The sequence below is a fragment of the Hemitrygon akajei genome, chromosome 1 (genome assembly GCF_048418815.1).
Source record: "Hemitrygon akajei chromosome 1, sHemAka1.3, whole genome shotgun sequence".
NCBI classification, from domain to species: Eukaryota; Metazoa; Chordata; class Chondrichthyes; order Myliobatiformes; family Dasyatidae; genus Hemitrygon; species Hemitrygon akajei.
Genome location: NC_133124.1, coordinates 194299273 through 194443451, shown reverse-complemented (window position 1 = coordinate 194443451; position 144179 = coordinate 194299273). Strand labels below are relative to the sequence as shown.

The following is a 144179-nucleotide window of genomic DNA, read 5'->3' as shown; positions in this document are numbered from 1 at the left end:
ACTAAATAAGATTTGAAAAGATACCTTCTCTAGGTTTCAAGTCTCACGGTTTCAACGATCAAGGCTTCAAGGTTCCCCAAGGACCTTTCTATGTCACAGGGTTTTTATTTTTTTCTGATTGAATTAGCCTTGGAAAGAATGTGCTTAGAGTTTTTCAATGATCTCCCCATCTTGGATTCCCAAGCCTCATTCTTGGCCCTGCCTGAAGTTTTGTGATCTCAGTCTTGGAGTTCCCAGGTCTTAGTCTCTCTGCATCCTCCTTGCCTCTCGAGTTCCCCTCCCTCCATCTCAAGTTCTCCATGTGTCTCAAGTCTTCCCTGCATCTCAAGTTTTCAGGTCTTCCAGGGCTATCTGGTGCCTGGCAGGGATGGTCCTGCAGTGACATCTTCAGACCTGTGCAGAGCATCGGAGATCATTTGGATTCTGATGTCTTTAGAGGACCTGAAATAGTTAATTGTCGCTGCACAGTTATTAATGGTATTGGAGTTTCTTGTGTTTATCTTGAGCAACTCGCTCTTTTTAATGCGGTTTCCTGGTGCTTTATGTGCAAGTTTATGTTTATTTTGACAAGGTCAGATCCTCTGTCAGTTTTATTCTCGAATCAGATGCCGGATTAGCTCCAATTGGACGGTCCTCATTTCCTTCATTGAGGTCTTCCGGAGGGAACAGATCTGTGGCGCCCGTGGGGCTAGTTGGGGAGAGGGTGTTGCCTGTCGCAACCACTGATTCGGCAACGCAGCGGATGCTGCAATTGCGCTTGTGAATATGCACTTATCATGAAATTATTATTTCATTGTGAATGCGTTTAACTCCATTAATTTTGTCAAATTGTTTCAAGACTTGGACACAAACACAACAACACTTTTCTGCTTGTATACCGCATTGCCTGAGAGACTGGACAGCCAGGTCAACTGACTCTGAAGACTAGTGAATTCGTTTTGTTCTCAGTGGTTATTTTCAGTGCATTGTAGGCTTCGTTCACCATTTCGGAGTTTTAAGTAGCGCTCCTGTTTGTTCTAGAGATTATTGTTTTCTTTTCGCTTTAACACTGTTTGCATTAAAGTCTGTGAAATATCAACCTGCTTCACTCCGCATTTGGGTCATGTCCGCACCTGGTGACGGTTCAGTGGGGTGCAAGATGATATTTGCTCTATTTATATTGATGTACACTCCACTAGATGTGTCACAGATGCACAGACTTGTGGCCTGTTAGGAGCTCAATTACTTAGAAGAATATGAAACAGCACAGCATTCATTCATGGGTAACACTAGAACAGTTTTGTATTACCGATAGCAGCAGGGAAAATCGTGGTGCCTTCCATGTTTTTTTTTACATCAAAAGGTTGATTGTCTGTTCTACTTAAGATCGTCACAGTCAATTGAAGCTCCTTCATCAGTAAAGCTAACACAATAAATCCAAATAGTGGAACTATTTACAAAGGATGTAAACGTGATCTTTGGACTGGATAGGTGCAGAATATCAAAATTTAGATAGGAGCAATAGAGCGCCTTGAAACAAAACAGAACAGCAGGATTCAATGCAGCCGATTGTTGAATTTGAAATAGATGACATCTGGGATATCAAGAAGCAATGAAAATAGATCAGTGTGATAAAGGAAAAATCTCTGAGAGAGATTATTTCAAGGCTGAACGAAATCAGCTAGGCAGAGCTCAAAATTAATGATATTAGAAAGACAATAAATAATTTCCCTATACCTAATCTATTTTTCATATTTTTAAGCCGAATATCTTGGTCTGAATTTGATTTGGAACATTTGCAAAGAAAAATACGAACTGAAATAATAAACTTCAGGAAACAATATGCACACTCTAATGCTCTTGGATTAACACTACCTAGGAGGGAAAGAGGAATAGTAGACATTTAAAAAAACTACACAACAGTCGTATTACACTTCTAAGGATATGTTTTCATCAACGAAAACTGGATTCAGCACTCCATGTCAGCAAATGCAATTCTGATAGGTGTACAATTCTAAAGTTAAATGAGAACACTACCCAGAAAAAAATGAAGAAACCATCAATACTGAAGGAAACATTCAGCAATGGAAGAGCACGACCCTCCACGGAAGACATCTCCACAATCTGAGTAGTCTGGATGTTGACAAGGAAGCGTAGAATGCCTGGCTCCGAGTTGGAGACATCTTTCCAGGAACAAAAGGTTCCTTGTGGCAATACGGGTCATTTAGCACAAAAATTTCAAAAACACAGAATAAAAGTCCAACAAATTGAAGGTGATCAATGTAGAAAATTATCTTACGTCCGAATACAGATATTCCAAATCATAATAACCATCTGGAAATAATAAATCAGGATAAACAGGCAAAATAACTTATTTAATGGATATAGCCGCTACAAGCATACATTACTTATAAAAATCGGTAAGTGAAGAACACCAGAAATATGCTGAATTAAAAGATAAATTTGAAAGCCTTTGCAACATGAGCAGGGTATGCAATGTCCCAAAAGTAATATTACAACTGGTATAATCCCAAAGGCACTACACAACAATATTGAACAATCAGGATGACACACGAATTCTCTGTAAATCTTCAGAAAGCCACAATCCTAAACTCCACTAGAATACGGCTAAAGTTACCCACAATTAAGAAAAGAGTGTGCTTGGCTGTGTCTTGCAATCCAGGATTCATCTGCTTAAGCCGAGAAAAAATATATAACAATAATAGTTGTTAATAATAATAGATATCAACAGGGAAGCACTGAACACCTGGCTCAGATTTGGATACTTCTTCTCAGAAACAAGAGTAGTTCAGTGTGGCAATACTGGATCATGGATTTAACAGAAAAAAAATATTAAATATATATAATTAAAGAACAACAATTTCAAGATGATCAATGCTGAAAATGCCAAGAGAAAACTGGAACAATTAAACACGTTACAGGATCCTGCAGCAATTACACAGGGACAATCAAGAGGCAAAATTAATTTACTGGAATCTTGCTTTAAAATAGAAACTCAGGAAAAGGGACCCTACCTTACTATAAGTACAAACTCAGGAAACGACAGCCTACCTTACTATAAATACAAGGTTGACCCATTTTATAGGCAGAGTCCTACAAATTATATTACGACCGATCCATTATTACAGATTAAATAATAACCATCCACATAAATTACTACAAGATAAACAAGTAAAAACAACTGACTTAATAGATATAGCCTTTCCAAATCTACAAAATATAGAAATCAACAGGCAAAAATCACCAGCAAAAGCCCAAAGTAAAAGAGAAATTTGAACGACTTTGGAACATGAACAAGGCAAACATTGTCCCGGTAGTATTACGAACAACTGACATCATCGCAAAGGCACTGCACAATAGCATTAAACAATTAGGTCTATACGGTAAACAGGTCTATACAATAAACCTTCAGAAAGCCACAAAACTAAATACCACTACAATTGACCAAAAGTTTCTGATAAATGAGTGTTTTTGGCTCTGCCCATACCTCGGGTTTTACCAGCTTGAGCAGAGAGTAAATTAAAATAAATAGTTAAATAAATAAATATTTTAGCAATTTATATCGAAAACATGAGATGAAGAGATGAAGAGTCATTAAATGTAACTCCACATGTTGTGGATACTATTCAGTGATTTGGCGAATGAACTTGAGTGAAGTTATCCTCTCTGGTTCAGGTGGCTTATAGTTGAAGTGTAATAACTGTTCCTGAACTTGGTGTTTCAGGTTCTGAGGTTCCTGTACCTTCTTCCTGGTGGTGTCACTGTAAAGGCAGTAGGGTCTGGATGGTGGCACTCCTTGATGATGGATTCTGCTTTCATGCAATGCTGATATATACAGGTCTGTTCAATGGTGATGAGGGCTTTAGCCTTGATGGAAAGAGACACATCAACTACATTACATAGGTTTTCCAGTACGTACATTGATGTTTCCATAGCAGACCATGATGTTACTAGTCAGTATTCTATCCACAACACATTTGTGGAAGCTCATCAAAGTTTTATTTGACATGCCAAACTTTCGTAAACTTCGAAAAAAGTACAGGCATTGCCTTGCTTCCTTGCCAATTGCAATTATGTGCTAAACTCTGAAATGAAAACACTGAGGTATTTAAAGATACTGACCCTCTCCACCTTTTATATGCTGACATTGGCAATAATTATTTGCTGCCGTGGTGCCTCGCACTCACATTTACAATCTCCCTCCTATATGCAGATTCGTCTCAGCCTTTGATTCGGCTAACGGCAGTAGAGTGATAGGAAAACTTAACTACGGCAGCGGAGCTGTAGTTAGCCTCATTGTCAGAAGCATAAAGCAACGACGACAGGATCGATGCATAAAGCTTTGTGGTTCACCTGTTTTGCGGGAGATTGTGGAGGAAACGTAGTTGAAATATGGCTGTCTGGTGCCTGCAAGTGAAGAGATCAAGAATCCATTTGCAGAAGGAAACAAAGCAAACATAGAAGCTATTAAGTTCATTTGGCAGCGTAGCCTTGTTGTCACCTACAGTATATCACTTGCTTCAAATGCCATGGTAGTATTTAGTAGATACACAGCAGAAAGGTAATCCCACTTGTCTCCCTTTCCTCTCACCTTACACTGAATCACGTACATGCAACCTGTGTAAAAGGAAAGATAAATTGTTAATGTTTTGAGGATATTTCGAAATGCTTGGTGTTGTTGAAATTGAAAGTCTAATTTTTGCTTATAGAAAGGTATGAGTCACCTGGTAATATTGGCATAGGAATTGTTCGGACTGACTGATACAATTCTTGAGGTCCAATTACAGTGAAACGCATTTAGCGTCAGGCAACGGGAAGTATGAAGGAACAAAGGGACTTTGTTTTGAACTTACAATGTCATGAAATTGGCAGTAGAGCTAGAAGTTTGCTTACAGTCTGGTACCACACAGCAGGAAGAATATAAATGCACTGGAGGGGAGGAAGATGAGCCTCACTATAATGTTTCATGGGTTGGAGTATTTCTGTCGTCACAAAGGTTATACAGGTGGTTCTTTCTTTCTTTGCAGCACAGCTGTGTCGGAGGGGACATGACGGAATTGTCATTAATATGAGTCTTATTGATGAGATCTTCTATCCATGGCAACCGGAGCTTCTGCAGATTCCGTTAGATGTCTGCAACCATGCAGCGTAAGATTAATGTGATAAGTCCTGATGACCAATTGTATCATCTGGAAGGTATGAATCGAACTAGTTCAGTTTGGGGCTGGGGAGGCATGCTATCACAGCATATATTGTAGCGTAATATAACAACCTCTGGAAGAATAAATCTATGCTTCAGACCATGTTATCAGACCTGTATTCACGGCTCACAACTGCACTCCAACTGTCAGCATTGGAATAGCAGTTGGATTGCCAAAGGCACGATTTTAGAGAAATTACAATCAATTTCCCAAATGAGCAAATTGGCTCAGTGATTTGAAATAACCTCTAAATGCCTGTACAAGTTTAAAAAAGTAAAATGAGTAGTACTGTTTACATGCATTGAGATGTCTCAATTTGTCATGCCAGGAAATTTTTCTGAGTTGTACAGTGTGAGTAAATCTTTTCCCCTGACTTTCTTCATGAGCATTACATTGAGGATGAATCAGCACTTTTTCAGGAACTAAAGTAATATTGAATGGTGGAGCTGAAACTACTTTATAATTTGACTGGTTAATATTTCATAAAAGACATGCCTAGTTACCTGAAATCTCAAGGCTAATATATTTCTCATTCTGTTGTAGTTTGCAGGTACTAATCTTTAGTCGCTGTCCTCTGGTTACTGACTGTCCTCTGTTGCAGTGGAGATCATTGTCTTTAGTTATCCCATGAAATATAGTAGGTAATCTCCTTTTGCTTCCTGCACTCTTACCAGATCAACATAGATAGATAGATAGATAGATAGATAGATAGATAGATAGATAGATAGATAGATAGATAGATAGATAGATAGATAGATAGATAGATAGATAGATAGATAGATAGATAGATAGATAGATAGATACATAGATACTTTATTCATCCCCATGGGGAAATGCAACTTTTTTTCCAATGTCCCATACACTTGTTGTAGCAAAACTAATTACATAGAATACTTAACTCAGTAAAAAATATGATATGCATCTAAATCACTATCTCAAAAAGCATTACTAATAGCTTTTAAAAAGTCTTAAGTCCTGGCTGTAGAATTGTAAAGCCTAATGGCATTGGGGAGTATTGACCTCTTCATCCTGTCTGAGGAGCATTGCATCGATAGTAACCTGTCGCTGAAACTGCTTCTCTGTCTCTGGATGGTGCTATGTAGAGGATGTTCAGAGTTATCCATAATTGACCGTAGCCTACTCAGCGCCCTTCGCTCAGCTACCGATGTTAAACTCTCCAGTACTTTGCCCACGACAGAGCCCGCCTTCCTTACCAGCTTATTAAGACGTGAGGCGTCCCTCTTCTTAATGCTTCCTCCCCAACACGCCACCACAAAGAAGAGGGCGCTCTCCACAACTGACCTATAGAACATCTTCAGCATCTCACTATAGACATTGAATGACGCCAACCTTCTTAGGAAGTACAGTCGGCTCTGTGCCTTCCTGCACAAGGCATCTGTGTTGGCAGTCCAGTCTAGCTTCTCGTCTAACTGTACTCCCAGATACTTGTAGGTCTTAACCTGCTCCACACATTCTCCATTAATGATCACTGGCTCCATATGAGGCCTAGATCTCCTAAAGTCCACCACCATCTCCTTGGTCTTGGTGATATTGAGACGCAGGTAGTTTGAGTTGCACCATATCACAAAGTCCTGTATCAGTTTCCTATACTCCTCCTCCTGTCCATTCCTGACACACCCCACTATGGCCGTGTCATCAGCGAACTTCTGCACATGGCAGGACTCCGAGTTATATTGGAAGTCTGATGTGTACAGGGTGAACAGGACCGGAGAGAGTTCGGTTCCCTGCGGCGCCCCTGTCCTGCTGACCACCGTGTCAGACCTACAGTCTCCCAACCGCACATACTGAGGTCTATCTGTCAAGTAGTCCACTATCCAATCCACCATGTGAGAGTCTACTCCCATCTCCGTTAGTTTGTGCCTTAAGATCTTGGGCTGGATGGTGTTAAAGGCACTAGAGAAGTCAAGGAATGTAATCCTCACAGCACAACTGACACCCTCTAGGTGAGAGAGTGATTTGTGCAGCAAATCCATGCTTTGTACATGTCCGGTCTTTGAATTATTCCTGTAGTATTTTTGTGAATCTGCTCTTTATTCTGTCAGAGGCTTACCCATAATAACAAATAAATAAAATAACAGCTGTTGTATTTCATAAATTGATAACTGTTTTTTTTATTTAATGGCACTATTTTGTACACATTACTTATCCCCTGAATTCATTTATAACACAAATACGTCGCAGATATTTTCTACACATGTTGTATATCATAAACGGACAGATTCACAATGTATACAAACATCCTCATTCATCTTCAAAGTGAATCAACAGAATGCTCAGTGGTTTAAAATACAGCTTTCTATTTTCCCCAAGTTGCCAACTACACAGATACTTACAATAGGACAAGAGACCACTATTTCCATGGAGGAACACTTTGGGACCAGTGGTCCCTGTTCTACTAATTTTTAATTAGTTATGAATGTGGAAAGAACTGGTCCACACTCGGAAGTTCGAAGTTGAGGCAAAGCAAATTTAAACAGTTTTAGAGTGAAAAGTGCAAAGTTTGGTTGGGGTATGCTGATTGCTGGCAACAGGACTTCAGGCAGCTTGAAGATTTTAAAAATAATATATCAAGTGTTCCGCATCCAGGCTTCCTGCTAGAGTGAAATAAAGGAATGTAGCGATGTGCTACACACCGCGCTGAAATAACGACACGCAGTCGGTAAGTCGTTTCGAGACCAGTTTATTCAAACTTCGCGGCGCTGGCATTTAAATCCCGAGCCCCCGCTCTCCCCGGGCGGAAATGACGTCAGAGGTGTATTACTAAAGTCTCTCCCCGTGCATTGGCTATTTGTGAGCCGGGGTCGCCTGCGCAGAAAATGGGTCGCCACATAACCGACCACACCCCACCCCCGGAACAGGCGATACACCCTCCCAATATCCACAGTCTGGATCAGCCTCTGTTTGGACGGTCTGCCTCTGCGTTCCGGTGACTAAACCTCGACCGGCTACGCTAAGTCCACATAAGCTGGTTTGAGTCGGTCACCGTGAAAACCTCCTCTTTCCCCCCAATGTCCAGAACGTACGTGGACCCGTTGTTGTTGATCCCCTTGAACGGCCGCTCGTACGGCCGCTGTAGCGTGCACGGTTTCCACCCCTCCGTGCAAACACAAACTTACAGTTCTGCTGGTCTTTGGGTGCATGGGTTGGGGTCCGTCCGTGCTGTGGAGTCGGTACTGAGGCCAGGTTGCCGAGCCTTTCGCGTAGTCTGTCCAGGACTGCTGCGTGTTCTTCCTCTTGCCCTCTTGAGGCTAGTATGAACTCTCCTGGGATGGCCAGCGGTGCGCCGTACACCAACTCGGCCGACGAAGCGTGCAGATTCTCTTTGGGCTTTGTGCGAATTCCAAGCAGGACCCAGGGAAGCTCGTCCACCCAGTTAGGTCCTCTCCTCCGGGCCATTAGAGCCGAATTCAAGTGACGGTGAAAGCGTTCCACTAGTCCGTTCGACTGTGGGTGGCAGGCAGTAGTGTGGTGTAGCTGCGTTCCCAACAGGCTGGCCACAGTCGACCACAGTCAGGAGGTGAACCCGGCGCCTCTGTCGGAGGTAATGTGGGCCAGTACCCCGAAACGTGCTACCCAGGTTTCAATCAGTGCTCGGGCGCAGGAATCGGCAGATGTGTCGGTGAGCGGGTCGACCTCTGGCTACCTCGTTAACCGGTCTACCATAGTTAGGAGGTACCGCGCTCCTCGGGACACCGGTAGGGGGCCCACGATATCCACTTGAATGTGCTCGAACCTCCGGTGAGTGGGTTCGAACTGGTGCGGCGAGGCTTTCGTGTGCCGCTAAACCTTGGCACTGCGCGCACGTACTGGCCCATTCACTGACCTGTTTGCTAAGTCCGTGCCACGCAAACTTGCTGGAGACCAGCCGGACGGTTGTCCTGATAGATGGGAGCGCCAAACCGTGTATGGAGTCCAAAACTCGCCGCCTCCAGGCTGCCGGGACGATGGGGCGAGGTTGGCGAGTAGCCACGTCGCACAGGAGGGTCCTCTCAGCTGGGCTACGAGAAAGTTTTGCAGCTGTAAATCCGAGACAGCGGTCCTGTAGCTGGGCATCTCGTCGTCTGCCTGCTGCGCCTCCGCCAGTGCTGCATAGTCCACCCCAGGGACAGGACCTGGACAGCTGGTCTGGAGATTGCGTCCGCCACCATGTTGTCCTTTCCTGAGACATGCTGGATGTCCGTCGTGTACTCGGAGATGTAGGACAAATGCTGCTGCTGGCGAGCCGATCAGGGATCGGACACCTTCGTGAACGCGAAGGTCAACTGTTTGTGGTCCGTGAACGCGGTGAACGGCCTGCCTTCTAAGAAGTACCTGAAATGCCGGATTACCAGATACAGTGCCAACAGCTCCCGGTCGAAAACACTGTACTTGAATTCGGGTGGTCGTAGGTGCTTGCTGAAGAACGCCAGGGGTTGCCAGGGCCCCTCGATTAGCTGTTCCAGCACCCCACCAACTGCTGTGTCGGATACGTCCGCCGTGAGGGCGGTCAGAACGTCCGTCTGGGGTGCACCAGCATCACGGCATCTGCTAAGGCTTCCTTGTCTTTAACGAAAGCGGCCGCGGCCTCCTCGTCCCAAGTAATGTCCTTGCCTTTACCCGACATCAAGGTGTACAAAGGGCGCATGATACGGGCTGCTGAGGGGAGGAAACGGTGGTATAAGTTCACCGTACCAACGAACTCCTGCAGCCTTTTGACTGTGTTGGGCTGTGCAAAATGGCGGATCGCTTCTACCTTGGCGGGCAGAGGTGTTGCCCTGTCTTTGGTAATCCTGTGTCTCAGAAAGTCGATGGTATCGAGACGGAACTGGCATTTGGCCGGGTTGATCGTGAGGCCGAAATCACTCAGGCGGGAGAAGAGCTGGCGGAGGTGGGACAAATGCTCCTGGTGACTACTGCTGGCTATAAGGATGTTGTACAAACAGATGAAAGAAAAGTCCAGTTCGCGTCCCACCGCATCCATTAGCCGCTGGGGCGTCTGTACGGCATTCTTCCGTCCGAACGGCATTCGGAGGAACTCGAACAGGCCGAACGGGGTGGTAAGTGCTGCTTTGGGGACGTCTTCAGGGTGCACCGGGACTTGATGTTATCCCCGGACGAGGTCTACTTTGGAAAAGATTCTTACCCCGTGCAGGTTTGCTGCAAAGTCCTGTATGTGCGGCACAGAGTAGCAGTCTGGAGTTGTAGCCTCGTTCAGTCTGCGGTAGTCGCCGCATGGTCTCCAAACCCCGGCTGCTTTGGGCACCATGTGCAGGGGGGAGTCCCATAGGCTGTCGGACGTCCATACGATCCGCAGTTCCTCCATCCTCTTGAACATCTCCTTCGCCAGGCGGAGCTTTTCATGGGGGAGCCTTCGTGCGCGGGCGTGGAGGGTTGGTCCCTGGGTCGGGATGTGGTGCTGTACCCGGTGTCTGGGCATGGGTGCCGTGAACTGCGGTGCCACAATCGATGGAAAGTCCGCCAGGATTCTGGTGAATTCGTTATCCGACAGCGTTTTGGAGTCCAAGTGTGGGGCCGGCAACTTAGCTTCACCCAAGGAGAACGTCTGGAAAGTCTCGGCATGTACCAGTCTTTTCCCTTGCAAGTCGACAAGCAGGCTGTGAGCTCGCAATAAGTCCGCCACCAGGGGTGGTTGTGCCAAGGCGGCCTGTGTGAAGTCCCACGTGAACCGGCTGACGTCGAACTTCAGCTGCACTGTGCGGTTGCCGTAGGACCGTATCGTGCTGCCGTTTGCGGCCCTCAGGTTGGGTCCTGGCATCCTGTTACGGGTGTTTTACCCCGTCGGGGCCAAGACGCTGATTTCCGCTCCGGTGTCGACCAAGAAGCGGCGTCCCGACTGTTTGTCCCAAACGTACAAGAGGGTGGCCTTGTGGCCAGCCGCCATAGTCATTAGCGGCAGCTGGCCCTTGCAGGGCGGGCGAAAACGGCGGGCTTCTGTGCCTCACCGCTGGTGGTAGGAACACCACTGTTTACTGTCCTCCTCACTCGTGCCTCGTGTTGTGTGCTCCACCCTGCCGGGCCTGGTCTGGTCTGCTGTTGGGCACGTGGCCTGGTAATTTGACCGACGGACGCCACACTCTCCCTCCTGGCTTTCCACAGCACGTCTGCCCGCGCCGCCACCTTCCGGGGGTCGCTGAAATCTGCGTCAGCCAACAGCAGGTGTATGTCCTCGGGCAGTTGCTCCAGGAACGCTTGCTCGAACATGAGGCAGGGTTTGTGTTCGTCAGCCAAGGCCAGCAACTCGTTTATCAATGCTGACGGCAGCCTCTCTCCCAACCCGTACAGGTGAAGCAGGCGGGCACCCCGCTCACGCCGTGAGAGGCCAAAGATCGCAATGAGCAGCGCTTTGAATACTTCATATTTGCCTTCTTCCGGGGGCGACTGTATGAAATCCGCAACCTGAGCGGCCGTCTCCTGGTCAAGGACGCTCACCACGTGGTAGTAACGCGTGGAATCAGAAGATAACTGCCGAATCTGGAACTGGGCTTCGGCTTGGCTAAACCACACGCGTGGTCGCAGCGTCCAGAAAGTCGGCAGATTTTTCGAAGCTGCGTGAACAGATGAAGGAAGAGTCGATCATCTTTGGCCCAAAACCCGTTTGGACCGTCGGGGTCACCAATGTAGCGATGTGCTACACATACCGCTGAATTAACGACACGCAGTCGGTAAGTCGTTTCGAGACTAATTTATTCAAACTTCGCGGCGCTTGCTTTTAAATCCCCAGCGCCCGCCCTCTGCGGGTGGAAATGAGGTCAGAGGTGCATTACCAAAGTCTGCCCGCGCGCTGGCTATTTATGAGCCGGTTCGCCTGCGCAGAAAGTGGGTCCCCAAAGCATGGTACATTTACGAAACAGTGAATGCCGAGAGATATTGAGACTCTTTTCAGGGACAACAAGGGGATGTGGACAAAATGCGTCTAGGAAGTCAGACCATAAGACATCAAAGCAGAATTAAGCTATTTGGCAACTCAGTTCTGTTACAACATTCCTTTATGGTTAATTTATTTTCCCTCTCAAGCCCATTCTCCTGCATTCCTTTTGACTCCCTTACTAATCAAGAATCTATCAACCTGTGAATAATGGGCTTGCAGGAGTCTACTCAGGAAGACTATTGGATGGGGAAACAGAATGCATAAGATAGCTTTGGCAGAGGAAATTTTGCACAATAAAGAAAGATTTTATAACTATTTCAATGTTAAAACTAGCAATAAGGCAGAGGGTAAATCCACTCAGAGACCAGAGTGTATATACTTGTGCAGACTCACAGAGATGGGCAACATCCTCAGTGCATCTTCCTCCTTTGACTTTACCATAGAGAAAGTTAGGAACATATCCATTCTAGAGAAAGTTAATGAGGAGGTTTTGCCAATTGTCCTCATTAAGGGAGAGGAGGTATTAAATGTCTTATAAGGTGGATAGCTCAGCAAAATTCAAACACGTTTTGAGAAGCTAGTGAATTCTTGAAGGAGTTCGGGCTAAGAGATATAACCCATCATTATTACGTCTGAAATTCCGGAAGACTGCAGTGTGGCTAATGCTGTGCCTTCATTTAAAACAGGTTGTCATGGAAAAGCTAGCTAATAACACTGAGATTGACTTCGAGTATCATTTTAGGAGTTTATTAACATGATATCATGGAGAGAATGCAGCAAACTCCACCGCCAACAGAATATGATTTTTAGATTATACCGAACTCGTATTTATACAATTTCACGTAACTTTATTTTGCATCCCATGGTCAGAACGTGATGAGTTGTTTAAAGGATATCCCAATTATCTCTCAGCGCGAGTCTAACAGTTTTTCCTGCTTCCTGTTATCAGGACTAATATCCTATTTAGTGCTGTTGCTGCTACTGCGCTTATCATCCAATATTATTCTTGACACACATCAGCTGTCCTAAGTCCAGATGTTCCAGAATGGTCAAGTATCCCATGATACACTGGTTTTCACCATTTTTACCACACATGTAGAAAAGTAAACCCTGAGAATTATACATCAATATACTTATTATATTTGGCAGGTAAGTTACTAGAATGGACTCTTAGGTAAAAGAGATGCAAGGATTTCACAAGGGAAAAGTTGATTACAGATAGGCAGCATGGCTTTTTATGTGGATAAACATGTCTCATGATTTTGCCTGAGTTTTCTCTTGAAGTAGTAGTGAACAAAATGTTCAGGACAGTAGATATGATTCCACATGGTGGACTGCTTTTGAAAGCTAGATTGCATGAAATCAGGAAGAGTTAACTAATTGGATAGAGAATTTGCTTGATGGCATGAAACGAAGGGTGCTTGTGGAGGTTTGCGTTTCAAATTGGAGCTCCATGTAAACTATTCACTGGGGCTTGCTGCTGAGTTCATTGCTATTTGCCATCAATATCAAAGATTTGTATTAGAATGCACAAGGCATCTTTCGTAGGTCTGCAGATGACACTAAAGTAGTTGGTGACAAAGCAGTGATTTGGTACAAATACAGACAGAGCAAAGAGGTAAGTTGTACCACAGAGGCAATGTACAAATGGACGAAGAATGTAGGATTGAACGTATTGTATTTAAATGCACATAGCATTCAGAATAAGGTAGAGAATCTCGTGGCGCAATTAGGGATTGGTCAATATGACGTTGTAGGCTGAAAGAAGGAGATAGCTTGGAGCTTTAACATCAGAGGATCTACTTTGTTTCAAAAGGAAAGGCAGAAAGGTGTAGGCAGTGCAGTGGCACTGTCAGTAAGAGATGGAATTACATTTTTTATAAAGAGGTGACATAGGGTCAGAGAATGTTAAATCATTGTGGGTAGAGTTACAAAATTACAAGGGTTTAAAGAATACATTCTGAAAATACATATTGGCCAAGATGTAGGGTTGAGATTGAAAAGCGATCTGGAAAAGTTCCTTTAATAAGGGTAATGTCACAATTGTTATTGAGACTTCAATATCCAAGGGTATTGGAAAAATCAGGTTGGTGTTGTATCGCAAGAGAGGGCATTTATTGAATGCCTTCAAGAGGGATTTTCAGATCAGCCTGTGAAAGAGCCTACCAGGAGAAAGGCCACCATACATTAAACCATAAGACTATAAGACGGTAAGATATAGGAGCAGAAGTAGGTCATTCGGCCTATCGAGTGTGCTCCACCATTCAATTATGTGTTGATCCAGTTCTTCCAGTCACCCCCACTCCCGTGCTTTCACCCCATACCCTTTGATGCCCTGACAAATCAAAAACCTTAAGTACACCCAATGAACTGGCCTCCAGAGCTGCTCTTAGCAACAAATTCGATAGGTTTACTACTCTCTGACTTAAGTAATTTCTCCACATCCAGTTGTAATAGGATCTACTTCAAGCCTGAAGTTGTGCCCTCTTGTCTGAGGGTCCCATATCATGGGAAATAACTTTGCCATATCTCATCTGTTCAGGCCTTTAACATTCAGAATGATTCTATGATATCCCTTCACCCTCCCCCCGACCCATTCTCCAAAGCTCCAGAGAATACAGCCCAAGAGCTGCCAGACATTCCTCATAAGTTAACCCCTTCATTCCTGGAATAATTCTCACGAATCTTCTCTGAACCTTCTTTAATGTCAGTAAATCCTTTCTAACATAAAGAGCCAAAAACTGCACAAAATACTCCAAGTGTGCGTTCACGAGTGCCTTATAGAGCCACAAAATCAAATCCCTGCTCTTATATTCTGTACCTCCAGAAATGAATGGCAACATTGCATTCACATTCTTCACAACAGACTCAACCTGGAGGTTAAACTTTAGTGCGTCTTGCACAAGGACTCCGAAGCCGCTTTGCATCTCTGCATTTTGAATTCTCTCCCGATCTAAATAATAGTCTGCCCGTTTATTTCTTCGACGGAAGTGCATGACCATACATTTTCCAACATTATACTTCATTTGCCATTTCTTCGCCAATTCTGCTAAATTATGTTAGCCTCTCTGCAGGTTCTGTGTTTACTCAACGCTACATGCTCCTCCACCTATCCTTATATTATCGGCAATTTTAGCAATAAAACCATTAAATCCGGAGTGCAAATCATTGCCATACATCGTGAGAAGCAGCAGTCCCAACTCCAACCCCTATGGAACTACACTGGTAAGCGGCAGCCAGCCAGAAGAGGATCTCTTTATTCACATTCTCTGTTATCTGCCGACCAGCTAATGCTCCAGCCAAGCAAGTAACTTCCTTGTAATTCAATGGGCTCTTATCTTGCTAAGCAGCCTCATGTGTGGCACCTTGTCAAAGGCCTTATGAAAATCCAGGTACTCCAGATCTACTGCATCACATTTGCCTACCCACCTTGTAATTTTCACGAATAATTCATTAGGTTAGTCAAGCAGGATTTTACTTTCAGGAAACCATGCTGGCTTTGGCCCATTTTCTCAAGTGCCCCAGGTATTCCGTAATCTCATCCATAATAATTGATTCCAACAACTGCACAACCACTGTTTTCAGGCTAACCAGTCTATAGTTTCCTTTCTGGCGCCTCCTATCCTTCATAAATAGTGGATTAACATTTGCAATTTTCCAGTCATCTGGTATAATGCCGGAATCTATCGATTCTTGATCATCATGAATGCCTCCGCAATCTCTCCAGCTACTTCCTTCCGAACCCGAGGGTGCATTCCATCAGGTTCAGGAGATTTATCCACCCTCAGACCATTAGATAGATAGATAGATAGATAGATAGATAGATACTTTATTCATCCCCATGGGGAAATTCAACATTTTTTCCAATGTCCCATACACTTGTTGTAGCAAAAACTCATTACATACAATACTTAACTCAGTAATAATATGATATGCATCTAAATCACTAACTCAAAAAGCATTAATAATAGCTTTAAAAAAGTTCTTAAGTCCTGGCAGTTGAATTGTAAAGCCTAATGGCATTGGGGAGTATTGACCTCTTCATCCTGTCTGAGGAGCATTGCATCGACAGTAACCTGTCGCTGAAACTGCTTCTCTGTCTCTGGATGGTGCTATGTAGAGGATGTTCAGGGTTTTCCATAATTGACCGTAGCCTACTCAGCGCCCTTCGCTCAGCTACCGATGTTAAACTCTCCAGTACTTTGCCCACGACAGAGCCCGCCTTCCTTATCAGCTTATTAAGACGTGAGGCGTCCTTCTTCTTAATGCTTCCTCCCCAACACGCCACCACAAAGAAGAGGGCGCTCTCAACAACTGACCTATAGAACATCATCAGCATCTCACTGCAGACATTGAATGACGCCAACCTTCTAAGGAAGTACAGTCGACTCTGTGCCTTCCTGCACAAGGCATCTGTGTTGGCAGTCCAGTCTAGCTTCTCGTCCAACTGTACTCCCAGATACTTGTAGGTCTTAACCTGCTCCACACATTCCCCATTAATGATCACTGGCTCCATATGAGGCCTAGATCTCCTAAAGTCCACCACCATCTCCTTGGTCTTGGTGACATTGAGACGCAGGTAGTTTGAGTTGCACCATATCACAAAGTCCTGTATCAGTTTCCTATACTCCTCCTCCTGTCCATTCCTGACACACCCCACTATGGCCGTGTCATCAGCGAACTTCTGCACATGGCAGCGAACTTCCTGATCAACTTCTCAGTCGTAACACTGCACAAACATTCATTTCGCTGACACACTTGAATTCCTGTTATATTGTAGACGTATTCCACTGTGAAGAATGATACAAAATATGCATTCAGTTCCACTGCCATCTCTGCATCTCGCATTACAATATTTCCAGCGTCATTTTGTAATGTTACTATATTTAGTATCGACTCTCTTTTACCCGTTACATAGTTAAAACATCTTTTAATATCTTCCTTGATATTAGTCGCCAGCTTCAACTCATAATTCATCAGTTCCTTCCGAATGACCTTCTTAATTTCCTTCTGCAAGTTTTTAAATACTCCTTAATCCTCTTTCTTCCGGCTTCCTGCGTCATTTCAAACCTTCTCTTTTGCTTTTAATTTGGCTCTGACTTCGCTTGTCAGCCACGGTAGTGTCCTTCTTCCGTTTGAAAATCTAATTTCAATAGAAATGTACCTGTCTTTCACTTCCTTCATTTCTTGCAGAATCTCCAGCCATTGCTGCTCTGCCATCCATCCTTAAAACGTCCTTTCCGGTCAACGTCGGCCTGTCCCCCTCTCATGCCATTTAATTTCCTTTATTTCACGGAAATACTGATACATTAGATTTTATATTTTTCCCAATCAAATTGCACTGTTAACGATCTTATTGTGATCACTGTTCCCTAAGGGATCCTTAACTTTAAGCTCTCATATCACCTCTGGATGAATGCACAACACCCAATCTCAGCACAGTCTATCCCCTAGTGGGCTCGACAACAAGCTGTACTAAAAAGCCATCATTTAGATTCTACAAATTCGCGCTCTTGAGGTCCAGTACTGTCCTGGCTTTTCCAATCTACTTTCATGTTGACGTCCCCAACGATTATCATTTCATTGCCTTTCTGACACGCGTTTTATGTCTCCTGCTGTAATTTGTAATCCACATCCTGTTTACTTTTGGGAGGCCTGTCTACAACCGACATTCGGGTCCTTTTAGTCCTTTTAACTCAACTCTTAGAGACTCCAAACAATCCAATCCTATGTCATCTCTTCTCAATGATGTAATATTATTTCTTATACACAGAGCCACACCGTCACCTCTGCTTACTAAACTATCTTTCCGATATCCCGCATATCCTTGGACGTTCAGCTCTCAATAGTAGAGATCCTCTAGCCAAGTTTCATAGATGGCCACAACGTCGTATTTTCCAATCTGCCGATGAATTACAAGATCATCCATTTTATTCCTTTATGCTGCACACATTCAAATCCAGTATTTGTCGCTTTCTGTTTTAATGGCACCACGCCGCTATTACCTCTCTGACATTAACTTTGAATAAACCTCATCTCTTGTCTGTTCTTTATATAATCTCTGTTGCACACTACGTTTAGATTTATTTCTGTTTTCCCTTTCTTCAGCACAATCACTCCGGTTTCCATCCGCGTGCCAAATTAATTTAAACACTCCCTGACAGTTCCATTAAACGTGCCCACGAGGATACTGAATCCCTTTGGGTTCAGATGTCACCCGTCCTTTTTGTACAGATCGTAGCTACCCCAGAAGAGGCACCTATGTCCCAGAAACCTGAAGCAAAATCCCCTTTACCATTCTCTCAGCCACACATTAATACACCTGATCACGCTATTCTCGCACTCCCTAGCACGTGGCACGGGCAGCAATCCCGTGATTAGGTGTTGTGAAATAACCCTGATTTTATTAGGAGCTTAACGTAAAAAAATCCTGAGAAGGCCGTGATCATAATATGCTTGAATTCATACTGCAATTTGTGAGAGATAAGCATAGGTCATATACATCAATATCACAATGGAATAAAAGGAATTACAGATGAATGAGAGAGGAGCTTGCTCAGGTGGATTGGGGGAGCATACTGGCAGAGATGACGCAGGGGCAAAGTGGCTGAAGTTTCTGGGAATAGATCACAAGTTGCAGGACTTAAAAGTCCGACAGATGAATTCTCTGTCCCACAGATAAATACAGCAGATGTAGGCAACAGTAGATGACAAGCAGAGTTAAGGGCTGAATAAAAGCCGTGGAAAGGACATATAAAGTACGAAAATTTGGATGATTGGTAAGCCTTTAAAATCCAATAAAAGACAACTAAAATGCTATAAGAAGGGAAAAGATAAAATATGAGGACAAACGAGCCAAAAATATAAAGCAGGAAGGACATGGTAATGTTTTTTTCTGCCATATAAAGAGTAAAAGAGACGTGAAACTTGATATTGGAACACTGGAATATGATGCTGGTGCGGTGTTAATTGCGGACAACGAAATGGCAGATGAGCTTAATGTGCATTTTTGCATCAGTCTTCACTGTGGAAGACAGAAGCAGTTCACTGACGGTCTGTGAGCGTGAAGAGGAAGTGGCAGGTGGCATTGCTATCAGAAAGAAAAACAAAAAAGTGCAAGGCAAAACCAAAGGTCCTGAGAGAAGTAGCTGAAGGCAGAAGGGTGCATTGGTCATCATCTTCCAAGAGTCACTTGACTCTGGCATGTACCTGGAGGACTGGAGGATTACAAATGTCTCTCCATTCTTTCAGAAATGAGCAAACCAAAATAAAGAAATTTTAGGCCAGACAGCCTAAACCCAGTGTTTGGGAAAATTTTGGAGTCTATTAGTAAGGATAAATTTTCGGGGTGCTTGCAGATTAATGATAAAAATAACTCAAAGTCAGCACGGTTTCTCTGAGAGAAAATCTTGCCTGACAGATCTGTTAATATTTTTTGAAGTGGCAACAAGCAGGATAGACACAGGAGACACTGTGGAAGTCATTTTCTTGGACTTTCCGAAGGGATATGATAAGGTGCCACACATGAGGGTGCTTAAAAGAATAAGATCATATGGCGTTACTTTACTTTACACGATAGATACTGGTATGTCTAGTGGAAGGACTGATAGCAGCAAGTAGTGAATGGGAATCAAGGGTTGGGGCGTTTCTGTTTTTTTTGCCAGAGACTAATGGCTTTCCTCAGGGGTCAGTATTGTGACCTCTACTTTTCATATAGTTTGTCAATGATTTGGATAATGGAATTGATAGCTTGGTGGCTAAGTCTGTGGATGATACGAATATAGGTGATGGGTGTATGTAATGCTGAGGAAGCAATGCGATTGAAACAGGTATTAGGCAAATTGGATGAAAGGACAAAGCATTGGCAGATGGGATGTAAATTTGGGAAGTGTATCGTAATGCATTTTGGTAAAAGGATTACAGTGCAGACTATGATCTGAATGGGGAGAAGGTTGAAACATCAGACGTGCGGTGTGTCTTAGCTTTCTTTGTGCAATATTCCCAGAGGTTAATATACAGGCTGAGTCTGTGATAAAGATGTTAAACAGCTTTAAATTCCTCAGCATCCACATCACCGAGGACCTCGAGTGGTCTGAACACCCAGCTATATGGTGGAATGTGCACAACAGCGCCTCTTTCACCTGAGGAGACTGAGGAAGTTTGGTGTCGGCCCACAGATCCTAAGAACGTTTCACAGCGGCACAACAGAGTGCATCCTGACGGGCTGCATCACGGCCTGTATGTTAATTGCACCTTCCTTAATTGCAAGATTCTGCAGAGAGTGGTGCAGGCAGCCTAGCATACCAGTAGTTTTTTTTTCATCCCATAATTCAGGATATTGACAGGTGTGAGAAAAGGACCAGAAGTATAATTCGGGACCTGAGTCACCCCACCCACAATCTATTCCATCTGCTGCCATCTGGGAAGCAGTACTACAGCTTAAAAGTAGGAACAACATATACCGGGACAGCTTCTACCACCAGGCCGTCAGACCGATTAACTCACGCTGATTCTGGGTGCATTTCTGTCTAAAATTGATTGTCTGTTTTATTAGAAATTATTATAATTATTTATAATATATATTATAAAGGAAATAAGAAATAAAGTCAATTCAAAATGCAATGTTGCCGTTTACTTCAAGAGGATTATCATAAAGATGCAAGGAGAAAATGCTGAGGTTTTGTAAGACACTTACAAGGCCACACTTGCAGAATTGTGAACAGGTGTCGACCCTGTTTCTCTGCAAGGAAATGTTGCCATTGGAGAAAGTCCCGAGGAGGTTCAGGAGGATGATTCCTGGAATGAAGGGGTTAACATATGAGGCGCTTTAGTTAGCTTTCGGCCTGTGCTCATTGGAAGTTAGAAGAAAGTGGGGTGATCTCATTTAAAACTACAGAATGTTGAAAGTACGAGCTCAGGTGGATGTGGAGAGAATGTGTCTTACAGTGGGTGTATCCAGAACACTGCCTCAAAATTGAGAAGTGACCTTGTAGAACAGAGGTAAAGAAGATTTTCTGTTTTGATATGAGGACAGTGAATCTGTGGAATGCTATCCCTCAGATTCTTATGGAGGTCAAGTCCATGGGTATATTTAAATCAGAAATTAGTAGGTTCCTATTTGGGCAGGACATCAAAAGATATGCCATGAAGGCAGATTTACGGGGTGGAGTCAGATCCTGAAACAGCCATAATGGAATGGTGGAGCAGACTCGATGGGATAAATGGCCCATTTTTTCTTCTATGTCTTATGGTTTTCGGGACATTGAAAATTAAGTTGGTGTTGAATAGGATACAGCGCGATTTTGGTCAGCTGGATGTGTGGGCCAAGCAATGGCAAATCGTATTTTGTTCAAATAAGTATAAGGCGTTGCATTATAGGATGATAAATCAGGATAGGACTTTCACACATAGTGAATGGCTGGGCTTTGGGGAGTGCTCAAGGACAGAGGGACCGAGTAGTACAAGTACATGGTTCCCTGACAATGGTATCTTGGGACAAAATTGGTGATGACGGATTTTGGTATGCTGGCTTTCATCAGTCAGAGCATTGTGTATAGAAGTTGGGATGTAATGATGCAGTTTTACAAGACGTTAGTGTGATTATTTTTGGAACATTGTGCTTGGCATTGGTTACCGTATGAGAAGAAAGGTACCATTAAACTGGAATGAGTGCAGGGAGCATTTACAAAGTCATTGCTTGGACTGATGTGACTAAGTTGGATAAAGAGGTTGAACAGTTCATGTTTCATGACATTCTGACTCCAGCCAACACCTTCTCATTTTTTCCAGTCCGTTCCGGTGCACCTCAGGGATGTGTGCTTAGCTCGCTGCTCTACTTTCTCTACACCTATGACTCTGAGGCTAGGCACAGTCCAAATGTCATCCATAGATTTGCTGACTATTGTGGGGAGAATTCAGATGCCGATGAGGGGGCGTACAGGAGTGAATTTTCTCAGACATTTGAGTGGTGTCACAGCAGCAACATTGACTATGAACTCCAGAAAGGGTAAGACAAGAGATTACACAGGGTTTCTTATCCGGGACTTGATGTGTGTGTTTGTGTGTGTGTGTGTGTACACTGCAATTCACATCTTGTCTTTTCCTATGTGTTGCATTGCACTGTTGCCACAAAGGCAACACATTTCTTGACATATCCCGGCAATATTAAACCTCATTCTGATTCTGATATCAGTCTTTCAGAAGCCGCTCCTGTATCTTTCACAGCAATGGCAGTAAGCTTAATAGCTTATAATCCATTCCATATCAGAGAAATGTATACAAAATACGACTAGAAATTCTTGTCACTCTTTAACAGCAAGAAGTGAGACTAACAAAGTCAAACATCTCGCTGATTTAAAATGATAGCCTTTGCCACCTCACTGTTTTTCTGCGTTCTCTGATTCAAGAATCAACAGCTAAATCTTAGCTGTTGTGTGTGAGAGAGGGTGAGAGGGAGAGGGGGGAGAGACAGAGAGTGAGTGCGCGGGACAAAGTGGGAAGAGAGAGAGAGAGAGAGAGAGAGAGAGAGAGAGAGAGAGAGAGAGAGAGAGAGACTTCTCGAAATATTGATGTTATGGTTTGTTTACCAGCTTGTTTACCTTTCCACAAGGACACTTTCCTGCTTGTAAAAGTACCTGCAGAGAGAGGTGGACGATAGACAGCTGGTGTCCAACATGTGGAGATAAAAACGAGGTCAGCTGTTACACAGACAGACACATGATTTCGGACACTGAACGAGTTTTGTTGAACCCACAGGAAGATGGTGTTTTTGAAGGATCGATTCGGGGAAATCGAACATTGGTGCTCACAGTGTAAAATATTGTGACTGGTGGGGAATTATTTGTGCGTCCACCCTCGCCTGGGTAATAATTCCATCACTGAAGATCGGTCACATGTTATTATAGTCACAGTCGGTGACTTCTGCAGGACTTCGGAGAATAACGTGATTTTGTAAGACGACGAAAGACAACGGGAAGATCGACGGTATCAGCTCACCTCGCTCTCTCTCTCCAACGTTACTCAACTAAATACCATCAACTGAACTGAACTTTCTTCATTATCGTAGGACTACATCCTTTCACCACGCGGTTTGAAAGAACCTAGTTCTGTTTATATTTCCACACTTAAATATGTATATATCATAACTAACTTGTTTGATATATCTGTATTTATAATACTGTATTGCGTAGTTACCAAAAAAACACTACTAGTTAATAGCAGTACCGGACTCCCAATGTGTTTTCCATGTTTGCTTGGTCTTTCACCCGTCACGGGGTACGTGACAGTTACATATTTATATTTTACGTGTATAATGCGAGATGGTATTGCAACGTTTACAGGTTGGTTCATCTATATTCTGGTAATCTGGCAATAACAGATTCTGAAAGGCCACCACGTCTGAGTACTGGGTACAACTTGCTCCCGTCAGAGGAACAATCCCACCCATTGCCATTAGCTTGCATCTTTTGTCTACACTCTGGAAAAAGTGTGGTTATGTTCATAAACTTCAAGGGCATTGATAAACTGCCTGAACGAAGTTCACGCTTTTGTTTCCTAGTGAGAGAGAGAGAGAGAGAGAGAGAGAGAGAGAGAGAGAGAGAGAGAGAGAGAGAGAGAGAGAGAGAGAGAGAGAGAGAGAGAGAGAGAGAGAGAGAGAGAGAGAGAGAGAGAGAGAGAGAGAGAGAGAGAGAGAGAGAGAGAGATTAGCTAAGTACAGACCCCCCAACAGCTGATTCTCTCTTCCCGATTTTCAGTTTCTTCCCACAATTCTATGGTGTGTGGCTTCAGCTCAGTTAAAGGGCTGTGAACCCTGAAGGTGAACTCGTTTTCTTGGTCGCGCCCATGGCATGTTAAAAAGCGGTCTGTTGTGAGGCTCCGAGAGCATCTCCCACAACTGCAAAGCACCAAACTCTGAATGCCTTAGCAGCTCATAGATTACTGGCTTGTCCTTGTTGTCCTTCTAAAATAAAAGCACATCATTCAGGAGGCTCCTGCCTTCCAGTCTCAAAGCTTTGGCTAACGTTGATACAAATATCACTCCCAAGACCCTTAAAATATCTTCACTTTCTTCCAGTATATGCCAGGATAAACCTGATCAGGCCTCCGAAATTTGCCTATTCTATAATATGGATCACAAATTCTATACTAATTGCAGATGAGCAGTATCGATTTTAATTGTGGTCCATCTGCAATGACTCCTCACATAGACGAACACATTCTTCTCATTGGGACTTTTTCCCTCCTAAGTTGTCCTTTTGTCAGTCAATGTTATATGAAGATCCATTCTACTCTCAACTTAACATTGCATATCTCTCAGAACAAGCCTAGCAATAGGAGATGTGCCTAATAAATGATTAGTCTTTAATTATAACAATAAGTATTGCAATACCATTCCAATAGCCTTAATTCTCTGAGCTGTCTTGAGTTGTTTTGGATATTGTTTGCATTTCAGATATTCTTGCAGTTTGGTGCTGCTCTTCTTTCACAAATTCTGATTAATGTCCTTCTTTCTTTTCAGCCATTGCCATGTAATTTTTTTGGGATTCCACTGGACTATTGTGTTTATCAGTTTAAACTGAAATTTGCAAAAACGGGAAGTGGTATTTTACATTGCTGAATGCAGAGTTGTATATGAATCAAACTACTATTCTACAGTTGCCCTGATGTGGACTGACCTTGAAAGCACCTGACACCAGCCATAAATAAATGGAATTCTCCTTGTTGCAGTCAAATTAAATTGGATTAGAATCTCAAATGGATTGAAGTGAAAAACAATATAAGCTCCGTGTTCTTCAGAATGTAAAAAAATATAACAGGAATTTGGTCCTCATTTTATTTTCTGGATCTAAGCAGTGACAACTAGAGAACAAACCTAATTTCACTTCTGAAATTTCTTCAAAAACATGAAGTTTGCTTGCGAAAAATTGTCCCGATATCCTTTCTATTTACACCAACTTTCTGTCATTGAGTTACTTATTCTAATTTTTACCTTTTGTTTTTCTTCGACAATGCAAGATTTGGCAAATCAAAAGTAAATTTCAATGTGAAATTTCCAATCATAACCAAGGACACCACTGAGGCAAATACTCCAGATTATAATACATGCAATGGGTCTCATTTTTCCATTCTGCCTTACAAGAAAATGGATTCAAAATATACTGCAGACATCAGAAAAACAATCTATGGTGACACTTCAGTGTGGTATTGATAAAAAGACTTCTGCTAGTCCCCTTGTCCAGTCCATTGCTGATGTCTTTAATTTCGACCAGACTGGTTTTCAGACAATCTGTATATAATTCATCCGTCACAATACAACAACCATCAATGTCTGTATATCTAATATTTGTGGAATGTGCAACATTTCTATCAGAACTTTGCATCATTTGCTATTTCATTTTGCAATATGGAGTTCCACGCTAATGCTACTTTTGTTTTGAATAGACTGTCAAATGGTTTACATTTATTCTGCATACTTACTGTAATTGCCCCCAATGCATCTAACTTTTCACTTCTGAAATGGAGCTGTGTGGCTTGTCTAAATCTATTTGCGTTAGTTGCTGATCACTGGCACAAGATATTGTGCAGTTGCTGGAAATACAAACTAAGACACATAATGTGCTGGAAGTACTCACAGGGAAAGCAGGATCGATAGAGAGGAATAAAGATCCGACAATTTGCCCCATGACATCAAATCTTTAATCATCTCCATGGATGATGCATGATCTGTTGAGTTCCTCCTTTGTTTTGTTCTTTTGAATTCAAGCTTTAAACAAATATCAACAAAGTTATTTTCCGTTGCATTGTTGACTCCATCACCTCAGAGATAATATTGTCTCTTAACTAAACTAATTTGCTTTGACAACTGCATACAGAACCACTGAAAATGGAACAACAGTTTGAAATTCTTCACCAGAAGGTACAACCAATAGGTGGCGCCCCACGTCCTTCAATGACCTGTGTCATGAAATGTTTCCCCACATTGAACCACTCTTTAAATACGGTGTAGATAATTGTGGTGTTTGTAGATATGAGGTTGAATTGTTCCCATTGAGATGTTTATAAACAGAAGACACAGATTGAAGATTATTGCCAAAACAAACAAAGGGAAGATAAGCATTTATTTCATGCCCTGTCAATATTCTAATGTGGAATTCACTAACAGAAAGGACAGTGGATGGAGATTTGATAAAAACTCTCTAAAGGGAATTGTATATATAATTATATTGATGTGAAATGTAAGGCTATAGGGGATGGAGCAGGAGTGTGGGATCAGTTGGACAGTTCTATCAAAGAGTTGGCAAATGTTCAAAGGGCTGAATAGTTTTGTGCTGTGTGAGTCAGTGATTCCAAAATATACTTGCACAAAACCAACTATTAAACATCTAACACCAGGAAATCTGCAGGTGTTGGAAATTCAAGCAACACACACAAAATGCTGCTGAAACGCAGCTGGTAGGCAGCATCTATAGGAAGAAGCACTGTCGACGTTTCGGGCCGAGACCCTTCGTCAGGACTAACTGAAAAATATACTAAGAGATTTGAAAGTAGGAGGGGGAGGGGGAAATGCGAAATGGTAAGAGAAGACAGGAGGGGGTGGAATGAAACTAAGGAGCTGGAAAGGTGATTGGCGAAAAGTATACAGAGCTGGAGAAGGGAAATGATCATGGGAGGGTAGGCCTAGAGAGAAAGAAAGGGGGCTTGGAGCAGAGAGAGATGGAGGACAGGCAAAGAGTGTTGGGCAGATAGAGAAAAAATGGAGCAGTGTAAATAAATAAATCAGGGATGGGGTAAGAAGTGGAGGAGGAGCATTAACAGAAGTTAGCGAAATCAGTGTACATGCCATCAGGTTGGAGGCTACCTAGATAGAATATAAGGTGTTGCTCGTCCAACCTGAGTGTGGCTTCATCTTGACAGCAGAGCAGGCCATGGATAGACATATCAGAATGGGAATTTGGACATAGAATTAAAATGTGTGGCAACTGGGAGATCCTGCTTTCTCTGGCGGACAGAGAAACACATATTTTTCATCTGCGTTTATCATGCCATATCTATTCAACTAATGGTAGAGAACCTGCCATTTATTTCCTCTTAAATATTTTTCTTCTATTTTAATTTATTTTCCAAATTTATCGCATGAATGTATGTATGCACACAACACTTGTTGTGAATAGTGGTGTCCCACAAGGATCGGTTCTGGAACCGCTCTATGTCGTATTTTTTATCACTGACCTTGAAGTGGGGGCAGAACGGTGGGTTAGTAAGTTTGCAGATGACACAAAGGTTGCTGGTGCTATGGATAGTGCAGAGGATTGTGGAAAATTGCAGAGAGAAATTGATAGGATGCGGAAGTGGGCTGAGAAGTTGCAGATGGACTTCAACCCGGAGAAGTGTGAGGTGGTACATTTTGGAAGGAGAAACACGAAGGAGGAGTACAAAGTAAATGACATGATACTTGGCAGTGTGGAGGAGCAGGGACGTCTGCAGGAACATGTCCATACATGCCTGAAAGTTGCTTCACAGGTAGAGAGGGTAGTTAAGAAAGCTTATGGGGTGTCAGCTTTCATAAGTCGAGGGATAGAGTTTAAGTGTCACGGGGTAATGATGCAGCTCTATAAAACTCTAGTTAGGGCACACTTGGAGAACTGTGTTCAGTTCTGGCCATCTCTTTATAGGAATGATGTGGAAGCATGGCAAAGGGTACCGAGGGGATTTACCAGGATGCTGCCTTGTTTAGAGAGCATGCATTATGATCATATATTAAGGGATCAAGGGCTTTACTCTTTGGAGAGAAGGAGGATAAGAGGAGACATAATAGAATTATTCAAGTTATTAAGAGGAATAGATAAAGTGGACAGCCAGCACCTCTTCCCCAGGGCACCACTGCTCAGTACAAGAGGACATGGTTTTAAGGTAAGGGGTGGGAATTTCAAGGGGGATAATAGAGGAAGGTGTTTTACTCAAGAGAGTTGTTGGTGCGTGAAATGCACTGCCTGAGTCAGTGGTGGAGGCAGATACACTGGTGAAATTTAAGAGACTGCTGGACAGGTATATGGAGGGATTTAAGTTGGGGGGGGGGTTATATGGGAGCTAGGGTTTAAGGGTCAGCACAACATTGTGGGCCGAAAAGCCTGTTCTATGTTCTAAGACTGGTGATGGTTGCATTTATTACCTATCGCTATATGCAGTTGAAATAAGGAGACAGTTAAGAAAAAAAAATCATTTTTGGATTTATAACCGCAGATATGGAAAATACAACTAAATAATGCCATCAGATTGCTTTGGGGAAGCAGATACATTTTACTGCAACTCAGGACTTAATGCTTTCTTTACTGAGATTAGAGATAAGTTCGTACGTTTAATAATAAAATTCGGCGGTTCTTATGATGGGATTTGAACTTATGCCTCGGTTGTTGAAATTGTTCAGAAACAGAACCTCTATCTTACATTGAGGATACCACAACGTTTTGCAAAAAAAAAGAATCATTATCTTGAAGATTTAATCAAAAATATGGACTTGAAAGAGACCAGCACCAGTTAAGTGGCATTGAAACAAACCTTCACTTGTGGAAGAAAGTAGCAAAGAAATAGTTATTACATGAAGTCATCTTTTGAAATTATTTCCTTTAGAGGATCAGATTGAAGATTGCTGATGTAAGAAGATCAAGGATATTGTATCAGTTCTATAAATAGGTAAGGCCTCAAGAAATTTTCATTTTCATTCACAAGAATTTTGCACTCTTGGCACTCCAACAAAATCCTACCTCATGCAATTTTCAATCATAGGTTCTACAATTTAAAGCGATCGCTCACAGAACATATTATGGCCATACATCCAGTTGCATTTGTATGGAATTTTAAGGATAAGTACACAAGAACAAAGAAAAAGAGCTGGATGAATTCAGCAGGTCAAGCAGGATCGTCAGAGGGAAATGAAGAGTAGTTAAGACACATCATGAGGACTTGAAGAATGAAGGCTATAGCCAGAATGAAGTAATGTGGGGAGGTAGAGTAGAATAAAATAGTGCGTAAGATGTGAACAACTTACAGGGGAGAGATTTTGTATCTAATAGTGCCCTCCTTTAATATTAAAGCGATTTTATTTTTCTGTCGCATGCAGATTGCTCTGAAATATTTTGCTGACAATTTTTTTTTGAAGTGTACTCACTGTGAGCAAATTCCCAGCAGAGTACTTGGACATAGCAAGCCTCCATGTGTAACAAGATGAAACACAGTTAATTTGTTTCATTGGTTGAATGTTGTTCAGAACACCAGGAGAGATTTCCTGCTCTTCTTGTGGATACTATCAGCTGTGGTTTGATATGTAGCTTTACTTTGTAGAAAATACTACAGGTGGAGTACTTTAAATTATTATTGTTATTACTACTATTAGTATTCCTCACCAGAAGACCACAGTGTATGTGGATCAGAAATACAATCTCCACCTCACTGATGATCAACACTAGCATACCTCAAGAATTTCTGCTCAACTCGCTCTACATCCATGACTGTGTGGCTAGACATAGAACAAATGCCATTTTCAAATACGATGATTACACAACTATCGCTGGCAGAATTTCACATGGTGACAAGAAGGCTTACGTAAGTGAGATATATCAGCTAGTTGAGTGGTGTCGCCACAACAACCTTCCACTCAACAGCAGTAAGACCAAAGAATAAATTGTGAACTTCAGAAAGAGTAAGACGAGAGAATACACAGAGGGATCAAAAGTGGATTTCTGGTTCTGTTTTCAACATGTCTGATGATCTATTCTGGGCCCAACAAATGAATGTTGCAAGGAATGTATGAGGAAGTTTGTCAAAATTTGTTATGTCACCTAACACACTTGTAGATTTCTACAGATATACGGTGGAGAGATTAAAACTGGCTGCATCACCGTCTGGTATTGGAGGGAGGGGGCACCGCACAAGATCAAACTAAGCTGCAGCCCCATCTTTGTACCGAGTCTCCCCAGCATCCAGCGTGTCTTCAAGTTGTGATGCCTCAAGAAGGTAGCATCCATCATTAAAGAACCCATCAAACAGGACATGCCACCTTCTTATTGCTACTATCATTGTGAAGATACATGAGCCAGAAGGTATCTGTATGATCACTGAATGATTCAGGAACAGCTTCACCCCTGCAAACAGATTTCTGAATGGACAGTGAACCCACGAACTCTCCACCTGGTTTGCCCTACACAGTTAATTTCAGAAACACACCATACAAATGGAATGGACATAGTTCTTACTATAATTCACTGTTTTTTTTATTATTATGTATTGCAAAGTACAACTGCCAGATAAAACCCGTTGAAATCTTTGAATACCATATTCAAGTTTGCTGATGACACCACTGTTGTGGGTCAAATTAAGAGTAGTGATGAATCAGCATATAATAGATTTCAATACATAGCTATAATGTGAGAGAAATGTATACACTATACATCCTGAAATTATTTTTCTTTGCAAACTTCCACGAAAATAGAGGAGTGCCCCAAAGAATCAATGACAATTAAATGTTAGAACCCCAAAGAACCCCCTCGCCATCAGCTGCAGTCACCGACACATAGGTAGCAGCAAAGCAACGACCCCCACCAGGAAAAAAAATATCGGCACCCCAAACTCCACCCCCACCCCCCGAGCACTCAAGCTTGTGGCAAATCATCAATGAAGATACAGACTTGGAGTACCCCGAAGACTACTCATTCACTCGGTAATTCGACATACCACAGGCTCTCTCTCTCCCTAATAAGGGAAAGGAGAAGTATCCATTACACAGTGAGAGGGGAGCCCTAACAAACAACTCACTGATGTACGAAGTTAAAAGTCCGTTGGGTCATTTTTTCCGAGCTCGGTGCCCAGAGATCTCCAGTCTCTGGTCACATGGCCAGCAGCCTGCTCACTGCTTTCAACACTCCGTCTCCCACGACACATCGGTTTTTGTGGCGACACCGACCTCAACTCCGTCCGCCTCCAGAGCCACGAAATCCCAGAACCCTGAAGGCGCTATAGAATTCCAGGCGGCATCCTTGGCATATCGATCAGCGGCCAGACATGAGATCCCAAGAGCAGATCCCATTCCCACAAAGAACCAAAGTAAGTGTGTAACTCCAGGTCAGGATCTTCAAAAGAACCCTGCAAGGGAAAAAAAATAGAGGTATTAAAAATAGAAATAGAGCTGTTTCCAAAGATACAAGCAAAGGAGTCGCCGTTATCCTTCTAGGCTTCTCCATATAGGAGGGAGATTAAGAGTTACTCTGAGTTGTCTCATTACAACAACCGCTCACTCAAAGTCAGCAAGACCAAGGAACTGACTGCAGACTTCAAAGAGGGAAACCGGGATGTTCATGAACCTGTCGTCAGGGACAGGTGGAGAGGGTTAGTGACTTTAAATTCCTGGGTGTTACTGTTTCAGAGGATCTTTCCTCGACCCAGCATATCAGTGCAATTGGAAAGAAAACACAACAGCGCTTCTACTACTTTGGGAGTCTGCGGAGATTTGGCATGACATCTCTATCATTATAGAGAACAATGTCTGCCTGCACCTTCACCTGGTACGGAAACACCAAAGCCTTTGAACACATAATCCTATAAAGTGTAATGGATTCAGCACAGTATATCAGGGGTAAAACGCATCCATCAATTTGCACATGTATCTGAAATGTGATCGTAGGAAAGCAACATCTATCATCCGAGATCCCCAGCACTCTATTCATGATCTATTCTCTCAGTTGTAATCAGGTAGAATGTACTGGGGCCTCAGGACTAACACGGCTCGGTTCAAGAAATTTCTACCCCTCAACCGTCAGGTTCTTAAATTAAACCGGGTAACAACACTCATTTGCCACATCACTGAAATGTTGCTGCAAACAACAATCTCACTTTAAGGCTCATTATCTTATCATGTCATGTTCTGTTTATTTATTGCAGTTCACTTATATTTGCATTGGGATGTTCTGTTGTCTTTTGCATTCCAGTTGATATTTCTTTAATTCTGCTATAGTTACTGGTCTGTAGATTTCCACAGAAAAATGAATCTCGGTGTAGTAAAAGCTGACAAATATGTTTATAAAATTTACATTGAAATTTCTCTAAACATGTTGGGTAGCTATGGGCACTTGCACGGGCCCCAGCTACGCAAGCTACTTGTAGAATAGTCCATGTTTGAAACTTTTTCCGGTTATACTCCCCAAATCATTTTCTGCTATAGTGACAACTGCTTGGGAACAGCCTCACGCACCCATGCTGCGCTAATCAATTTGATCAACTCTGCCTCTAACTACAATACTGCCCTAAAATTCAACTGCTGCATTTCCTACGCACCGCTCCTTTTTTGACCCCTCTCTGGAGACAAACTGTCAACAGATATATTTTATAAAGCTACTGATTCCCACGGTTAACTTGACTATACCTTCTACTGCCTTATCTACGGTGAAAATGATATATACTTTTCTTAGCTTCTTTACCACATCTCTTCCCAAGAAGTGGCTTTCTGTTCTATGACATTAGAGGTGTCTTCCTTCTTTAGAAGATTGTTGTTTCCTCCTTTCACTATTGAATCTGAACTCACCCTTATCCCCTCTATTTCCCGTATGTCTGCGCTTACCCATCATTTCACCTCCATAATATTTGAAGAGCTCCTCTTTTCCTTACCTATCACTCCATCAGCCCCTTAATCCAACATATTATCCTCTGCAACTTCCATCATCGCCAAAGAGATCTTACCGATAAACATAGCTTTATCTTCCCCACCCCCCATCTGATTTCCAAACAATCGCTCCCTCCAGGATGCCATGGTCATTTTCAACACCAATCAAGTGGGCTGTTTCTTTAAGCCATTCGACTGTTCTGCGAGCTTTGTTGTCCAGACATGCTATTTTTTCTGATCAGCCCTTTGGAGTGAACATTGTAAGCACAATTGTCTCAGATTAAATATTTGGAACAAGAGAGCCACAGCTGAAGGAGAAACTCTATAATGAGAGATTATAAATAGACAAACAACGTGCTTCCAAATGAACTATAATGGCCTGAATATATCCGAGGTAATCGAAAACTTCAATTATATTCCTCCTGTGTACTTCGTGGAGGTAGTGCAATCACTGAAGAGATACAACATACCCTGTTCCCCTGCATGTCTGCACTCATGCAAATACCAGTCTGCAGGCTGAGGCACAGCAACAGTGCGAGTTCTATTCGCATACCCACCTCTGTCCCTAAACATATATTTGCTGTCAGGAGGGAGATATGCAGCGAATCTTACACTTTTATGATTCTTTGATCCTCCACTCTTCAGATATATGTTCACCAAGTATGCACAGGGCTACAATTCCGTCACCTGGCTTTACTCCACTCTACCACACTACAGAAACATAATCAAAAGTGAGATTGTCAGATGTGGAGACGAATAAACAGTTAGCAATTCTGTCCAAAACCCTTTATCATGGCTGGGACTGTTAAGGGAAGAAGACAGGAGATGAAGATAGTGGTGGGCGGTGGTGCTTGGGGAGTACAAACTGGTAAGTAATAGGTGAGGATTCAAGATTTAAGTTTATTTCTCACGTGTAATTCAGCATATAGAGTGAAGTACGTTACTGGTGTTAACAAACAACACTCCCACATGAATGCTGGGAGAAGCCCGTAAGTGTCAACACACCAGGATTCTTGAATGAAAATAGGACATGAAGAAGCTGAGTTGGTGCGCAACAGGCTGAAATAAGAAGTGTGAGGTGATAGCTAGAGTAGCTAAATATTTCACAAGAAAGAAACTGATCAGAGAAGAGACAGGGCCATGGGAGAAAGGGAAGGAGGAGGGGCAGCAGAAGGGATGTGAATGAGCAGATGAAGGGGAAAGAAGAGGTGAGACGGAATGGGAATGGAAAAAGAAATAAGCCAAAGCTGGGAGAAATTACGGCTCAGTAAAATTGCTGCTCATGCTATCAGATTGGAGGTCACCAGATATGAGGTTTCGTTCCTCCAAACTGAGCGTGGTTTCATAATGCCAGTAGAAGATGGCATGATGATGGGAATGGCCAGTTGCAGATGGTGGAATTATGGAGATGTGTGTGTAAGATGCATAGTATAGTAGAGTCATAGGTAAGGAAAATGGTAATTCTATAACTACTATGGTAGCACAGAGGTGGGGGAGGGCGATGTGCAGGATATGAAGGAGATGCTGGTGAGTGCAGCATTGATGATACAAGAAAGGAACCCCTATTCCTTGCATGGAATCACTACCAAGTTCAAACCACAGACTGCCCTGCGTCACAGGGTGGGGTTCTCCTTTTATATCTGGTTGAAAAAACTATCACATAACCTCTCACTGGCGGGACAATGACGTCACACCTCCAGCACAAGACCATTATCTCATGTCCAGCATAGCTTCAATTACATCACGGTCACATGTCAGGTACAAGCTACTCACGGGTACGTAACAGTTGTTATTTATATTGACACTAAAAGGCTTTTGACTCTATCGCGCACTTGTGAAATTCCTGCAACATCTGAAGAAGCAATGGCATACTTTAATCACCCTATTAACCACCAATATTAACAACCAGCATAATCAAAATAAACCAAGGTATTTTTCAAGGCAATTCTCCATGACGGCTTTTACTAGCTTGAAACCTGCTCTGTAATTTACTGATTCTGATGAAAACTGGGTAACAAATCAGAAGCAATGAAATGAGCTCACACTAAACACACCTTTTAGACATGAATAGTTTGAACTTCCATGCTGCTTCATCAGTTAAGCTAAAGCAATTAATTCAAATACTGGAACTACTTTGGAAAGAGGCAAAGATGAACTTTGGAGTGGATAAATGCAGAACATTCAATATAAAGAAATGAAATAAAACTAATAGAATTAAAGCATAAAACAGAGTAGCAGTGTACAATAGAACTGATAGTGTGATAAAGGAAAAAAACGTTTGACAGAATTCACTTTAAGGTAAGAAAATTGTTATGAATGATAAACAGACCTGATGGACAATGGGGTGCAGAGTTAAACACCCCCCCCCCCCGAGAACCACAAACTATTACTGTTGCTATGCTGCTACTGAGAGAGAGAGAGGTAAAGCCCAGGCAAGAACATCTGCTGCAGATAAGAGGGAGAGAGAGACTGTTGATTTATGGTATTTTGACTCTTACTGGATTATTTACCTTTTACTACAAGGACTTTACTTTGCTCGTTAACATTCCTCAGGAGACAGCAGGAGTGGTCTGATGTGATGGACACAGTCATTCAGAGTTGATGGATAGCTGAGACCCCGTTAGTAGGGATAAAAGACAGGTCTGGAGAGACACCCTTCAGACACACCAGTGGACACTGACTGAGTGTTGTGGGCCCACAAGTAAGTTGGGGGCTTCGGAGACCGAACCACGAGATCGGCCAGTAAAGCTCACAGAGTTATGGTGGGGCCGATGGGGGCTTTTGTGTGTGTCCACTCATGCCAGAGTGACGAGTCCACCACTGAAGAATGATCTAGCTGAAGAACGGAGGGGTCATAACTGAATGGCCACAACGATACGACGGGCTAAGGAAAGCCACAGAAGGTTTCCTTGCAGCAGCTGCCTAATCTCTCGCTCGCTCTCTCTCTCTCTCCAACGATTTCAACACAACAACCATAACTGCCTCAGCATTTATGAACTGAACTGAACTTTATAAGTTTCTATGACAATTCATTTACACTTTGACATCGATAGAGCTTGTTTATTATTGTTTATTATTGTTCCTACACTTTTAGGTTTATTATTGCTGACTTGTTTTATATGTATATTTGCATTTTTGATACTGTACTGTGTAGTTTACTAATAAACGCCTTTAGTTTTGGTACCACCAGACTCCAATGGATTCTTATTCCTCTGCTGGCCTGACACCCAGTTACGGGGTACGTAACAAAATCTACCAAATAGAGTTCAACAGTAAAAATATAGCAAATGTAATAAACACTTTCACTGAAACTATATTAATTTATTCATTTGGCGTAATGTCCACAACTGAAAATGGCCTAAAAAATTTACAAATAAATATAAGGAAAATGACAAATTTCAGAAAGTATTAACTACATTCCAATGAACTTTGACAAACATCTCCTGGGGCAGAAGGGAGGAAAGAGTGATAACAGATAATAAATTTCACACAGCAGTCATATAGACTTCTGAGAACATACTTCGATCAGTAAAAGCAGGATTCTCCATTCCACACAAGGATATGCAATTCAAGTAAGAATTATGCACCATTAAATGAGAGCAGAACCTGGTAAAAATAAAGATATTATCATTATTGAAGAAAAAAGTTAACCAATAGAAAAGCAAGACCCTCCATGAAAGACATCCCCATTATCTATACAAACTAGATGTCAACAAGGAAGCGTGCAACGCCTGGCTCAGAATTGTAGACCTCTTCCTAGAATCAGAAGAGTTCCTCTTTGTAATCCAGGACCAGATGGTTCATATAAACACACGAACACACACACACACACACACACACACACACACACACACACACACACACACACACACACACACACACACACACACACACACACACACACACACACACAAATATATGATAAAAGACTAACAAATTCAGAATTATGGATTCCAAATTAATACGTTTGATTGTCATTGAACCAAATATGAATACGGCCAAAACAGACAGCTTACTCTGGGGTCACGTTGCAAAGCCACATTACCCACAGTCACGCACAATCACATAAAGAGTCCCAAAGACCGCTGTTGGTGGAAAGCTGCAGTCCTTTGTGTTCTTCATTATGAGTCCAGGCCCAGCCCAAAGCCATCAACAGTCGACTGGCCCCCGACACCCTCCAGGCGACACCATGGCTTTGAGGCCCAGTTTGGCGGTGACGCCTGACTCCTGCCAGGTGACTCTGTGGCTTTGAGGCCCAGTCCTCGCAGACACAAACACATGTAGAATATTAATAAAGACAAAACTAGACAAGGGTCCAGTCCCTTCAGTCCATTTGCAACCTTCAATCGCTTCAACTACGTTCCGCCGCTCCCTGCCGCCCCACCTTCAGTAGCTGAAAGCAAGCGCCATCGCAGCTTGAGGCCCGGGTAAATTGAATGTCTCTAAAATATCTGCAGTAGGCCACAACAGAGTTTGCCTTCTATCAAATGAAGCCCTGGGAGCGCAATGGCTTAACCACTCACTCCCAGTGGTTGCAAACAGACGACACCCTGGCTTCAGGCCTAATCCTGTCCTCGGCCGAGGACTAGGCTCTCCATCCGTCCCTGCTCGCAACCAAAAAATCAGTGAATTGAACTTGCGGCGGACCGAATGAACAATGTTCAAATGGGTCTTGCGATCACAAGAAAACCGAACGAGATGGCCACTTGCTGTTTGACAGTGAACCTCCATCGACTGAGGTGGCAGTACATTATGCAGCTTTTTTGTTATTTCCGGCAGCGAGCATTTCGCTGTTGGTGGAGACCTGCAGTCCTTTGTGTTCTTCATGTACAGCAGGAGATTGCGATCGGTACACGTATTTGTTTAAGTACTACCGTAGCATTTCTTTTGACGCTGTAGAAGCTGCTGCAAAAAGTTGCACCGCCATCATTTCAGAATAATGAAGAAGAAAATGCCTAAAAACACAGAAACGATATTCTGTAAATATCCTCATTACAGGATATCTACACGGGCGCAATCAAGTGGCAAATATTATTCATCAAGTCTTGCATTAAAATAGAAATTTATTAATGAGATCAGATCTTACTACAAATACAAGCCTGATACAGTTTTCGAGTCCGAATATCACATATTATGTTATGACCGTTTAGTTATTACGGATAGGACAATCATTAATGACAGACCGGATATCATAACACAGGATCAACAGGCGAGAGCACTTTAGTTCATAGATATAACCATTCCAAACGCACATAAATTAGATATAATTAAGTGAAAAGCACGGGAAATGCACTGAATTACAAGAGGAATTTGAAATACTTTGGAATATGAACAAGATATACGATGGACCGATATTAATCTCTGCAACTGGTGTCACATCAAAGGATCTGCACAAGAACATTAAACAATCAGGGCAACACCGTAATATCTCTGTCAATATTCTGAAAGCTACAATACTAAACTCCAATTGAATTATCAGAAGTTCCTAGCTCATTGACAAATGAGCGTGCTTGGGTATACCCTTCACTCAGCTTTTACCAGCTTGAGCTGAAAAAAAAAATAATAATAGAGAAACCAGAAGCAATCCACCGCATTGCAGGATCCTGTAGCTGTTTAACACAATGTGATTACATACACAGACACCATCAAGTGGCAAGCATCAGTCAACAAAAAATTATGTTAAAATACAAATTCATAGTTGGAATCACACATTACTCTAAATACACCGAACAACCAAGCATGAATAACTTATTTAATTGATATCACCATTCCAAACACACACATCTTAATGAAATCAATAAATGAGAACATAACAGAAATATGTTGAATTAAAAGAGGAAACTGATACACTTTGTAACATGAACGATGCATATATTGTCTACACAGTAATATTTACATCTGGTGTTATCCCAAAGGCACTACACAGTACCGTTAAACGATTTTGGCTATAAACTAATATCATTGTAAATCTACAGAAAGTCACAATTCTGAACACAACTGGAATAGTCCGAAAATTCCTAGCAATAGACAAATGTGTCTGCTTGGTTATGCATGTAGCTCAGGTTTTATCAGCTTAAGCGGAGAAAATAATAATAAAGCTTTCCAAAAGAAAATAGCGCGATCCGCCATGAAATATATCCCCACGATCTGAGCAAACTAGATGTTGCCATGGAAGTGTTGTATGCCTGGGCTAGAGTTGGAGACCTCTTGTCAAAGACAGAAGGGTTCTTTCTGGAAATAAATAATCAGGTGGTTAACACAAAAATATCAAACATCATAATAAAAGTCCAACAAATTAGACATGATGAATGTAGAAAATGTCAAGGAAACACATTGCAATCCTACATATTGCAGTTACTGCATACTGTAGCAGTTTAACACATTCTGGTTACGTATGTGGACACAATCAACTGGCAAACATTCATTCACTAAAATCTTGCTTCAAAATACAAACTCTTAAAAAAAAATCATCTGCTACTGTATATACAAGCCTGGACCAGTTTTAGAGTCAGAACACCACAGATTATATTTCCTAAAATCCAACATCACAGATAGGACAATCCAAAACAAACATCTGCAGATTACAACATGGGATAAGCAAGTTAGAAAAACTTATTTAATAGATTTAGCCATTCCATACACACATAACTTACTAAATCAATAAATGAACAACAGCACAAATATTCTGAATTTAAAAAAAAGGAAATTGAAAGACTTTGGAACATGAACAGGCTATGCATTTTCCATATATAACCATATAACCATATAACAATCACAGCACGGAAACAGGCCCTCCTAGTCCGTGGCGAACTCTTAATCTCACCTAGTCCCACCTACCCGCACTCAGCCCATAACCCTGCACTCCTTTCCTGTCCATATACCTATCCAATTTTACCTTAAATGACACAACTGAACTGGCCTCTACTACTTCTACAGGAAGCTCATTCCACACAGCTATCACTCTCTGAGTAAAGAAATATCCCTTCGTGTTTCCCTTAAACTTTTGCCCCCTAACTCTCAAATCATGTCCTCTCGTTTGAATCTCCCCTACTCTCAATGGAAACAACCTATTCACGTCAACTCTATCTATCCCTCTCAAAAATTTAAATACCTCGATCAAATCCCCCCTCAACCTTCTACGCTCCAATGAATAGAGACCTAACTTGTTCAACCTTTCTCTGTAACTTAAGTGCTGAAACCTAGGTGACATCCTCGTAAATCGTCTCTGCACTCTCTTTAATTTATTGATATCTTTCCTATAATTCGGTGACCAGAACTGTACACAATATTCCAAATTTGGCCTTACCAATGCCTTGAACAATTAACCAATGCCTTGTACAATTTCCCCAAAAGTAATATCTACAACTGGTATCATTTCAAGTCAGTACACAATAGAATTAAACATTAGAGCTGAACAACAATATCGATGAATTTATTTTAGAAAATCACAACAATAATCACCACCAGAATAGTCTGAAGATTCCCAGAAACTGGGAAATGACTGTGTTTGGCTATGCGTATATTTCAGGATTCACATGCTTGAGCTCAGAACAAAAATACACTACTATAACTGTAAAGTAAAAACGGAAAAAAATACTGAGAACATGAGGTAAAGCATCCTTGAAATCTTTCTGATCCATACGAAGACATGGCAAATACTGCAGAAAAGACTCAGCAGGATGACATCAACAAGAGAAAAAAACTGCAGATGCTGGAAATCGAGCAACACACACAAAATGTTGTAGGAACTCAGCAGGCCGGGCAGAATCAATGGAAAAGAGTACAGTCGTTGTTTTGGGCCCTGACCTTTTCAGCAGGACAGGAGAAAAAACAATGAGGAGTCAGAGTTAGAAGGTGGGTGGAAGGGAGGGAGAAACATAAGATTAAATGTCATCTGCGGGGGACAGAATCGTTGAGTAATGAGTTGGAGGCTGCTTGGTGAAAGAGCAAGTGGCTGGAGAAGGAGGAATCTCATACGAGAGGACAGAAAGAAGAAAGAAAAGGGGGAGGAACACAGGAGGAGGCGATGGGCAGGCATGGAAATCAGGTGAGAGAGGAAAAGTATATGGGAAATGGTGAAAAATGGACACATCAGAAGTTCGAGAAGCCAGTGTCCATGTCATCAGGTTGGAGGATACCTAGATGGAATGTAAGCTGTTGCACCTCCAACCTGAGTTTGATCTCATCGCAACAGTAGAGGACATCCCCCTACCACCACCCCCCCCGGCCATTGAAATGTCGGAATAAGAACTGTTCTGTTTTGAGTACCATAATCGAAGATGTAATTAGCCCTCCAAGATATTAATGGAGTGGTAATGGGACTTTATTCCCACTGCAGCAGATCAATTAGTGTCCGATAGAGACTAAAACGAGTTAGTAGAAAAATAATAAGGAGGTGAGATATATGTACACTTTGAAATATGTCGTCATTTTTCAAGTGTATTACTTACCATGAGCCATTGATATTTGGACTGACTGATGCCCCCTGATCTGCTAGGTGACTTCAGCATCTTCTGTGTGTCTTAGTTAACACTTCCTTTGTGAAACAAGATGCTATTCATGCGCTATGTTATTCACATTAAGACTGCAGGTGAAATTAATCACTTGCCCTCCACAATTCATCAGTTGGATGCATCAGCAAGGGAGATGAGGCTGAGTATAGGGCTACGGTGGGAAGCTTTCTCACATGTTACGTATCCAGGCAACAAAAAATATATATGAGTTAGGCAAGGGTTTTTATAACAAATAACACGTTTATTAAACACTGAAAACAAACCCCCCAAAAGTAAACAAACACTAGCGTAACCGGAAAACAGCTGCTGTGCGGCAGATTCACAGTTCTTCATAGCGTTGCAGTTCAAACAGTTCTTAAAGCGGTATTGAAAAAAAAACAGTTCTTTAAAGCGGTATGCCGAAAGTTCAAAAGTTCATAGTCCATTTAAAAGGAGAGACTTTTTTAAGGCGATTCAAATTATCTTGCACGTCGTTGTCCTTCTATCCCCGGCGTCGAACTCTTCCCGCGTCGATTTTTTATGAAACGTAATGGTTTAATGGCACTAACCTCTTCTTCCACACTCTGTCCTCAATCTCCCGCTATCCCAGCGGAGATTAACACGAGAACAGTCAACGAAATCCATCCGAATGAGGATCAAATAAGGTCGAAACCAATCCACCGTCGAAAATCGATTCTCCTTGATCTTTATCTTCCAAAGTCTTATCTTCACTCTCCACCAGCAAAGAAACTGCTGGCAATGACCTTTTAAACTTTAGGCATTACATAAAACTTCATTTTTCAACGAAACTGCGTCATAACATTAAATCACGCAGTGACATGAAGTCAGCTTGGCAAATCCAGCCACGAACTGCCCCACCTGACAGGGTGGGTCTTCCTTTTATAACCTGTAAAAAAAACCTGTCACATGAACACTACTGGCGGGAAAATGACATCACTCCACCATCACAAGACCATTACCTCAAGTCCAGTATAGCTTCAACCCCAGTCACGTGACAAGGGTACCACTGTCAGGTGTCACGGGTACGTAACAGCTCCCTCCAAAAAAAAACATTTTTGGCCTTACAAGAACAAAAGTTTTAACAATTACTTACAAGAAAAACAAATGTATAAATTATATAACATACACAATATACAACACAGTAGGAGTGTTACAATCAGAAAAAAAACACTCCAAAAAAAATTACATTGTACATTCAACATCGAGATAGACAATCAGCAACCACATTGTCTTTACCTTTAATATGAGTTATCACAATATTGTACTCTTGTAACATCAAACTCCAATTTAATAATCTTCTGTTTTTTTGTTTTTCATCTTACTCAGAAAAACTAACAGATTATGATCAGTGTAAACAATAAGTGGTTTTTGAATTGGACCAACATATACCTCAAAATATTCTAAAGCTAAAACAAGAGATAACAATTCTTTCTCTATTGTCGAATAGTTTCTTTGATGCTTATTAAATTTCTTAGAAAAGTAAGCTACTGGATGATCAACCTCATCACCCTCATTCCTTTGCATTAATACTGCTCCCGCAGCTTCATCAGTAGCATCTACAACTAATGAAAAAGGTTGTTCAAAGACAGGTGCCTTAAGCACAGGTTGTTGACATATCATAGTTTTCAATTTTTCAAATGCTTCCTGACAAGGCACTGTCCACACAAACTTCACATTCTTCTGCAGAAGGTTAGTTAATGGAAGGGCAACATTAGCAAAATTCTTAGAAAATTTTCGATAATATCTTACCATTCCCAAAAATCTTCCAAGAGTTTTTTTCCCCGTTGGAGTGGGAATCTCTAAAATTGCCCCAACCTTTGCCTGAACAGGAGCTACCTTACCTTGACCTACAACATAAACAATGTTAGTCACAGTGGCATGTCCAAATTCACTCTTAGCTAAATTAATAGTTAAGTTAGCTTTTGAAAGCCTTTCAAACAATTTCTCCACCGCAATTATGTGTGCTTCCCAAGTATCATTTCCTGTCACTAAAACATCAATATAAGCATCAGTATCTTCCAATCCCTGAATCACAGAGTTAATCATCCTCTGGAAAGTACCTGTCGCATTTTTCATCCCAAATGGAAGAACATTATACTCATATAACCCAGATGGAGTTACAAATGCAGAAATCTCTCTACCTCTGTCCGTTAATGGAACACAACAATACCCTTTCAATAAATTAATCTTTGTAAGGAACTTTGCTTTTCAAACTTTATCTACACAATCATCTACTCTAGGAATTGGATATGCATCTGTTTTCGTTACAGCATTCACCTTCCTATAGTCCGTACAAAACCTAATACTACCATCAGGTTTTGGCACCATAACACATGGCGAACTCCAATTCGAGTTAGATTGTCTAATAATATCATTCTCTAACATGTATTCAATTTCTTTCTCAGCGAGTTCACATTTTTTCATGTTCATCCTATATGGATGTTGTTTAATAGGTTTGGCATCTCCAACATCTACATCATGTGAAGCTATAGTAGTCCTTCTCGGAACTTCTGGAAACAAATCCTTATACTTAAAAATCAATTCCTTCATCTGTTGTTTCTGCTCTAGCTGTAAATGTGCTAATTTCTCATCCATATTTTCCAGAATGGTCGAATTAGGTAACCTAACATAAAAAATGCTGGATTTAGAATGAATGTCAGATGAATCATCTATCATGTTCCCAGTTAAATCAAATTCATTCTCACTAACCACAGCAGTCACAGTATCAGATTGTTTCCCAGAATATGGTTTAATCATATTTATATGGCAAAGTTGTTTTGACCTTCTACGGTCTGGAGTTTTTATTACATAATCCACATCATTGATTCTAGACACAATTTCATAAGGACCATGAAATCTAGCTTGTAATGGATTTGTCTGCACTGGGAAAAGAACCAACACCTTATCTCCAGGCTTAAACATCCTCATCTTAGCTTCTTTATCATACCAAGTTTTCATTTTCTCCTGAGCCAACTTTAAATTTTCCTTGGCTAAGCTACAAGCTTTATGTAACCTGTCCTTGAATTTCAAAACATAGTCCAACAAATTAGTATGCACTTCCTTGCTAATCTACTGTTCTTTCAATAAAGCTAAAGGTCCTCTAACTCTATGCCCAAACACAAATTCAAATGGACTAAAACCTAAAGAATCCTGTACCGATTCCCTTACTGCAAATAAAAGTATGTTTATACTCTCATCCCAATCACTTTCATTTTTCACACAATATGTCCTAATCATATTCTTGATGGTAGAATGAAACCTCTCCAAGGCACCTTGCGATTCTGGATGGTATGCAGACGAAGTGATTTGCTTAGCTCCCAATTTATAAACTATCTGTTGAAACAATCCAGACATAAAATTACTGCCTTGATCAGATTGCATTTCCTTAGGCAATCCAAAATAAGTAAAGATTTTTATAAGAGCCTTCGTCACAGTTTTAGCTTTTATATTCCTAAGTGGTACTGCCTCTGGAAACCTAGACGAAGTACACATGATAGTCAACAAATACTGATGAACAGTTTTTGTCTTTGGTAATGGACCAACACAATCTACAATAACTTCAGAAAACGGTTCACCAAATGCTGGAATAGGTTGTAACGGAGCTACCGGTGTAACCTGATTTGGTTTACCCACAATTTGACAAGTATGGCACGTCTTACAAAACATCGCCACATCTTTTCTTAGACCAGGCCAGTAAAAATGTTTTAAAATCTTGTCCACAGTTTTCCTTACCCCTTGATGTCCACCTAAAGGCATACTATGAGCTAAATTCAAAATCTCATCTCGATAAACTTTGGGACCAACTACCTGATAAACAACATTCCATTCCTCACTTGCAGGAATTGTAGGTGACCTCCACTTCCTCATCAACACGCCTTTTTCCAAGTAATATCCTACTGACACCTTCTCAATTTCACTACCTAGGTCCCTTAATTTTATAATCTCAGGATCTCTATTCTGCTCTGCTATCATCTCCTTCCGAGACAGAGATAAATCTTCATAGTCAGACTTACTCCCAGAAACTTGTTCAAACAACGAAGGTAAGAAAGTCTCTGATACATCCTCAAAACTCGAATCCTGAGTTGAACAGTCATGAGTAACAACCTCATTCTGCACATCAATCTTTTTAGCCATAGCTCTAGTCACAACACAGGAAGAATCTGTGTTAGAATTCAACTCTGGTTCCTCTGACTCCATTGTCAAATGTACTTCAGGAAAAACTTGTCCACCTGCCAAGTCATTACCTAACAATAAAGAAATACCCTTCACAGGTAAGCTGTGCTGTAATCCTACTTTAACAAATCCTGTAACTAACCCTGACTTTACATTTACTTTATGTAAATGTACAGGCATAAAATCACTTCCAACACCTCTTATGTAATTTACCCCACCAGTATCACTCTCTTCATTAAACTTCAACACACTATCTAACATCAGTGATTGAGAAGCTCCAGTATCCCTAAGGATTTTTATTGGCACCAGAGTAGATGCTTCTTTCAAGGATACAAACCCTTCAGTTAGAAAATGATCATATCCCTTTCTAACTTGGTCAGACTCTAACAAATCCTCATTTGTGTTTACCAAACCCTGTAACTTTACAGGTGCTTCAGTATGTTGCACACAAGCATCTGGAACTGCTTCCTTCTCTTTCATTTTCAATTTGAAACAGTTAGCTATTACATGGCCAGGCTTCTTACAATAGTTACAAATAAGACCAAACTGCCTTACCTTCACAGGTTTTCCTTCCTCCTTACCTTTCTCATTAACCTCTGATTTAATTTCTGATTTACGTTGAGTCTCCATATTATTCTTCCTCGTTAAAATTCTACCCTAAGGAAATTTATTCTTATGGATTAAAACATACTCATCAGCTAATCTAGCACAGTCCTGCAATTTATCTGTATCCCTCTCATTTAAGTAGGTCCTTACTTCAACAGGAATGCTTCTTTTAAACTCCTCCATTAAAATCAGCTCTCTCAATGTATCATAGTCCTCATTCACATTTTTAGAAGAAACCCATCTCTCAAAACATATAGTTTTATCATAGGTAAATTCCACATAAGTCTTTTCCACAGACTTTTTCAAACTTCTGAATCTTTCCCTATATGCTTCTGGGACTAATTCCTACGCTTTGAGAATATTCGTTTTCATAATATCATAATCTAATGCTTGTGCAGCAGTTAACGCTGTGTAAACTTGCTGTGCTTTATCTTTAATTACACTCTGTAACAACACTGACCATTTATCTTTCGGCCAGTCTGACATCCGAGCAATAGTTTCAAAATGTTGAAAATATATTTCCACTTCTGCTTCACTAAATGGAGGGACCAATTTAATTTCTTGGTTAGCAACAAACGGTTTTTTAGAATCAGAAGACTGATTCCAAGACCTTAAATTCGCCATTGCATATTCAAATCTCTTTTTTTCTGTTCAGCTTCCAATTTATAACGCTCCAATTCTGCTTTACTTTGATCCAACTTCATTTGTTCAATTTGCAACTGTATCTCCATATTACTTATTGGAAATGATTCTAAAAGCGATTCATCAAAATCACCCGAAGCCACAAAGTGTGATGCGATTTTTCTCTGTATTACAGCCTTTGATGAAGTCTTCAAAATACCTTTAAGTTGCAACCTATTAGCAATCTCAGATTCTTAAGTTTGTTTCGCCTTCGCTAACAAATCCGCGGCTGGCGAATCCAGAAACTCATCAATATTCATCGTTGCCGAATACCACTCACAAGCCAATCAAACAAAAGAATCGAGCATTCCCCGTTACCAAAACACCGACTCAAAATTCAACAAGCATTTAAACTCAAATGATCCAATCCGCTCGCAGCCCCCATATTTATGTTACGTATCCAAGGCAACAATAAATATATATGAGTTAGGCAAGTGTTTTTATAACAAATAACACGTTTATTAAACACTGAAAACAAACCCCCCAAAAGTAAACAAACACTAGCGTAACCGGAAAACAGCTGCTGTGCGGCAGATTCACAGTTCTTCATAGCGTTGCAGTTCAAACAGTTCTTAAAGCGGTATTGAAAAAAAAACAGTTCTTTAAAGCGGTATGCCGAAAGTTCAAAAGTTCATAGTCCATTTAAAAGGAGAGACTTTTTTAAGGCGATTCAAATTATCTTGCACGTCGTTGTCCTTCTATCCCCGGCGTCGAACTCTTCCCGCGTCGATTTTTTATGAAACGTAATGGTTTAATGGCACTAACCTCTTCTTCCACACTCTGTCCTCAATCTCCCGCTATCCCAGCGGAGATTAACACGAGAACAGTCAACGAAATCCATCCGAATGAGGATCAAATAAGGTCGAAACCAATCCACCGTCGAAAATCGATTCTCCTTGATCTTTATCTTCCAAAGTCTTATCTTCACTCTCCACCAGCAAAGAAACTGCTGGCAATGACCTTTTAAACTTTAGGCATTACATAAAACTTCATTTTTCAACGAAACTGCGTCATAACATTAAATCACGCAGTGACATGAAGTCAGCTTGGCAAATCCAGCCACGAACTGCCCCACCTGACAGGGTGGGTCTTCCTTTTATAACCTGTAAAAAAAACCTGTCACATGAACACTACTGGCGGGAAAATGACATCACTCCACCATCACAAGACCATTACCTCAAGTCCAGTATAGCTTCAACCCCAGTCACGTGACAAGGGTACCACTGTCAGGTGTCACGGGTACGTAACAGCTCCCTCCAAAAAAAAAACATTTTTGGCCTTACAAGAACAAAAGTTTTAACAATTACTTACAAGAAAAACAAATGTATAAATTATATAACATACACAATATACAACACAGTAGGAGTGTTACAATCAGAAAAAAAACACTCCAAAAAAAATTACATTGTACATTCAACATCGAGATAGACAATCAGCAACCACATTGTCTTTACCTTTAATATGAGTTATCACAATATTGTACTCTTGTAACATCAAACTCCAATTTAATAATCTTCTGTTTTTTTGTTTTTCATCTTACTCAGAAAAACTAACAGATTATGATCAGTGTAAACAATAAGTGGTTTTTGAATTGGACCAACATATACCTCAAAATATTCTAAAGCTAAAACAAGAGATAACAATTCTTTCTCTATTGTCGAATAGTTTCTTTGATGCTTATTAAATTTCTTAGAAAAGTAAGCTACTGGATGATCAACCTCATCACCCTCATTCCTTTGCATTAATACTGCTCCCGCAGCTTCATCAGTAGCATCTACAACTAATGAAAAAGGTTGTTCAAAGACAGGTGCCTTAAGCACAGGTTGTTGACATATCATAGTTTTCAATTTTTCAAATGCTTCCTGACAAGGCACTGTCCACACAAACTTCACATTCTTCTGCAGAAGGTTAGTTAATGGAAGGGCAACATTAGCAAAATTCTTAGAAAATTTTCGATAATATCTTACCATTCCCAAAAATCTTCCAAGAGTTTTTTTCCCCGTTGGAGTGGGAATCTCTAAAATTGCCCCAACCTTTGCCTGAACAGGAGCTACCTTACCTTGACCTACAACATAAACAATGTTAGTCACAGTGGCATGTCCAAATTCACTCTTAGCTAAATTAATAGTTAAGTTAGCTTTTGAAAGCCTTTCAAACAATTTCTCCACCGCAATTATGTGTGCTTCCCAAGTATCATTTCCTGTCACTAAAACATCAATATAAGCATCAGTATCTTCCAATCCCTGAATCACAGAGTTAATCATCCTCTGGAAAGTACCTGTCGCATTTTTCATCCCAAATGGAAGAACATTATACTCATATAACCCAGATGGAGTTACAAATGCAGAAATCTCTCTACCTCTGTCCGTTAATGGAACACAACAATACCCTTTCAATAAATTAATCTTTGTAAGGAACTTTGCTTTTCAAACTTTATCTACACAATCATCTACTCTAGGAATTGGATATGCATCTGTTTTCGTTACAGCATTCACCTTCCTATAGTCCGTACAAAACCTAATACTACCATCAGGTTTTGGCACCATAACACATGGCGAACTCCAATTCGAGTTAGATTGTGTAATAATATCATTCTCTAACATGTATTCAATTTCTTTCTCAGCGAGTTCACATTTTTTCATGTTCATCCTATATGGATGTTGTTTAATAGGTTTGGCATCTCCAACATCTACATCATGTGAAGCTATAGTAGTCCTTCTCGGAACTTCTGGAAACAAATCCTTATACTTAAAAATCAATTCCTTCATCTGTTGTTTCTGCTCTAGCTGTAAATGTGCTAATTTCTCATCCATATTTTCCAGAATGGTCGAATTAGGTAACCTAACATAAAAAATGCTGGATTTAGAATGAATGTCAGATGAATCATCTATCATGTTCCCAGTTAAATCAAATTCATTCTCACTAACCACAGCAGTCACAGTATCAGATTGTTTCCCAGAATATGGTTTAATCATATTTATATGGCAAAGTTGTTTTGACCTTCTACGGTCTGGAGTTTTTATTACATAATCCACATCATTGATTCTAGACACAATTTCATAAGGACCATGAAATCTAGCTTGTAATGGATTTGTCTGCACTGGGAAAAGAACCAACACCTTATCTCCAGGCTTAAACATCCTCATCTTAGCTTCTTTATCATACCAAGTTTTCATTTTCTCCTGAGCCAACTTTAAATTTTCCTTGGCTAAGCTACAAGCTTTATGTAACCTGTCCTTGAATTTCAAAACATAGTCCAACAAATTAGTATGCACTTCCTTGCTAATCTACTGTTCTTTCAATAAAGCTAAAGGTCCTCTAACTCTATGCCCAAACACAAATTCAAATGGACTAAAACCTAAAGAATCCTGTACCGATTCCCTTACTGCAAATAAAAGTATGTTTATACTCTCATCCCAATCACTTTCATTTTTCACACAATATGTCCTAATCATATTCTTGATGGTAGAATGAAACCTCTCCAAGGCACCTTGCGATTCTGGATGGTATGCAGACGAAGTGATTTGCTTAGCTCCCAATTTATAAACTATCTGTTGAAACAATCCAGACATAAAATTACTGCCTTGATCAGATTGCATTTCCTTAGGCAATCCAAAATAAGTAAAGATTTTTATAAGAGCCTTCGTCACAGTTTTAGCTTTTATATTCCTAAGTGGTACTGCCTCTGGAAACCTAGACGAAGTACACATGATAGTCAACAAATACTGATGAACAGTTTTTGTCTTTGGTAATGGACCAACACAATCTACAATAACTTCAGAAAACGGTTCACCAAATGCTGGAATAGGTTGTAACGGAGCTACCGGTGTAACCTGATTTGGTTTACCCACAATTTGACAAGTATGGCACGTCTTACAAAACATCGCCACATCTTTTCTTAGACCAGGCCAGTAAAAATGTTTTAAAATCTTGTCCACAGTTTTCCTTACCCCTTGATGTCCACCTAAAGGCATACTATGAGCTAAATTCAAAATCTCATCTCGATAAACTTTGGGACCAACTACCTGATAAACAACATTCCATTCCTCACTTGCAGGAATTGTAGGTGACCTCCACTTCCTCATCAACACGCCTTTTTCCAAGTAATATCCTACTGACACCTTCTCAATTTCACTACCTAGGTCCCTTAATTTTATAATCTCAGGATCTCTATTCTGCTCTGCTATCATCTCCTTCCGAGACAGAGATAAATCTTCATAGTCAGACTTACTCCCAGAAACTTGTTCAAACAACGAAGGTAAGAAAGTCTCTGATACATCCTCAAAACTCGAATCCTGAGTTGAACAGTCATGAGTAACAACCTCATTCTGCACATCAATCTTTTTAGCCATAGCTCTAGTCACAACACAGGAAGAATCTGTGTTAGAATTCAACTCTGGTTCCTCTGACTCCATTGTCAAATGTACTTCAGGAAAAACTTGTCCACCTGCCAAGTCATTACCTAACAATAAAGAAATACCCTTCACAGGTAAGCTGTGCTGTAATCCTACTTTAACAAATCCTGTAACTAACCCTGACTTTACATTTACTTTATGTAAATGTACAGGCATAAAATCACTTCCAACACCTCTTATGTAATTTACCCCACCAGTATCACTCTCTTCATTAAACTTCAACACACTATCTAACATCAGTGATTGAGAAGCTCCAGTATCCCTAAGGATTTTTATTGGCACCAGAGTAGATGCTTCTTTCAAGGATACAAACCCTTCAGTTAGAAAATGATCATATCCCTTTCTAACTTGGTCAGACTCTAACAAATCCTCATTTGTGTTTACTAAACCCTGTAACTTTACAGGTGCTTCAGTATGTTGCACACAAGCATCTGGAACTGCTTCCTTCTCTTTCATTTTCAATTTGAAACAGTTAGCTATTACATGGCCAGGCTTCTTACAATAGTTACAAATAAGACCAAACTGCCTTACCTTCACAGGTTTTCCTTCCTCCTTACCTTTCTCATTAACCTCTGATTTAATTTCTGATTTACGTTGAGTCTCCATATTATTCTTCCTCGTTAAAATTCTACCCTAAGGAAATTTATTCTTATGGATTAAAACATACTCATCAGCTAATCTAGCACAGTCCTGCAATTTATCTGTATCCCTCTCATTTAAGTAGGTCCTTACTTCAACAGGAATGCTTCTTTTAAACTCCTCCATTAAAATCAGCTCTCTCAATGTATCATAGTCCTCATTCACATTTTTAGAAGAAACCCATCTCTCAAAACATATAGTTTTATCATAGGTAAATTCCACATAAGTCTTTTCCACAGACTTTTTCAAACTTCTGAATCTTTCCCTATATGCTTCTGGGACTAATTCCTACGCTTTGAGAATATTCGTTTTCATAATATCATAATCTAATGCTTGCGCAGCAGTTAACGCTGTGTAAACTTGCTGTGCTTTATCTTTAATTACACTCTGTAACAACACTGACCATTTATCTTTCGGCCAGTCTGACATCCGAGCAATAGTTTCAAAATGTTGAAAATATATTTCCACTTCTGCTTCACTAAATGGAGGGACCAATTTAATTTCTTGGTTAGCAACAAACGGTTTTTTAGAATCAGAAGACTGATTCCAAGACCTTAAATTCGCCATTGCATATTCAAATCTCTTTTTTTCTGTTCAGCTTCCAATTTATAACGCTCCAATTCTGCTTTACTTTGATCCAACTTCATTTGTTCAATTTGCAACTGTATCTCCATATTACTTATTGGAAATGATTCTAAAAGCGATTCATCAAAATCACCCGAAGCCACAAAGTGTGATGCGATTTTTCTCTGTATTACAGCCTTTGATGAAGTCTTCAAAATACCTTTAAGTTGCAACCTATTAGCAATCTCAGATTCTTAAGTTTGTTTCGCCTTCGCTAACAAATCCGCGGCTGGCGAATCCAGAAACTCATCAATATTCATCGTTGCCGAATACCACTCACAAGCCAATCAAACAAAAGAATCGAGAATTCCCCGTTACCAAAACACCGACTCAAAATTCAACAAGCATTTAAACTCAAATGATCCAATCCGCTCGCAGCCCCCATATTTATGTTACGTATCCAGGCAACAATAAATATATATGAGTTAGGCAAGTGTTTTTATAACAAATAACACGTTTATTAAACACTGAAAACAAACCCCCCAAAAGTAAACAAACACTAGCGTAACCGGAAAACAGCTGCTGTGCGGCAGATTCACAGTTCTTCATAGCGTTGCAGTTCAAACAGTTCTTAAAGCGGTATTGGAAAAAAAACAGTTCTTTAAAGCGGTATGCCGAAAGTTCAAAAGCTCACAGTCCATTTAAAAGGAGAGACTTTTTCAAAGGCGATTCAAATTCTCTTCCACGTCGTTGTCCTTCTATCCCCGGCGTCGAACTCTTCCCGCGTCGAATTTTTATGAAACGTAATGGTTTAATGGCACTAACCTCTTCTACTACACTCTGTCCTCAATCTCCCGCTATCACAGCGGAGATTAACACGAGAACAGTCAACGAAATCCTTCCGAATGAGGATCAAATAAGGTCAAAGCCAATCCACCGTCGAAAATCGATTCTCCTCGATCTTGATCTTCCAAAGTCTTATCTTCACTCTCCACCAGCAAAGAAACTGCTGGCAATGACCTTTTAAACTTTAGGCATTACATAAAACTTCATTTTTCAACTAAACTGAGTCATAACAATAAATCACGCAGTGACATGAAGTCAGCTTGGCAAATCCAGCCACGATCTGCCCCACCTGACAGGGTGGGTCTTCCTTTTATAACCTGTAAAAAAAACCTGTCACATGACCTCTACTGGCGGGAAAATGACATCACTCCACCATCACAAGACCATTACCTCAAGTCCAGTATAGCTTCAACCCCAGTCACGTGACAAGGGTACCACTGTCACGTGTCACGGGTACGTAACGTACATAGTGCGAACAGAATCATCTGCAGCTTAATGTGAAAAAGACTAAGGAGCTGGTGGTGGACCTGAGGAGCGCTAAGGCACCGGTGACCCCTGCTTCCATACAAGGGTTCAGTCTGGACGTGGTGGAGGATTACAAATACCTGGGGATGCGAATTAACAATAAGCTGGACTGGTCAAAGAACACTGAGGCTGTCTACAACAAGGTTCTGAGCCGACTCTATTTCCTGAGGAGAATGAGGTCCTTTAACATCTGCCGGACGATGCTGAGGATGTTCTAAGAGTCTATGGTGGCAAGTGCTGTACTGTTTGCTGTCGTGTGCTGGGACGGCAGGCTCAGGGTAGCAAACACCAACAGAATCAACAAACTCATTCGTAAGGCCAGTGATGTTGTGGCGGCGGAACTGGACACTCTGAAGGTGGTGTCTGAAAAGAAGATTCTGTCCAAGTTTCATGCCATCTTGGACAATGACTCCCATGCACTCCATAATGCACTGGTTAGGCACAGGAGTACATTCAGCCAAAGACTCATTCAGATTCAGATTCAGATGCAGTTTATTGCCATTTCGAAACCACAAATGCAATGCAGTTAAAAAATGAGACAACGTTCCCCCAGAATGATATCACAAAAACATATGACAAAACAGACTACACAAGCTAATCCAAGTAACGTTTGGCAATCCGCAATCTAGAGTCCGGAGAGGCTGCTGCGTATTAATATCGCTTTCCCATCTAGCGTGTTACCCGGAAAGGAGCTCCAAATCCAGCAGACAAAAGCAAGACCAAAACCTAAAGCCACAAGACCTGCACAAAACCACATAATTACAACATATATTTACAACAGTGCAAACAATAGCATAATTGATTTAAAAAAAAAAACAGACTACGGGCACAGTAAAAATAGTCCAAGATGTTAAAGGACTGTAAGTTCAAAAGAATTCACCACAGTTTCCTCAAGTCCCCAGGGTCCCGACAGACTCGCCATCCCACGCCGGCGGCAATAGGGAGTACCCACGTTAAAGACTTCCAAGGCGCCGCCCGACTCAGCACACAATGAATGCTCCGTCGAAACTAGCCTCGCAGACGCAGCACACACCGAAAGCGACGTGAGTCTGTCGAAAGGACTCCGAGTCCGTGGAACCTACGAGCCGACGAGCATACGCTCCGGCACAGATTCTCCGAGCACCATCCTCTGCACCGCGTATTAAGACGGCCCCGCCAACGACCATTGGCAACGCGACCCCAAGGACTGGTTGCCTGACTTCCCAGCACAGTCCCGGACCTCAGAGCAGCAGCAGCAACGAAGATGGTCTTCCTGGAATTTCCCGATGCTCCTCCGTGCTCCCACGTCCGCTTTCAATCGATTATGATTGCGCACGGCACCCCACTTCACAATAACAGATAATCAATTCCGGAGTGGCCGCTGCAAGCTGCTTCGCGCTGCCATCTTGGATCATCTTGGATTTTCCACTGAGATGTAGCACTGAGCATCATAGGAAGTCATTCCTACCTGTGGCCATCAAACTTTACAACTCTTCCATCGGAGTGTCAGACACCCTGAGCCAATAGGCTGGTCCTGGACTTATTTCCACTTGGCATGATTAACATAATTATTTAATTATTTATGGCTTTATATTGCTATATTTCTTCATTATTCTTGGTTGGTGCGGCTCTAACGAAACCCAGTTTCCCTCGGGATCAATAAAGTATTTCCGTCTGTCTGTAATTACTGCAAGAAAACTGGTCACGTAATAGCTAACACGAGGAAATCTGCAGATGCTGGAAATTCAAACAACAACACACACAAAATGCTGGTGGAGCACCGCATGCCAGGCAGCATCTATAGGGAGAAGCGCTCTCGACGTTTCGGGCCGAGTCCCTTCGTCAAGACTAACCGAAAGGAAAAATAGTAAGAGATTTGAAAGTGATAGCTAACTGTTTCCATTTGAGAAAAGGAGAATGAGGCAGTTCCAGATGATTGTGTGCAACATATTAAAACACCTGTAAATACACAGGGTTCGATAACTACAAAGGAAGATTCTGGCCAATTTAAGAAGGGATATGATCATCTTATAACCGAAGGATTTATATCTTTGAAAGAGGGATCCACTCCGGTGCCAATAAAAATCCTTCGGGATACTGCAGCTTCTCAATCACTAATATTCGACAGTGTTCTAAAGTTTCGTGATGAGTCTGAAACTGGTGAGGGAAATATGTACGAGATTTTCGGAGTGTGCTTATGCCTGTAGATTTGCATAGAGTAAATTTAAGATCAGGGTTAGTTACAGGACCTGTTAAATTAGTACAAACTAACTTAACCGTGAATTTTGTTTCTCTATTGTTAGGGAATGACTTAGCAGATGGACAGTTTTCCCTGGGGTGCATTTGACTATATAGTCAGAGGAACCACGGGTGGATTCTAACAGAGATTCCTCTTGTGTTGTAACTCGAGCTATGGCTAAAAAGCTTGATGAGTTGGATAAGGTTGATACACATGACTGTTCAACTCAGGATTCGAATTTTGAGGATGTGTCAGAAACTTATTTAACTTAATTGTTTGATCAAGATTCTTGGAGTAAGTCTGACCATAAACATTTGCCTCTATCTCGGATGGAAATGATCGCAGGATACAGAGCCTGAGGTTATCAAATTAAAGGAACAAACTCTTCCGGATAGTGAAATTCAGAAGATATCAATAGGATATTATATTGAGAAGGAGTATTAATGAAGAAGTGGAGATGACCTACAATTCCTGCAAGTGATGAATGGAAGGTTGTTCACCAGGTGGTAGTTCCTAAAGTTTATCGGAATGAATTTTTAACTTTAGCTCATAGCCTGCCCTTGGATGGACATCAAGGCGTGAAGAAAACTATGAATAAGTTTTTTAAACATTTTACTGGCCTGTTTTGATAAAAGATGTGGCGACATTTTGCAGAACGCGTCATACTTGCCAAACTATCGGTAAACATATTCAAGCTACTGCAGTGGCCCCAATGCAACCTACTCCCGCATTTGGTGAACCGTTTTCCAAAATTATTGTAGATTGTGTAGGCCCATTGCCAAAAACTAAAACTGGCGATCAATATTTGCTGACCATCATGTGCACAGAGTCTAGGTGTCCAGTGGCAATGCGACTTAAGAATATTACGGATACAACTGTAATAAAAGCTCTTAAAAATTCTTTACATATTTTGGGATACCCTGAGGAAATACAATCTGATGAAGGTAGTAATATTATGACTGAGTTGCTACAGTAAATAGTTTATAAACTGGGAGCTAAGCTAATTACATCGTCTGCATACCATCCAGAATCGCAAGGAGCCTTGGAGAGGTTTCATTCTACCCTCAAAACCATGATTGGGACCTAATGTGTAGAAAATGAAAGTGATTGGGATGAGGGCATACACTTACTTCTATTCGCAGAATGGGAGCCAGTGCAGCAATCATTAGGTTTTAGTCCATTTGAACTTATGTTTGGGCACAGAGTTACAGGACCTTTGGCCTTATTAAAAGAACAGTGGATTAATAAAGACGTTCACACTAATTTGGTGAATACGTTTTAAATTTTAAGGAAAGATTGCATAAAGCTTGCAGTTTACCTAGGGAAAATTTATAATCTGCTCAGGAGAAAATGAAAAATTGGTATGATGAGGAAGCTAGAATGAGGTCATTACAGCCTGGAGATATGGTGTTGGTGCTTTTTTTCCGGTGCAAACGGACCCTTTAAAAGTTAGATTGCATGGCACTTATGAGATTATGTCTAAAGTTAAGGAAAAATACCAGATCGAAGAGGGCCAAACCAACTTTGTCAAAAAAAAAAGACAAAACCATATTATCAGAAACAGTCTGCTCCTATGACTGTTGTGGTCAGTAATAATGTGTCTGATCTTTCTAGGAACTTAATGGATGATTCATCTGAATCTCATTTTGAACCCAATATTATTTCTGCCAGATTAACAAAACTCAACAATTCTGGAAAATATTGATGAGAAGTTAGCTCATTTACAGACAGCGCAGAAGCAGCAGATGAAGCAATTATTTTTCAAAGTTAGGGATTTATTTCCAGACGTTCCTAAACGAACCACAATAGCTTCAAATGATGTAGATGTTGGAGATGCAAAACTCATTAAGCAACATCTATATTGGATGAACATGGAAAAATGTGAACTTGCTGAGAAAGGAATTAAATATATGCTGGAGAATAATATTATTAGACCTTCTAACTGGAATTGGAGTTCACCTTGTGCTATGGTGCCGAAGTCAGACGGTAGTCATCGGTTATGTACTGAGTACAGGAAGTTGAATGCTGTATCGAAAACAGATGCTTATCAAATCCCTAGAGTGGATGGTTGTTTTGGATAACGTCGGAAAAGCAAAGCTCCTTAGAAATATTGATTTTTAAAACAGCATTGGTTTGTTCCATTGACGGATAGGGATAGAGAGATTTCTGCATTTCTAACACCATCTGGGTTATATCAATAAAATGCTCTTCCTTTTGGGATGAAAAAATGCCCCAGGTACTTTCCAGCATATGATTAATTCTGTAATTCATGGGTTAAAAGATACAGATGACTAGATTGATGATTCAGTTACAGGAAATGGTACTTGGGAACCACATATTGCTGCGGTGGAGAAACTATTTGAAAGTCTTTCAAAAGCTAACATTACTATTAACTCAGCTAAAAGTGAATTCGGTCATGCCACTGTGACTTACCTTAGTTAAGTTGTAGGTCCGGGCTTGGTTGTGGAAAATAGTTAAATACATAAATCGAACTCCAATTTAGCAACATAGTTTGATGTTACACTAACTCATATTAAATGCACAGATAATGTGATTGCTAACTGTCTATCTAGATGTTGAATGTACAATGTAATTTATTTTTACGGAGTGGTATTTTAACATTTGTAATGCACCTACTGTATATTAATTTGTAAGGTGCTGTATGATAATATTGTGTATATTGTGTATGTTGTAGATTTTATACATTTGTATTTTTATGTAATTACTTAATTGTTAAAATTTTGCTCATAACAAACCAATTTTTTTTGGAGGGAGACGTTAAATACCCTGTGGGTATCTTGTGACTGTCTTAGACTATGATGTAATTGAGTATGTGGTGAGCATGATATAATGGTCTTGTGATGATGGGGTAATGTAATTTCCCGCCAGTGTAAGGTCATGTGATGACAGGTTGCAACAGGTATACAACGGGAAAGCCTGCTGTGATGCAGGAGTTTTTAAGTTCAGTCGTCGTTTAATTCGTCAGTTACTCCGTTATGCTGCGTATTACTCTCATGACGCAGTTTAATCTTAAAGTGGAGTTTTACTTTCTACTGTAAGGTACAGAATCGTTGTGCCGGCAGTTTCGCCAATTGCTGCCAGCTTGTTTGAGGCATCTTTGATTTGATTTTAATGTCATAGTATTGAAGAATGAAGGCTTTACTGAAGTACGGGAACCCGAAGGATCGATTAAATTTCGGCGGCTTAATACAGGGTCGACTTTATTGAATCTTCGTTCAGGAAATAGTGACCTGCAACTGAGATAACCCCTGCCTGTAAGAGCAGAAAAGGTTGTGCAGTGCTATTCACCGACAAAAAGGTCAGTTCCTTTAATTTTATTTCCTTTATCATGGATCTTTTGGACAAGGGATATTTCGGCTGGGATCAGCGGCAACGTCACGTTGTCGAGGAATTCATTACTTCAGGAAAGTCTCTCCTAAAGGACTATATAAATCACTTGGGCTTTCGTAGTTGCCACTTTTTTCACTGTGTCGCATTTACCACTTTAAGAACTGTTGCAGAATTGCCGTATAGCAGTTAACTTCCGGTTTAGTTAGTCGTTCTCTACTTTTCCTTTTTGTTGAGCAGAGTTTAATAAATGTTTATTTGTTTATGAAACCTGCTTTATTACATATTCATTTTTGCCAGACATAGCGTAACAAGTGAAATTGTTGCACACTTTGTTACATGTTTTACTGTTGATATCTCCTTGGCAGATTTTCTTAAGTCTTGAAGTGCATTCTGTCAAAAGTGTTCCATTTGTTGTATTCTGATACAATTACTTTGCCTGTTGATATCACAGATACTTATATGCTTCATGATCATGCATCAGTTATGTTGTATCCTACTTCTCTGTTGTGCATTCTATTAATTCCAGTGCATGTTTCTTTATGTTTAATATGCTGCCCTTATCTAGTCCAAACATTGTGCTTATATCTTTCGAAAATATTTCTACACCCTGACTACAGGCTTCCTGCATCAGATGTGTGACCATCAGGGGAGGTAAGTGGATAAAACAGTCATTGCAGGCTTCCCCTGTAACCAGTCCTCTCAGCAACAAGTACAACTCTTTGCATGTTGCCACTGTAGAATGCCCCATCAGCGCATAGCAGCAGCATCCAGTCTAGTGACACTGCGGCAAGCTGTGGTGTTCAGCAGGGAAGAGTAAATTCAAGTAGTGCAGTAGTGTTAGCAGACACGATTTGCCATGGGAGCTGACAGGAAATTCTGTGGCTGCAAAAGAGAAAATATAATGATATGCCATCTCCCGTGTGCAATAGTCCCAGATGACTCGGAACAGTTGCAGCATGTTATCAGTCAGGACCCTGAGTAGTCAGAGGATGTGGTGCACACTAGCACCAATGACACAGACAGGAAAAATGGAAGAGGTGCTGCACAGTGTGCTTTGGAAGTTCGGAAAGAGACTAATGGAAATGATCTTCAAAGTAGTACTCTCCGCATTACTCCCAGCGCCACGGGCAAATAAAGGTAGGAACGGGATGCTGGCATAGATGAAAGAGTGGCTGAACAGATGGTGCAAAGGAGCAGGGCTTAATTTTTTGGATCATTGAATCCTCCTTTAGGGAGGTACTGACTTGCCGAAGGAAGATGGTTTGCAACTGAGCTGGAGGAGAACCAGTATCCTGGCCTGTGGGTTTGCTAATGCTGCTCCGGAGGTTTAGAACTAATTCTGCAAAGGACGTGGATGTAGAAGTAATAGACAGGAAGGTAAATGCCAGGGTAAGTATTTATTGGTAAAATCAACATAACGGGTATAATGGGGCGGACAGCTCTGTAATTCAGTGCTATAGATCTGTGGGTAAAGGTTCTGAACTTATATTATGGGTCAGTACGTTACATTCTGGTATTGTGTCTGTTGCAGAGTCTTATTTAAGAGAACGGAAAAAAAATGGGTGATTAATTCTTCCGGTTCTCAAAGGTTTCGAAAAGATAGAGAAGAAATTAAAAGGGGAAGGGGCAGTTGCATTAATAATCAGGGGCAACATCACAAATGCACTCAGGGGAGATAAAATGGAGGGTTCAGACACCGAGTCCATTTGGGTCGAACTCAAGAATAGGAAGGGCGAACTCACACTGATGAGAATATATCACAGACATCCAAGAGCTACAGAGACATTGAGGAACACATACAGTACCAATAAAAAAGCATTCACCCCACATTAAAAGCTTTCATGTTTTGTTGTTTTACTACATTGAATCCCTGTGGACTTAATTTGGCATTTTTGAGATGGATCAATGGCAAAAGATTATTTCGTGTCAGAGTGAAAACAGTTCTCTACAAAGTGATCCAAAATAATTGCAAATAGAAATCACAAAATAATTGATTGCATAAGTATTCACAGCTAGCAAGTCAGTATTTAGTAGAAAGCACAATAGACAACAATTATAGACTTGAATCTGTGTGGATGGGTCTTTGTCAGCATTGCACATCTGGATATTGCATTTTCGCTTTTCTTCTTTACAAAACTGTTCAGGATGCCTGATTGTATGGAGACCGTGACTGAATAGCCCTTTTCAGGTCAGGTTGAAAAATTATCAATTGGATTGAGCTTTGCACTTTAGCTTGGCCACTGCACGACATCAACTTTGTTGTTTTTAAACCTTTCCTGTGTAGCTTTGGCTTTCTGCTTAGGGTCATTATCTTGCTATCTCCGGAGTAAGGCCTCACTTACTCCACGGAGGCGAGGACAGGATACCGAAGGGACAAACCCACACAGAGGCAAGGACATGATACGGACGAGGCGAATCCCACAGAGACAAGGACAAGATACTGACAAGACGAACCAGCCTCGAACGCAGACTTCACTGACCGGACCATGACAGTTTTGGTTACTACGGATATGAGGAAGACTGAGTTTACCTTAATTTTCATGGTCATCTTTGAGGAACTGTGAGCATCAGCTGATTGTCGGTACCGCCGGTCATGCAGTCCAGAGCATCAGGAGAATCAATGTTTCTACTTTCAGCGCCGGGAACCAGTTCTAGAAGGCAGAATAAATGTAAATGAGCAAAACGCAAGAAACAATGAAATAACATTTCGTTCAGTTACACAGCTGGCTACAGAAGAGGGTCTTTTTTTGTCACACACATCAATTAACGCAAATCTCTCACAAAAGTGCCAGATCTCAGATCAATTAAATTTTTGTATGCCAATAAACTTCCTTGGTAAGCTTATATTCGCGAACAGCAAGAGGTAGAGGCAGAAAAGAAAAACAGAAACAAAACACGTGCCAACCAGGAACACAGGGGTTTCGTTCATTATATTCCAGTCCATGAACGGTGCCGTTAAACTGGTCGCTGGCGTAATCGTCGATTTGATTGGGGGAATCAATTGAACCAGAGCCTGGAATTCGATGAAAAGGATAGCTGATGGAAATATTTATCCTACGTTTGGAACAGAATTCATAAACTGTTCCTCATCTCAGTGACCGTGCCATAGATTATGGTGGACGTTTAAAAGCAGATGCGGGCACTTCTTCAGTTCTTCAGCATCAGTTTTCTGTCCATCACTCATTTCTTTGTCCGGATCATACCCGCAATATAGCAACAGAATTGTCTGCAAGATGATGAAATTGAATCTACATTTTGCATGTCAGCATATACCACACCCTGAACAAATTCTAAGTGAAAAAAATTATCTTCGTGTACTCCTTAAAATTTGACCTTTAACTCTTAACATGTTAATTAACTTCTTGTCTCAACAAGCCTCAATGGAAACAGCCTGATTGCATTTACCTTACACACTGGTCTTAATTTAGTACCGTCATCCTCCTCATCATCAGTATCGTCATTTTCTACTGTGTCAAATGACGTGGGGGATCATGGTCTTATTCATTACCACGATTTTTCTTGGCAATTTCTCTTCTTCTGATGTATTTTGCCTTTGTCTTTTTCTGCACCGTGTCTTTATAAGAATGTTCACCATAGCCATTATCAATACTCTTCAGTGATTTTCTGCCTGGCATCACTGGCAGAATATGACCAGGGCTTGTGATGTGATGCTGCTGTTTATACGACCATCCGTCAACTGTTCCCAAGGGTTTTCATTACTGCGATCGGGGTGTGGCGGGGCGGGGGAGGGGGCGTTGGACTCCACTAGGCAGATGTTACACTTTGCCCAAACGGGACTTGCAAGTTAGCGGAGGGACGGAATGCCTTTCACCTTCTTTGCTAGCGACGTATCTCCATCCTTCCATATCTCTGTCAATTCTCCCTCATTCTTAGAAATTCCAGGAAATGAAGAGCTATTTTGTTTAACCTTTTCCTCCACCTCAAATTCGACAATATTTTTGTATTTTGTTTCTGCAGTCTTTCAATCTCTTTGACATCTTTCGTGAAGGTTGGTGAAGAAACGGGCACATAATACCCCAAATTAGGCCTCAATAAGTGCTTACGCAAATTCAACACATCATCCCATCTCCTGTACTTCGCACTTTGATTTATGAAGTCCAGTGTTCCACGGGATTTCTTTTCTACCTAATCGGCCTGTGACGCCTCTTTCAAAGAATAATGCATCTATTTTCTCGGATCCCTCTGCCCTACTGCACTGCTCGATGATATACAACTTACAGTGTAATTCCTACCAAACTGTAACACCTTACATTTGCCTGCATTAAAGGACATATAAAATTTACAGCCTCTTTTTCAATCAGGTCCAGGAATATCTACATGCTGTGTTGCCCTTAAGTCATTCGTTTAGTTTATTATATTTTCGCTTTAGTAATTCGTTTGTAATCGATTTCTAGTTAAAGTTAAGGTTGTTGAAAGTAAATTCGTTGTCTGTGATATATCGCTGCATGCGATGACGTCACACCCGGTTTCACTGCGTTTTGTGGGAAAATACCGGTTTGGAGAAACGGGAAGAAGGGGGCATGTGTGTGCAGGATCAGCGCGAGAAAAGTTTTCTTTCTATGCACTAGAAACTTCATAGAAGCAACGCGGTAAGTTCATAAGATAATCGATATGTTGAAGTAAAAATGTTAATGCTGATTCTGTTAAATGTAATGACGTTTGATAAAGTTTATGTTCTTTGTTATTTAAAGAGTTGCGGATAGATTGTGTTGAAGTATTTAAAGCAGTTGATGGCATAGGTAGATTCTGACTGTATGTTGTCCTTTAATGTAATATATTTAGTTGTAGTTTTTCATTTTTGCAAGTATTTATGATGTAAATGTGATGCCAAGGAGGAAACAAATACTGTATATATTTTGTATTGTTTTATCAACAGTTTTCACCATACGTTAATGTGAAAGAGTGAACAGTAAACGCTTAATCTTACTGGGACCGCGCCTTATTGACTTCGGTTTATACTTGTTGTTTAGTTCAGAGTTTTTACACCTGTGCGAGAACACTACACATGTTTTGAAAGTGTCCCTCGCTGTTCACTACACCCCAATCTTGATGAAATCCAAAGATTGGCTAATCCATTTGACCAAACCATCATCGAGATCGTCAGTATCGATGACAAACAGCAACACACTCAGTAAAGACCGATGTAGCACAGCACTGGACAGAGAAGTAATCATTTATGACCAGTTCATGGCTGTTCCCGTGAAGTCAATGGTTACTCAAATTTACCACCATATTTTGAATGCCAAGTTGTCTCAAGGGTATACTTGTCAGGGCTTCGGAATTTATTGACACTAAGTTGACTCAAGGCATCAAACGCGTGCTGCTATATAATATAAGAACTCAAGTCGACTTAGCTTAACATCTACAAAATCCTTCTATGTCGGTAGTAAATACTGATACAAAACAAAATTATTTAATATTTCCACCATCTCTCTCAGCTCCATGTGAACACTCTGATCTTTCAGATGATAGTTTTTTTTTCCTTACTATACATTTGCTCTTAGCATACATGTAAAAGTCTTTGGATTCGCTTTCAACTTTTCGACCTTAGCAACCTCGTGCCTTCTTTTAGCCCTCCCGTTTTCCTTCTTGTGTGCTCTCTCCGATTTCTCATTCATCTCGCGTAACTCATTGCTCCATCCTGATTATTCCTGTTGTGCATCTCTTTCTTCTTAAGCAGGGTCTCAATTCCTCTCGGAAACAAAGCTTCCTAAACTTGTGATTCCTGCCTTTTATTCTGACAGCAATATACAAACGCTATACTCGTCAGCATTTCATTTTTGAAGGCTTTCCACTTAACAAATGCACCTTTGCAGGGACACAGCTTGTCCCAGTCCACAACTGCCCGATCCTTTCTGATACCATCATTTTTTTTTACTCCAGTTTAGAATCTTAACTGGAGGACCGGATAGATCCTTCTCAACAATTACAAACGTTTGTATCTTAAAATTAGTGGCATAATGAGAACTAGGTGCAAAATTCCAAGGTTTTCCCAAGCACACACTTCTGTCACTTGCCCTGTCTCATTCTTTAACAGGAGACTAGTATCATAGTCTTTCTAATTGGGACTTCAATGTACTTATTTCCGAACCTCTCATGAACACATTTGATAACTTCTGTCCAGTCCAGTCCTCTGCTTTATGGGAAATATCAATCACCTGTCATCACATCTTATGTTTCATGTAACAGCCTGTGATTTCTTCAGAAATGTGCCCCACTCAATCGTCCAGTTGGGTAGTCTATAAAATTGTCCTTCAAATCGTCTTTCCTTTCTTATTCCACAGTTCTACCCATAACACGTCAAATGACGTCCTCTGCAGACTGAATGTTGTCCCTGAGAGATATCGCTCACGCTTAATTACGTTCAAGACAACGCAACCCTAGAACTTCAGCTGCCAGTCCTGTCCCCATTTTTTTTTTCTTAGAATAGTGGCAAATTGTAGATCGGAATCGTTAGAAGACAGAATTCACTCAAGTTGGTCTCAGGCATCGGCTCGCGCAATTTAATGTGTCGAAAAGCGGTCGGGATTGATCGGCAGACCTAATTAAAATGAGGCAGATGCGGTTAAGCCTTCCACAATGCCAGGAAACAAAACGCTGGGCGTAGTGTGATTATTGCTCTGAATTGCATATATTTCAATGCAAGTAGTAATCGTAGGAGAGGCAGAATAGCTTATTGGCATATGGTATTATGATATTGTAGCCATTCGTAAGACTTATTTGAAGTGGGCAAGGCTGATTCTATAGCGTCGAATGGATCACAGCAGGAGCGATTAGAAGAGGAGCGCTGGCTTTACCAGTCTGAGAAAATGTCATGGTAGTGCTGTCATAACAGATTGGAGAACTAGTCTTGTGAAGCGTTATTGATGGCACTGAGAAGTAGAAAGTGTATGACCACGTTAATAGGACTATGTTATAGACTACGCGACTGGACTGAGAGGAACACAATTGTACTGACAGTTCAAAATGCCGGCAGAAACATCAGGTGGTTGGAGTAGGTGATTTTAACTGTCCACAGATTGACGAGGATTCCCATACTTTAAAAGGCTTAGAAGAGATACAGATTGTCAATTGTGTTCAAATGAGTTTCGTTCATCAGTGTATAGTCCCAGTGATAGGGTGGGCGATATGTGATCGTTGATTAGAAAAAGAAGCAGGGTAGCCGATGAAAGTTTGTGTATCAGAAAGAACCTCTGTTTTCTGGCAAAGATGAACTTGGTCACTAGAAGGACTTTAAAAGTGAAATGTTCAGAATGCAAAGTTTGTCTGTGCAAGACAGAATAAAAGAAGAAAGGAACCTAATATTACAAAGGATATTTAGGCCATTTTAAGGGATATTAAGAAAAAAAAGGTATTTCGTAGGCAAAGGGTGATAAGAACAAATTAAGTACTTATGTTGTGTACGAAATGCCATAGAACACTGAATAATGAAAAAAAAAGTTACGAATTGAAGGCATGAATTTGCCGCAGCAGACAAGTTGAAAGATCATCCTAAGGGGTTTAATGGATATATTAAGAAAAAAAAAGAAAAGATTGCAAAGGACAAAATTGTCCCTCTGTAAGATAAGATTGGTAATCCAACAATATCAGCAAAAGAGATCGTGGAGATGTAAATTGAGTTTCATCATCCATGTCTACAAAGGAGGCGAACGCAGAGTTTCTAGAAGTCAGGAACGGCAGCATTGATTTCGTGGAATATATACAGATTACAAAAGAGGGGCCATTTGCTATCTTAAGGCAGATTAGCGTGGATTCACCTTAGAGCCTGAAAGAGTGTTCCCTCAGACCCTATGGGAGACAAGTTTAGAAATTGCAGGAGCCCTAGCAGAGATATTTAAATAGGTGAGGTACCGGCTTGGAAGATAGCTACAGTCGATCCGCTGCTAATAAATGTTCTGGAGATAAACCACAAAATTATAGGCCAGTGAGCATCACATCAATAGCGAGAAAGTTATTGGTAGGTATTCTAAGGGACTGTATATATGAGCATAGGCATGGGCAGATTAAGGATACTCTTCATGGATTTGCGCGTGATAAGACGTCTAAACTCCCTTAAAGAGATTTTCGAAGGAGTTACCCGGAAATTCAAAGACGGCAAGGCAGTGAATGAATTAGAAAAGCATTTTTGCAAGGTCCCTCATGGAGTTTGATCAAGGTAGTTCAGTTGGACGGCATTCAAGAGAAGGTGGTAAACTAGTTTTAACATTGACATTGTGGGAGAAGCTAGAGAGCCAAGGATTTTTGGCTGTCTGACTAGAGGTCTGTTATGAGTAGAATCCCTCAGGGATCAGTGCTGTACCTGTTCCTATTTGTCGCCTCTATCAATGATCTGGATGAAAAAGTGTTTATCTGCGTCAGCAAATTTGTGGATGCCAACAAGTTTGGAGTGCAGCAGCAGCAGCGAGGAAGGCTGTCAGAAATTGCAGAGGGATCTCGTCCAGCCAGTAAAAAATAGAATGCAAAATGTCAGATTGAATGCAGACGTGCGAGGTGTTGAACTTCGGTAGGAACAACCAAGCCATATCATACAAAGTGAACGGTAGAGCATAAAGTAGTGCTGTAGAAGAAAGGCAGCTGGGAATACAGGTACAAAGTTCTTTGACAGTGGCGTCACAGGTTGATACGGTCGGAAAGATATGTTTTGCAACATTGGTCGTAATAAATCAATCTATTGTGTACAGTACATGGGGAGACATGTAGAATGTGTACAAGACTTTGATGAGACCGGAACTGCAGTATTGTGTGCAGTTGTGCACACATACCTACGGAAATTTTTAAAATAAAATTGAAAGGGTATAGAGAATATTTACAAGGATATTAGCGGGGTCGGAGACCCTGCGTTTAAGAAAAAAATGGATAAGTTAGGACGTTATTCCTTTGAATTTAGAATATTGAGTGGAATTTTAATAGACTTGTACAGTATTATGAGGGTTTAGAGAGGGTAAATGTAAGCAAGCCTTTCCGCATAGTTTGGGAATTCGACTAGAGGGCATGGGTTAAGTGTGAAAGATAAAATATCTAAGGGGAATATGAAGGGAAGCATCTTCACTCAGATGATCCTGAATGCCTGATGTGATCTGTCAGGGTAAGTGATGAACACGTGCTCGATTTCAGCGTTTAAGATAAGATTGGATATGTAGGTTTATAGAGGGTTATGGTTCAGTACACACTGATAGGAAAATAAAGTTTAAACAGTGCGGCACGAACCAGATGAGCTGATCGTCAGATTCTCTGCTGTACATTTCTATGACTATGACTGCTACAAACACGTCTCACTGAAGATTACAAAGTCTCCATCCCACATGATCACCATTGGTCAAAGCTCTTACGACTTTCCTGAAACGATTCTTGCATTCAAGTATATGCAACTGAGAATATTCGTCGCACCACGCTCAAACTTTAGATTTTCGGACTTTGCATGTTGGCTTCACAACTTCTACCTGCAACCACATCATGACCTACACATGTGCCCTTGTTCCCATTCCTCTGAAACTATGGTTTAAATCATAGAGACAAGATCCTTCAACCTCGCATGCAACTCCCTGTACCGACTTTGTTGGAGCACATTGCCCTTTCTACCAATATCTTTGGTGCTGACATGTAAAATGATGTCTGGCTGTTCACCTTCCCCCTTAAGAGTGCTTTGGACATGACCCCTGATGTCCTTGACCGTGGCACCTCTGACGCACATACCTTCCCGTAATTTCATTCTCGTAAACACACCTTCCTTTCTGTTCACCTAACCAATGAGTCGCCTATCGCTACAGCTCGTCTCTTCTCTTCCTTTCCATTCTGAGTGACAGGCCGGACTCAGTGAAACAGCCCTAACCATGATGGCTTTCTTCTGCAAGGACATCCCCCAACATACCAGAAGCGGTACACCTTTTGTTCATGGGGACAGCAAAAGGGGTGCTCTGCACTGCTCTACCTCCGAGGCCTCTTGATTGTATCCTGCACCTTGTGTGTAATTAACTCATTGATAGTCCTATCGATCAACCCCTGACCCTTCTGAATAATCATCTGATTCGAGGTCTAATTCCTTAACACGGTCTGAAGTAAATTGTACCTCTTACAAGTAAAGTCATCAGAGACAATGAATATCCCTCTACCTTCCCCCATACAGTAACAGGAGACTTACACTATCCTGCCTAGCCTAATCACTGCTCTAACTGTGCAATAAAATGACAGAATGTTAATAAAAAATCTATGTACACCCTCCACATCTCTTCGCCAATAACTCTAGGAGAAAAAGCTGAACTCCTCACTCTAGTCCCACTTAAATATGTTATCATGGGGCAATCTATAACTCGCTGTACTGAATTTTAATTTCAACCTGTAGGTATGTTTTGTTATCTATTCGTGGCATTTGTTGATCGCTAATAACTTGTGGATGGAAGAAGTCTCTATCGCTTGAGAAGTCAATGAAAATTTTTAAACTCACCTGAATCGCCTGTGTTATCCAACTTTTTGATGTGAGGAATAATCTCAATCTCGTCATAAATGGCTTGTTGGAAGATATCAGGCGAGTCTCCGCCTTTTAACACTGCACCTGTTGAAATACAAACTCGGAATATGAAGTTCATTTATACGTATCTAATTGAAGAATAACCCCCTTGCCATTTAAATTAAAAATGGGTGTTACGTACCCGTGACACGTGACAGTGGTGTACTTGTCACGTGACAGGTGTTGACGCTATACTGGACTTGAGGTAATGGTCTGTGAGGAGGGGCAGTTCCTGGCTTGATTTGCCATGTTGACTTCATGCCACTGCGTGATTGTGTCATGACGCAGTTTAGTTGAAAAATTGAGTTTTATTTAATGCCTAAAGTTTAAATGGTCATTGCCAGCAGTTTCTTTATAATACTGCTGGTTGGGAATCAGTGGAGAGTGAAGATCGGAGTTCGGGAGTTAAAAGATCGAGGAAAGTCGATTTCGACGGTGAAACAAGTTCGACCTTAAAATGACATTTTAAAATTTAGGCATTAAAAAAAAACTTCATCTTTCAACTAAATTGCGTCATAACATTAAATCACGCAGTGGCATGAAGTCAGCCTGACAAATCAAGCCACGAACTGCCCCTCCTCGCAGGGATGGGTCCTCCTTTTGTACACTGTAAAAAAAAACTGTTACATGACCTCTACTGGCGGGAAAATGACATCACTCCACCATCACAAGACCATTACCTCAAGTCCAGTATAGCTTCAACCCATGTCACGTGACAAGGGTACCACTGTCACGTGTCACGGGTACGTAACATAATCCATAACAATACATTTCCTCAGGGCAGAATTTTTAAGAGGAAAAATAACACGGAGACTCAAGGTAAATCAGAAGTTAATGAGAAAGGTAAGGAGTAAGGAAAACCTGTGAAGCAAAGACAGTTTGGTCCTATTTGTAACTATTGTAAGAAACCTGGCCATGTAATAGCTAACTGTTTCAGATTGAAAAAGAAAGAGAAGGAAGCAATTCCAGATGCTTGTGTGCAACATACTGAAGCACCTGTAAGATTACAGGATTCGATAAACACAAATGAGGTTTTGTTAGAGTCTGACCAAGTTAAAAAAGGATATGATCATTTTATAATTGAAGGGTTTGTATCCTTGAAAGAAAGATCTACTCTGGTGCCAATAAAAATCCTTAGGGATACTGGAGCTTCTCAATCACTGATGTTAGACAGTGTATTGAAATTTAATGAAGAGTCTGATACTGTTGAGGTAAATTATATAGGAGGTGTTGGGAGTGATTTTATGCCTGCACATTTGCATAAAGTAAATTTAAAGTCAGGGTTAGTTACAGGATTTGTTAAAGTAGGATTACAGCCTAGCTTACCTGTGAAGGATATTTCTTTATTGTTAGGTAATGACTTGGCAGGTGGACAAGTTTTTCCTGAAGTGAATTTGACAATGGAGTCAGTGGAACCTGAGATGAATTCTAACACAGATTCTTCCTGTGTTGTGACTAGAGTTATGGCTAAAAAGATTGATGCGCAGAATGAGGTTGTTACTCATGACTGTTCAACTCAGGATTCGAGTTTTGAAGATGTGTCAGAGACTTCCTTATCTTCATTGTTTGAACAAGATTCTTGGAGTAAGTTTAACTATGAATATTTATCTCTGTCTCGGAAGGAGATGATAGCAGAGCAGAATAAAGACCCTGAAATTACAAAATTAAGAGAACAAGCTCTACTAGATAGTGAAATTGAGAAGGTGCCAGTAGGATATTACTTGGAAAAATGAGTGTTGAGGAAGTGGAGATCGCCTACAGTTCCTGCAAGTGAGAAATGGAATATTGTTTAACAGGTTGTTGTCCCTAAAGTTTATCGAAGTGAGATTTTGCTTTAGCTCATAGTGTGTCTTTATGTGGACATCGAGGGGTAAGGAAAACATTCGACAAGGTTTTAAAACATTTTTACTGGCCTGGTCTAAGAAAGGATGTGGCGATGTTTTGTAAAATGTGCCATACTTGTCAAATTGTGGGTAAACCAAATCAAGTTACACCAGTGGCTCCATTACAACCTATTCCAACATTTGTTGAACCATTTTCTAAAGTTATTGTAGATTGTGTTGGTCCATTACCAAAGAAAAAAACTGGTTATCAGTATTTGTTGACTATCATGTGTACTTCGTCTAGGCTTCCAGAGGCAGTACCACTTAGGAATATAACAGCTAAAACTATTACAAAGGTTTTTATAAAATTCTTTACTTATTTTGGATTACCTAAGGAAATACAAACTGATCAAGGCAGTAATTTTATGTCTGGATTGTTTGAACAGATAGTTTATAAATTGGGAGCTAAGCAAATCACTTCGTCTGCATACCATCCAGAATCGCAAGGTGCCTTGGAGAGGTTTCATTCTACCCTCAAGAATATGATTAGGACATATTGTGTGGAAAATGAAAGTGATTGGGATGAGGGTATAAATTTACTTTTATTTGTATTAAGGGGATCAATACATTATTCTTTAGGTTTTAGTCCATTTGAACTTGTATTTGGGCATAGAGTTAGAGGACCTTTAGCTTTATTAAAAGAACAGTAGATTAGTAAGGAAATACACACTAATTTTTTGGACTATGTTTTGAAATTTAAGGACAGGTTATATAAAGCTTGTAGCTTAGCCAAGGAAAATTTAAAATTGGCTCAGGAGAAAATGAAAACTTGGTATGTTAAAGAAACTAAGATGAGGATGTTTAAGCCTGGAGATAAGGTGTTGGTTCTTCTCCCAGTGCAAACAAATTCTTTACAAGCCAGATTTCATGGTCCTTATGAAATTGTGTCTAAAATCAATGATGTGGATTTACGTGATAAAAACTCCAGATCGTAGAAGGTCAACACATCTTTGCCATATAAATATGATAAAACCATATTTTGAGAAACAATCTGATACTGTGACTGTTGTGGTTAATGAGAATGAGTTTGATTTAATTAGGGACATGATAGATGATTCATCTGAATTTCATTCTAAATCCAAAATTGTTTCCGTTAGGTTACCTAATTCAACCATTCTGGAAAATATTGATGGGAAATTAGCACATTTACAGCTAGAGCAGGAACAACAGGTGAGGAAATTAATTTTTAAATATATGGATTTGGTTCCAGTTGTTCCGTGAAGGACTACTATAGCTTTACATGATGATGATGTTGGAGATGCCAAACCTATTAAACAACACCCATATAGGATGAACATAGAAAAATATGAACTTGCTGAGAAAGAAATTGAATATATCTTAGAGAATAATATTATTAAACCTTCTAATTCGAATTGGAGTTCACCCTGTATTATGGTGCCAAAACCAGATGGTGGTATTATGTTTTGTACGGCCTATAGGAAGGTGTATGCTGTAACGAAAACAGATGCATATCCAATTCTTAGAGTAGATGATTGTGTAGATAAAGTTGGAAAAGCAAAGTTCCTTACAAAGATTGATTTATTGAAAGGGTATTGGTGTGTTCCATTAACGGACAGAGGTAGATAGATTTCTGCATTTGTAACTCCATCTGGGCTCTATGAATATAATGTTCTTCCATTTGGGATGAAGAATGCCCCAGGTATTTTCCAGAGGATGATTAACTCTGTGATTCAGAGATTGAAAGATACTGATGCTTATATTGATGATTTAGTGACAGGAAATTATACTTGGGAAGCACACATAATTGCGGTGGAGAAATTGTTTGAAAGGCTTGCAAAAGCTAACTTAACTATTAATTTAGCTAAGAGTGAATTTGGACATGCTACTGTGACTTGCCTTGGCAATGTTGTGGGTTAAGGTAAGGTAGCTCCTGTTCAGGCAAAAGTTCGGGCAATTTTAGAGATTCCCACTCCGGCGGGGAAAAAAAAAAACTCTCAGAATTTTCTTGGGAATGGTAAGATATTATCGAAAATTTTGTAAGAATTTTGCTAATGTTGCCCTTCCATTAACTAACCTTTTGCAGAAGAATGTGAAGTTTGTATGGACAGTGCCTTGTAAAGAAGCATTTGAAAAATTGAAAACATTGATATGTCAACAACCTGTGCTCAAGGCAACTGATTTTGAGAAACCTTTTTCATTAACTGTAGATGCTAGTGATGAGGCTGCAGGAGCAGTATTAATGCAATGGAATGAGGGTGATGAGCTTACTTTTTTAAGAAAATTAATGAGCATCAAAGAAATTATTCGACAATAGAGAAGGAATTGCTATCTCTTATTTTAGCTTTAGAATATTTTGAGGTATATATTGGTACAACTCAAAAAACAGTTATTGTTTACACTGATCATAATCCGTTCGTTTTTCTGAGTAAGATGAAAAACAAAAACAGAAGTTTATTAAATTGGAGTTTGATGTTACAAGAGTACAATATTGTTATAACTCATATTAAAGGTAAAGATAATGTGGTTGCTGATTGTCTATCTCGATGTTGAATGTATAATGTATTTTTTTATGGAGTGTTTTTTTTTCAATTCTAACTCTCCTACTGTATTGTGAGTTGTAAGATGTTATATGATGATACTATGTATATTGTGTATGTTATAAAATTTATACATTTGTTTTTCTTGTAAATAATTGTTAAAATTTTTGTTCTAGACAGACACATTTTTTGGAGGGAGGTGTTACGCAGCCGTGACACGTGTCAGTCGTGTACTTTTCACTGGACAGGTGTTGAAGCTATACTAGAGTTGAGGTAATAGTCTTGTGATGGTAGAGTGACGTTATATTTCCGCCAGTAGAGGTCATGTGACAGGTTTCTTTTACAGGGTATACAAGGAGAGCCTCTCCCTGTGAGGAGGGGCAGTTCGTGGCTGGATTTGCCATGTTCACTTCATGCCACTGCGTGATTTAATGTTATGACCCAGTTTAGTTGAAAGATGAAGTTTTATTAAATGCCTAAAGTTTAAAAGGTCATTGCCAGCAGTTTCTTTATAATACTGCTGGATGAGAATCAGTGGAGAGTGACGACCGGAGTTCGGGAGTTGAAAAATCGAGGAAAGTCGATTTCGACGGTGAAACAGGTTCGACCTTGTTTGATCCTCATTCGGAAGGAATTTGTTGACTGTGCTCGTGTTAATCCCTGCGAAAAGCAGAAAGGATTGAGTACAGTTTTGTAAAGGAAAGGTCAGTGCCTTTAAGCCGTTACATTTCATCTTCGTAAATTCTTCGTGGGAAATTTAGTTCGACTGGGAACTGAAACAACACGACGTGAAAGAGAATTTAAATCGTCTTAAAAAGTCTCTCCCTTAAATGGACTGTAAGCATTTTGAACTTTTGCAATACTACGTTGAAGCACTGTTTTTGCGACTTCGCTTTAAGAACTGTTTAAGCTTCATTGCTTTAAGAACTGATTAAGCTGCCGCACAGCAGCTGATTTCCGGCCACGTGAGTGGTTTGTTTTTCAGTGTTTAATAAACGTCTTATTTGTTATAAAAACCCCTGCCTCACTCATATATTTATTGTTCCTGAATCCGTAACATGGGAAATGTATTAAATGCTACTGTTAGTGAATGAGAGCTTAGACGATCCCCTCGACATTGTTGTCGTCTGCAAACGTGGGCGGATTACAGTAATATCAGAAAGACTGAATACAAGGTATACCTGCATATATAGAAATAAAAGCTGATTGTCGTTCCGCTGTAGTTATACATTACATTGGAACCGATGAGAGGTTTATTATGATTGGATAATCCGTATGGTAACCGATAATAACGAAGACTTGGGGAAAAAGAGCAGTCAATGCTGTTACCAAGATAGGAAATAATATTCTGAAAAATATTAAAGCACACGGATTGATTCTCACCTCTTCTTGCTGACTGTATCTTTATTATCAGCTTCAGGGCAAACAACTCAGCCACGAGGATGATCCCAAGGGTAATGCAGACAGCAAGGAACACTTAAATGCAAATTTAGTAGATAAATTTAAAACTGAACCTACATCGCTTTTTTTTAGATCCTGACATTTACAAAGTGTAATATTTAAATTTAAGCTCTGAGATAATTCTGCATAATGCCAAATTACCCGTACAATGTGAATTGCAAACAGTTGGCAAATGTTTCGTGGAAAGCACCAAAGGTGAATAATTTGGGTTGTTATGATATTAGGGAAGACACTAGTCGCTGCATGTCCGTGTAATCTGGTGCGGATATGGCGCAAGTACGCAGAGAAAGATAGTGAAGCAGGTCGATAGTTCACAGACTTTTATTCGAACAATGTTTGAAGGGAAAAGAAAACGATAAATGCTAAGCCAAACAGGGCCATTAACTAAATACTTAAGTGGAAAATGAAGCCAACACTGCGGCTGAAAAGAAAAACTAAGAAAAAAATGAATACCGCCAGTATTCAGAGTCAGTTGACTGGACAGTGCGATTTCACAGACTATGGAGAAAATAGATCATGAATCGTAGCTCTGTTCTAGATTCCGGTCTTGACAAAAACTACGACGGACGATGGAGTTAAATACTACAGCAATGGAATATTTAACAGGCACATGCATATTCACAAGCGCAATTGCCGAATCTGCTGCGCTGCCAAATCCGTGGTTGCGACATTCCCATTGCAATAAGAAACAAACGCCGAAGGATATTTTGAGAGAAAAAATACGTTATTTTTGTAAAAGGGGAATTTATCCTCGAAAGAATGTGCACCAATCCATGTTTTCCCATGGCTTTCTATTTTTCATAACTATCCCAATTCCCTCCACCCACAACAACCACCCTTTGTTGCAACTGGACATGCACTAGAAGTATAGACAGCAACATAATGGAGTTGTAAAAGTAAGCTTCAACGCAAAACAGAACAGATGGGCCAAAATACTTTCCACTTTGTCCTTATCTGATCGACTGTCGGCTGCCCTTACTGCAAGTTATGGAATGGTTGGTATGCTATTTCCAAGCATGTGGTTATTGCAACTTGTGCTTCCAAACTATGTTGAAAGCTTGTCTAAGCCATTTCAGCTATCCCTACTTGCATTATCAGGCCCCAACTTATTTGCCTCCTAATTATCTTAAGCAGCAAAAAGATGTCGACCAATTTCAGAATTAGCTCCTAAAGCCATGTGCATTCTCTCCTGGCAAAATTTAATCACAGCCCATCAGGATAAACATGCTTGAGGCAAACTGAAGGATTATTCCATGATGCATTGCAGTGCAATCCTGGATTTCAACTCTTCGAAATATCACAAATTTTGCAAAAAGAATCGATGACTTCAAGGATCAACACCAATCCTCTTGTCAATGCGCCACTGTGTCTGAAGTACACATACGTGTAAGGTCACAAGTTATTCGGGGCCGGGGGAAGGTGAGAACATACAAATGACATATTGTTCGGGATAGTATTCATACTTAAGTTCTGTTGCTGCGTTTTCTACAATGGGATAAGGGAGGGGTTTATCTAGTGTAGAATATAGACCACAGTCTATCTGATGGAATGGTTTAATAATAGTGGAAGATTTTGCAAGAGATTTTTCACGGTACTTAACAAGGTATATTCCAGTTAAAGGCAAGGAGAGTAAAGGTAGGGAGAGTTTGCCTTGGATAACGAAAAAAAGGCATCAAATTGAAAGTTTGTACATATAAAGTAGCAACAGTAGTGGGAAAGTGGAAAAACGGGAAAGCTTTAAAAAGCAACAAAGAACCACTGATCGAATAATAAATAAAGGGAAGCTAGATTATGAGAACAAACGACCACAAAATATAAAACGTATAGTAAAAAAATAAGAATTATAAAAAGCGGGGGAAAAACGTGGCTAAACTGAACATAGATTATTTCAAAGGCGAGAAGGGGATGGTGATATTGTGTTACAAGGAAGTCGCCGAGGCTTTGAAAGACTAATTTGTGTCGGTCTTCACGATGGAGGACATACAATAGATATCACTAAAGTAGTAACGCTGAAAATAAAACTTCTGGTCCGGAAGATAGATAAGACCCCTTGTCCTGATGGAATGCATACTGGAGTACCAAAATAAATGGCAGAAGTTACAGTTGAAGCTTCGGTGATAAATTACCAAAAATGTCTGGACTTTCGGCAGCTCCCGGCGGTTTGGAAGATGGGAAATGTAACGTCACTGTTCAATAAAGGTTGTAGGAAACAGGCAGATAATTATAGGCTAGTTAGTCGAACATCTGTAGTTTGTAAAATGCTGAAACAATCATTGAAGGAGAAATAACAATGTATCTGGAAAGAAATGGATCCATCAGGCAGACACAAAATGGATTAATCAAAGGCAGGTAGGGCTGCAGCGGATAAAGGGGAACAGATGGACGTTATTTAGTTGGATTTACAGAATGTGCTCGATAAGGTACCTAGAGTTGGGGGTGATGATTTTGCATGGTTAGAGTGTTAGTTAACCAACAGAATGCAGAGAGTTAGGATACATGGGTGTTACTCTGAATAGCAAACACTAATGAGCGACGTGTTGCAGGGGTCGGTGATGGGCCTGCAAATGCTCACGATATGCATTAACGACTGGAAGAGAGGACTGAGTATAGTGTATCAATATTTGCTGTTGATATTAAATTGAGTGAAAAATCAAATTGTCCAGAAGACACAGAGAATCTGCAGAGAGATATAGATAGGTTAAGCGAGTGGACAAGATTTTGGCCATTGGAATACAATGTTTGGAGCTGCAAGGCTATCCACGTTGGAAGAAAAACGAATGAGCAGCTTATTATTTAAATGAAAAAAAATCAGCATGCTGCTGTGCAAAGTGACTTGGGAGTGCTTGTACCTGAATCACAAAAAGTTTGTTTGCAGGTGTCGCAGACTATCAAGAAGGCAAATGGAATGTGAGCCTTTCTGGCAGAGGGAATAAATTTAAGAATAGAGACGTCATGCTGCAACCAGAGAGCGGTGAAATTGTGGAATTATCAGCCGAATGAAGCAGTGGAGGCTACCACAGTAAATATATTTTAATAAAGCTTTCATGGCATTTTGCATTGTAGGGAAATAAAGGGTTATGAGGAGAATACGGGTAGGTGGAAGTGAGTCCATGGCCAAGTCAGCAATTATCTTTTTAAACGGTGGAGCAGGCTCCATGGACCAGATGACCTACTCCTGCTACTATTTCTAATGTTCTTATGTCCTCAGGTTCTCTATTGCCCCATAAGTACTGCATTGCAGGTTTTGTGATTAAAGGTACATCGTGTAAACAATGACAATCTTCCTCGTGTTGTATGGAATGGAGTGAAAGCAGAAGATACCTGTAAGTTCTGGATTCATCACCAATGTGAACCGACAAAAAGCAGCATAAAACAGCACTTTGGGTAATATGCTTGCAACACAGTCATATCACATACTGTATTTCCCATGACAATTAAATCAGAGTAACTACTAGGAGATGGAAAGACATACAACAAATATTCAATTCTTCCTGCACGGGGCACGATGACGAAAAAGTGAACATTATGGAACTTGAATTGGAATTGTTTTATTGTTGTCTCATGTACTGACCTACAGTACATTGAAATTTGTGTTTTGCAAATTGCACATAAAACTCACGTCATTAGATGGAGACGGAGAACAAACTAACACAATAATAGAATGCACAATAAACTGCAGTAGATACAGAGAAAATGCGAGTAATAAACAATAGAGTGCAAAAAAACGAATTAAAATGTAGGGTCAAGAGGACATCATGTTGTTCTGGGGATCTTTTTTAAATAGTCTTATATAAACTTCTGAGGGAATAGAGGCGTTGCTCAGCTTCCTGAGACTTGGTGTCCATATGATTGGACTAGGGTACACTGCTGGCGATGTTTGTTCCTTGGAACTGAAGCTTTCACCAGCTCATGCTCAGTAACATAGAAAATAGACAATAGACAGTAGGTGCAAGAGAAAGCCTTTCGGCCCTCCTAGCCAGCACAGCCATTCACTGTGTTCATGGCTGATCATACACAATCTGTACCCCGTTTCTGCCTTCTCCCCCTATCCCTTGACACCGCTATATATAAGAGCTCTATCTAACTCTCTCTTGAAAGTATCCAGAGACTTGGCCTCCACTGACTTCTGGGGCAGAGCATTGCACATATCCACAATACTCTGGGTGAAAAAAGTTTTTCCCGCATCTCTGTTCAAAATGGCCTACCCCTTATTCTTAAACTGTGGCCTCTAGGTTTGGACTCACCCATCAGCGGGAATATGCTTCCTGCCTCCAGCGTGTCCAATCCCTTAATATTCTTACATTTTCAATCAGAACCCCTCTCATCCTTCTAAATTCCGGTGTATACAAGCCCAGTCGCTCCAATCTTTCAACATATGACCCCCTCCATTCCGGAAATTAACCTTGTGTACCTTCGCTGCACTCCCTCAATAGCAAGAATGTCCTTCCTCAAATTGATAATGTAACCAGGAAGGTGGGCACTGGTGAAAACGTTTGTCTTTTATACACCATGCCACTTAACGTCCTTTTCTCCTTCCTGTATATTGTCTCATTGTTATTATGATTTGCCAACTAAGATGATATCATCCGCAGGTTTATCGATGGAGTGAGAGTGGAATCTGGTCACGCAGACTTGGAATGTTCAACGAACAGGATAGGGGCAGAGGACGCAATCTTGTGGAGTATCGGTGGTTAGATTGCAGTCTATTGATCGACAGGTCACGGATCTAGCCGCAGAGGGAGGCACTATTCCACAGTGTTCGGAATATGGTGATGGGTTTGCATGGAATTACAATAGTGATACACAAAATAAACTATATGTGACTCAACTATATGAGATCGATGCTAAATTCCAAAGCTGAAAATATTTCCCCATAGCAATGAACTAACAGCTTGCATTTTTCTTTAAATCAGAGATAATTTTAGTTTGCAGTGCATCATTTGAATAAATTATTACTACTCGGTCAAATATCAGCTGTCCTTCATCAAATGTTTAATGGCAATTCTTGCATGTTTCACTGTGAACACAGTTTCACAGTCCTATCTGAATGGTTACTAATGTGACTACGACCATAATTACCACATCGTTAATCTCATGAAAACATTTGGTTGGAGTTCAATATATTATTTTTAAGAATTTTGCAACATCCTCCTTAAAATACTGTACTTGATGAAACAATAAGGATTACGGCCACTCAGTGCGAACTTTGTAATTGGCAAATAGTAACAAAGGAATCTCACAGCTATCATTAAAAAAAATGAAATACCTGAATCGGTGGAATTAGCGGGACGTCTGGGCATTGCTGTCAAGACAATTATTGGACAAATTTCAGCCACTTCTTATTTTGAGTATTTCATTATTCAGTGTTTCCTAATTCCGAATTCAGCAAATGAATTGAATAGAACATAACATTTGCCAAAGATACATACCAGAACAAACAACAAAGACATCTTCCTTATGATCACAGTCATGTTGACCGAGTGGAGAGGAAGGACAACTGGACAAAATAGATTCACTCCCTTTGCATTGCACTTCATCCAGCCAGATATCACCGACGCTCTGAATAATTTCATCGGGCACTTGTGTCCAAAGGGCAGAGCTACAGCCCAAATGCCTGCAGACAACACTGGCATCGGCCAGATCCCAGGAATCATCACATACAGAGCCCCAGGTATTATTGAAGAGTATCTCCAACCTTCTTGAACAATTGGCATTGCCGCCAAAAAGACGCAACTGCAATTCTTAGTGAAATAAGGAAACAATTATAATGCATCAATCACTACTTTGAAGCCAACCTTGCACTGATATTGTAACTTGTAGCATCGAACTGCTGCTAACCTTGAGAACCAGGTACATTTCGTGAATTGTAGGCCTTTACGCTGCAACTCTCAAATATTCTGGCTTCTGATCACACGAGAGAAAATAATGCCTGTTTATTTTTATCACCTGCGTTTGAAATGCAAATCATCAGGTAATCGACTTTTTCTGTCACCTACACATACAACTCCTGCATCCTCCCTGTGGTCACAGTTGTGTTTCCCCCACGGGTCAGCACGACACTGCCAAAAGGTCGTCTCGTACGAGGAACATTTTATCTTATCCAGCCATATTGGTCCAAATCGCTTTCCATATGTATTGGAGTTATATTTAATAGATATCAGGGGTCCGCATTTCATTTGTTAACAAATCATGTTTGCAGCATTTTTATCCAGTGTCTCGGAACAAACTGTTCCCCACGTTCCATTGTACCGAACTTCCACTCTGTCAGCACATCACCGATCTCCATCCACCAGGCATATTTCTTTGTGTCCTGAGAACAAGGCGGTTAATGCAATGTGCGTCACAATTTTTACATTCAGCAACAAACTTAAACTGCTTTTGTAAAACAGAAAATTACAGTTGATATATATCAGCAATATGAAAAAATAAATCCCTCGAAACATAAGAGAGTTGAACGTATCGAAGGCAAATCAAACCAAGGAGAGGACAGAAAATTATTCTAACAAAATTGCAGAATGTGGTGAAGGGAAAGTGCTCTGCGGGTAAAATTCGGTTATGTTGTCCGGGAATTGTGACGGATCATGCCCTGAATCTGGGTATTGCTTTGCTGGAAGGTGAGAATCAAGATTTTGTTTTATTTTTTTCCGAACATGATAAGGAAAGTGAGGAGAGAGCTAGAAATGAATGGCCGGAAATAATGAAGGTCTATTGAGAAGTTTACAAATAATGATCAACAGTACAGCTTTTCATCGAATCGCCCCCTCACTTATCATCTGTCCGTTCCCCAGACGTCGTCTATTAACATACAAGTCATGAGATGTCACTATGAGATGTGACTATTATCTTCCCTCCTTCCAGGACTCAACTAGTCTTCAAATTAGAAGCAAACATTCTTCTACATCTCTTCGATTCTGTTTATCTCGCAGATACTATTATCTGTGTTCACTATTTGGTTTCTCCTTAGCAGCTTGATCGGTTTGATCAGCATCTGCTTTCAATTCGCAAAACTGTCGCTCAGGTAAGCTTTGGTTCCTTATTAGGATCGCCGATTCACTCCTACTCTTTTTTTCGACCCCGTGCCGTCCTTTAGTTGAACAATCAAATGCAACAGACGCTGGAGAAACAATGGCTTAATTTTATTCGAAATTTAATTTATTGTTCAAGAATTAGCATCATAGTGTCTAGAGTTAGGTATTTACATGCAGGCAACTAACTGTATAAGAACTGATCCTTTAAGTTCTGGTTCTTTTTTTATTTAATTCAGTACCGGAACTATTAGCGTAACGCTGTTTCAGAAGAAGCCAACAATAATCAACAACGCGGCTGTCTCTGAAGATCTTGTACGTTTTCCTCTTGACCACCTGGTTTGCGCTGACTGCCCCATTCTCGTTGCACATTACAGGGCATTATACATACCTGACGAGTGTCTATAGCTTACAATCTTACCATAATCAACACATCAGGTAAAAGTACATGGGATAATCCGATCTCGTTAATCGAACTGCTATATTCATTTATACGTCTTAACGCTATCAGTGGTTTCCCATTGTACCAAACACCAACCCCTCTATCTTCCTTGCTACACAAAACTCTATTTCCCTTTTCTTTTGTTGCCCTGATGAAGGTACATGGATGCAAAATATTAATTGTGTATGTACCTAGATGCAAAGGGAAACAATACACAGTCAACCCTTATTCTGGGTGTCATAAATTGTTTCTCACATCTTCAAACTGAGAACTCCTATACCGCACGCAGAAGATCAGCACAATGGAAGTAGCCTTACCGGAACACTTAACTGTCACAGCTTCTTTATGGGTGCAGTCATGTTGGCCCCATGGAGCTGAAGGACATTCCCAGAGATGCGTTTCATTACCCGAACAATTTACTTCATCCAACCAAACTACTCCAGTGCCTTGACCACAGTAATCAAGAATTGTTTTTTTTTTATCCAAAGCATATCCACAACCCAATTGCTTGCAGACCACATTAGCGTCAACCAGATCCCAGGAGTCATCACAAACTGTTCCCCAGGATCCGTCGTAATAAATCTCCAGTCTTCCAGCACATGTATCATCACTTCCGGACAGCCTTAATTGCAAGTGACCTGTTGAACAGAACTGTATGAGATTATTCTTTCCATAACAAATTGATCTAATCACCTCGTTCGCATTTCTGCAACATTTTCAGAAATTAGATTTTGCAAATAATTGGACAATGATATCACCGAGTATTTAATGCTAGTGATACGCACATATCATTTTTAAAGGGAAAACAACAAAAATATTGAAAACATTTGGTATGTCATACAGCGCTGTTCTCAATTTTTCACAAAGGCGGGATACCAGACACTGATTTCTATCTGAAGCAGGTAATCTCAGGCCACCTTTGTACCCAACCGAAAACAAAAGGCAGACATTGAACTTGCCAGGTGCTGTTTTCTTTGACAATGGCATTGTATTCAGGACGATACATCAATCATGGTGTCAAGCATTGTCCATGCTGCACCGGGGCGTCATATACTTTTCTCTGGAAATTTTCACAGTCAGTAGCATATTCACCTACTCAAGGGATTCCTTGCATCTGGAATAATGTGGTCCCCTTCGAGGACAGCGGGAAGATCAGTGGATCAGATCATAGAGAAGTGATTTTCTTACACGCCAGCTGCCCGGTTACATTGACTTTCGGCTCAACGTGAGATTGTAGGATGATCCAATTGGCCATTTTGCCAGCAACTGATACGCTTCTTATGAACATGTAGCTGTGCCTTCCTATGTACGTCATCCTCAGAGTCTTACGAGCTTCGTCCTCATTTAGAATGCGAGGATATTATTTTGTGGATGGGGATGCATCTTCCGACTTCTGCATTTTTCTAACTGCGTGTCTCATTCATCGTACTGATCAGGTATTGGTTTAAAGTATGCAGATTTATTAAAGCGAATTTGTGACATTTCCAATGAAGAAAATTCATATCAAAGAACAGAGCAACAACATCATATAGGTTTTGTGTGTTACAAAATACATGTTTGATTGTCAGAAGCTAAGCTGTTGATCACACTTCTTGAGAAATGGACTGGGAGATGAATGCCATCTTTGAATGACCAAATCATCGCAAACTACTTCACTTGACTCTCCCACTGATGCAGTATTTATTTATAATGGGAAGATCGGTTAAACATAATTGTCTTTCCCAACAACTGCTCCATAAAATTGTGTTCACCTTCTCTGGAAATCTCGATATTTCCAGCAGTTACATTGAGACCTTACCAAGATGCAGCTAGAAACATTTTGCAGAATTATTTTTCCTTGCAAAATGGTATGAGAAATAGTTCTAAATTTAAATATCACCACTCTCCTCCCCCATATCTTCTGTCGTCACATCTGTTCAGATTCTGGACTGGAAAATGTCAAAATACTGTACTGCCATGTATGATTGAATTCCGAAAGATTCTGGTTTACTCTCTGTAACAAGAATCCAGTCAAAACAAGCCTACATTTCTACAGTACCTGAATGTTTCGTTAACATTGAAAGAATCGTACATCATTCATATTGAAGACCAGAAATTGCAAGTTCAACATGATACGTTCAGATGTATGGATGTTTTGTTTTTGTTTGTTTCTTTATCATAGAGTGATAAACACTGTGATGATACAATATGCAAAATTGGCATTCACCCTGCCATGTCTGTGCTCACAGGAACGGATCCACCTGTAGTACCCCAACTCTCACTCCATTTTCTATCTCACATTGCCATTAACTTGATCTTGCCTCCATTCTACTCCTGCTCCTTTTCACGAGGGGCAGATTATAATTGTGAATTAATCTGTGCATCTGGATGCTGTTGATATGCACTGCGCTGAAAAGCAAGGACAACGCCCTGGAAATATTGTGTGAAAGCAGCAAATATACGGAAATTGTACCAACCAAGGACTCTTTCAGTGTAAGGTCTTTATTTTAAATGTTATCATCCTTCATATTTATGTAAAATAAATATAGAATACACTGATATATGATGCACAATTTTTCTCTGTTCTGTCATCATTAAATCTGTTAAGAACACAACGCACAATGAAAGAGACGTAAAATTATTTCACCTTGAACCTCAAGTCTGTTCCTCTACAAAACACGATGATAACTAATCTATGCAAACTGCCACACTTCTTCCGTTCCTGTTCTCTCTGACCCTCAATTCTAATATCTAATTACCTCCTTATGAAAAAATTATGTACTTCACGATAAATATATCTATTCGATCCGACTCCTTCACCCTGTGTATCTGTGAAGTCCAGGTATTACTGCCTTATTATCGAAGAGCTTATATGAGCCCAGCAATAGTTCACAGCGCCATATCTTTTAGTCAGTTCCATTGATGTATGACTCTTATCAGTGGAAATTAAACTGCAATGACCTAGGTTGGTTCACACTGGAAATTCTATGTTTGTATAAGTCATGGCATTTTGCATTTCCAAGAAAATTTCAATCGGTACAGCCAGTTAGTAGATTGTTATCAGACTACTCGGGAAAAGAGATACTGTACAAATTTATTCCACTGTTATGAAGAAGTTGTTGACATATACATTTTACACTATAGCCTTTTTTAGTCACTATTTCAAATAAGTAAATTTTACAGAGTGAACATTGTACAAATCGGACACATTTACGCAGGTATTCTCATTGTTCCCCGAGGAACAATGATGGCTACATTCTCAATTCTGACGCAAACTGCATACACTGCCCGATCTATTATAGAGTCAAAGGCACATAGAGATCCATGGCATAGAAGGAGACTCTTCACCCATCTAATAGTGGCCTAACCATTATTATTTAAATCATATCGAATTGTATTAAGGCTATTGTCCTCCATATCCCTCCCATCCATATATGTATTCAAATTTCTCTTAAATGCTAAAATGGAATCCAGACCGCCATGTCCAGTTTTGTTCATTCTGTTAGTCCCTTTTGAGCGAACAAGATACCTCTCCGAGTCTGCTTAAATATTTCACCATTTTATCGTAACTCTCTCTCATATAGTTTTAGTCTCACAAAATTTAATAGGGAGCATACTGCTCGCATTCATACATTTGTTTGGTTTTATAAAATCTCTTGCCATTGTCTAGATCTCCAGATCTTGAAGTTCTAACATATTCAACGTTTCCCTAAAACTCTTCAAGTCCTGGCAAAATTATTGTAAATTTTCAACACTGTCCACCTGTACAACAGCTTTGAGTGTCCTTTTGGCAAGGAGCCCAAGTTCACTCTGTTGCTCCACACTATCAAGATTCCTATCATGAACAAGATATTCTGAACTCAAACTTGACGTAACAAAATAACCCACTTCAGACTTATTTTTGTGACGTTCATCAGTCATTTCTCAGCCCTGTTGTGCATCCTATCAATGTCATGCTGTATCCTCTGACAGCCCTCCGGAATATCCACAACCCTCCCAAATTGTGTGTCCTCAGCAAACATATTAAATCACCCTTCTACTTCCTCAACTGGGTCATATATAACAATCACAAAAGGTGGGGGGTGGGGGGGTGTCCCAGAACATATTACTGCGGAACAACACTGGTACCGTTCTCCATGCAGAAAGCGAACCATCAATAACCAGACATTGTCTTCTCTGGGCAAGTCATTTTTGGATCCACAAAGCAATATCACTTTAGATCCTATGTCACATTACTTTCTGAATGAGCCTCACATGCGGAACCTCACTAAATCTACATATACAACACATTTTTTTCCTTTTCAAACCTTATTATTATTATTATTATTATTATTATTATTATTATTATTAAAAATACACAGGTATATCGAAGTAACAACACTTACAATGCCTCAAAAATATATTAAAGTTTGAAAAATGTTGTGAATTTAAAAAAAACCCTTCCAAGCAAGAAAAGTGAGAAGCAAAAAGAACCCTTTGAGGGCACAACCCCGGAGCAATGCGTCATATAGAAAGCTTCAAAAATAAATATCAAACAGCCAACAAGAGGAAAAAATACATCAAAACAAAATGTACACTTTGATCGTGGAGGAAATCTATCATTTAACTGAAATGATAGTAACGAGCAAACGAGCCCAATCTCTTCTCAAAATCAAATAAAGGTTCAAAGGTTCGACTTCTAATTTTCTCCAAACTGAGACACAGCAGCACTTGAAAGAGCCATTGTGACAAAGTAGGAGCAGATATATCCTTCCATTTCAACAAAATGGCCCTCCTAGCTATCAATGTAACAAACGCAATAACAATAGAATAAACGCAATAACGCAATATAAAGAGAGACTTTCTAAAATATTTCCCAATTTTGACAAGTATTGTGATAGATGTAAAACTCAGATAGCTACAATGCCAACTATGTTCTGGTCATGTTGTAATTTAAAACCATTCTGGATGTCAGTGTTTTCGACAATTTCTAAGGTAATTAGAATCAATTTACAGCATAATAAATTGACTGTCCTTTTCGGAACAATTCCTCAAAATATTCATGGTATTTCTCTGTCTGAACAACAGCAATTCTTCTGTCTTCATCAATGTTTTATTGTTATGGCTACATTCAATCAAGTTCGTAAGACATGACCTGCCCTTGGCAAAGCCATGCCGTCTGTCCTTAATCAGATTATTTCTCTCCAAATGTTCTTAAGTTTGCCTCTCAGGATCTTCATCAAAAACTTGTCCACACTGAAGTAAGACTCACCGGTCTCTAATTTCCTGGGTTATCTCTACTCCCTTTATTTAACAAGGGGGCAATTTTTGTAACCTTACAATCATCTGGTTCTTCTTCAGTCCCTAATCATGATGAAATAATCATCGCCAGTGGCTCAGTCACTGTTGCACAAAGTGTCCTAGGTGTTATCTCGTTCAGTGCATAGGACCATGTGATCTAGCTGCAGAATCATGGCTGATCATTTTTTCTCCTCCTCAACACCAATTGCCAGCCATCTTCCCGTAACCGTTGATTCCATGTCCAATCAATAATCTATCAATATGCTTCTCAAGTACACTGAACGACCTGGCCTCCAGAGCAGCATGTGGCAACACATTCCACAAATTCACCATCCTTTCACTAAAGAAATTTCTCCACATCTCAGTTTTGAAATACCGTCCCTCTATCCTCAGGCTGTGCTGTCTTGTCTTAAACGCTCCCACAGTGGGAAATATACTTTGCACATCCACTCTGTCTGGGCCTTTCAACATTCAAAAGGTTTTAATGAGATGACCCCTCATCCTTCTGAATTCCAGCGAGTGCAAACCGAGAGTATTCAAACGTTCCTTGTATGATAACCCTTTCATTCCTGAAATCAAAATTGTAAAGTTCCTCTGGACCGTCCCCAATGCCAGCACATTTTTCCAATATGAAGGTACCAAAACTGTTCACAATAATCAAGCTTAGGCCTCAGGTGTGCCTTATGAACCCTGATCAACACATTCTCGCTCTTGTATTCTAGACAGCTTCAAATGAATGTTAACATGAAAAGTACCTTCATCACCACCGTCACCATTTGCAAGTTAACCTTTATGGTGTTCTACACAAGGTCTCCCAAGTCTCTCTGCATCTCAGATTCCTGGATTTCCTCTCCATTTAGAAAATATTCCGCACATATTTTTCTGCTGCAAATGTGCCTGGCCATGCAGTTTCCAGTATTGTATTTCATTTGCTACTTTCTTGTCCATTCTCCTAATCTGTCTAAGTCCTTCTGCAGTCTATTTTTTTTCTCAACACTAACTGCTTCTCGACCAATCTTTGCATCATCTTCAAACTTGGCAACCAAGCCATCTATTCCTTCATATAAATTTGTTATATCCTGCATAAAAAGAAGTGGTCCCAAGAGCAACCCCTGCCGATCACCAGTAGTCACTAGCAGCCAAACAGAAAATGATACTTTTATTCCCACTGTCGATCTCCCACCATGCAGCCAATGTTCTAACCATGTTTGTAACTTTCCTGTAATGCTATGGATTCTTAACTTAGTAAGCGGCCTGATCTGTGGCACCTTCTCAAAGGCCTTCTGAAAGACCAAATATACAACATCCACTGCATCCCCTTTATCTATCAAACTTGTAACCTCCTGAAAGAATTTGGAAAGGTTCATCAGGCAGTACTGTCCCTGAAGGAAACTATACTGAATTTATGCTATCTTGTCCTGAGTCATCAAGTGCTACATCACCTTATCCTTAACAATTGACTGTCACATGTTCCCAACCATTGAGTTCAGGCTAACTGTTCTAAAATTTATTTTCTGCTGCCTTCCTCCTTTTTTAAGAGTGGAGTGACATTTGAAGTTTTCCAGTCTTCTGGCACCATGCCAGAGACCAATGATTTCTGAAAGATAATTTCTAATGCCATCACAATATCTAACGTTACCTCATTCAGAACTCTTGGATGAAGTTCATCTGGACCGGGGGACTTACGGCACTTTTAGGTCTTTCAGCATTTTGAGCACCTCCTGTCCTGTAATAGTAACTGAACCGACTTTTCTTCCTTCACACACTACTACATCTATAATACTTCTAGCGGCTTCCACAATGACGACTGATGCAATATACTCATTTAAGTCACCAGCCATCACCTTGTTCCCTCTGTCATTTCCCTTGTCTCATTTACCAGCGGTCCTAAATCCACTCTCATTTCTTTTACTTTCAACATACTTGAAAAGAAACGTTGATATTATATGCGAGCTTTATTTCATATTTCATCTTTCCCTTCTGATGATTTTTATTTGCTCTTTGTAGGTTTTTAAATAATTCCCAATTCTCTGTCTTCCCACAAATTTGTGCTTTGTTGTATGCCCTTTCTTTTGTTTTTACAATAGCTTTGAATTACCTTGTTGGCAATAGTTGTACAATTTTATATGAGTATTTCTTCAGTTTTGGAATACATGTGTCCTGTGCCTTCTCATTTTTCAAAGAAACGTACGCCATTGCAGGTCTGCTGACATCCCTGCCAGTAGCTCCTTTCAATTTACTTTGGCCAACTCCTCTCTCACACCACTGTAATTTATCTTATTCCACTGAAATACTGCTACATCGGACTTTAATTTCACCAAATTTTAAGCTGAAGTCGATCATATTGAGATCAGTAGTTCCAAAGGGTTCGTTTCCCCTAAGCTTCCTAAATACCTCTGGTTCATTACAAAATACTCAATTGTATAGCTGGTCCCCTAGTAGGTTGAACAATAAACTGCTCTAAAAAACTGACTCTGAGGCATTCAACAAACTCACCCTCTTGAGATCCATTATCAACTTGATTTTCCCAATGGATCTGCGTGTGAAAATCTTCCATGACTGCCATAATATTCCCTTTCTGACTCGCCTTTTCCATTTCTTGTTGTAATATGTGGTCCACCTTCTAGCCACTGTTGGGAGGCCTGTATATAACTGCCATCACATTATTTTATCTTTGCAGTTTCTTATCTCAACCCACAAAGAATCAATATCTTCGAATGCAATGTCTTTCTAATGATTTGTTGCCATTCGTTACCAATAGAGCCACATCAAAAACTCCGCCCACATTTCTCTTTGTCCGACATAACGTGTAACCTTGGACATTCGTCCCAAATACTCCCACCCTTCAGCCACGATCCAGTGACGGCCACAACGGCATACCTCGCAATCTGTAGTATTGCAACAAGATGATCCACTTTCTTTCTTATACGATGCGTTTTTAGATACAACAGCTTGAGTACCGTGTGACCTACCTGGCTTAAAATATATCAAAAGCACCAGCTCAACCTCTTTCTGAATAAATATATACGATCACGTGTTTCCCTCCATTGCAAGTCCTCTATAATTCCATAGTCCTTTTTTCACTGGTGAATACTGAACCAAAGTCTTCACTGGGTACCGACACTACTTCCTCCAGCTCCATGTACATGTTTCACTATCGCTCTTAATTGGTCCAATTTTTAGCGGCTCATCCTCTTGCTTTTGGCATACTTCTAGAATTCCTTGGGGTTTTCATTAATCCTGCTCGGTAAGGCCTTCTCATGGCCCTTCTGGCTCTCCTAGTTTCGTTCTTGAGCTCCTTCCTGGCATCCTTGTGATTTTCTACAGTTCTAACAGTCCCTAGTTTCTTAAAACATTTGTGAGCTTTTGTGATTTTCTTAACTAGATTTTCTAAATCGTTTGTATAACCATAGTTCTTTTACCCTACCATTCTTTCCGTGACTCAATGGAACATACCTATACAGAAGGCCATGTAAATTTCGCTGAGCATTTGTTACATGTCTTCCGTGCATTTCCCTGAGAACATCTCCCAATTAATTTTAGCAATTTCCTGCCTAAGAGCATCACATTTCCTCTTACCCCATTTAAATGTTTTCCCCAATTGTCTGTTCCTATCCTTCTCCAGAGCGACGGTAAAGGAAATCGAGTTGTGATCACTACCACTAAAATGCTCTCCCACCGAGGGATCTGACACATGACCATGTCCACTTCCTAATATCAGACAAGGTAAAGCGTCTCCTCAAGTTGGACTATGTACATGTTCGTGAAAAAACCTTTCTGAACACAGCTACCAAATTCCACACTGTCTAAACGTTTTGTTATCAGGAGATGCTAGTCAATATTAGGAGAGTTAAAATCACTATTTGCAACAACCCAATTAATACTGCACCTTTTGATAATCTGCCTCCCTAACTGCTCATAAATGTGTCTGTTACTACTGGGGTGCGGGTTCTATAAATGAACAAACAAGCAGTAGAGTAATTACCGCCTTACTTTTTCTCTCTGCGACCCAGAATGACTCAAAGGGCAATCACTCCATGACTTCTCCTTTACCGCAGTCGTGTTACTATCCTTAATTAGCAGTGCCTCTCCCCTACCACTTCTGCCCGCCTCCCTCTCTTTACTTGAAATATCTAAAGCCTGGCACATTTAGCAACCATTCCTACCCCTGGGATATCCAAGTCTCTCTCATGTCCACAACATCATAGTTCCACGTATTGATACACAGTCTAAGTTCTTCCGCCTTGCTTTCTTTACACCTTGAATAAAATTCGAAACATCTCAAACCACCTGGATGAGTGTTTTTTTTTTTTTGCTCTATCATTTGCTTATTGTTTCTCATACATTTCCGACATGCTGTCACTATTTCTGCACCAACCGCCTCATCCTCTGCCTCTTCAATTCGGTTCCCACACCATAACCTGTCGATTCAGTTCGTGTAGCCGATAGAAATGATATGGAACTCAGGGTTGTTTATTTAAAAAACAGAGATGAGTGATGCATATTACAGGAAAATAGCAAGGATATTATATATATATATATATATATATAAATGTCTTGACTCCTGTTGTAGAACGAAACGGGGAGTGGTAGTCTCGACACATACTTTGATAATAAATCACTTTCAATCTCTCAATCTCTTCATCCGACTTCAATTTAACATGACAACTGCCAAAGTGATTAATGAAAACCACAGTGACCAAATCTGACTTTACGACCCTGTCAATTTGACATTTGTTTATAGTTCACATTCTCCTAAAATACACTTTTGTATTCAACATACAGTGAGTGCCAAGCAAACGTTTCGGCACCTCTGGTCAAAATTTCTGTTATTTTGAATAACTAAGCGAGTAAAAGATGATCTGATTTCCAAAAGACATAAAGTTAAAGATGACACATTTCTTTAATATTTTAAGCATGGTTACTTTTTTATTTCGATCTTTTACAGTTTCAAAATAAGAATAAAAAAGGAAAAGGGCCAGAATCAAAAGTTTGGGTAACCTTCATAATCGCTACTTAGTCATACCCCCTTTGGCAAGTATCACAGCTTGTAAACGCTTTTTGTAGCCAGCTAAATGCCTTTCAATTCTTGTTTGGGGGATTTTCGCCCATTCTTCCGTGCAAAAGGCTTTTAGTTCTGCGAGATTCTTGGGTCGTATTGCATGCACTGCTATTTTGAGGTCTATCCACAGATTTTCGATTATGTTTAGGTCGGGGGATTGTGAGGGTCATCTCAGAACTTTCAGCTTGCGCCTCTTGGGGTAATCCATTATGGATTTGGAGGTGTGTTTAGGACCATTATCCTGTTGCAGAAGCCACCCTCTTTTCACCAGCTTTTTTTTTCTTTACAGACGGTCTGATGTTTGTTTCCATAATTTGCTGGTATTTAATTGAATTCATTCTTCCGTCTACCAGTGAAATATTTCCCATGCCACTGGCTGCAACGCAAGTGTAAGGCATGCACGATCCATCCCCGTACTTAACAGTGGGAGAGGAGATATCTTCATGAAATTCTGCACCCTTGCTCATTACGGCCAAGTTTGAGCGTCAGAAGTTTGCAAAGGAACATCTAAACAAGCCTGATGGATTGTGGAAGCAAGCCCTGTGGAGTGATGAAGTTAAAATAGAACGCATCGTCGAAAATCTGTGGGTAAACCTCAAAAGAGATGTGCATTAAAGACGACCCGAGGATCTCACAGAAGTGGAAACCTTTTGCAAGGAAGAATTGGACAGAATCACCCAAACTAGATTTGAGAGACGCTTAGCTGGCTACAAAAAGCGTTTTCAAGCTGTGATACTTTCCAAAGAGGGTGTTATTAAGTACTGAACATGCAGGGTGCCGAAACTTTTCCCTTCTTTTTTTGTTATTTTGAAAGAGTAAAAGATAGAAATAAAAATTTGATCTCGCTTAACAGTTTTTAAAAATGTGTCATTTTTAACTTTATGTCTTTTGGAAATCAGGTCATCTTTTACTTGCTTAGCTATTCACAGTAACAGAAATTTTGAACAGGCGAGCCTAAACTTTTGCATGCTACTGTATTTATGCACTGAACTATACTTTTTTTTTTGAAGTAACAACAATTTCTTCTATATGTATATGGCCAATGACATTTCCTGCACTACAGCAAATCTGTACGTCCAGACAAACCAGAATTTATCGAACAACTGATTTTGATTCAGGATTAATACGACAATGTTAATACATTCCGACACTGCCTGTGATACACACTGATGCACGAATAAAAAAAAAAATCATTTGAAAACATTAGTGCATACGGAAACAGATAACCTTATCTCAATGAAGTACTTAGCCGGTAGATCCCCGAACAATTATTGGATAAGCTGTGATAACGCTTAGCTTCGCATTCCCCCATTTGTCTGAAAATCATATCCGTCACAAATGATCCTGTCCCTCAATAGGATCGCATCCTGTTACTTCTCACTTGGATCATCTGAATTCGAAACACATTGGCTTTATTCACTTGTCTGACTTCAATATCTGAGTTTTCTTTCTCTTCCCTTCCGGTTGAGCAACTTCATCACTCATTCTCCCTGCATCAAACCGAAATCTGGCCTACTCCCTAGTATAGAGAACTCATCAGAGGTGTACTGTGCTTCAGTATTTCGAGCGTTTGTCATATTTTGACAGATTCCAGTGAATTCCAACATGCATTAGGCTGACTCAGATATTTAAGCAGTCATAGTAGCGAATAATCAACAGTTCTCTGAAGCTCACAATATCTTCCTCCTCTCACCACCACTTTGCAAACTCACACAACTGAATTACTCCCTTGCTCACTTAAATGCTTGATTTCTGCTTTCAATTTTTAAGTTGTATTCGCTATCATTTCGACATCACATAATAAGGCCTTCCTTCAATACTCTGCGATAGTAAGATAAATCTCATATCAATTGGGGGATTACATCAATGGTAACGGATTAATCAAGTTTCCCCCATCTGTCGCACTGCAGGGCACCCACGTTCGGCATACAGTGAAGCAGATTCAATGCACTATATGTACGGATTTTGCCTTTTCTTGCTCGAAAGATGTGGCTGTCATCTGTACTTAGGTTTTCATTCACCTACCAACGTTGTGTCTTGTAAATTCCCTCTGATATCGAAATAAATTGTAGAGCCTACGGGACGGTGCTCCAGATGGATTTTTGGGTATGTAGTAGGGTGCAGGTGTAATATAAAATTGAAATCCTGAAAAAGGGAAGTTGATTGTCACTGCCCACATGGCCACTTAGCCAAATATATATTTGTATGACTCAATGACTCTGCATTTCTCGGTTTATTTTTAATCGCGACACCAGTTTAGATATTCCCATTGCCACCTTTTAACAATATTCACCTGAACACAGGACACCAACGCCCGTGGTGTCAGAGGAAGTCCGTTTCGACATGGAACTCTTGCAGTTTCGGAGATGTGACTTGTTTCCTTGACATTGAACTTCCGTCACCAACACGGGCCGTTGATTCTCTCTATACTTTGAGAAGTTATAGGCAGATATCGCTGAGCCACAATGCAGTTGTTTGCAGACAACATTTGTTTCTTTGCTGGTCCAAAATTTATGATGCACTCTACGCCAGGTACCATTATCATACATCTCCATTCGGCCATCGCAGCGGCTTCCCCCATCGTTCAGTCTCAAGGACCAACTTTCATCTACGATATCGATTAAAACGGGTAAAAAAGTTAATATCAATCCAAGGTATTCTACACATTCTCAGCTATTAGCTGCAAAGCATGATTTATACATGCATTTCCCACAAGTTACGGAGAATGCGAGCAATATCAGTAAACGTCATCGGTCATAACTAGCGCTATAAGAACTATTTCTGTCGTTTATGTCAAAAAGTGGACTAAAGACATGCGGCAATGTATGTATTCCAATACATCACAGACACTTCTGTGTTGACGTGGGCGGGTCTTTCGGAAGTGTCTTTATTTTGTTACCTGACAGCAAAGTTAAGCTTCTCAGAACAGACTTGGTACTTCTCCTAGGGTTGACGTGGTGGGGGAGCGGGGTGTACGGAAAAATCACACAGTTGAAAATATGCCACGCATTTTCTCTTTGAAATGAAGTGGATTAAGTTGTGAAATGATAGATCTGTACAAAATGACAAGAGCATTCTGTAGAGTCGACAGATAGGGACGTTTCACAGTGGACGAAATGGCGAACACAAGCAGGCCTAATTTTAATGTGATTGGATGATCACATAGCAGGGCTGTCAGAGGTAAATCCTTGACAGAGAGTGGCGTGTGTGTGGACCGGCCTGCAACTGGTGTATATAGAGGCTGATGCATCAGTGATATTGAATAAACTCTTAAATAGGCACATGGATGGTAGAAAAAATGGACATTTGTGCAACAAGGAACGACTATTCTAATTTTAGAGTAGGAGAAAAAAGTCAGGAAATATCGTGGGCCGAAGGGAGAGTGCCGTGCCGCAGTGTTCCATTTTCCACAAAACAATGTCGGGTTTTCTTCTTATTCAGCCAGTTTCAATGCGGCCGTTCCTTTGAGATTGCTTCTCATCACGCTTACAATAAAATCTAACACAGAAATAGTCTCTGCGCAAGCATTCCTCTCCCTTTGCGTATTTTACATCGTGCCAAAGCTACTATCCTACTATATCGATTGTCACCATCCTTCTTATTTTTGTGCAATTATTCTCTAAACATCAGAAGATATGCACTCTATACTAAAGTTTGTCTATTCGTAATATCAGGGAAATAACCTCGTAGACTATCACTGGGAAACAAAGAAACACCAACCATCTACTTCAAATCACAATCATGCATGGTCGCGACTAAATGCAGATATGTTCAATTTGTTAAAAGACCACCGTTCTGTATATCCCTACAACCAAAGAACAGGTTGTTTCAGTCATACGTTCACTGTGCCTCACCAGTGCAGTTAAGACTGGCGTCATTCCCATGTGAGCAGCTAATCTGACCCCAGGCTGAGACTGGACAATCAGCTAATCGGGTCTCGTTTCCCAGACAGCGGTAGTTATCCTTCCACATCGGTCTGCTTCCTTTGCCGAAGTAAGAACCCTTGGGAGTTGCTTTGACTGCACCACACTGTAACTGCTCGCAGACCGCACTTGCATCTTCCAGGCTGAAGTACTCATCACAAAGTGTCCCCCACTGGTCTCCATGCTGGACTTCCACACGGCCAGATCATCTGTTCTCCCCGCTAACCAGTCGTGGTCCGTCCTTCCCTGTTTTAGTAATAATTGAAAACAGTTAATTTCTCCCAATACCAACGCAGGGGAAACGAATACAACAAATATAGTGCTCCATGTTTCACCATCTGCATGACTGGACCGCCTTCCATCAGTGACTGTTTAGTATAAGTGAACGAAAGGTAATGCACTGAATGCAGCCTTGTTTTACACATCGTTTGCTCTGGATCATCTATTCCCAATATATGATTTTTATTTTATCTAAAAATCTGCTGAGGTTCCGGATGGAATCTGGTCCCTTTCCATATTTACCATAATAGCAACCATTTCTGCAAACATTCAGCCGAATCCGTAATGAGTTCGACCCGTTCCATGATTTTTATACAGTACACTTCATTTAATTAATGGCCCATAGTTTCAAAATCTTTGATATGTATGTATGCTCTTTTCTACTGACGTAGAAAATCTCTCTGAGCATCACCATATTCCATGGGCAATGTTGTTGACCAATCAGTTGTCGGTATGTAGCATACACTAACCACATTGCTTCTCCACACTGTTTACTTTATTCTTATTTTATATCCTTCAGCTCATGATGGTAAATCCTGATGTCCGGGCATCGCCAAGAACACACATTTCACAATTGCTAGGAACTTCGGGACTATTCTCGTGGTGTTTAGCATTGTGCCTTTCTGGAGATATAAATAAATATTGATGTGAAGGCACAATTGTTTATTGTTATTCCGTTGTGACTTTGGAGTGATAACAGCTGCATAATTGCGACAGCGCATGTCCTATTCATGTTCCAATGTATTTTAATTTTCTCTTTTGATCCAGTATATTTCTGGTGTGTTTCACTTATTGATTTCCATACGGAATGGTTATATCTATTAAGTCAGTAGTTCTTTCATAGTTATCCTGAAATATTGTATGCAGTCGGTTATTATAGAGCGTTCTATTTGTAATAATAGACCGGTCATAATATCATTCATACGATTCTGCCTCTAAAACAAGTTTAGGCTTGTACTTATAGTAAAGTATTTTTTTATGAATTTGTATATTATATCAAAAAATATTGACGACTGATGTCTGCCTCTTAATTATGCCTGTGTAAATAACCAGACTGGGTTAAGCATCTGCAGGATCCTACTATTTGCTCGAATGTTATGGAATCTCTGTGCATTTTCTCCATGTACCATCTACGATTTTATGGTTTTTTGATGATGTATTTTGATATTTCCAATGTTAACCACCGTGTCCTCTATTGACACACGAACACATCTCCAAATTTGTTCCAGGCATTAAACGTATCCTTGTCTAAGTCTAGTCTGCTCAAATTATAGTGATTTATTCCATGGAATGTGATAATCTTCCATTGGCCTACTTTCTTCAATAGAGATAAGTTCTTCAGTGTTCTGTGTTGTTCATTCATTTAAGTTAATGGTGTATGCTTCGTGCCAGAATTACGTATGATCGAGGTGGGTGCAAAATCCTACTTTCCTTAGAAGTATTATCTTACTGTTATTTAATATTTTATGCCGGTTATTTTTCTTCCTGCTTCTGTCCTACGTATTGATTAAAAAAGAAGGTTCATTTGAGTGTACAGCGTTCTCTAAAGTCTGATTTTTCAGTTGTTATTTTTCTTTGTAAGTTTTACAGATTGGTTTCCAACCAAGATATGATGTCAAAAGAGTACGTTAATATGGACATTGCAAAAACGTGCAATGCCCTCTTTATGTTACACTGCTGAACGCAGCTGAATGTTTTTCTTAAGCTTTGGGGTGAATACCATTGAGTCGTTCCATTTATCACGCTATGATTTATTTTGCTCACTTGCTGATAACCCAGACACTTACATGTGTCTTATTCGAATATGGGTTGTATTGTAGCCTGTTCTTTTATTTTGTTTTGCATTAATTCTATTGTATCCTTTTTATGTTTCGTGTTCTCAATTTACCTAGCCTAAAGGTCATGTTTATATCTTTAGAAAATGGTACTACTATTTGCATTAAATGGTTTAGCTTTCCTGATGAAGGAGCGAATAACTTCAAATTGTCCATATCAATGCACGTAAGTCATTGTTATTTCCTCTCAGGCCAAGCTGGTAGAATCTGAGGTACGGCATAACAAAGTACAATCATTTCTCAATTACGAGAAATTTCGTATTCTTCTAGTGGTGTTTAATAGTATTGATTTCTGAAGATTTACACATATTGTTCTGTGAACCAAATAGTATAATGCTACTATGTAGTAACTTTCTTATGATACCAGCTGTAGATATTATTATTGGGACAACATATACCCTGTTAATGTTGCATAGACATTCAATCCCATCTTTGTATTCAGCATATTGCTGCAGTTTAACTCCTATTGATTTCTGTATATTATGTGTGTTTGGAATGACTGTATCTATTGAGTAAGCTGGCCATGCTTGTCGCTTTTCGTGTCGATTAACAATGATTTTGATAGTAGAATTGATGGCTTTATAGCAAAATTTGCAGTTGATACGAAGGTAAGTGGAGTGGTAGGTAGTGCTGAGGGAACAATGCGATTACAGATGGACTTAGACAAATTGGAAGAATGAGTCATAAATAGCAGATGGAAAACAGTGTTGAGTAATGCCTGATCTTGCATTTTGATAAAAGGGACAGAAGTGCAGAAGTGCAGCTTAGGGGTCATCGGGCCAGACTCGTAGAAGGTAAATTTACAGGTTGAGTCTGTTGTAAAGAAGGCCAATGCAATGTTGGCATTCATTTCAAGGGGAATAGAATGCAAAATCAAAGAGATAATGTTGAGACTTTATGGGACACTGGTCAGGCCGCATTTGCAGTATTGTCAGTAGGTTTAAGCCCCATATCTCAGAGAGGATATGAGCAGGAACAGGAGCTGGATGAACTACGGATCAATCGGGAGGCAGAGACAGAGATAGATAGATAGATAGATAGATAGATAGATAGATAGATAGATAGATAGATAGATAGATAGATAGATAGATAGATAGATAGATACTTTATTCATCCCCATGGGGAAATTCAACATTTTTTCCAATGTCCCATACACTTGTTGTAGCAAAAACTCATTACATACAATACTTAACTCAGTAATAATATGATATGCATCTAAATCACTAACTCAAAAAGCATTAATAATAGCTTTACAAAAGTTCTTAAGTCCTGGCAGTTGAATTGTAAAGCCTAATGGCATTGGGGAGTATTGACCTCTTCATCCTGTCTGAGGAGCATTGCATCGACAGTAACCTGTCGCTGAAACTGCTTCTCTGTCTCTGGATGGTGCTATGTAGAGGATGTTCAGGGTTTTCCATAATTGACCGTAGCCTACTCAGCGCCCTTCGCTCAGCTACCGATGTTAAACTCTCCAGTACTTTGCCCACGACAGAGCCCGCCTTCCTTATCAGCTTATTAAGACGTGAGGCGTCCTTCTTCTTAATGCTTCCTCCCCAACACGCCACCACAAAGAAGAGGGCGCTCTCAACAACTGACCTATAGAACATCTTCAGCATCTCACTGCAGACATTGAATGACGCCAACCTTCTAAGGAAGTACAGTCGACTCTGTGCCTTCCTGCACAGATAGATAAGGGTTATCTGGAGGTAGTCACACCGAAAAGACAGGAGGTAGGCAAATGTGTGACAGTCAAGAGAGGCAGAGGGAGCAGACAGAGAGAGCACAGCACACCTGTGGCCGTTCCCATCAACAAAAAGGATGCCGTTTTGGATACTGTTGGTGGGGATGACCTACCAGGAACAAGTTGCAGTGGTCATGTCTCTGGCACTGAGGTTGGACCCTCGACTAGGAAGGGGAGGAGGGAAGAGAAGAGAGCGGTAGTGATAGGGGATTCTATAGTCTTGGGGGCAGATAGCAGATTTTGTGGGGAAGGTTGGAAGTCTTGGATGGTATGTTACCTACCTGGTGTCGGGGTCCGGGACATCTCAGATCGGGTGCAGGTTATTCTCGAGAGGGAGGGCAAGAACCCAGATGTTGTGGTCCATGTAGGAACCAACGACGTGGGTAGGATGAATGAGGGTGTCCTGCGTAGTGAGCTCAGGGAGTTAGGTGCGAAGCTGAAGGAGAGGACCTCCAGGGTAACAATCTCAGGATTGCTTCATTTGCCACGTGCGAGTGAGGCAAGGGACAGAAGGATTATACAGATTAATACGTGGCTGAGAGGATGTTCCGGGGGGGGGGGGTCTTCACGATTTTAGATAATTGGGCTTTGTTCCAGGGAAGGTGCGATCTGTTCCGACGGGACGGTTTACACCTGAACTGGAGCGTACTAACATTTCTGCAGGAAAGTTTGCTAGTGCTGCTCAGGGGGTTTAAACAAAATTTGCAGGGGGCAGGGATCCAGAATGTGAGAGAGGATAGCGAGATGAAGAATAAAGGACAGGTGAGGACTACACGGTTCCGGAATATTAAGTGTGTAGTAGAGAAAGGCGAGGCGGAACAAGTGATAACGAGGACACATGTACAGAGGGATGGTCTGACGGAACATGGACCTAAATGTGCAGAAAGAATAAGTAAATTTAGGAAGGACAAAAAAATTCAAGTGGCGTTCAGCCCGATGGGGGTTCGGGGAGCTGGGATAAGCACTATAGGCAGCGATTTAATCAGAGAGAGGAGAAATGGGCTGAAAATTCTAAATCTGAATGCACGAAGTGTCAGAAAAAAGGCGGATGAGCTTGAAGCTCAGGTGCGAATGGGTAACTCTGATGTTGTTGGGATAACGGAGACATGGCTGCAGGGAGATCAGACCTTGGAAATGAATGTACAAGGGTATACGTGGTGTTACGAACGTGCCACAACTCTGAGGGGCCGAAGAGTACAAAGTAACTCCCTCCTTTTTGAGAATCGCAAGATCGCTATTAATTCGGGTCTGGGACCCAGGAAATGAGAGCGAATCCTCAAGGTTTTTTGAAAGGTGTTCTCGCCCCTCAGCAAGACAAAGCCACGGATAACGGCCATTGTCTCTTGGAGATGGAATTGTGTATTGTGTACTGTACTATTCATTGAAGCCATCAGGGGGTGACTAGAGTGGGCTGGTTGAGGGATTGCATCATCCCAACCTGATTGACATTCGAGACCCCGTGAGTAAGGATAAAAGAGGGTCTGGGTTTCAGAAGCACCAGGAGAAACGCTAGAAATCCCGTGACAACGTTTAATAGCGACAGCCGGTGGGGGCCCGCGTGCGTCCTTTTCATTTGCCTAGGAATTGGCGGGCTTACCACGGAAGAACGGCATAGCTAAAGAAGAGGCCACCACCAACGAAATTTCGAAGGATCGACATCATAAAAAGGAAAAGCTGGCAAGTTTCTAAAATCTGTCTCTCTCCAACCAAAAAGCTGCAGCCTGAATGATCTGAGTGACTTTTATATTTCCATCCGACAATACATTATCCCCTACACAACGATAGAGCTATTTCTTATTGATTATTATTATACCCGCACTTTTAGATTTAGTATTGACGACGTATATTATCTGTATGTTTGCATTGATATTTTTTGTGTGTATTTTTATCAATACTGTTAAAAATAGTACCATCAGACTTGAACGGACCTCTCTATCTTTGCTGGTAAGTGACCCATTTACGGGGTTCGTAACAACTTGGGGTTCTCGTCTCGGGATTTGATACCAAATTGGGGGTGCAGTGATTCGTGCTTGTAAGTCCAAACTTGGATCTGGTTGGGTGGGTGGCCAATCGGGAAACCAGCAAAGATGGACGTGGATGAATTTATAGAAAACCCGACTCTGGAGGCGCTAGAGGCGGCCACAAAGTGGGACTTGATAAATATTGCGAAAGGGCTAAACCTCGCAGAGGTGAGGTTGTCAATGAAAAACCGGGAGGTGCGAAGGGCCATAAATCAGTATCATATTGTGAAGAATGTGTTTTTCTGCTGAGGTATTGGAAAATATCCCTGAAAAGGCACTAGCCAGTGGGATGGCTCAGTTAGAGTTGTGGAAATTAAGGTTGGATCATGAAATTAAGTTAAAGCAGCAGGAAGCAGCTGAAAAGGAAAAAAGAAAGGGCCGAGAAGCAACGGGAGCATGAGCTCCAGCTAAAGGAGTTAGAGCTGAAAAGGGAGCAGGAAAAAGCTGAAAAAGAGCAGGACAGAGCAGAGAAACAAAGGGAGCATGAAATGCAGTTAAAACAGCTGGAAGCAGCTGAAAAGGAGAGAGAAAGAGCCGAGAAGGAGAGGGAGGCAGAGAAACAGAGGCAACATTACTTGGATATGGAGAAGCTAAGTCAAGAGCGAAGAGTTCAAGGGTCAGACCGAGAGGAGCGGTTTAATGTTAGTCCGGAGTTGAGGGTAGTACCTCCGATCGAGGAGACGGATGTTGATAGTTATTTCTTGCTTTTTGAAAAGGTGGCAGTGAATCAGAAGTGGCCCAAAGAGCAGTGGGTGGCGTTGTTACAAAGTGTGTTAAAAGGGAAGGCACAACGGGTTTATGCGGCGTTGTCCATGGAGGAGGAAGAGTCTGAGAATTATGAAAAAGTAAAGGAGGCCATTCTTTGGACCTACGAATTGGTACCTGAAGCGTATAGACAAAAGTTCAGAAATTTAAAGAAAGGGTGGAATCAGACGTATACCGAGTTTGCCTATGAGAAGGGTGTGCTCTTGGATCTTTGGTGTGCCGCAGAAATAGTGGAAGAAGATTTTTGGCGTCTCAGGGAGTTAATTCTGATTGAGGAATTTAAAGGTTGTGTTTCGGATGATATCCGGATGTATTTGAATGAGAAGCCGAATAAGTCCATCTCCGAATTTGCTAGATTCGCAGATGCATATGCCCTAACCCACAAGACAAAGTTTTCCTCGAATAAAAGTTACCAGAGAGACCGTGGGAACGGTAGAGAAAGCCCGCCGGCTGAGACAGAGGTCCCGCCGGGAGTTAGTGGTAAGATTGAGGAGGAGAGGTAAGACGGCAGGAGATTTCCTCGCTTGACCTGTTTTAATTGTGGAAAGGGGGGACATATTGCATCTAGGTGCCTTGCTCCGAGGAAGGGGACAGGAAAATGGAAAACAGCAGTCCCTATAGGTTGTGCTGTGGTAATCAGTAAATCGACAAGGGAGCCCCAGGTAGGCAGAGTACGAGAAGGGTCTGAGAATTGTATTTCAAAAGGAACCGTGTCTGTGAGAGATGGAGACACACCAGTTCCAGTGCGGATCTGGAGAGACACGGGAACTGAAACTGTCATTGATTAGCAGTAATGCACTGGATTTTGGTCGCAAGACGGGAATGGTAGCTTTGAAAGGAATAGGAAAAGGGACAGAAACGGTGCCCTTCCATAGGATCATTATAAGTTGTGAGCTGGTATCTGGACCAGTTGAAATAGGGGTGCGATCAGAATTCCCGAGAACTGACGTGGACATCCTTCTTGGTAACGATTTAGCCGGTGGTAAGGTTTAGTCAGCAAAGAAGCTGACGAGCCAACCTGTGAGTGTTGAGGTCCCGCCCCTAGATTCCAAGATCTATCCCGCATGCACGATCACTCGCAGCATGTCGAAAAAGGCAGCTGGAAACGAGCGCAGTTTAAATCCGGCCAGTATCGATTTGGCCAAGACGGTTTTACCGACCCTGTACCACTAGGGTTTAGAGGGTCGTAAAACGGAGAGTAGTAAAGTGAAAGAGAGTAAGGGAGAGGAGGTAGACCACCCTTAGCGAGGGGAAAGTTTATAGAGGCACGAAATAAAGATGAGAAACAGATAAGGCTGTTAAAAGGTCCAGGGTTGGACATGGATGATCTGTCTGGTTTGGCAGAACAGTTTGAAGAAGTTGAAAATTCTAAAGGTGTTTCCGATAATGAAATGAGGGCAGTCCCAGATGAAAAGGATGCCCTTACCTTGAAGAAGTCTGCTGGGTTGGCAGATGAGGTTGTTGCAGCCCGCGGGGTTGAGTTTACTCCGGAAGGGAATCGCCCAGAGAGTAGTTGGGAGGATCAGGGGAATTTAGAATTTGAAAAGGGTACGGGTATTGAAAGCCTGGAAGAGGCAAATGTCCCGTTTGAGTGTGTCCAAGATGTGGATGCACGTGGTACTGAGCCTAGTAATGGAGCTCAGAAAAAGTCTGAGGTATTTGATTCAGTTGAAAAGGAATGCAGTCCTTGTGGGTCAGATGGACTTGGTTCAGTGAAGAAAGGGTTAACCTTGGTAATAGTGGGAAGTGAGAATTCCCCGTTGTTGGTGTTCGAAGGTGTGTTAAAAGTTAGTGGGGCGATAAAAGGTGGTGATGTGAATCTAATTATTGAAGGAAAAGGGAAAAGTGTAGTTCCTAAGTTGAATGAAGAAATTTTAAAGTCTGGATTGATGTCAAAATCAGCAACCCGGCTACAGAGACAATGCCTTGGTAACACGTTGCCTGCGAATCAATTACAGGTTGAGTTGGAATGCAAAGTTGCCCCACACGCTATTGTTATTCAAGAGTGTGGTGTGAAAAAGCAGAATTTGAAATGCTGTTTGAACAAAGAGTTTAAACTGAAAACTAATAGCCTGAAGGATCCTGAAGAGAAAAGTAGCAACTTGCTTAAAATTAAAGAATTGTGTGGAAATTCGGAAAATGGTCTAAGTTTGGAACACATTGTTGATAAAATAACTCCTATGAAAGGAGCGGGCGAAAGCCTATTTCGCCATGGTGCACAGCCTCACCACGTGGGAGTTAACTGGAAAAGGGGCGAGGGTTGACGGGCTGCCATTTTAAATAGCAGGATCCGGTTTTAAGGGATTTCGACAAAGCATGTGAATAATAAAGAAAACCCCCATGGCAGATTGACTGTTAAGTTTGAAAGTAACAATAAAGATTAGTCTTTTGCATGAACTTTTGTAGTATACACGTAAGCTAAGATCACAACTCTTTAGTTTCTGTTTGCTGAAGGAAAGAAATACAAAAAGGCGGTTATTAAATTGAAGTCTGATGCTACAAGACTTTAGTAAGGTACAAGATGTTAAGATGTTAAAGGAAGTGCCAACGTAATCGTTAACTGTTTAGATGCTGAATTGAATGTATAACTGTATTACTCTGTAGTGAAAAAAAGCTTTTGTATTGTGTAGGATTCTAAAATCCTGTAAGACTCTGTATTACTTCGTTTTTACCAATGGTAAAAACGCTTTGAAGGAAGGGGATGTTACGAACGTGCCACAACTCTGAGGGGCCGAAGGGTACAAATTAGCCCCCTCCTTTTTGAGAATCGCAAGATCGCTGTTAATTCGGGTCTGGGACCCAGGAAATGAGAGAGAATCCTCAAAGTTTTTGGAATGTGTCCTGGCCCCTCAGCAAGACAAAGCCACGGATAACGGCCATTGTCTCTTGGAGACGGAATTGTGTATTGAGTACTGTACTATTCATTGAAGCCATCAGGGGGTGACCAGAGTGGGCTGGTTGAGGGATTGCATAATCCCAACCTGATCGACATCTGAGACCCCGTGAATAAGGATAAAAGAGGGTCTGGGGAACAACCCCTTCAGACGCACCAGGAGAAACACTAGAAATCCCATGACAGCGTTTAATAGCGACAGCCGGTGGCAGCCGGCGTGCGTCCTTTTCCATTTGCCTAGGAATTACGGGATAACCACGGAAGAACGGCTTAGCTAACGAAGAGGCCACCACCACCGAAATTTCGAAGGATCGACATCATAAAAAGGAAAAGCTGGCAAGTTTCTAAAATCTGTCTCTCTCCAACCAAAAAGCTGCAGCCTGAATAATCTGAGTGACTTTTATATTTCCATCGGACAATACATTTTCCCCTAGACAACGATAGAGCTATTTCTTATTGATTATTATTATACCCGCACTTTTAGATTTAGTATTGACGACGTATATTATCTGTATCTTTGCATTGATATTATTTTTGTGTATTTTTATCAATAAGTACTGTTAAAAATAGTACCATCAGACTTCAACGGACCTCTCTATCTTTGCTGGTAAGTGACCCAGTTACGGGGTTCGTAAAAGTACTATCTTAGGGTCAGAAATGTGGGCAGAGTGTGTGGGGTGGCCCTGTTGGTGAGCAATGAGATTCAGTCCTTTGCAAGGAGGGACATAGGATCAGGAGAAGTAGAGTCTGTGTGGAGAGAACTGAGGAATAGTAAGGGCAAAAAGTCCCTAATGGGTGCTGTCTATGGGCCCCAAAGAGTAGCATGGATATTTGGTTCAAGTTGAATAGGGAGTTAACATTGGCATGTGGCAAAGGTAATGTCGCAGTAGTTATGGTGGATTTCAACATGCAGGTGAACTTGGAGAATCTGGTTGGTGCTGCACTCCAGGATAGGGAGATTGTAGAGTGCCTACGGGATGCATTCTTGGAACAGCTTGTACGAGAGTCGACCAGGGTCAAGGCCATTTTGGATTTAGTGTTGTGTAATAAATAGGATTTGATAAGCGATCTTGAAGTAAAGGAGCCATTAGGAGGTGGTGACCATAATATAATAAGTTTTTATCTGCAAATTGAGAAGGATAAGGGCAGATCGAAGGTGCCAGTGTTGCAGTTGAACAACGGAGACTATGGAGCCATGAGGGAGGAGCTGGCCAAAGTTAAATGGACGGATATCCTAGCAGAAAGGACAGTGGGACAGCAATGGCAGATATTTTTGGGAATAATGCGCAAGGTGCAAAATCAGTTCATCCCACGGAGAAGGAAGGATTCAAAGGGGGTAAAGGGGCAATAGTGGTTGACAAAGGAAGTCAGAGATTGCATAGCATTAAAAAAAAGTATGACAGAGCTAAGGTGAGTGGGAAGATAGATGATTGGGAAATTTTTAAGGAACAACAGAACTTAACTAAAAAAGCAATACGGGGAGAAAAAATGAGGTACGAACGCCAGCTAGCCAGAAATATAAAGGCGGATAGCAAAAGCATTTTTAGGTATGTGAAGAGAAAGAAAATAGTTAAGAGCAATGTTGAGCCCTTGAAGAATGAATTGGGTAAAATTGCTATGGGAAACAGAGAAATGGAAGAAGAATTTAATACGTACTTTAGATCTGCCTTCACAAGTGAAGTCATAAGCAATCTTGCAGATGTATGGATGGGCCAAGGACATAGGATAACAGAAGAAATGAAGCAGATTGACATTAGGAAGGAACCGATGATGAGAAGACTGATGGGACTGAAGGCTAACAGATCCCGAAGTCCAGGTGGACTGCATCCTAGGGTACTAAACGAGGTGGCTCTGGAAATTGCGGATGCATTGGTAATAATTTTCAAATGTTCCTTAGATTCAGGATCATTTTCTGAGGATTGGAGAATGGCTAACATAGCCTTTTTTAAGAAAGGAAGGAGGGAGAAAACAGAGAACTATCGCCCTTTCACCCTAACATCAGTAGTGGGGAAGATGCTAGAGTCCATTATTAAAAATGAAATAGTGGCATATCTAGATAGCAGTGCTAGGATTGGGCCGAGCTAGCATGGATTTACCAGCGGCAAATCATGCTTGACTAATCTATTGGAGTTTTTCGAGGGTGTAACCAGGAAGTTAGACTAGGGAGACCCAGTGGATGTAGTGTACCTCGATTTTCAGAAGGCATTTGATAAGGTCCAACATAGGATATTGATGGGTAAAAGCAGAGCTCATGGCATTGGGGGGAAGATATTGAAATGGATAGAAAACTGGTTGGCAGATAGAAAGCAAAGGGTAGCGGTGAATGGGTGTTTCTCGGAATGTCAGGTACTGACTGGTGGGGTGCCACAGGACACGGTATTGGGACCACAGCTTTTTACGATTTACATCAACGATTTAGATGAAGGCATTGAGAATAACAGCAGCAAGTTTGCTGATGATACTAAGCTGGGTGGCAATGTGACATGTGATGAGGATGTTAGGAGAATTCAGGGTGACTTGGATAAGTTGGGTGAGTGGGCAGATACTTGGCAGATGACGTGTAATGTGAATAAGTGTGAGGTTATCAACTTTGGGACTAAGAACAGGAAGGCAGATTATTATCTGAACGGTGTAGAGTAAGGTAAAGGACAAATACAAAGAGATCTATGAGTCCTTGTTCATCACTCGGTGAAAGGGAATGAGCAAGTGTAGCAGGCAGTGAAGAAGGCTAATGGAATGTTGGGCTTTATTACAAAGGGAATTGAGTACAAGAGCAAGAAAATCCTTTTGCATTTGTAGAGGGCCCTGGTGAGACCACACCTGGAGTATTGTGTACAGTTTTGGTCTCCAGGGTTAAGGAAGGACATCCTGGCTGTAGAGCAAGTGCAGCGTAGATTCACAAGGTTAATTCCTGGGATATCCGGACTGTCTTACGCAGAGAGGTCAGAGAGACTGTGTTTGTACACCCTGGAATTAAGGAGATTGAGAGGGGATCTGATTGCAGCATATAAGATTATTAAGGGATTGGACAAGATAGTGGCAGGAAATATGTTCCAGATGCTGGGAGAGTCCAGTACCAGAGGGCATGGTTTAAGAATATGGGGTAGGTCATTTAGCACAGAGTTAAGGAAAAACTTCTTCTCCCAGAGAGTTGTGGAAGTGTGGAATGCAATGCCTCAGAAGGCAGTGTAGGCCAGTTCTCTGGATGCTTTCAAGAAGGAGCTGGATAGGTATCTCATGGATAGGGGAATCAAGGGATATGCGGACAAGGCAGGAACCAGGTATTGATAGTAGATGATCAGCCATGAGCTCAGAATGGCGGTACAGCTCGAAGGGCCGAATGGTCTACTTCTGCACCTACTCTCTATTTTCTTTTGTCTATAGGATGTCGTCATTGGAGAAAGTCCAGAGGAACTTGACCAGGATGATTCCAGAAAGGAATGGGTGAACGTGTGAGGAGCATTTGGCAGCTTCTGTGCTCACCAGAATTTAGAAGAATGTGAGGATGGGGGCGGGGTGTTCTTCTTGAAACCTACCGAAATTTGAAAGTATTCGTTAAGGTGGATGTGGAGAGAACGATTGCTGTAGTGGTGGTGTTCAGTCTGAGAGGACACAGCTTCAGAATTGAGAGGTGACTCTTTCGAAACAAGGTTAGGAGGATCCTTTTAAAGCCAGCGTGTAATAAATTTTGGAATTCTGTGCCATAGAAAGCTGTGGAAGTCGCAGCTATATTTATATTTAAAGTGCAATATTGATGGATTCTTGATTGGTCATGACCACAAAGGAGAAAACAGCTGTATGGGTTTGAGTGGGGCCCGGGGACAGGCATGATAGAGTCGATGGAATGAATGGCCGACTTCTGCTTATAGTCTTATGGTCTTATCAAATATAACATCACTTTGAACAATGAACAGAGTTCAATTTTGAAAGCTCACAGAAAGGTGCAATAGTTCTAGTACAATAAAACTAAGTTGTAAGTTATAACACAAACAATGGATGAATATAAAATAATCTCCATATCTGGGATACCGGCATGCAAAGAAAATAGATCATATTGCGATGAAGGGGAAGGTTTAAATAGAATTTACTTCAACATTCATATATATTAATTGATGATAAGGTGAATATATTGAATGAATATATCAATAAACAAATTGAATGGTTCCCAGCATTTTCAAATGATCCTTTTCCAAAATTAAGATAAATTCAATGTGCATACTTGTAGATCAATGATTAATTGTTTATATTTCAACTTATAAGATAAATTCATCTCGTTACCTTTTTCGTAGAATGTGTATTTTATTTTATTCTTTTTTTAGTTTCTGTTTTTTGTAACATTTTTGAAATACCTACTATGGATGCTCATTATAATTTTTAATGATAATTAAATTTTTCCTTATTTGTATGTATTTATTGATTGTTCGATTGTTTGATCTATTTAACTAACGACGTCTGTGAATCTATCTATCTGACTATTTATTTATCCTAGCGCAGAAAACTATCGGAGCATTTTTAATGCAAATTGGCAATATTAAAACTATCCACACGGTCTTATTTCCCCACTACTTTCCCTTCCGTCGAGCAACATTGAATATACAGATACAAGGTTTGATTATTATGCGATCGCATTCTAAACTAAAATAACATAATGCATAATTCAATTGGTTTAAATTTCAACCTATTTTAGTAGACACAACACGCATTCAGATTTAGCCTTTTACATTCGCCACCTATTGCAATTTAAATTGATGTGGAATTGTGCTTGAAGGATTTTTATTTTCTTGAATCATTTCTCAAGGAAATTAGCAAAATGCCTCATCCTGGTCGAAATCCTCAGGGCACTCAGAAGCCATCTTTTGTTCGAGTATTGACTATGTCATTGATTTCGTTTTCTTAGCCACTTTGTTTCATCATTGTTGACGGGATAATGCTGAAGTCTGCTGCGCGAAACTCCGATTGCAATGCCACAGTGTGTCTCGAACCGATATTTCCTCTACACTGGAGTGGACAGATTTTCCCAAACCAGGGCTTACTACTTCTCTACCAAATTTTCCATAACTTCTCGTGTATAGTTCATTTCCCAAGGAAGGTCAAACTTATTCAACGTTAACAAGAATCAATACATTCAGGACCATACAAAATAAATTTAATTGCGGCAGCCCTGATGAAAGGCAACGGTGATACGTGTTAACTCTTTTTCTTGTGAAGAATACGAACTCTGTTGAATACTTCAGCGTTTAGCTCATTTTGCATCTGTTGTCGGCTATTTATCACAGTTTTGTGTCGGAACTGATTTTCCAACTGTTATTTCATTTTCGTCATTTTGTCATTATGTATTCTCTGATTTAATTTGAATGGTGTTTTCTGAAAATGTTCGCCACCTGTTTCCTCTATAGTGTAATACAATTTCCGATGTAAAAGGATTAGTTAACATCCTGCAATTCTCCTATTTTTTTTTAATTTGCAGTAGTTTGTTTTGTTATTTATAATAGTTTTGCAGGGCTGATATTGTATCCCGCTAGCCTATAAACCCATAACATGCATTAGCGTTCTTAATTTCTCGTATTTACTTGCACCCCTTTCTTTCCATTTTACTGACAATAATTTTATCTGTCAATTCTGCTGATTTGCGTATGTTGTCCGTATCTATTCAGCTGTCCATCCGAGCTTGTTTTACTTCTCTTGTTTTTTTTTCAGGCAAATCCCCAATGATTATGGATCTTCGGCGCCTTGATGCTGAAAAAAGTCGATAATATACCAACTTCCTTTATTGTACGCTATTGTAATTTATGCGTTAGGCTTTGACGGCTGATCCCTGGATCATCACATCTAAGTTTCCAAATAGATGCATTTTTAAATTTCTCCTACAGAACCCCACATAGATATGATTACTTAATGTTAAACAATCCGAAATTCTTCAGGTCCACACTTCAACGCCGAAAGTGTTGATCATTCTCACATCAATAGCTCATCGAACGGAACTACAATTTAGACTTCCTGAATAAGAATTTTTGAAAATTTGCTAATGAATTAGCAGTGCCATCAAGGTTTTCATATTGATTTAGTACTCACCAGAATAGATTAGACTGACATCATTCGTGTGGGTGCAACCATGATTGCTTGGTGAAAATGAACAGTCCAGAACGGTTGACTCATTACCACGACAGTTAAGTACGCCGTTCAGTATAGCACCACTCTCCGCTCCAAAATGGGCTCCACTGAGCACAAAGACAGCGACTCCGCATTGAAGCTGATGGCACACCACATTGGCATCTTCCACGTCCCAGTGCAAGTCACAGACCGTTCCCCAGGTTTTCCCAAAGTGCATCTGCAGTCTTCCTGAGCATTCGTCATGCCCGGACACTCATCTTGGAACTCTGTGACCTGAAAAAAATATAGAAAGGACAGTCATAATAATGACAATTATAAAAGCGTGCATTCAAATCCAATTGAGTTCAGATTATTTCAGATTCCGAATTCTTCTGGATTCAAATTTCATTTCATGCAGATGACATGTTTTTCTGCACCACAATAATTTGATACTGATAGATTAATTTTGGCATCATACCGATCAGATTTTATTCATATTATACAAGCTGATGCTGTGTCTCAGCAAAGCATTCTCTACAGTCATGATAGGAATTATTCTAGATTTAGAGTTGAACAATATTTCTATCATAAGTGCATTTAGCCTGTTTTCCCACTTGTCGACTTTACCGAGTTTCACATCCGGATATCAGTCTACCGTCGGCGGCCTCATTTTTATTTTTTCAAATTAAATTGGGACAGATAATGATCCTTAAATAATCCAGTTTCCTTGTGTTACGTCAGATCCTCTGCTATCCCACGGCTAGGGTCCCTGCGAAAACCAATATGAGTGTTCTTCATTAACGTTCAATGAAGCCATTTTCGCCAATGAATCTCGCTGTGTAATATGAAGAAAATGTTCCCCGTCTTACTGCACTAACTTTGTTCAGATTCTGACGCCGTATCCTACTTCTGGGCTATAAATATATTAAACCGCTCTAAGCTAACTTCTCCATTATATTTATAAAAATAGTCTTATCTTGTCCATGTATCTTATAACTCAAGCTGTCTAGTCCTATCAAAAGTCCCACTGATTCTTCTCCTTACACTCTACAGGATAAGACTGTCTTCCCTGTAGAGCAGAGATCAGAACCACACACAACATTAAACGTGCATTCGGACCGACATCGTGCACATCAGTAATCTGACGACCCACAATTCTGCTCAAATCCTCGACCGATGAGGAAAAGTACACCAGATGGCTTCCACACAACCCCATTTGTGCTGTCACTTTCAGTGAATCAATTACTTGTTCTCTCTGTTCAATAGCACAGCTCAATATCTATTAATTCACTATGTATGTCTTACGCTGGTTTAAATCCTAATACACACACACGCACACGCACACGTGCACACACACACACACACACACACACACACACACACACACACACACACACACACACACACACACACACACACACACACACAATATATATAAAAAACTTCGCGCCTTTCTGAGTGGAATTTCAACTACCACTCCCGTGCATATCATTTGAATTTAATATAGATCGTGACATAACCTGGGACAACATTCTTTACAATTCACCGTGCTAACAATTTTGATGCAATCCACAAATTATTTTTTCAGTCTACCTGGAATGTTGTACAAGTCTTTAATATACTGTAATAACAGGTCAAGGAAAATACTGTTCTCCGTTCTCAAAACTGAATGAAGAACTCTCCATCACTGTCTCTCTGTTCTATCACTAATAAGAGTTTACATACATATAACTACCTCGCAATTTAACCTCGTGGTCTAAACTGCCATGCGTGTCCTCGTCAAAGACTTATGTTATGTCTATGGAGAAAATATTTACCTACTTGCGTTCGTCAATCTACTTGATTCGCTTTTAAAGAAGAAAAAAAAAACTCGAGCAAATTCATGGTACATTGTTACCCCGCAAAGAGAGCCAATCTTTTTATCCCAAATGCAGAACGTTATCGTCCCAGAGTCCTTTCCTAGAAACGTACATTTCGCTGAAGAAAGGATCATCAGTATTTAGTTCCTTGGCTTATTCCTGCGTCCTTTCCAATAACGAGACTTTATGGGCCAGCCTGCAAAGTTCTGCTGCCCCATACACGACTGACAAATGTACACAAATAATTACCGGGTTTTTTTTTCACTTTACAAACAACGGGCAAGGATAGCGTTCAAAAACTTACAAAACATGTTTGTTAACAACGCACTGAATCGGAGTGCTGGAAAATCATCTGCCTTGGAGCGTCGCGGGCTATTAATGCAGCAAAGCAGAAATGCCGATGAATTTCAACATTTAAGAAGAGAGCCCACTTGAATGATTTATGAACATTGGGACATTCCAGATGTCGTTCACTCTCTGTCAGATCCACTTTATCCCCATACCTATTTAACTTAACGACTTGTTTTTTTTCCCCCCTTTTCTTAATGTTATTGATTGATTTCTGAAAATCTAAACAGCTTTCCCTCACATCTCTGCACAAATCTAGCAGGTCGCATGCAGGTCTTGCTCGTTTTGTCGAAAACTAATTCAGTCTATCCAGTCTTTTCTCCATAAATAAAATCCTCTGTTTCAAGAAAGGTCCTTGGTCATCTCTTCTGCGACTTCTCAAGCAAAATCATTCCCATATTTTCGTATAAAATGGCTGCAAAGCTGAAGTTAGTGTTTCACGTGAAGTTTAAATTGTATTTTACAAAATTTTATTACGATCTTATCACGATCTTTTATGCTTTATTTTGATCTCTCATAGCAAAGATGCTATAAGATCTCTCAGGCCCTTCGTCCTCCTTTGTTGTTACTTTTTTCGATCTATGAAGCTATGAACCGCAAGATGTTTCTATATATCAACATTCCTCAAAATTCCTTCTTCCCCTCCTCCTTACTGTACCCCATGTCCTCGTTTGCCATACTAAGCCGCATTCCCTCATACTTACCGAGATAAATCTGCCAATATTCCACGCACTGTTCAATTTGATCTATATTTGGCCGCAGCTTAAGATAATATCCCTCTGCCTATCCCTATGTTTCGTATCTTCTACTTCTTTAAAGCCTATCTGGACGAACATGTGCCAACGAGAACAGACTGTGCATACCCGAATCAAAAGCTAGGAAGTTCGTGGACAAATACTAGCTAGATTATTGACATTTAAAAGAAAAAAAGACCAGGTTCGATTTACGGAGCACTACCCCACTTATTGGCCCGTCAGGCTGCCTTGGAGCACTTGGAAAATATCAAAATTTATATCAGGATGTTGTATATTGACCATGATTCAGTGCTTAAAACAAACTATCCAACCGTTCTGATCTAACGTTCCAGACCTGGGATCAACCTTTCCAACTGGCTCATTGGTTTCCTCACCGGAATAGCACAGTCTGCGCTGATCGGAAATACCATCTGCATCGCGCTGATTATCGACACTAGAGCAGCTCAAGTAGTGTACTTCGTGCACTGCTTTACGCTCTCTACACCCAGGACTGTGTGATACGGCACAGTTCAAATCCCATCTGTCAATTCGCTGATGACACAATAACTGTTGGCAGACGTTTTGATGGGAATGAAAAGGCGTACAGAACGAGATATAGAAGCATAGAGACACAGAAGCATAGAAAACCTGCAGCACAATACAGGTCCTTCGGCCTTCAAAGTTGTGCCGAACATGTCCCTACCTTTAAAAATTGCAATGCTTACCTATAGCCCTCTATATTTCTAAGCTCCATGTACCTAACGAAAATACTCTCAAAAGACCCTATCCTATCCGCCTCCACCACCGTTGCCAGCAGCTCATTCCACGCACTCACCACACTCTGAGTAAAAACACTTACCCCTGACATCACCTTTGTACCGACTCCCCAGCACCTTAAACCTATGTCCTTGTGTGCCAACTATTTCAGCCATGGGAATAAGCCTCTTTCTATCCACACCATCAATGACTCTCATCATCTTATACACCTCTATCTAGTCACCTCTCATCCTTCATCGCTCCAGGCAGAACAGGCGAAGTTCACTCAAACTATTCCCATAAGGCTTGCTACCCAATCCAGGCAATATCCTTGTAAATTCCTCTTCGCCCTTTCGATGGCTTCCGCATCCTTCCTGTAGTGAGACGAGCAGAACTGAGCACAATATTCCAAGTGGGGTCTAACAGGGGTTCTATATAGCTGCAACATTACCTCTCGGCTGCTAAATTGAAATCCACAAATGATGAAGGCCAATGCATCGTCAGCCTTCTTAACCGCAGAGTCAAGCTATGCAGCTGCTTTGAGCGTCCTATGGACTCGAACCCAAACATCCTTCGGATCTTCCACACTGCCAAGATGTTTGCCATTAATACTATACTCTGCCCTCATATTTGACCTCCCAAAATGAACAACTTCACACTTATCTGGGTTGACCTCCATCTGCCAATTCTCAGCCCCGTTTGACCTCCTATCAAAGACTCGCTCTAACCTCTGACAGCACTCCACACTATCCACAACACCTCCGAATGTTGTGTCATCAGCAAACGTACTAACCCATCCTTCCACTTCCTCATCCAGATTACTTATAAAAACCACGAAGAGTAATGGTCCCAGAATAGATCCCTGAGACACTCCACTGGTGACCGACCTCCATGCAGAATATGACACGTCTAAAACCACTCTTTGGCTTCGGTGGACAAGCCAGTTCTTGAACCAAAAAGCAATTCCCACTTGGATCCTATGCCTCCTTAATTTCTCCATAAGCCTAGCATTGGTTACCTTATCAAATGCCTTGCTGAAATCAAGCCGTTTACATGTACATATAGAAAGCATCTGTGTGGTATCGCAGAAACAACCTTCACTGAATCAAATAACTGATTTTGAAGTTGAGAAATTTTCATAAGAGGGCACATACACCAGTCCACATATGGGGATCAGAAGTGGAATAAGATAGCAATTTCATATTTTGGGTGACAACATTTCCTAGACTTTATCTTGGGTCCAATAGATCGCTAAAGTTACAAATATGGTACGACGGAGAATGTATTTTATTCGAGTTTGGAGAGATTTAGTATGACACCTAAAACACTCACAATTTTTTACAGTTGTACCGTGGACAGCATTATAACTGGTTGCATTGCATTCTGGTATGGAGTGTGTGGGGATGGGAGTGGGAGACAACCGCGCAAGATTTAAAGAAACTGCAGAACTTCGTGGACTGTGTCAGCTTCATCGCGGGCACCAGCCTACGTAGCATTTTATCTTTATATTGCAAGCAGATGAATTTCTCTGATGCTTTTTTAACATTTGCCCTCATTTCCAGAGCAGGTAGTGTAAAGTCTAAATATTAATCAAGTATGAGCACAAAATGAAGTAATGTGTTCATACTGACTAAGTGTCAGGAATACAACTGAACCTCACATCATCTCTCCACGACATTCTGAGATTGTAAATCAGATCAGCTGTAACTTAGCAGTCAGACATGAACAGAACCTGAACTAGATGGGACGCACAAATTGTACGGCGTCAACACTTATGTAATATGTAATTATTAGGCAGCAAATATCTCTTCTGATTCTCCCCAATATCATGTCATAGTTGATGAGTCAGAAATCAGGAATGTCAGGCATTCTGACATGGATCAGTTCCCATAATGCTCAATATGTTTGAGATAATTTAGATAATTTGGTCCCTTCGGTCCCTCCGGATTGATGTCCCGATTGTAAAATAATGCTGGCTGACAGCCCGCCGCCAGTGATGTGAAACTAAATTGGGTGTCGAAAATATCCCTATCATGTTGTGATCGCGATTTGTGTTATCGAACTTATACAGCGACATTAATTAAACACGCATATTTAGTGCACAGTACTGGACACGACACAGCATTTGAATTGGCTCAGCGGTCAGGTAGCATCTTTGGTGCAAGATAAAATGCTGTCAGGACTGACACTGATCTAGATCTGAATCAGAGAGAAATTATATGCAAAAAATGCACATTTCGCTGAGTTCCTCCATAGTATGCTTTTATTTGTCCATTTTCTAGCATTTGGAACGATAGCGTAATGGACTCATGTCCCCTTCGAAAGCTGAGTATATTTCCCTCATGATTTACGCACTCCAGCAAAGACTTAAGTCCTCATTTCTCCACAATGAGACTGCAGCCCGACAGACAGCATCTGTGAATATAGAGTAACAACTTTCCAAAAAAACAGGTGTTGGAAAGGTGAAATAACGTCAATAGATGTTGCAATCAATGCAATCTCGTGCAACAACTGTGGAGTGGAAAGTATAGTTAACACCTTTGTACCACTGTCTTCGCAAAGTATTTTTCCTTCCGTATGTCCATGCAGTTCCTGCTACAACATAAGGCTTCGGTTAAAAAGAAACAACACAGTAACTCCTAACCCTCTCTACAAATGCTGCATTAGCTGGGAATTGTTTCTGGGGTTTTTGGTTTCAGATCAGATATATTACATCTGCGATTATTTTATGTTGACACGACACTAGCTGGGTATTACTGAATACTGATATGACACTGTGTGAGTGTCAGGGTAGCATGAGACTCAATGGCAGAACTGCGCGTCCTGTGAGCCAATTCCATCGTAGTACTTTTATTTGTGAGTTTAATAACTGTAACTTCAATAACATGTAAATTAACTGCAAATAACTTGTTCGAGACTGTATACTGTTATGTATCGGCAATGGAGAAAATGAGTTCCTATGTTGGTAACTCACACAAAATGCTTGTGGAACGCAGCAGGTCAGGCAGCATCTATAGGGAGGAGCGCTGTCGACGTTTCGAGCCGAGATCCTTCGTCAGGTTGGAAATTGACTCAGATGTGTTACTTTGTACCGAATGATCTTAAACATCCTGAGCATTATGGAGGCTGATCGATGTTAACACTGCCTGACATTCTTGAATTTTGACTCATCAATAATAATTCATGTTGGGGAGAATCTGATGAGCCATTTGTTGCCTGATAATTAAAGATTGCTTAAGTGTTGTCGCGGTAGCACTTGTGGGTCTCGTCCAGTTTACGTTATGTTCATGTTTGACTGCTACTTTACAGATGATGTGAGGTAAAATCTCAGAATGTCCAGACGACATGAGGTGAGCTTCACTTGTATTCCTGACACAAGTATGAATGCAGTGCACCATATATGAGCTGATACTTGATTAATATTTAGGCTTTGTATAACCTGCTGAGAAAACGAAGGAAATGTAAAAAATTCATCTGCTTGCTAGATATAGAGAAAATGCAACGTATACCGGTGACCATGATGAAGCTGACTCATTCAACAGCTTTCTGCAATCTTCTTTAAACCCTGCACTGCAGTGCTCCCCCCACCGCTCCATAATTATCTCCATAATTCATCTGAGTCAAATTCCAGCATCTTAGCCATACTTTCTACGGCGATAGGCTCTCGTTTTCTCCATTACCGACACGTAACAGTATTCAGTATCGACCAAGTGCATTGCACTTAATTTCCAAGTTATTGAAGGTAACATCACAAGTAAATGTACCGCGACAGACCTGGCTCACGGGACGGGCAGATCTGCCATTGAGTCTCATACTACACTGACACACACGCAGTCTCATTTCAGTATTCAATGTCATGACCAGTGTCGTGTCAACACGAAATAAACGCAAATGCAATAAATCTGATCTTAAACCAAAAACTCTGGTAATGTATCTCAGGTCAGGCAGCATTTGTAGGGAGTGGGTAGGAGTTACTATGTTGTATGTTTTTTTTTTAAAATTTAGACACTATTTTACAGCAGTAACTATATGGACATACGGAAGGAAATATAATGTGCAAAGACGGTGACACAAAGTGTGTTAACTCTAATTTCCGCATCACCGTTGCTATACGAGATTACATTGATTGCAACATCTATTGACGTTATTTCACATTTCCAGCATCTGACTTTTGGGAAATTGTTATTCTATATTCACAGATGCTATCTGTCTGGCTGCACTACAATTGTGCAGAAACGAGGATTTAAATCTTTATTGAGGTGCACAAATCATGGGGGGAATACACAAAGTTTCGCTTTAAAGGCAGACAACGCAATGACTATATCGATGCAAGTGCTAGAAAATGGAACAACTAAAGATATACTACGGAGGAACTCAGCGAAATGTGCATTATTTCTGGTATAAAATTTCTCGCTGATTCAGATCTGGATCAGTGCCAGTCTTGACAGCATTTTATCTTGCAACATAGATGCTGCTTGATCGCTGAGCCCTTTCAAATGCTGTGTCGTGTCCAGTACTGTGTAGTAAATGCACGTGTCTAATTAATATCGGTGTAAACGTTCGGTAACAGAAATTGTGATCACAACATGACGGGAGTAATTTCGAAACAGTCCAATGGTGTTTTACATCAGTGGCGGCCGGCTATCAGTCCGCATTATTTTACAGTCGGGACATCATGGGATCATCAATCCGGCGGGATGGAAGGGACAATATTCTGTTTCTTACCTGAGCAGATGACGCTAGCATCATTGGAGTGAGGCAACATACCAGGATGCCAAGTTCCAGATTTACACTCCCGCAGGAATGTTTCGTTTCCGTTGCACTGAACACTGTAGATCACAATAGGTCCGGAACCTGCTCCAAAGTAAGCCCCACCTGGGGCATCCATCGCTTCGCCGCAACCCAGCTCCCGGCACACCACAGTCGCGTCATACAGATCCCAATTATTATCATGCACAATCCCCCAGATTGCCTTGTACTGAACTTCCAGCCTCCCGGCGCATCGACTGCCTCCGTCCATCAACCTCAACTTCACGCTTTCTGAAAAATATCAGTGAATGATAGATCAATCTTTAACGACAGTTTAAGCTTGCGGCTAGTCGGTGCTCAACAAACCGCTCCCTCTGCCCAGCCACCCCAAGCATATAAACTCCGCAGGTGCCATGTTATGATCAAACAAACAATCAGGCTGTGGCAGACAACACACCAACTGCTAAACGTGACAAAAGCAGACAGTAAGCCCGTGATCATCCGGAGAACCGGGAGTAATCCCGTTGTTCCGGAGAACAAAGCGTTTCCCAGAAAAAAAAGATGAGCAGAGGGTTCGTTTCCTCTTTTCGCAGAACAGCTGTTAGACTGCTCGGTCAGTGTCCCGCTGCGCTCAGCCCTCATCAATTCAGTGATAGACCCCAAACCTGTTTGGACGGGAGAAGACATTCCTTCATCTGGGAGAAAGTTGTTAAGCAGAAAGAGTTAAATTGAGCCTTAACGTGATTTCACCCTCAACACTCAAAAATAAAATAAACTGTGTGAACTACTTTAATCTTTGGGACAATGTCAGCAGAGTCATTTGTCTGCCGGATCACTGCACGGGATTTCAGCAGTCATCTCTCAGCTTGATTTTCAGTGACAATCAGACTCAGACCTGCGCGTAATTATAATTACAAATGATTACCTGACGGGTCAGGCTGACAATCCCCTGGACGCCCTAAAACAAGAAATACATAATTAGATTTAGTTCTGGAGCCGTCGCGTTGGGACGTAGAAGCGAAGGTATTCATGGGAGGGTGGTTAACAAACTTATAAAGCCATCAGTGAGAAATGTGTTACTGATGTGAGCGGTGTATACCGAACTGTTATAGAAAGGTGGTTTCACTTTCTCATATATTTGTTTTTAATTACACTATAATCACGAATGGACAGCTGTTATTTCACATCGTGTTTTTGCATTGAAAGTTACTTTCGGTGTGCTGACATCTGGACACATCTTCGCATTGTGAGGTTAGAGGTCACATCTGTTTATTTCACGTATCTAACACCTGTGGAAGACCGACGATTGGTCCGCCTCCAGTAGTGTAAGGCAAAGGAGACGCAGAAAAGTAGTTTGCTAAGACCACTGTAATTACCCTACCCCACTGGCGACATCACAATATAGATCAAATTAACTGGCCTTAGCGGGGGAAAAAAAACTGTCATAGAGCACTACAGCACAGAAACAGGCTGTTCATCCCATTATTCCGTGCCTACCGAGTATCTTGCCGAGTCCATCTACCAGCACCCGAAACAGAGCCCTTCGTAGCCCTCCGACCTGTGTACCTATTCAAACGTCTTTAAGTGTTTCAGTTGACACCGCGTCCACCAATAGAGCTTACGGTTCATTACGCTCGCGCCACCTTCTGAGTGTAGAAGACTCCCTCTGTTTCGAAGTAAATATTTCATCTTTTACCCAAACCCATCACCAAAGCTGAGTGAAATGTTTTGCATATATTTACTCTATCTGCACTCGACATAATTTTGTATGTCTCTATAAGCTCTTCCCCAAATACGATCCAGGGAATAAACTGCAAATCTATTCAACGTATTTTTCTGCAACTCAAATCCTCCAGTCATGGCAGCATAATTAGCAGTGGTGCGAGAAGTTTTGTGAACCCTGTAGAAAACTTAATCAGACCTTTGCATGTGCTAGAGCTAGATAAAGAGAACCCAATTAAATAAGTAACACAAAAACGCAAAATTTGTTCAATTCTTTATGAAGAAAAATGATCCAATATTACACGTATTTGTTAGAAAAAAGTATGAGAACCTTTGTTTTCAGTAATTGGTATGACCCCCTTGTTCAGCCATAACTCGACCATTCTAAATTTCGAATTAACATCTTTTTGAAACATTCTGGTATTGATTTACTCTTGTCTCTCGGCTTGTTGCCTTGTTGCATTATTCAACTTCTCCCAAGCTTCAGGTGACGGATTGTTACCCTGACGTTCTTCTTTAAAATGTATTGATACAATTTCTAATTCATATTCCCTCCACGATTACAAACTGACCAGGCAGCTGAGCAGCCCCAAACCATGACGTTCCTACTGTCATGCTTCACAGTTTGAATGAAGTTTTCGTGTTGGTGTGCCGTGACCCTTTTCCACCAAACATAGCAATGTGAATTTCTGCCAAAAAGTTTAACTTTTGTCATAACTGTCCGTAGAACTCTGTCCAAGGAGTGTTGAAGAATATCCAGGTTTTCTTTTGCAAACTTGAGAACTGCAGCAATATTTTTTGCAGAGCAGCGGTTTCCTCCATGGTGGATACATGAACAGAGATTATTACTTGTCTTTTGATGTCACCCTTAGGTTCTTTTTTTACCTCCTACAGCATTACATGTTGTGTTCTTGGTGTGAACTTTGCAGGGTAGCACTTCTTGGAAGACTAACGGCGGTATTGAGTTTCATCCACTTGTAAGCAGTTCCTCTTACTGTGGACTGATGAACACTCAGGAGTTTAGAAATGCTTTTGTAGCCTTCTCCAGCTTGATGCATTTGTACAATTCCTCTAAGGTACTCTGAACATTTAGATTGAGGCAGGGTGCACAGAAAGAGATCTTTCCCCAGAAGCGCTGACCTTGTCTGTATCTTTTACAGGGCCGGGCACCTGTACAACACACACTTCAATATAATCTCATTGTTTGGAACACCTGATTCCGAATAGCATTTATGGAACACATTACCCCAGACGTTTACATACTTTTTCCAACAAATGCATGCAATATTTGACCATTTTTCTCAACAAGTAAATGAACAAACACAAATTTTTGTGTTATTTATTTGACTGGGTTCCCTTTATCGAGTATTAGGATTAACGTGAAGATCACATATAACATGTTAGGTCACATATATGCAGACATAGAGAATATTACAGGGTTTACAAACATTTGGCACTACTGTATCTTGACTCTGCATTACTTCAAGCTTATTAATATCGTTCCTGTAGGTAGATGACCAGTACTGCAATCGACACTGCAAACTCAGCCTCACCAAGGTCTTAATACAACTTCGACGTAACATCCCAACTCCTGTACTCAAAGCTCTCATATATAACGGCCAATATGCCGAAAGTTTTCTATAGAATATTATCTACCTGTGATGTCACATTCGTGGAAGTATGAATCTGTATTCCCAGATTCTTTTGTTTTACCGAACTCATCAGCCCGAAAATTCGTTCCCTTGGTTTCTTCTTCTGAAGTGCAAAACTAATATGTGTTTGCACTAAACTGCATCTGCAATTTCTCAGTTTATTTCCATAGCTAGTCTAGATCACTCTGCAAGATTTGACAGCCGACCTCGGTGTACACTATGCTGCCAATACTGATGTTATCAACAAATTTGCTAGCCCATTTTACTTTTTACTAATAATGGACCCAGCTCTGCTCCTTGTGGCACACCACTAGTTACAAAGTTCAGGTCAGAGAGTTCTAACCCAGGACATTGGTTGTGATGACACGCTAATTATTTATTCCGGACCAAAGGTGATTTGTGCAAGCTATGCATCAGCCATGCATCAGGTGAGGATTGGGCATCAGCCCAATCCACCTTTCTTAGTTCCCATGTACTGCTTGTGTTTTTGGTGCTTCGTCTGTCGTAAGCACTGATTTTCATGATGTTTGTCTTGAAAGAGAGAAACACCGCTAAATGATCCGTTTGCCATATTTGTTTTTCTTAATACCCTGATCACAGAAAATCATATGTATCTGTTTATTTGAAATGACTAGATGATATTGCTCAAGTTATATCAGCAGAACACTTCTCTTTGCCAGCATTAGCTACTACATAAAAGGCAATTGATCTGTTCCAAGACTCTGCTTCAAAATATCATGTTTTCCATTATCTCCACTTAGGCACTGCAAAGGGTACTTACATATTCATATTTTATGTATATAATGCGAGATGATATTGCAACGTTTACAGGTTGTTCCATCCTTATTTTGGGTAATCTGGACACAACACGTTATGAAAGGCCCCCACGTCTGATTTCTGGTAACAACTTGCTCCACTGACAGGAACAATTCCACACATTGCCATTTGCCTGTATCTTATTTCTACGAACTGGGAAATGTTTGGTTATTTTCATAACCTTCAATGACACTGATAAGCTGCGTGGACAATGTTCACGTTTTTGTTTTCTATTTGGTGAATGTGGACAAGCAAGCACTAAATAACATGATAAATATTTTGACTGCAAATCTCACACAATGGAATATTTTTCGGTCAAGTCCCTCAATGGAAGGGAAATTCCGGTGAATATTTATATTTGTTAATATTTCCTAAAGGTCCTTCAGTGGTTTAGTGAATGTTGCAGCAATATCAGTTCCACTCCCACTGCTGTTCAACACTGGTATGTATAAAGGAAAATCAAACTTTTAATTCTTGTCTTAACTAACGATAAAAAGAAATTTATTGAATTTTTTGGTTCATTATTCAGTTCAGAATAACAGATAATTATTCTCATTACCCTATTTTCCTTAGCCTCCACATTTTATATCTCACGAATCAATTGCCCTTTGGCTGCATTTATCACTGCACTAAGAAAATTAACTTAGCAATTAAAAAGTCATGTGTCTCTGTGTGGAACCCAGAGCACCAGGGAGACTCACTGCGATATAACAAAGTGAACGTGGGAATTTAACATTTTGTGCGCCACATTCCGAAGGAGCAATCAGATTGGGTGGCGGGCGGCAGAAGAGTTTAGAAGAAGTAAAAGGGAAAGTCGGCACATCTTGCACTGGACAGTTCCAGAGAAGACATTGGATTGCACTTGGCTAGGACCAATAAAAATTAGTTAAGTTTAAGTCGCCATTTTGTGAATGGGCCTGTGTTGGAGTGAAAATTTGAGGCTTGGCTCATTGAGGCTTCCACGAGGAAAGCCGTGTCTTTAATGTATTATTTCACCTATTGCATATTTGGAGCAATGCGGTTCCCGATTTGATACTAAAATGTTCCCTTGCTGAGTGTGGAAATGCGGAGAGACCTCCTGTGTCCGTGAGGACCACACCTGAATAAAGTTCATCCAGCTGCAACTTCTAAAGGACAGTGTTTAAGAGTTGGAGTTGGAATTCTCCCAGTTTGAACTGGATGATTTCCGGATCTTTTAAGTGGATTAAGGGTTCTTGGACGGGGCATAGAGAAAGGTATTGGAACTCTCGGTGCAGGACACAAATATCTGTCTGGCCATCAGGAGGGGGAAATGGGATAGACAATCAGTGCAGAATACTCTGTGACTGGATCGTCAACAACAGACATAAAGTTTTGCATAGTTTGGGGAGCAATGACTTAACAGAAGAAAACCGGAACAGACAGGTCTCCGATGCCGAGTCTGACTCTGGTTCAAAAAGGAAGGGGGAGAAGAAGCGAGCTGTGATGATAGGAGATTCAATGGTTGGGGTACAGAAATGAGTTTATGTTGTCAAGAACGAGATTCCCGAATTTAATATTGCCTGCCGGGTTCCAGGATCAGAGATATCTGTTGTCAATTCCACAGCATTCTTAGTTGGCAGAATGAGGAGTCACAGTTCTTGGTCCGCATCCGTAATAATGACATGAGTGTGATAAGTGTCCAGGTCCTGCAAAGTGAGTTCAGGGACTTAGGTACTGAGTTAAATGACAAATAACCTGTAGTGAGAGCTACACCTTTTGTTGGATAATTGAGCTGTCTTCCAGGGAAGTTGGGATCTGTACAAGAACAATGGTTTCCATCTGAATTGGAGAGAAACAAATATCCTTGTGGGAAAGTTGGCTTGTGCTGCATATGGCAGAGGGTTCGTGGTTGGTCAAACTTAAACGGTAGTTGCAATAAGATGGGAACCGTTGTGTCAGAAGGTCACTAAAGTAATTGGAAAAAGGCCAACCTCCATTGCATCAGAAAGGATCTGGCAAGTGTCGGCTGAGACACGCTGTTTTTCTGGCAAAGGTGTACAACGTACGAATGAGGAATCCAAAAGTGAAAATTTGAAAATACAGGTTGTATGTTTCCGCCTGAGTAAAAGGCAAGAATAACAGGTTCAATCTACGTTAGTTTTTGAGAGGTATAAAGCCCCTGGGTAAGGAAAAGGAGGAGTTGTACAGCAGCTATAGGCAGGCTGGAACAAATGATGTACATAAGCAGTATAAGGAATGCAGGTCAAGGAAATCAGAAACGCTAAAAGAAGGATTGAGTTTTGTTCTATTGTAGGTAGGGTGAGGCAGAATCTTAAGAGCTTACAAATATATCTAATGGGCAAAAGGATAGCAATGGACAAAATTTGTCCTCTGGAAAATCCGTGTACTAATCTATGTGAGAAGCAATTAGAGATCGGGGGGTGATCTTAAACTGATTTGTTGCATCTGTATTTACTAGGGAAGAAAAATATTTTACAGATTTGAACCAGTGCAGCAGCAAGAGTTTGGACGCTATACAATGTACAGAGCAGGCAGTGTTTGTTATCTTGAGGCAAATTAGATTGGATAAATCCCCGGTTCCTGACAAGGTATTCCCTCGAAACCTGAACGAGGCTAATGTAGAGACTGAGGAGCCTATAGCAGAAATATTTTAAAGAATTTTATCCACGCATGAGATACCGCAGGATATGAGGACAGGTGATGCTGTTCTGTTCTTCAAGAAAAGCTGTAGGATTACGCCAGAAAATCGAAGGCCGGTGAGGCTGACATCAGAAATGGAAGGTTATTGCAAAGAGTACTTGGAGAGCGTGTATATAGGTATTTGGATAGACAGTGATTGATTAGGAATGGTCTAACTTCATGTCTAACCAATCTTACAGAACTTCTCGACTATGTTCCATGGAAACGCGATGATGGCAAAGCAGTGGATGTTGTCCAGATTGACTTTGCAAGATATTTGACAAGTAGCATTAATTGTCAAAAAAATATATACTTTGTGTACCCCTATTCCTTGGAGTGAAATGTCTGTAAAATACCTCTGCTATTAAAAGTTTACAAATGCCATATTCTATTTTAGAAGCAGAAGACAACGACAGACGTATGCAACGAAGAAGATAAAAGTAAATAATATACATAGTAACACTCGACAAATTAGTTTGGATCTGCCGAATATGAGAGAATTTTGTTTTCGTTTTCTTACCATAAATGTTGAGCAGACAACTTAATGTTAACTCAAGTTTTCATTTATTTTGATAGTGCTGTCCTCCAGAAGGTTCCCGCTATTTGACAGTCAAGAAATAAATGTTTTGAATAAAATATTCGGCAGGAAATAAAGAAGATAGTCGTGTGCTTATTTTTCTAAAATCTGCCCCATTTCTTTAACTTGGACAGAGGAAAATGGAAAGTGGATTGAAGTTCAACAACTCAGGAAATACGATTCCTCGCGTGCATATAATGTAAAATGGGAAACTGCATTGTCAAAAAGTTTACTAGTTTTTTCTCAGGACGTATAAGCGTACATTTATAATTTAAAATCGGTTTGATATATAATCACACATAAATGAAGATATTTGATAACTAATTGAATTCCGTCACATTATCATCTGTATGGAAGTTTCAGTGTTAGCATTCTTCGAATAATTTAAGAACAATAACAAAATTAATATTCAGCGTACTCACAAAGTGCTAGCGGAACATGCAGAACCGGCAGCATCTATGGAAAAACTTGAACAGGCGACGTTTCGGGCCGAGTCCCTTAATCAGGTCATTTTTTGTGTATATTGCTTTAATTTCCATCAACTGCAGATTTTCTCTTGTTTTCAATATTGAGTGTTCTCAGCATAACAGAATGGTTTTAGTAATGATAAGCAAGTCCAAAACCTGACCTAAAATACGTTGTTCAAGCCCGTTCGCTTCCTTCTGCCGCGTGGTGGTAAAAAGAGCGGTAACTGACAATTACCAGTAATTGGAATGTGTGCGAGCGTTCAACCAGAAACAGCTGCAGGTTTGTCTGCTGCTCACGTTCACTGAGTTATACACCCTACACTCCGGTGTGTTGTTTTGTAGCAGTGATTACTCCTCAGTTCTGAAAAACTCTGATAAGTATTCCGTTTGGAATATCGTTTCAGATTTCTCGTTGGTTTGTGGATGGCGATTTCATGAGACGAAGAAATACTGTACTGAAAAGAGATAAAGAATACAGTCGCCATTTTCACAATATTCCACACGGTAACATTAACCCGGACAGAGGGACCAGGAAAGTGGAAGAATGTTCAAAATCATAACATCTGCGATTCTTCACATCTAAGATTATAACTCGGGAACATACACTAAGTAAAAAGGGTGTGTTTGTTTTCTCCGGGGCATCAAAAGTGCTGAATTGAAATGCAGAATGAAATAATATCGCATATTTGAAGATGAGATATTTGAAGAATAATTAATTTCCAGCACTGTGACTAGAAGTTCTACTGTTACCAGCTTTCAAATGTTGTATTTAAGAATAATACCAAGTGTTTGCTGTATAACATGATAAACGTGAATAGCCAATTCAAAATCTGAAATAACTGCATTTTAAAAATTTGTTTACTGCACGTGTTCACATGTTGGAAGAGAGTGTTGAACTTCGTAATTTCTAGCGATAAGTATGTGTGCGAGCATTGAGGCTCTGACGGCTACAGTTTCAGCGTATGTTCAAGCTTAGTCAGTTATTGCACCAAACTCTAGTTCGCTGTGTCCCAAAAGTTCTTTCCCACCAGGTCTGATAAACTCAAATTTATAATAAATATAGCATGTCTATACACAGATGCTGCGGATGACATCCCCATGGACAGTCGCAAGCCGGGCAGCAAAACGACCAGAGTTGGGCATGGGGCTAGCGACCCAATCCCAAAGAAATCGAGTGGGAAAGAAACAACAGCAGAAGCTCTAATAGCCTCATTTCTGTCTCAGGGGTCTAGCGAGCTGCTGTCGGCAGCCTATGCCCCATTAGGTCTGACCGGCTTTAGTAAGTGTTTATAATATTAAGATACACAACGGCCTTGTTGAGGTGCAATTTCACGGTTTATTGTTTGATAGAAATCTCAAAATCTGAAGTCCATGATTTAATGGAAACAATTATAATTGGCCAAAAAGACATGAAACCATGCCAACTAAAGAGAAAAGAGTGGAAAAACTTTCAAACTGTATTCAATTTAACTACAAGGGTAATACAAAATGTCAGTGCTCCATTTCTATCATCTTAAAACAGAAATAAATCAGACCGTTTTCTGATCTCTTTTTGCCATTTGTCTCTGATAATGAAATCTCGTGAAGAGTGTATTTGGATAGTTGAGCAGTGCAGAGCAGAAAGACGTTTTCCACTGTTTAAATATATCCACATTTTTTCATCGCAATGTCAGACTTGAGAGAGAATCAGAACTGTTTATGTATTACATACTCCACATCTATTGGTAACAATGCGATATCATTATACGAAAGTACTCTAGACATTATTAATAAACACCATGCCAGTAACAGAATAGTCTCAATAAACTCACATTTCAAGAAGTGCAACATAAGCAGTGCCAAAACGGACCAAAGCATTCTCGTAGTAGTCAGTGATAGCGGTAGCTCTTCAGTTTAATCCTTCTAAAATGTTCTAACGCTCCGATTCATCTGAAAGTTAACTCTTTGACAGATACTTTTGATGGTAAAAATAAAATCTAGAATTAGATTTTCACAATATGTAGGCATGAACGACAGTTTACTGAAATGCGCCAATGAGAAAGAACCTGGCCTTTCATGGACATCTCGGATTCATTTTCACCTCCTCCTAAGAAACCAATGAACTGAGTAAAGTCATTGGCCTCATATTTGCACACTAAAAATCCTCTCGGCGGCGGTCATATACATTTACCGCCGCCGAGAGGATTATTCAAACCATTAAAATAAACTGAGTTTTCGTGTAAGTGGTCGTTGTTTGTGATCATGTTTCACATTTGTCATATACGCACGGCATACTTTACCACTTTAACAAACGATTCCAAGATCCCGTACCGACGCACACTATCAGCAAACGGCCTCTCCGTGCTGAATGACATTTAATTATTGTTCCTGTGTGACCAATATTCATGAACCAAAGAGCAAAGTATTATATCTTATCGTGCATCTTTATTCATCTCCGTTTCTCGATGTAACACCAAATATTCTATGTAACTTCCGCACAAAATGACTAAAGAAAAATGATGTAATTTTCCCGGTCAATAAAAGTCACTTTGCAGAAATTTCTCAATCCCCTGCTACGGAATAATGTTCTCCAGCACCCATGATCATTTTACTGGGCCTTAAAACGTACTTTAAATCTATCATGATGAGCATTCAGCATCTCTCCATTTATTTTGCTAGGAACATCATGTCCAAGACTCCGTGATGTATCTCTTTCACTTATACGATTTCTCCCTCACACTGTCGCATATCAGCCGTTAAAGATTCTGATATGCTCCACTCCAGGAAGGCCTTCCTTCTTACTGTTTTTACATGAGTGACAAAATTCTACTACAGTCAAGTTTTATTTTCAAAATATCTTAAAGTTCATGGATTGAAATGCAGCTGCAAGGAGTCAGCTACTCCAAAACGATGTAGAATGATAACTGACAGAACAATTTGCAGCTGACAGGAGGAGGCAGAGATATTTGAAAGTTTGCAGGTAAGTACTTGTTTGGAGAGAACAAAAGTTTGTGATATTCTGGCGAAAATTTCCGTGCACTAATGTTTCCTTTTTACCCTCCCCCACTACTTTCAAATCTCTTTGTATCTTTCTGTTCAGTTAGTCCTGACGAAGGTTCTCAGCCTGAAACGTCGACAGTGCTTATACTTAGAGCTGCTGCCTGGCCTGCTGTGTTCCACCAGCATTTTCTGTGTGTTGTTTGAATTTCCAGCATCTGCAGATTTCCTCGTGGTTCCATTTTGTCTACTAGGCTTCAGTAAAAGCACCCAACAGCAATGAAAGCAAAAGCTAAGTTTGTTTTTCCTTAATTCTACTCCATTTGTTTTACTGGACAGGTAGTAATGGCAGTAATGGAGTGATATGAATCTGCCATCAAATGTAGGAGATCAGCGGTGAGGAGTCCATGCTGTCCATGTTTCATGAGGATTTTCATCTCATCGCAGGCATCGTGATTCAGTTGAGGCAACAGTTGCCCACGCTAACGTGCAGACTGAAGGCAGAGATGGATTTAAATAGCAGTTTCAGGGAGTTGTTCGCATCAAGCACTTGTGTCTATGTCCCTCTCAAAAGTACAGCTTTGAGTGTTTTTGAGATGTGGGTTCCTCTCCAGAGGGTAAATGGCAGAGCCTGCCAGAAAACTGCAACAACTGCGGGCAGAGTATATAAATTTCGGTGAAGTTAAAATTATATGGAATTCTAAAATGAGAGATACAGAGAGGTGTCTCTGTGTCTCAATATTAATTCCGGGATGATAAGCTGGTCCAATGGTATCAAGGTCAACAAAGCCTCTGGGTGTTCACTTCAAGTTGTGATAGGGAGGGTGAATCTCTAGAGACTGTAGTGGCAGTAGTATGGATCCAAATCTAATATGAGAAGTTGTGGGGATTGGAGGTAAGGTAGAGTTTGCAAAATTTATATCTAAAAGAAAAAACATGTAGACAGAGGTTTAAGAATATTGTGTTACAGATAGACTGAAGTGTGTTCATTCCAAAACAAGGTGTATTAGATGTAAAGCTGGGGAAGGTAGAGCCTGGATCAATTCATTTTCTATGATGTTGTCTCCATGATAGAAAAATGGTTGTGAGATGGACTGGACTAACGGCTCAACTTTCAGGGATTTCAATATTGCAAAAGTGATAGAAAAAATAGTAAAAAAGGTGGAGGACTTGCATTACTAATGAGGGAGATTGCCACAGCTGAATTCACTGGAGCCCATACTGGAGGACTTATCCACTGATCTAATGAGGGTGACTGAGCAGAGGTTACAACTGCTCAACTTAAATGATGATAATTTATGTATGGGATAGAGACTGTTGAGAAAGTACAAAGCAGGTATTTTGCATCTTTATTCACAAACGAGGAATTAATAGAAGAACATAGGATCAGTATGAGTTACTGCAATACACAAGGACATTTTTAGTTGAGGAAGTGGATAATGCTGAGTATTTTGCTGAACATTCATATGAATAAATCTCCAGAGACTGATGTGATGTATTCCAGTATAGGGAGAGAGGCAAGGGTGAAGATTGTTGAGACTTTGATGAAGATTGTGTCTACCCACAATCAAGCAGAAGTGTTAATCCAAGAAACTCGAGGCTGGTGAGCCTTAAATATGTGGTGGAGATTTTTTCTTAAGTAATGAAGGGGTAGGATTACTATGATGGAATTAAAAATCAAAATAATATGGTAAGAGGGAGAGTCTACATGGTATTCTGCAGAACAATTTATCTTTCACCAACTACGCATAGCTTTTCAGAATGTTACCAAAGTTGCTGATGATAGTAAAATACTGGATGTTGTCTACACGGACATTAGTAACTTGTTTTAAAGTGTCCCTCTGTTGGGTTGGTCAGATTGGATTAGGAGTTCACTTGCCCATAAATAACGGAGGATTGTTATTTGATGACGAACTTCAATTTAATAAAAAAAAGTTACAAAAAAAAGTAAGATAATATTCTCGCAGTAAGAGTATCCCGTCATATTCCACAGCGATTGGTGCTGACAGCTCAGTTGTATGGGATATAACAAATGGGTTCTCTTGTAAGTTTCTTCATGTCCCGGATACTGAGGAAGCATGAAGAGTGGAGAAGGACATCAAAGGATATCGATTGGCACCCATGCCTTTCATGATTCAGGAACTAATGATACAGTTGTACAAAACATTTGCGGGGATCTGGAACACTAGGTTCCATTATGAAGATCTGGGTATTTTAAACATGGTGTGCAGAATAGTTTTACCAGGTTACTTTCTGTGGTAGATCGCATTAGCTCTAAAGGGAGGTTAGATACATGAGATTTATTTTAGTTGGGGTGTCAGAGGCTGTAGGGAGACCTGATCAGAATATATTCAACAGTCCAAGGGATAGAGGAGGTCGGCACCAAGAATATATATTCTGTGTTATAAATGTTAAATAATAGAAATTGCAGTTGACGCTGAGGGAAGCGAAAGTATAAAGGTAATTAACAGGGCAAGCTGTCTGATAGAGTGTCTGATCCCTAAGATGCGCTGACAGAGATAATAGTGGTGCTGTTACGTATTCAGGCAACAATAAGTATATGTGAGTTAGGCAAGGGTTTTTATAACAGATAACACGTTTATTAAACTCTGAAAACAAAACCCCCAAAAGTAAACAAACACTAACGTAACCGGAAAACAGCTGTTGTGCGGCAGCTTAAACAGCTCTTAAAACAATGCAGCTCAACCAGTTCTTAAAGTGATGCAGCTCAACCAGTTCTTAAAGCGATGCAGCTCTAACAGTTCTTAAAGCGATATTGCCAGAAGTTCAAAATGCTCACAGTCCATTTAAAAGGAGAGACTTTTTAAGGCGATTTAAATTCTCTTCCACGTCGTTTTCCTTCGATCCCCGGCGTCGAACTCTTCCCACGTAGAATTTTATGAAACGTAACGGTTTAAAGGCACTGACCTTTCCTTTCACACTATTCTCAAATCCATTCTGGTCATCCCAGGGATTAACACAAGAATAGTCAACGAAATCCTTCCGAATGAGGATCACACAAGTACGAAACCATTCCACCGTCGAAATTCGATTCTCCTCGATCTTTAACTCCCGAACGTTTATCTTCACTCTCCATTAGCAGTATTGTAAAGAAACTGCTGGTAATGAGCTTCTAAACTTTAGGCATTAGAGAAAACTTCATTTTTCAACTAAACTGCGTCATCACATTAAATGCAGTGGCATGAAGTCAGCTTGGCAAATCCAACCACGAACTGCCCTACCCCACAAGGTGGGGTCCTCCTCTTATGCACTGTAAAAAATTGTCTCATGATCTCTACTGGCGGGAAAATGACATCACTCCATCAGAAGACCATTACCTCAAGTCCAGAATAGCTTCAACCTCAGTCACGTGACAAGGGTACCACTGTCACGTGTCACGGGTACGTAAAACCTCCCTCCAAAAAAAACATTTTCGGTCTGACAAGAACAAAAATTTTAACAATTACTTACAAGAAAAACAAATGTATAAATTATATAACATACACAATATACAATACCATCATATAACATCTTACAACTCACAATACAGTAGGAGTGTTACAATTAGAAAAAAAAACACTCCATAAAAAAAATTACAGTGTATATTCAACATCGAGATACACAATCAGCAACCACATTATCTTTACCTTTAACATGAGTTATCACAATATTGTACTCTTGTAACATCAAATTCCAATTTAATAATCTTCTGTTTTTGTTTTTCATCTTACTCAGAAAAACTAACGGATTATGATCAGTGTAAACAATAAGTGGTTTTTGAGTTGTACCAACATATACCTCAAAATATTCTAAAGCTAAAACAAGAGATAACAATTCTTTCTCTATTGTCGAATAGTTTCTTTGATGCTTATTAAATTTCTTTAAAAAAAAGTAAGCTACTGGATGATCAACCTCATCACCCTCATTCCTTTGCATTAATACTGCTCCCGCAGCCTCATCACTAGCATCTACAGGTAATGAAAAAGATTTTCTAAAGTCAGGTGCCTTAAGCACAGGTTGTTGACATATCATTGTTTTCAATTTTTCAAATGCTTCTTGACAAGGCACTGTCCACACAAACTTCACATTCTTCTGCAAAAGGTTAGTTAATGGAAGGGCAACATTAGCAAAATTCTTACAAAATTTTCGATAATATCCTACCATTCCCAAAAATCTTCTGAGAGTTTATTTCCCCGTTGGAATGGGAATCTCTAAAATTGCCTGAACTTTTGCCTGAACAGGAGCTACCTTACCTTGACACACAACATAACCAAGGTAAGTCACAGTGGCATGTCCAAATTCACTCTTAGCTAAATTAATAGTTAAGTTAGCTTTTGAAAGCCTTTCAAACAATTTCTCCACCGCAATAATGTGTGCTTCCCAAGTATCATTTCCTGTCACTAAATCATCAATATAAGCATCAATATAAGCAGCAGTATCTTTCAATCCCTGAATCACAGAGTTAATCATCCTCTGGGAAGTACCTGGGGCATTCTTCGTCCCAAATGGAAGATCATTATACTCATATAACCCAGATGGAGTTACAAATGCAGAAATCTCTCTACCTCTGTCCGTTAATGGAACACACCAATTCCCTTTCAATAAATCAATCTTTGTAAGGAACTTTGCTTTTCCAACTTTATCTACACAATCATCTACTCTAGGAATTGGATATGCATCTGTTTTCGTTACAGCATTCACCTTCCTATAGTCCGTACAAAACCTAATAATACCAACTGGATTTGGCACCATAACACATGGCGAACTCCAATTCGGGTTAGAATGTCTAATAATATCATTCTCTAACATGTATTCAATTTCTTTCTCAGCAAGTTCACATTTTTCCATGTTCATCCTATATGGATGTTGTTTGATAGGTTTGGCATCTCCAACATCTACATCATGTGAAGCTATAGTAGTCCTTCTCGGAACATCTGGAAACAAATCCTTATATTTAAAAAATAATTCCTTCATCTGTTGTTTCTGCCCTGGCTGTAAATATGCTAATTGTTCATCCATATTTTCCAGAATGGTTGAATTTGGTAACCTAACAGAAACAATGTTGGATTTAGAATGAAAGTCAGATGAATCATCTATCACGTTCCTAGTTAAATCAAACTCATTCACCCTAACCACAACAGTCACAGTATCAGCTTGTTTCTCAAAATACGGTTTAATCATATTTATATGGCAAAGTTGTGTTGACCTTCTACGAACTGGAGTTTTTATTACGTAATCCACATCATTGATTTTAGACACATTTTCATAAGGACCATGAAATCTATCTTGTAAAGGATTTGTCTGCACTGGGAAAAGAACCAATACCTTATCTCCAGGCTTAAACATCCTCATCCTAGCTTCTTTATCACACCAAGTTTTCAATTTCTCCCGAGCCAACTTTAAATTTTCCTTGGCTAAACTACAAGCTTTATGTAACCTGTCCTTAAATTTCAAAACATAGTCCAACAAATTAGTGTGTACTTCCTTACTAATCCACTGTTCTTTCAACAAAGCTAAAGGTCCTCTAACTCTATGCCCAAACACAAGTTCAAATGGACTAAAACCTAAAAATACCTGTACGATTCCCTTACTGCAAATAATCGTAAGTTTATACCCTCATCCCAGTCACTTTCATTTTCCACACAATATGTCATAATCATATTATTGAGGGTAGAATGAAACCACTCCAAGTCACCTTGCGACTCTGGATGATATGCAGACGAAGTGATTGGCTTAGCTCCCAATTTATAAACTATCTGTTGAAACAATCCAGACATAAAATTACTGCCTTGGTCAGTTTGTATTTCCTTAGGTAATCCAAAATAAGTAAAGAATTTTATAAGAGCCTTTGTCACAGTTTTAGCTTTTATATTCCTAAGTGGTACTGCCTCTGGAAAGCTAGACGAAGTACACATGATAGTCAACAAATACTGATAACCAGTTTTTGTCTTTGGTAATGGACCAACACAATCTACAATAACTTTAGAAAACGGTTCACCAAATGCTGGAATAGGTTGTAATGGAGCTACTGGTGTAACCTGATTTGGTTTACCCACAATTTGACAAGTATGGCACGTTTTACAAAACATCGCCACATCATTTCTTAGACCAGGCCAGTAAAAATGTTTTAAAACCTTGTCCACAGTTTTCCTGACCCCTTGATGTCCACCTAAAGGCACACTATGAGCTAAAGTCAAAATCTCATTTCGATAAACTTTAGGAACAACTACCTGGTAAACAACATTCCATTCCTCACTTGCAGGAATTGTAGGCGACCTCCACTTCCTCATCAACACTCATTTTTCCAAGTAATATTCTACTGACACCTTCTCAATTTCACTACCTAGTAAAGCTTTTTCTCTCAATTTTACAATCTCAGGATCTCTATTCTGCTCTGCTATCATCTCTTTCCGAGACAGAGATAAATCTTCATAGTCAGACATACTCCCAGAATCTTGTTCAAACAACGAAGGTAAGAAAGTCTCTGACACATCCTCAAAACTCGAATCCTGAGTTGAACAGTCATGAGTAACAACCTCATTCTGCACATCAATCTTTTTAGCCATAGCTCTAGTCACAACACAGGAAAAATCTGTGTTAGAATTCATCTCTGGTTCCTCTGACTCCATGGTCAAATGCACTTCAGGAAAAACTTGTCCACCTGCCAATTCATTACCTAACAATAAAGAAATACCCTTCACAGGTAAGCTATGCTGTAATCCTACTTTAACAAATCCTGTAAATAACCCTGATTTTAAATTTACTTTATGTAAATGTACAGGCATAAATATTCACTCCCAACACCTCTTATGTAATTTACCTCACCAGTATCACTCTCTTCATTAAACTTCAACACACTGTCTAACATCAGTGATTGAGAAGCTCCAGTATCCCTAAGGATTTTTATTGGCACCAGAGTAGATCCTTCTTTCAAGAATACAAACCCTTCAGTTATAAAATGATCATATCCCTTTCTAACTTGGTCAGACTCTAACAAAGCCTCATTTGTGTTTACCAAACCCTGTAATTTTACAGGTGCTTCAGTATGTTGCACACAAGCATCTGGAACTGCTTCCTTCTCTTTCTTTTTCAGTTTGAAACAGTTAGCTATTACATGGTCAGGCTTCTTACAATAGATACAAATAAGACCAAACTGTCTTTCCTTCACAGGTTTTCCTTCCTCCTTACCTTTCTCATTAACCTCTGATTTAATTTCTGATTTACCTATAGTCTCCATGTTATGTTTCCTCTTAAAAATTCTGCCCTGAGGAAATTTATTCTTATGGATTAAAGCATACTCATCTGCTAATCTAGCAAGGTCCTGCAATTTATCAGTATCCCTCTCATTTAAGTAGGTTCTTACTTCAACAGGAATGCTTCTTTTAAATTCCTCCATTAAAATCAGCTCTCTCAATGATTCATAGACCCCATTTACATTTTTAGAAGAAACCCATCTCTCAAAACACATAGCTTTATCATAGGTAAATTCCACATAAGTATTTTCCACATACTTTTTCAAACTTCTGAATCTTTCCCTATAAGCTTCTGGGACTAGTTCGTACGCTTTGAGATTATGCGTTTTCACAATATCATAATCTAATGCTTGCGCAGCAGTTAAAGCTGTGTAAACTTGTTGTGCTTTACCTTTAATTACACTCTGTAACAGCACTGACCATTTATCTCTCGGCCACTCTGACATCCGAGCAATAGTTTCAAAATGTTGAAAATATTTTCCACTTCTGTTTCACTAAATGGAGGGACAAATTTAATTTCTTGACTAGCAACAAACGGTTTTTTAGAACCAGAAGACTGATTCCCAGACCTTAATTCCTCCATTGCATATTCGAATTCCCTCTGTTTTTGTGCAGACTCTAATTTACAACGCTCTAACATAATTTGTTCGATTTGCAACTGCATCTCCAGATTACTTATTGGAAACGATTCTAAAACCGAATCATCAAAAACACCCGAATCCACATAGTGAGACGCGATTTTTCTCTGTATAACAGCTTTTGATTTAGTCTGCAAAATACCTTTAAGTTGAAATCTACTAGCTATCTCAGTCACCTCAGTTTTTTTCGCCTTCGCTAATAACTCCGCCCCTGGCGAATCCAGAAACTCATCAATATTCATCGTTGCCGAATACCACTCACAAGCCAATCAAACAAAAGAATCGAGTAATCCCCGTTTCCAAAACACCGACTCAAAAGTTAACAAGCATTTAAACTCAAACGATCCAATCCAGACGCAGCCCCCATATTTATGTTACGTATTCAGGCAACAATAAGTATATGTGAGTTAGGCAAGGGTTTTTATAACAAATAACACGTTTAATAAACACTGAAAACAAACCCCCCAAAAGTAAACAAACACTAACGTAACCGGAAAACAGATGCTGTGCGGCAGCTTAAACAGCTCTTAAAACGATGCAGCTCAACCAGTTCTTAAAGCGATGCAGCTCTAACAGTTCTTAAAGCGATATTGCCAGAAGTTCAAAATGCTCACAGTCCATTTAAAAGGAGAGACTTTTTAAGGCGATTTAAATTCTCTTCCACATCGTTTTCCTTCGATCCCCGGCGTCGAACTCTTCCCACGTAGAATTTTATGAAACGTAACGGTTTAAAGGCACTGACCTTTCCTTCCACACTATTCTCAAATCCTTTCTGGTCATCCCAGGGATTAACACAAGAATAGTCAACGAAATCCTTCCGAATTAGGGTCACACGAGTTCGAAACCTTTCCACCGTCGAAATTCGATTCTCCTCGATCTTTAACTCCCGAACTTTTATCTTCACTCTCCACTAGCAGTATTGTAAAGAAACTGCTGGCAATGACCTTTTAAACTTGAGGCATTAGAGAAAACTTCATTTTTCAACTAAACTGCCTCATCACATTAAATCACGCAGTGGCATGAAGTCAGCTTGGCAAATCCAGCCACGAACTGCCCCACACCACAGGGTGGGGTCCTCCTCTTGTACCCTGTAAAAAAAAATCTGTCACGTGTTCTCTACTGGCGGGAAACTGACATCACTCCATCACAAGACCATTACCTCAAGTCCAGTATAGCTTCAACCCCAGTCACGTGAAAAGGGTACCACTGTCACGTGTCACGGGTACGTAACAGTGCTTATGCCATGAAATGACGGAACACTCTCGATGGGCCTAATGGCCTATTTCTGCACCTATATATTATGGTCTTGTGGTATTATGAACACATGTGCTCACAACTGCCTTGCTGGTCCCAAGCCAAGATGAGACGCTTCCTGTCTTCTCGGGTGTGCATCTACTTATTTAGCCATAAAGATAAGCATTTTCTACCTTTATTTGTATAAGTATTTTTTTTTAAATGAGGTGCAACACTACATGCTGTATGCACATTGGTCAGACATGCTATAAACACATCCACAGCAATAAAGTTGTTTGAGATGCTGGTGTTGAAACATCTCAGTTCCTGACTGGGTGGCGATTTCGATCCGCTCCATTTTGCCTACCGAAGGAACCGCAGATGCCACCTTGTTGGCTCTTTGCACAACCCAGAAACATCTGGACAGTAATGATGCCTACACATCTACATCAATTAAAGCTCAGCATGTAATACCATCATCCACTGAAAATTAATCAGTGAATTCCAATACCTGGCCTCAATCCCCACTGATGCAATTGGATCTTAGATTCCTCCTCTTGCACACCCCAGTCAGTTCAGACTGGCAAAAATATCCACTACCAAATGTCCATCAGCACAGAAGCATTACAGGGACGTGTGTTTAGGCCCCTGCTCTATTCACTTCATACCAATGACTATATGACTATGTATAAGTCTGAAAAAACATATATATATACACACATATTTCTTGATAATACCACTGTAGTAGGCCGTATAAAAAACCGTTATGAGTAGGCATACAGAAGGGAGCGTGAAAAATTGGCTAAGTGGTTTAATAGCAATCACCTCTAGTTCAATGTCAATAAGATCACCACTTCAGAGGACTTCTTCTGGAAAAATCATGTAAATATAAATGTAAAGAAAGCATGGCTGTAACTCTTTCTCAGGAGCCTGCGGAGATTCGACATGTCATCAAATCTCAGGAAATCTTGTGTAGATTTGTGGTGGAAAGTGTACTAACTGGTTTCAATATGCCTGCTTGAGAATACCAATACTTTTGCGTGGAAAATTCTACAAACTTGAATAGATTCAGCCAGTGCATCATGGGCAAATACCTTCCAACCAACTGAGCGCATTAACGTGAAAATCAGAATCAGAATCAGGTTTATTATCACAAGCATGCGACCTGAAATGTGTTAACTTAGCAGCAGAAATTCAATGCAATGTATAATCTAGCAAAGAGAAACAAATGCAATAAAAATTAATAAATAAGTAGATTTTACTGTATATGAATATTGAATAGATTTTAAAAATGCAAAAACATAAATACTGTATATTTTTTAAAAAGTGAAGCAGTGTCCAAGCTTCAATATCAATTTAGGAATCAGGTGGCACAGGGGATGAAAATGTTCCTGATTCGCTGAGTGTGTGCCTTCAGTATTTTGCCCCTCCTATCTGATGGGAAAATGAGAAAAGTGAGCAAATGACATGTCCTTGTTGTCGGAGATCCTTAATAATGAACGCTGCCTTTCTGAGACAGCGCTTCTTGAAGATGTATTGGGTATTTTGTACGCTAGTATCCAAAATAGAACTGACTAGATTTACAACCTTCTGCAGCTTCTTTTGGTCCTGTGTTGTAGCCTCTCCATACTAAACAGTGATGAAGCCTATCAGAATGCTGTCTACGGTACAACTGCAGAAGTTTTTGAGTGTATTTGTTGACATGCCAAAGCCCTCCAAACACCTAATAAAGTAGAGCCGCTGTCATGCATTCTTTATAACTGCATCGATATGTGTGGACCAGGTTAGATTCTCAGAGATCTTGAGACCAAGGAACTTGAAACTGCTCGCTCTCTCCATTTCTGATCCCTCTGTGAGGATTGGTAAGTGTTTCCCTTCACTGGTTGGCATATCTCACCCCTGTAAGCCCCGGAGTCACCACCTGAGATTCTACCAACAATGCTTGCATCGTCAGCAAACTTGCAAACGTATTTGAGCTACGCATAGCCACACAGTCATGTGTATTATGAGAGTAGAACAATGGGCTAACCATAACACCCCTGAGGTAAGACAGTGTTGATCGTCAGCGAGGAGGACATGTTATCACCAATCCACACAGATTATGTTCTTCCAATTGCAGAGAGAGGTACAGAAGCCCAGGTTCTGCAACTTCTCAGCAGGATTGTGGGAATGACGGTATAAAGTGCTGAGCTATAATCGATGGACAGCATCCTGACGTGTTTCAGTTGTCCAGGTGGTGTAAAGCTGTGTGGAGAGCCACTGAGATTGTGTCTGCCGTATACCTATTGCAGTGATAGGAGAGTTGCAATGGGTCCAAGTCCTTGCTGAGGCAGGAGTTCAGTCCAGTCATGACAAAGTCTCAAAACATTTCATCACTGTCGATGTGAGTGCTACCAGGCAATAGTCATTAGGTTTACCCACATTATTCTTCACGGGCCCTGGCATCATCCAAGATCCTTACCAATCAGTCCAAGCTCTTTTCTCACTGCTGCCATATGGTAGAAGGTATAAGTGCCTCATGACTCGCTCCACTAGGTTCTTTAACCAAACATTGTTTTTCTGGTGTTCTCACAACCAATGATATCACTTGAAGGTCTCTTCATCTTGTTAATTTGCTGCTGCAGGGATGGGGTATAAAACAATATTATAGACATTACCATTTCTCTAGAAATTTCATTTGGGTAATATAGAGTCACGTTGCTCGCAGCAGAGTCAAGTCCAACAATTTAAAATAGAGATGTGAGGAGCCTACTGATTTATAATTGTGC

The 144179-nt window shown here is 40.5% G+C and overlaps 1 protein-coding gene across 1 annotated transcript; it reads right to left on the bottom strand.

Annotated features, from left to right (window-relative positions):
* Positions 1-61812: 61812 nt before the first annotated feature.
* LOC140728526 (CD5 antigen-like) lies at positions 61813-121687 on the bottom strand. The gene is made up of 6 exons (XM_073047415.1): positions 121393-121687; positions 83420-83740; positions 81065-81376; positions 69731-69838; positions 62174-62281; positions 61813-61919 (listed from the first exon to the last, which is right to left on the bottom strand). Exons 1-6 carry the CDS (start codon positions 121685-121687, stop codon positions 61813-61815), a joined length of 1251 nt encoding a protein of 416 aa, XP_072903516.1.
* Positions 121688-144179: the final 22492 nt, after the last annotated feature.

Coding starts and splice junctions, on each gene's coding strand:
- LOC140728526 (XM_073047415.1), bottom strand. CDS start 121,687: ATGGACGGAGGCAGTCGATGCGCCGGGAGGCTGGAAGTTCAGTACAAG. Junction 83,741..121,392: donor TGCTAGCGTCATCTGCTCAG/GTAAGAAACAGA, acceptor TCTGTTCAACAG/GTCACTTGCAATTAAGGCTG. Junction 81,377..83,419: donor TGTGACAGTTAAGTGTTCCG/GTAAGGCTACTT, acceptor TATTTCACTAAG/AATTGCAGTTGCGTCTTTTT.